Source organism: Calonectris borealis, chromosome 3 (genome assembly GCF_964195595.1).
Source record: "Calonectris borealis chromosome 3, bCalBor7.hap1.2, whole genome shotgun sequence".
Lineage (NCBI taxonomy): Eukaryota > Metazoa > Chordata > Aves > Procellariiformes > Procellariidae > Calonectris > Calonectris borealis.
In genome coordinates this window covers 16,195,741-16,318,484 of record NC_134314.1, presented here as the reverse complement: position 1 = coordinate 16,318,484, position 122,744 = coordinate 16,195,741, and the positions used below count along the sequence as shown (strand labels likewise).

The window sequence follows — 122,744 nt, the reverse complement described above, 5'->3', positions numbered from 1 at the left end:
GGTTGCAGGTTTGAAAGTGAGGATGCAGACAGTGGAAGATGTGTATAGTTTACTTTTCCAAAAGCCTATTTTGGAACTGTCCTCAGTGAACAGGAATGTCATACACAAATGCAAAACCATCATCTCCCCCACTCCACAGGCCTCTGCAAGGCTTAGCGCTTTGTGCAGAGCAGGGCTACGTAGACGTAGATGTGTTTCTTTGCGTTACTCTAATCCGACAAAAGATGTTATTGCTCGGACTGCTCAGAACTGCCTGTCCCTGTCTGACCCCTGAGCCTCTTCCGCGGGCTTACGCTGTGCACGTAGCTGCTCCCTAGCCTGGTTCTGCTCGTCTAGTCTATTGAAACAGGAGAGAAAGGCATGGGGTGGGCAGCGGACACACACCTGAACCGCTGGAGCTCAGAAGCCGGATTTTAGAGCAGTTTGACTCTTTGGAGAAAGTAATTCACAATTAGCTAAAAGGTCCCAAACAGCTTACAACTTGTAAAAAGCCTTCATTTAGTCCTCTAAATTAGGTAAAATTACTCTTCCCCCACCAAACAATCATCATCCATTTAAGGACATATGTAACTAGGGAGAAAAAGGAAAAAAAAAAAAAAAAAGAAAAAAAGAAAGGAAATAACACCTCAGAGCCCACAGGAAGAACTATTATAAATGAAAAGCTACACAGATGTGGAGATCAGCTCAAATGAGGTAGTTTGCCAGCCATTATTTTCTATGATGGTGAGTAACAACTATTTCCCTGCTAATTCTTTTCAGGCTGGTTTGTTCCATTCCCTTCCAGATTCTTTGATACTTGAGATTCATATTTATGTATGAAGCAGAACATGAAATGTTGCCTTTGTCACTAATAATGCTCTAAGGATGTCCCAGTTTGGAATGTGAGGAAGCTGAAAAAAAATTGAAATAGGATGTTATTAAGTTGTTGGTTTGTACTGAATTTTATTTGCTTGATTTTGAGCTAGAGTTCTCCAAGATACTTAAGAGTTCTCGGAGATGATGGATCTTGATGTCAAATAAGTGTCTGGGAGCCACAATAAACATTACCGTAAGAACCTGCCAGCTCATCACTTGTGCTGGATCCAATTGCAAGACCCTGGCAGCCTGACAGACCCAAGTCCTGATGGACCTCAGGTGTTTCCTGCCTGATGGCAACATAGACACAGAGACATCTTCAAGTTAAAGCTATTCCGTTCCACCTTGGAAGTGGTTTGGGGCAAGCACCATTTCTGTCTTGGAAAAAATCCAGTCTTTGGACTGGGGGTAAAATAAGAGGTTTATTATACAACATGATACTCGGATGAAATTTAATTTGGGATACCTTAAGGACAATTTAAATATTTGTCATAATTTTGTTCATGTCCTGTTTTGTTTTGTTATTTGAGCTCATTATAACTGTCTTAAATTGTCAGCAGCCTAAACAAGTAGTTCTGTATATTATGTGGTATTATTGACTCACAGGAAGGGAGCTTTACGAGGGCAGACATCTTGTTTTATCTGTCAAGATTCTGGAAACTAATTTAAAGGACAGAACCTGCACCAGCCTAAAATGCGACAAGAAAAGTCAGTTACTAATGATTACAATTCAAATTGAATAGTAACATGGCTCCATGATAAAAATAAATTCTACTTACCACCTTATTGTAATTACAAGTCATCTGTGTACAGGCCTACTCTGGGATGTACACCATTTCTGCTTTTGAATTTGGAGGCTTTGCTCTTGCTCACCAAGATGCTGACCTACCTCACAGTACACGAAAAGCGTAAATGGAAGAACACGCTTCCAATGCCTCAGTGTCCCCTCTGTCATATAAATCAGGACTCTAATGAAGCGCAAATTGAGCTTATGTAAAGCGTACCCAATTACTGTAAAGAAGTTCTTGTGCCTTTGAGCAATTGGCTATATACAGATTCCACTGAGCTGACTTCCAAGACCATGACTTATCTTGAAAGATTTTAAATTGTTTTCCCTGAAATGCACCATCAGCATAACTTACAGTCCTCATGGTCTCTCTGAGCTCAGGGATATTTTCCTCTCTCGGTGTTGACGTTTGTTTTAAGCTTGCACGTATGCCCACCTTCCCAGTAATAAAACTCCCATTGCTTAGCTCTGAACTGGATAGGAAGCATACAGGGGAGCTCCCTTACAGTATTTATCAAGCCTTTCCATCGCTCCAGAGCAGACAAGTGGCTACACAGATCCTACCGAATCTCAGTTGGCCCTCAGTACACCAAGGTTGTGATATGCTGGACAACACCATGCACGCCTGTGAGGCCACGGGATCCAGCCAGTAGATGCAAGTCCTGAAGCTGCAGCCAGACCTGCACCTAGCTACAAGATCAGCTTACAGAGCCTATTTGACAAATGGAACACAGCTGAGGTAAGAGACGACGCGAGGGTCAGCGAATGTGAAAAAGGGTTCAGATGGTGGGGTTCCTGGCTCCTTCAGCCTTTAAACAGTTAAGGTATTAAATACCTCTGATACCTCCAAAAAATTTTCCACCAATTCACTCATTAATAAAAAGTAGCACATATCCAAGACACATCGCTAACATGGCAATTCAGTGCTTCATCTAAGCAGTTGTCAAGCCAAAGGAAAAGAGGAGGGTTGGCAGTGATCCCACCAGCCTGATGTACTTCTTGTTGGGTGGCCATGCTTACTAAGTGGTGCCACAGCATCTGGGGAAAAAAAAAATCCCAAAGAGCTAGCAAGGGTGATGACAAATGAGAAGAAGAACTGGATGACCGAAGAGGCACAGTGCAACATGACAATATAAGACTATACATACAAGTAGGCTCACATCTCTGAACAAACATTGAAGGCCCAGACCTCAAAATGGGGTGATACGACTGAAGCATCACACGCAGTTGCCTTGGCTGTGAAAGCATTCCTACATAGCTCCTCCAAGCAACTTAAAAAGGGCTGCAGGGACATGCAATTGCTGCGCTCTCTGCCCTTTCTTTCCAGGATGAAGATGTGTCTTCCCAGACTTCTTTAAGGTACGCAGGACTACATACACGTATAACTTTGTAATTTTGCTACCTTTCACTGTGACTTTCATTTTGAAAGACCACTTTAATCCTGGAGCTTCTGTAAGATTACCGGAGCAAAAACAGCAGTGGTCAAATCTAGCTTCACACTTGCAATAGCAAGCATCAGGTAGTTAACTTGACTTTCCTACCCTTATAAAACAATGCTTCCCGCCTACAAAGGGGCAAAGATTCAAAACCCTAACCTTCATAACAAGGCCTGGTAATTAGCATCCCTGTGCTAATAAATTACAATTCCTCTGAGTCCCCACTTCTTGGAGAAATGGTTTTACAGTAAACTTTTCCATTCGTTGCAGTACTTTCCGGGGAGAACTAGATTCAATGTATTTAGACTTTGTGTTCTTTTCTGCCACACACATCTCAGTAGACTTGTCTCATTTCTCACATGAGCATGTCTGAGTACATCATTGTCCACTTTATAGGCAACTTCAACAAAGAATTAGTGTCAGAACCGCTCCATCAACCTCTTTTACAGAGATGCAAAAGAAAACTCCTTCCCACTCTCATGAGGGATACTTCAAAGCAGCAGACAAAAACTCATGATCCATGGGATGCTGATAATCCCCTAAGTGGTTTATAGGATCGTCTTAAAAAATAACACAATGTTTTCAATTTAAAGTGTAGTATGTGCAGAGATGATAGTTCATAAAATATTCTGAAGATCAACTGAATCAATGCACTGAAAAGGCACCAAGCCTGTGAGAGTTCAAGGAGCGTCTGGATGATGCTTAGTCGCACGGTTTATAGGTAGTCCTGTGAGGAGCAGGGACTTGGACTCAATGATCCTTATGTGTCCTTTCCAACTGGAGATATTCTATGATTCTATGAAAAAACAAATGAATCACTATTTTAACATGAATGCCGAGGAAAACTAACTAGGAATGCAAAGACGATTGAAATACTCCAATTCCCTGAACTGGACCATAGACTGTTACGTTCTCCTGCCTTAGAAACAGAATGAGGAGGTGGTAAGGGTTTGTGAGAGCTATGCAGGCAAGTTTGTTTTTATACAAGTTCTCCCTTTTCACAGCAGCATCCCAAATACGGCCTCACAAGCACAGGATGGGTGAAGGCACTTGAGACCAAGATATATAAATCCTCTTCCAAGGATGACTCTCTCAAAGCTAGATGGGAAACGAATACATTGTAAGATTATAAACACAATGCTCAAATTTCTAATGATCATCTGACACTGCCTGAGAAACTGAAGAGAAAAAGCATATAATTTCTAGCGGCAGCTTTCCTGGCCTTGGTGACTTCAGAGAGCTACTGAATGCCTGTCAAAAATGCAGAAGGTTCAGTGTCTTCAACCGAGGTAGTAAGAGCTTTAGACACTTGCAGTGAAACTTCAGTGATGTTTTAAATTTGGCCACTGTCACTGACTGCCACGATACTGGAGCCTCTTGCATGTTTCCAAGTCCTGCACGCACTATGGTCCACGTCACGTTTTGGTTACAGCATCAACCATGCTAAGAAACACAAGAACCACAACGTTTCTTTCAGTATGCAGACTCGGTGCTGGATCGCTGGCAGCGCTGTGAGGGGTTGAGCTTTGGCAGGAACCACAAGAAGTAGGAAATTCCAGTACACAACTAGGACAGAAGTGGGAATCTTGCAGAAAGGTCTCTGTGACAACTGACACGTTAACTCCGATGGGATCTTTCTGTCCAGCTTCCATACTGGTGAGCTCTTGGATGGGAACCAAAGAGCAACTTCCCTACAAGTATCTTGAGCTTCTGGCTCCAAGTTTGACCCCTGATTTTTCCAGAAGATTAATTTGCAGCTTGGCTATGCTATTTGTTTACTCTTGTGAAACAAGAGGACTTGCAATGAGAGAATTTCTATAGATAAAGTCATCCAGGCCATAAAAATGTCCTGTTTGCTGGGACAGCACTGTTACAAAAGAAAGTGTTTAAAGATCAGTGACTTTAAGACAAATATTCCTTAGTTCAGGAATATGCTCTTCTCTAAAAAATTTTAAAAGGTTACCACTGGACAATAGGGAAACAACATAATCTCCAGGAACTATCGTTTAAGAGTTCTCTGCATGCCATAGATGAGCAGATGGAAGCTCTGTCTCGAGCAGAAGGACAAGTGAGAAGAATAGAAGAGCAGCTTTGCCTTTTGTGTCCTGGGTACAAAACAAAGCTCGTGCACATCATACCCTTGGCCAGATGATCTCCACATTACAGCTCAACACAGCCCACGCTGCTCCTTTGTTTTGGGACAAACTGCATGAAGGGAAACTGAGGAGTGCTATGACACTTCCATCCCTAGAGGCACTGAAAACTCAAAGGCCATGAGGAATCTACGCTAAGTTGGCCCTGCTTTGAGGTAGAGGTCAGACCACAGGACCTCCAGTGCTCCCTATCAGCCCGTATCGTTCTACAACAGCTTCTCAATACAGCCTGCTGTATGTACAGCTAATAACTACTTGTACAAGTATAGAACTTGTATAAACTGTGGCTAGTAAATCCTATAATACAGTACATTTCCTAAAATGTCAGGCTTAGCAGGGCCCCAGGGATTCACAGTAAATGAGGGCAAGCCAAGGAGAGAAAGTGCAACAGATCCAGCCCCAGGCTCCTGATGGCCAAAACAGCTCCCTTGGAGTCTGCCCTTCCTCACACACAGCCTTTGCTTGGCTTCCTTTGGAGCAACCCTTGCCTTTCCCATATCTGCCGCAGTAGTTGCCTATATACTTTAAATATTTCAATTAATTACCAGCTTCTCAAGTTCAGGAACTATTTTACCTTACTCAAATAGTTTATTTAAAAATATATATATAATATTCTCCAATTCAGAAAAGGATAGAACTTCCCACAATGTAACATTTTATATATATATATAAAATATTTATGCATTCAGTGAATGGAAACAGTTTTACTGTATACATTTTTAATGTTGTACTCTATGCAAATCTGCATTACCTAAAAATATACCGTACTTCTGTAAATCAAAACAAGCAGGGAAAAAACACTGTAGCTGTGCGCTGGGTTATAATACCTAACAGAAATGATATGAAAGTTTTAGTTTTGAATTTAAGAACTCACAAACAACATTTTACTTTGCGAGTGCATAAATAGAAGACTGAATACATTCTGGCTCTGTTAAGCTGTACTGTAGTAGAGGTTACAAAATGTAAATATATTTATTCATTTTCAGTATTTCAGTGTTTCCAAGTCCACCTTTCATGATAGTGTTAAATAAATCATGGTCCTATCCTTCCAAACATTTCAACACTCTTTAAAAAACAAAAACAAACAAACAAAATTTTAAAGTGAAATGTCCTCCTTCATTGAAGTGTTAGATCATATTTTAAATTACTGCACTCCCACACAATATTTTTATATATATATATATTTTAAATATATATATATATTTATATATATAAAGAGACCAAATAGGAGACTACATTTTTTACTGTCAATATGTTTAACTTTGCATACTGTAGTTGTATAAAACATGCATTTTCTGGGATATTTAATTATGAACACATCATGAATGAGCCACATAAATTATATTTTTTGTACAACTCCAAGTTAAAAAAAAAAAGTCAGATTAAGTGCCTCTGAGGCCCTTTCTTCCCAGCTATCAGTTCTCAAAACACATTACTGAAATATTTATCTATGCCTACAGCTATGTGCTAGAGAACCAGATTTAAAATTTTAAAATACATCTACAGTATGTTTTACTTTCCTTAAAGTTTGTGACAGTCCTCAGATATTGTGTTGTGAAATGTAAAAATAGTCACAGATTCTTTTTTTTTTTCCCCAGAAATAAAAAACACATCTAGGAGAATATGCATAAACAAGGCAAAATGAAGTTTCATAGCACTTAATGAGGGTTAATATAAGTCAATAACTAATATTGAGGTTTGTAAAAAGGGCTGGATGAGCAGTTACATGTATAAGCAAATGGTCTAGTAATTCCAATGGTATCAGACATTGTTTCTGTAACCAACACTTCTCCACCCTTAAAACCAGTCGATATACATTCAAAATAGGCTGACATTGATATACTTACTAGGTGTAAAAATAGTGCACTATTTTTTCTGCCACAAAGCAAAATTGCATCCTAAGAGCTGGTAAACCTTCTTTTTTCCTTAAATAGAGAGAATGGGCAAAAAACTTGAAAAAAAATTAAATTAAGGCAATTAGACAGGTAAAACAGGACTGCCCATGATGACGTAGCTGAAACTAGTATATACTTCAAACTTATACTAGCTGCTGAACACTGACATGCAGCTTTTGATAGATGTGTATGAATGATATAAACTTCAACATTATGGCTTTATACAAGTGCATAGTTGCAACTGCAATAAGTAACGGTATCTGATTAATAAGCATAAAAAAATAAAGTGGAAAGATTTTTAAAACCCTCTTGCAGTATTACAGTACAATATATATACACAGTATAATGGTCACTTCTTACAGATGCAGTCTATATCACTATGGTGGATCTTCCTCCTGTTCTTCTTGCAGACATGCTGGTGGCATCTTTACGAAAGCTGAAAAGTCAGTTTCTTCCGTTTTAATATTCATTCCTCTCAATCCTTTTATGAAATGTAGTGTATGTGTCTTGCCAAGAAAGCTTTTGCGGAACAGAGTTTAAAAGGTTACCTAACATATCCTTTTACTATTTACCAACCATTCCTCATTTGATCAGTCACTCAGGAGAATACAGGAAAACCCTCAGAGATTAGTAATTTATATTGCAGCAAAAATGTAAACCTCTGATATATATAGCACAATCTCTCAGGAAAATATATATTTTTAATATATTTTGGGATATGTTTCAGTCTTGCTGTAACAGGAAGAAAATTATCACCTTGAATTGTGTCTGCATTCACGGAAAGCAGTTAGCTGAAAAAGAAGCAGGAAGTTTGGTCAGTAAATGCAACGAATGTAGATCTGACAAAAATATACTTCTTCAAAGTCTTCATTTAAGATGGGCTCATCAGCATACTTGGGAGAAACGTCATTCCTCTGGATCAACAGCATCGTTACTTAAGTATAGCACATCCTTACGCATTATGATCCCAAATCAATTAAACCCCCTTGTAATATATGAGGGTAAAGTACAATATGCACAACGTAATAGTCCTTCTAAAAGATTAGTAATTTGTAAGCTTTTAATACATAAAGATGCAGTATATTTAATTAACGTAATGCTTGTTACTGTAAACACTAAGCCAGTTAAACTCTACAAGAGCTGGTATCTCGTTAACTGAGTACACAGCTGAGGTACAGCCCTAGTGCTGCTGTCACTGCCCATTCTTTTGTAAGACTGAAACACACCTTACATACTATTTAAAAGAATTCTTAGGAATTTATCATTTCGGGTTTTTTCCTGTGTAAACATAACATTGCATCAACATGTAAAATGATTAAACATTGAGAACTATAAAATAGTTATCACTATTTTCAGTACATTCACACTGCATATTTAAGTAAGCCAGGGGACAAATTAGATCAATAAAACGGCCGCATCTTTTCTAAAGCAGTCAAGGAAACCGTATCGCAGAAGCTGCAAAGCCCATTTGATTACGTAGTTTTCAAATGCATGGTTAGGTACCCAAAAAGCACAGCACTGCAAAGGAAAGCCAAGTCAAATTCACTTCATAACACAGGTAGAAAAGCAAAATGCAGAACTCTGGTGATTTCATGTCTGCTAGCCATAGACCAGTCAGTTTATGTTAAAAGCTTAAAAATGAAAAGTATTTGTAAATATCAATTCTGTTTCAGCTAAACATCCAACTGCTACAATCTCCCTTTTAGCCTTCAAAAATTATCTGCAGAGGTTAGCAGTATTAACACTACAGATGAACAACTACTCTGACAATAGGAGATACTTTCTTTTCAGGCAGGCAGACATGAATTTTGAATAAAGATCTAAAATTAGAAAAATAAAAACACTGACAAAGGCAACAACATCATTTTAATGAAAATGACTCCTCTAAAAATTCATCAACATCATGAACAGAATCTCATTTTTACTGTTTAAAATACTAAAATGAGATCTTGTATATTCTCTGCTTCGAGAAACAAAATCCAACATAGCATGCTGTATTCAAAGGCAAACAAATCCATTCCTCGCTGTTTAGATTTACCCCTTATACTTCTTCAGAAATCAAAAACATCGTCATCATCATCATCACCATCAATATCATCAACATCATCAAATGACCAATCCCAGTCCTTAAATGCCAGATCAAGTAATCTGCAATAGGAGGGTTTGATGTTTAATGTGTGTCACACTTCTATAAAAGACTTCAAAATTCTGTTGGTTATCACTTAACCTTTTTAAATAAAAGTGTCTGTTAAGGTAGGTGGGTTCCTTCCTTTGCCTATCATGAAGATTCAGTTAGTGTTCATATAAGCCAGGAATATTGTATTAATTGGAAATTTATCTCACAAATCATTCAATTCTATAGTACACTTACCATATTGATTTTTCCCCAAAAAATTTCAGCAGAAAAGATCAACATGTACATTTCATAAAATCAGCTACTTTCTGCTTTGCAGCTGTTCTTGTTGTCTAAGGTGCAGTTTTATGCTCTCCTGCTATCCCTTTCCAGACAGTAACACAAGGCTAACAATTTTTCCAATAAAATCAAATAATTTTGATTGCTGAACAGAACATGAAATAAAATAGCATCATCTGAATTTACAAACAAATACAGTAGGATTTTACTATATCCTATACACTATAGGATTACACTATACAGCTATCCTGTAGCTAATTATTTAAAGCTAACCAATGCCAAAAAAGAGGATATATCAACTTGTTCTCTAGGTGTCGCTGCCTGCGCTCCTTCTATGGTCAATATAGAACAAAGAAAGCAAGAGAGGCAAACCTTGTCAGCACATGAGTCATTTTACCTATTTTAGGCATTTATTTTGGGATGGGATGAATCATTGTCTAGAGGCGTTCATCTCTTTCTGTTGTTATCGAAGGATCTTAGACAAATATCTTAAGTACTTTACTTCTCAATTCCTATAGCTACAAGAAATGAAACCCAGTCTACTCATCTCTCCAGTGAGCTCAATGGATTTTAAATCAGGATTATATGCCAACCATAGCAGGCAGAGATAGAAACCTTACCCTAACAGAGAGTTCAGTGTGTTTTAACTATTAAACAATGTTTAATATACTTAATCACATGCTTTAAACAAACTGGGTTTCAGGCATTTTTTGGGGTTTTCGGGTTTTAAAGTTTCTACACTTTAAAATGTGATATATCCCTAAAAAGGCTCAATATTCATTTATTATAAATTATGGCTATTGTAATTTCTAAAACATTTAAAGAATTTATTAGGGATTAAAATATATGAAAGTTGATTTTTTTCAATTTGGAATTATCCTTTTGGCACAATCTAATTGAATGGATAAGCAGAAATTGTATGGTCTGTATCAAAAACTGGTTTGCCCTTTCTTAAATCATCACGAAGAACAACAGCCATGAAAACCTTGGAGAAACAATTACTGTGTGAAATTCCTAGCAGGGACAGCATTTATAGGACCATGCAGGTTGGAAGGGACCTCAGGAGGTCTCTAAGCCCAACCTCCTGCTCAAAGCAGGGTCAGCTACAAGGCCAGCCCAGGCTGCTCAAGGCTTTGTCCTGTCAGGTCCTGAAAGCCTCCAGGGATGGAGCCTGTCCAGCCTCGCCAGCCTGCCTCCCTACCCAGCTGTCTGCTTTGGCTTTTTCTTCTATCCAGTTGGAATCTCTCTTGGTTCAACGGAGCCCCTTGTCTCTCACCCTCCCACCATGCAGCACTGAAAAGCCTGGCTCCATCTCCTCGATACCCTCCCCACAGGCAGGGGCAGGCTGCTATGATCCCCCACTGGAGCTGTCCTTCATCCAGGTTGAACAAGCCCAGCTCCCTCAAGCCTCTGCTCTGGCCATCCTGGTGGCCTCCGCTGGACCTTCCCCAGTTTGTCAATGTCTGGCTTGAATTTGGGGGCCCATCTCTTCCCTCAGAGGGGGATAATCTCTTCCCTCAATCGTCTGGCTGTGCTCCTCTTGATGCAGTCCCAGAGCCTGCCTTGCCGCCAGGGCCCACTGCTGGCTCATCTCCAGCTTGACCCCACCACTCCGTCCCCAGATTTAACTGGCAACTAGATCCTCATTCTTAATAAAGTTCGTAACAGAAAATTAATTATTCCATACAGTAAGCCCTTGCACAAAAGACTCATAGAGGCATCAGTCAGATATTAATTGGCCACAGCAATTACAGTAATTTATAAGTATGTGGTTTCTAATTAAAAGTGTTTAAATCCATACAAATTTCCACTGGTTTGACAGACCTGCGTTAGTAAGGTGATAGGTGAGATGACCTCACAGAACTACACTTTTCCATCTGTTAGGTACATTTGCAAAGCTAACTTGGAAAATTTAATTGCAAGAATAAAATGGTTTACACATAAAAATGTTCATCCTCCTCCTTTTTCCACCATTACAAAATATACACATAGAAAAATATACAGATAGAAAAAAAAATCACTAAAGACTGATTTGGACTGGAGGAGGACCACAACTAAAAAGAAGGGTAAGAGTAAATACTGTGTTATGAAAACATTTTATAAAAAACGTCATGAAGATTGAAAGAAGGGTGTTATAATGAGAAAAATTATTTTATGAGCACCTAAGAACAGCTGTCAAAAAAGAATCAGAATTTATAATATACTCTTTATATGTCAACAATAAGAGACAGAATAAAACTAATGAATTAGATTGTGAACACTACGCAGAAGAAAAGCATTTTACTTGTCCCCCAAGTTGTCATGAATGTTTCCTTGATTCATGCTTCAATCCAGTCATTGATATTTTGGTTAGTTTTGCACAAAGAAACCCTTCAATAATCAGTCCCTAAGTAGTAATTAAAAAACTTTTTCCTTCATGGTTATAATCAAAAACCTAATAATTTAAAACGCAAATTATGAGGTCAGACTTTCTTTTTAAGTATGTAAAGTAAATCACAAAAAATAAGACTTTCAGAAAGTTAGGAGGGAAGTGAAATTAAGTTACATTGAATCCTTTCATTATGCATTTCCACACATTAAAATACCAGTATTTTTTTACGATCGAAAATTCGTAGTGTAAGGCTGTTTTAGGATAACAGCAGCATCACAGTAAGAGCACGCTTACGCTGCATTCCCCACTGTAACTCCGGCAACTCACCCAACCCAGTTTTCAACCAGCCAGCTTAGATACTGGTGGCAGTCTGGTCACAGAAACAAGGAGAGCAATACTGTCTAGCCTCCGCCAAATTATCTCTCTGGGGAAAAATGTTAAGCCTGTGCTGAACTGTCCATTGCTGCTGGAATACTGCAACAAACAAAGCAAGTCAGACCAAGCTTTTCACAGGCTGTCAATAACTGGGGACTGATATAACTAAGTATTAGCTAGTACTCTAGGTGATGAAAAAAGCAAACTGAAAAAACCCAGAAATTCTGTACTGTGCAATCACATAAGCACTACCTGCAGAATGTTATCACTTCCAGAATACAGTATAGTATTTTGCTCCTTAAAGGTGATCCAGTAATAGATTACTGTTTTTTGAATGGACGTTTTTTTCCCAAATCAGAGGAATTTGGTAAGACTGTTCTTTTAGGAACCATGAGACATGAGCATGAGTCCTTCTAAGCTGAATGAGGAATTGAAAACAGTTCTCCCACCCTTTGGTAGGTGCTCCAGCTACTTGATCAAATGGTGATCCCCACCTCCCATCTTCCTGCTCTCTTGCAAAAAGCACAAGTGATGCTCAGACAGGTGCCTACCACTGTAGTAACGGGCTCCACGCTATGGAACCCGCACGGGCAGAGACGCAGAAGTGAAATTCATCTGAACTAGATTTTCACTAGATGACCAAGAGCATGCTGTATGCTACTTTTCTACACTAGGAGGACATGAATCCTGAAAACAATTCTTCCTAAACATCACCTGTAAATGGAGTCAGAATAGATACATACATTTGGTCAGATGAAACACACTCTAACGTACAAATCCGCAATCAGGTGTCTAACCTTAGAGCAGGGCAGGAATTCAAACACATGCCTCAAAACCAAGCAATAAGAAACAAAAGACATGTAGTCTTTTGCTATGTGTAAGGCCTTCAGACTGCTTTTTGAAGGCACCTAATTCTCTCCAAGGTTCATTAGAACCACAACCACCTAACTTCATTGCTCAACTTCAAATCAGGTACAGTAGTGGCCATCTTGAAAATTGTTAAACCTTTTTTTCTTTTTTCTTTTCTTTTTTTAAATCTTCACACCCCTCTCACTGACCCTTTGCCTAGTTAAACGCCATTTTCCCTACCAGCTGCTAGTTCACAGGAACTATTAGGCTACAGACGATGTTACAAGTTCTGCCTATTACACATAACAGCAACAGGAGACATTATCAGTACGGTAGGCTTAATTAACAGGTTATGCAAGGTCCTTTAAACAAGGGAACATAGTGGCTCTTCTTAGAACTTAACTGAGGTTTATAGAAGGTGACATGCCAGATTGCATGTCAGTAGTCAACAACACTTGTGGTCAACTGTCCTCGTCAACATATACGACATTAATTGTAGTAAAATGTTTAAAACAATAAACTAAATAGCAGCTCTTGTATCACCTTGGTTTGTTTGGAGGAAGCTGTCGACTTGGTCGTCTGATGGACTGGTTTGGCTGTACCTTCATGGAAGTTCTGGGAGAAGACCGAGCAAAGGGGTCTGGTGCTGGCGGCTTCTTGGGTATTTTTTTCACCAGTCGGCTCACCCATTTTTGCTGTTCTTCCGTAGAGTTAGCTAACAGTAGTAGATTCTTTGCCGTTGAAATATCATAGTACACTGTAATAAGAATTTTTAAAATAAAAATGAATATTGTTAGTACTCTAAACATGTCCCCACATCAAAAATTAGTTGTCAGATTACCATACTCTCACAGTCAACACAAAGAGAAATCAGCAGAGAAATCAAAAGCAAAGTGAACCAGATTTTGCCAAACTTTATGTTTCCTGGTTGCTGACAGCACCTCCTCCTTACATTTAGAGTGTAACAACTTAGTACTATGGAAGATACACACTCACATGGAAAAAAACCAAGGAAGGGGTGCCTGAGCCCAGGAAGCTATGAAACCTGAATCACAAGGAGTAAACTTCACTGAATATATTCTATTTCATAACACACACTAACACTATTGTTTCATGTAGCAATCCAGCACAACGCACAGTGTGAGCAGTCTTACAACTACCACGCTTTACTGCATGATGCTGACAACACAGCAGGTATGTACGTATATTGGCCTCATGCCCTTAATTCAACAGGAGTGAGCTGATCCTCGTGTAGACACCCTTAGAAAGGTTCTGACGGCTACATACTAATAGAAGAAAAACCTACCTGTTTATGTTTAGTTGGTGTCAGACCACTACTAGAATCCTCTGACCTATTAGAATGCCCTGTGACTCCAGTGACTATATGCATATTCAAATACCTCCTATTTACCTTTGCAAGGTGCTATAATCTCTTCTTTTTTATCCATGTGATCTTTGTGACATTTGATATGGCAACGGCGACATTCTAGAGCAGGAGGAGGTTTAAACATATGCCACAGTGGCTTCATACAAGCTTCACAATTGGTTGGAAAGTGATAAAGAGTAGGTATAAACTCATGTCCTTTGTGACAAATGTAATTTGACTTCTCTCCCATGGGCTCCACGGGAAATTCCTGTTCCTTTTTGCTCTCTCCTTCATTAGCATATAGAATCTAAAATCAAAGCAAAATAATCTCAGTACTCCTATATGACAAACAGAAATTCAGAGTAATTAAGTAGAAAGATTGAGGAAATACCATAGAACAGATTTTTTTCAAGTTCTTTTTTTAGTGAATATTCCATTAGACAAAATTATGAAAATATCTTTGACAATGTGTGAAATACCACCTTTGTTACACTAGAAACATTAATTTATTACTCAATACCTGGAATATCCTAGGAATTTCTTTGGAGTCTGCTCTGTACACATCAGTCTGAGTGACAGGTCGCACATGGAAGAGTTTGCTATAGGAAATTATTTCAATAAGGACAAAAATTAATGTTACCAAAATGATAAATTTAAATTGACAGATTAAGTTAGGATACAATATACCACATTAAGACTTAGAGCCATTAAAGATTTGTCAGTACAAATTACTAATCACTTGATTGAAGTCCTATCTTTCAACCCTGCACATGAACTTCCAAAAACCCTAAGTAAAAAGAAGTCACAAGTATCCAGCTATATTTGCAAAAAAAAATGACAGCACAGAAGAACCAACATCATGTGACTTTAACGATTGCTGGTAGCTTTCTAACACAATCCTCTCCCCATGCTCCAACCTCTGAATATCCACATTTTGTATTTATTAAGAAAAGAAATTAATTAACTACACAACCCACCCGTAAGGGTGAATTTTCACCCGTAAGTGAAAATTGATACAAACATTGAAAATTATAGCCTCTCTGCTACAGTCTTCTTAATGTTTTTTTTGCTACAATGTGTACGTGAGGTAGGTCTAGCTGACCTAGTGGAAGCAGTTCAGTTACATCAGAGCTCAGCAGAGCTACCTATATCAGACTGAGCATCACGCTACTGCGGCACCACTGCCTACAACGGATACTCAAGCTCCCAGCTCTGTAGTTCAAATTGCAAAAGTATGCTCCATCTGACATTGAGCTCCCAGACTGGACCTCAAAGGCCTTTTGCAAAAGTCTTTCCAACAAAGTTCACCTACAAATCAGAAGAAGGCATCTCACGTGACAATACTTACTCTATATCTAATACCATATAGGGATTAGATTGTTCTTTATCTTGTTCGCTGTCGTAGAACAGGATCTTCTTACTGCTTACAATTACATACTGTTAAGAGACAGAAAAGGATGAAATATATGTTTTAATCAAGCTCTTCACAGATGTCAAAGATGTCACAGCAATTACCACAGATGTCACAGCGATATTTTTCTACAATTTTATTAAATGGTAGCTAAATGGACAATAGTAATAATGTATTCTAAGTCCATGATTTGCCAATAAATTCATTGCACAACAATCAAAATTTTGATTACCTGATAAATCAATTTATGTTATCAGATTAATTGATATTTAAACAGATTTAAGTACGTATGAAGAGATAAAAATGAAAGGTTGGAAGAAAGTAAGGTAAAAGCTTTTCATTTCTATTTTACTTGGACTGGTAGTGAGAGTAACTGTCATCTTATGATGCCTATTTTACACGTGCAGTTCACAACTAATAGGGATTATATTCACAAAGATCACTGTTACACTTACCAGCATTGCTAGCAATTTTCACAAAAAAGCTAGTTACCTAGAAGACCACCTATTTCCAGAATTTTGTCCAGAATGAACAGTTTGACTGATCAGTAAGTGAACTGGTATGAAACAGTGTAGTTACTCTTTGGGCAAAGACCCATCGAAGAGGCTACTGAGAAGCAGTAAACTAGTGAAGGCTGCACAAGGCAGATGAGTAATTGTTAATTTTATCTCCTAAATATTTTGTTAAGGGCATCTGCTTCCAGACTCTGCTGAATTCCAGCTACGTAATACTGCTGGGAATGCTTATGGCTGAATGTAGAAGATTTGAAGATCATGAATGGCTGTTCTCACCTCTGGCTGGACAAAGAAGTATCTTAACCTATTATAATTGTCTTAATCTGCTCCTCTCAGACATAACTATACCAGCTAACATATTCTATACATTTAAATAACGAGAGAACATGTATCAAAGAAAAATTGAAGTGTTGAAAACCTGCAGTAAGCTTAAAATCCAGACTACACAGGAAACAAGATCATAAATCTGGTTTTCTTACCTTTTTAACCCATCCAAATTTTTTAGTGTTATTTCTAACAGGCAGTGATAGCCACCCTTCCAATCTTGATTCTGAAAAAAAGACATATATTAAAGAACATAAATATTCACAAAACATTATTTTTGAGACTACTGTGCATTTTAAAATAGTTATTGAAGATCAATAATAAAGCAACAGAGAAAACATGAGAACATGAACTATTTAAAACTACAAGGTCTTGCAAAGTTTATCACAGTAAGTGTTCAGGAATAAATTAAATCACGTATTCCTGAATAGAGCCAATAACCAACAGTGCAATCACAAAAAAGTAGTAGGCATGAGGAAGAAGGGGAAGAGCAAACTTGCAATTATAGCACACACATTCCCTTTAGTAATTTTTTCAAGACTTAAAATCCTTATGTCTATCAACCTTTACTTTTTAAACAGCATCTGAAGATATTAGTACAGACCATACAACATCCGGTTCAAGACAAAAAAAGGCAAACTACCACCACCAATAACCTATATCCTCTATACACCGGGTAAAATTTCAGAAGTTTAGTATTCTAATTTATATTTTTTGCTGTGTCAATTTTTCTTTTTTCTAATTCTGCCTAAACCTCCTAAGCTTTCTAATCCAAAATAAGTCATTTTTGGCTAATCCTTAGGCCTTGCCTAAATTCAACTGCCCTCTCACTCACTTGCAATATTCCATATTACACAGGCACGTTAGTCAGATTGGATTTATCAACAGTATTAACAGCTCAGCTGTTGTTTGACACACACATTTCAGTAGTAACCAAAAGCTCACCCGGATCACATTTTCCTAGTGCTTGGTAATACATAGTATCGCATAACCTTTGACCCTATTTTTATAGCTGCACTTAATACAAGCATTTCTTTCCCCTATGTTTTATTAAGAGAAATACTCAATTGCAATAGTATTTTCCTGATGAGTTTTCCACCCTAGCAGATAACCTCTACTGCTGCTGAGGAACCTCCAAGACAAAAATACTGAAGCCTTAACTATTAACAAACACAAAACCATGAAAGGAGCATAAACTCCAAAATTGCAAAAGCTGTTTTCTTTCTCATCAGAGGGCATTTGCAGGCTCCTGCCCATGTTTAACATAGCATAACAAATAGTTATTAGATATTCATAGAATTCTCATTTGTCTAGAGAGACTTGAAGCAATATTATTCAGATATGTGCTACCTTCCAAGTTTATTGCTCTATAAGCATTGCTATGGGTGACACGTTTTAATGTACATACCAAGTATACAAAGTAGTTCTATAATGTATATTTTGCCTCATACCTGCCACTTTACACTATTCCTTTCAACTACACCTGATACAAAGGGTAGCAAGCGTAATGCTGATGCAAAAAATTCTTCCCCACATCCAGGAAGCATGTGTAGTTTGTTAATGGTGTGAAAAAAAAATGCATTAATATTTCTCCTCTTTTTTTCTGTAATCTCTAATACTATCACATGAAATTGGACAAAATGAGAGTTTCTGGTTACACTTCTTCATTTCTGGTGTCCATTCCATACTAAGAGATCAGAGAAAGGCCAGAATATTTCAAAATTTTCACAATAGATGCTTATAAGCACTAGGAGGGAAAAAAACCAACAACACACAACCATCATACCTCAAATCTGTTGTAATTATGTCAGAAAGAAGTCCTAGTTTAGATATGATTTTTACTTTAGAACAAAACAAAACCATGCAGATATGCCAACAACAGCTAACAAGGAAAAAATTATGTATGTACATAACAATTCTTTTATTAGAAGCCTCACAGCAAAAACCATAGAATGAGGAAAACAGAGGAAATGCATTATTCTTTACTCTAGTTTGACGAAGTAATGTCAATATTCAAAAAAAAGTTTTGCCTTCAGTGGAAAGGTATTCACACTTTAAAGGAACCTCAAGTGAAATACATAAATTTGAATGTAATTAAAAACCCACCTCCGACATTAACACTAAACAGAAGTTTTGTTCAACACAGTGTATGTGTAGTCATATAAAATGAATATAGAATTAGCTTTGTTTTACCAGAGCCATATCATTTCATTATATGCTTTATGTATCTGGAAAAATGAATAAATTTTGCTTGCCTTACAATATGAGAATCAAATATAAGATTCAAAATAAGGCAAAACAATGTAATACTCAGAAGACTGAATTTCTACGAGCAAGTAATGTACATTTAGGTGGTGAGATGTCTCCACACTTCACTTAAACACAAAGTTTTGACTTTTTGGTATCCAGTTATCTTAGGGTCATACAGACAGCTGCAGATACCGGATAGAGGCTACCTTGAAAACAAGCCAATAAGGCTCATTTATTCAATACTTTAATAAAAACGGTGATTTTATAAATGGCAGCAAGCATCTATAAACATTTAGACAAAACAGGCCAGTTATTTGTTCATGCAAATCTTTTCATGTCTTCTGATGGCAATGATTACTGCCACTGCAGTATGTTTACTGCCAGATTTGTTTTTTGTTTGTTCTTTTTTTTAATAATGTATTAATAGTGTTAGTTTTGAAACAGAGAAAAAGACACAGTAAGAACAAAACCGAACAGCTCTCAGGGATGTCACCTGTGCTATCAACTTCTGTAGGGCTGTGGGAACAAGACAAAGGTTCTTCCTCTGAGTCAGAATCAGAATCGAGAAGCATGCGAGAACTGGAAGGCTTAGTGGCAATACTGACAGAGGTAGAAGAGTGCTGGTAGGTAAAAGACATGGATTCCATAGTGTGGGACTGAGTGATACGGACTAAACATAAAGCATAAAGGAGGAAAAAGGTAGAAAAGAAGTCAAAATAGAATCTCTAAGAAGAGAGTATTAGTTTTACATTTCATCACATAAAACAGTAATTGCAAAGTAACCACCACAATAAAGTGAAAAAAAATATTTAGTTTTAATGGGGTACAATAGAATTTTTTAAAAGAAATTTCTTCAAATAAACGTAAGATGAAGTATGATTACAGACAGATTTATATAGTAGGTGGATAGTGATCATCATCAAAGCATTAGTAAGATGGTAGAAACACCTGAAGATGAAAAGCCACAGAATCATCAGAGCGTTAATTTAATACTTCAGCTTCTATGGTAAAACGCTGATATAAAACCAATTAATGCAGAAATATTAATAAAATTAACATACCAGGGAATCCGTCATCTGCCTCAGCATCTCCAGGTCCACTGCCTATGCTACTGTTGTCTAGACCAATGTGTAATGACTGTAGCTGTGAGCGAAGCTGTTCAATGTCGCTGTCTTTGCTGTCCAGAGTCATCTGGAGTTCAATCCGTATCTGACTCTCTTCTGCTATTTGCTGCAAGGATAAATTACAAAATTTCCTATTATCACAATACTCAGTTACTCGAGAAAACATAAGCAGAAAATTACACAGACTTTGCAGCCAATCTCAATATATATACTGCCTATTTCTTTTGGTCATGGGAAATTCAGGAATAAAGACTGTACACACTACCTTAAAGCCTGTATCAATTCAATAAGAATTACAGAAAAATGCTATCAATGCTTATATTTGCAAAAGGATCTTACCGCCTGCATTTCATTGATTTCCTTCTGATATTTGATCATCATTTGGGTTAACTTTTCTCGTTCAGACTTCAGTTCCATATGCAGTTTCCTATTTTCCTTTTCCTTCCGCCGTACATCAGTGTCAGCTCCACGTTTGACTGGACCCTTCCGATTCATGATCTCAGCCAATTTATTCACAGCCTTCCCACGGGGAAGAAAAAAATTGACAAAAAACACACCAATAAATACATAGAGTTATATCATGAAGAAATAAAGTCTTCTCTCCTATCCACTTTTAATCTATCTGTAAACTAAGACCCCTGCATATTTGGTACTATAAAGTTGCTTTAATTCAATGTACTATTCAAAATTGAAAAGAAGGTAAGGATGCCATTTTCACTTTAAGCAAGCATTTGCTTTGAAGACTTCTACTCATTTAAACATTCTCTTCCATTTCCATTAGCTAGCCCCAAAATGTATCTTCGGATTAAAATGCCACTTGTTCTAAAAAACAATCCGGATTAAAATCAGAAATATACTCTTTTATGGAACTTACAGAGGAATATAAATCAAGATGGAAACCAGTAAAATATGAATTCATTTGACTGAAATAAAGATTTTTGCTGGTGGACTGCATCTGGATTAGGAGTTCCTCTATAATAAATCATGAGGATGCAGTTTCACTACATTGAAAGTGTACTTAGTAGAAGCAAAAAAAAAGATCAACGTATTTTGTTTCAGGGTCAAAAAAGAATAAAGTATTAATGGTATATATAGATAGTTTACCATGGAAAGTTTTCTATTAAAAATTATTTGATTCACGAACACTATCTCTTCATTCATTTAGACACATTTGCTTACCTGGGTTTTCAATGTTCTTTCATTCAACAACTGTTTCTCAAATTGTGCTTTAATATTTCCTACATTTGCTTCTTCTTCTTTTAGCTTTGTAATTTCTGTAGCAAGGTAATTAAAAAAAAAATCTATGAAAGCTCATTACAAAAGAAAATAGTGCTATTAAAGAACAAAACTGGTATCAAATCAAATTACATTTGATTCAGAGAATACATACGTTCTTGTACTTCCTTCAGTTTATTGTTTAGTTCTTCTTTCTCATTAGCAAGATTAGCCACATCACTAGTTAGTGTCCTATTTGCTTCTTCCAACTGCGAAATAAAAAATACATGTGACTATGTAACAAAACACATTTGGCATATGAAAGCATTACAAGACCGAAGGAAATGCTTCAGACTGAAACCAGGATAAGGATAAGAGGACGAGCTGTAAGAGAGGCAGGGGAACAGAAAAAATATCGATCAGAGATATGCATGGAAGAAACACTGTAAGAGATTTTTTATTTCATTCACAGAAAATAAATCTTTTTAAAATGTCAGATATGCTTGTGTATCACTTACCTCTAAGTGTGCTAAATAACAATGGATAACTCAAACTGCAAATAAAACTCGATCCCATGTAAACCTCTACCAAAACCATGATCCATATTACTCACAGAGGCTATGGTGGCATCTTTCTCCGTAAGTTCCTGTTTATGCCTAGCCATCATCTCTTTAATCTCCAGCTCTTTCATAATCTTCTCTTTTTCCAAATCAGAGTACTGTTCTTCAGCAATGGAACGTGCAAGTTGTTCCGAATCTGCTTTTGTCAAAGTAATCTCTAGTTGAGCAGCCAAGGAATCTCTGCAAATTATTGATACATACTATTAACTCTATTAACTTAAAAAATGGGAGGTTATGGCTGGGGTGGGGGAGGTGTAAAAAAAAAAAAGAATAAAACAACAAAATGCCTTCCTAATCTTTTATATATTAGTAGTACAACTAGTAAAATCTACCTCTCATCCTGTAACTCTTGTATCTTTTGCTGCATTTCTTTACAAAGTTTGGTCTTTTCCTCACATTCTTCTTTAAGTTCTCGAACTTGTGTCTTGTACAGAGTCTAGAATTTAAAAGTTGGATAGAAAAGGATGTGACTTGCATATTCTAGCTTGAAGGTACTCAAAAAATGATGCAAAATGACACTGTATGCAATTGTTTAATCACACATTCAATTAGAGTATAATTGCACAATGCCTTCTCTAAATTTAACTAAACGTCATCATCATTCCCAAGTGTGTTTTGGTTATTTCACTTATTTGTTTTTTGGGTTTTTTTTAACTTGTGTATTTGTGAATGAACAGATGTATGATATATGTTTTATATGTTTGTAAACATACTGTTAAAGAGACTCTCAATGTGAATACCACTATTTAATAGAAAATCAGAAGTATCAGAAACAAGGAAAATCAGAAAACAAGGAAAATTTATTTTTTTCTACTATTTTAGACCTTTGTCAGAGGGAGGTAGGTAGATAGAATTTAGATTTTAACCATACAAATCCATTAAAACAACATGACAGTTAAAGAGAGCAAAAAGAAGTCTAGGAGGAAGGGAAAAAACAGATTAGAAAAGCATTTGAAGTTCAAATTTTTGTGAAATCGTTACAAATCTAGAGCTCTAGAGGAAATGAAAGAAAAATTATATTGCTCTGTACACTCAAATGACTGTATACAGGTAAAGTGACAGACAACTGCAAGCGCATTTAGTGCAGGGATTTCAAGACAGACTGTCTCTGGCCTATCCACAGCAGGCAACTGACCTCAACTCTCCCTTTTTCTCCTTTAATGTGTGCAAATTTTTGATCTACTAAAACTTCAGACAGACCTTCTCCTCACTGACCTGAAGACCACAGTAAAATCTTTTAAGTTTCCTTTAATTCCGAAACAAGCCTTTTGGGCTCTACCTGCAGTGCGACTGGCTGTGCACTGTTTATTAACCTCCATATGCTAGTGATGATTTTTAAGTACAATAACTATTTATGCTGTTGTACCTTATCACAATAAAGCAAAAACTCCCAACAGATCTTGTATTGGGTTTGCGTGGCAAGGTTTTGGTAGCAGGGGGGCTACAGGGGAGGCTTCTGTGAGAAGCTGCCAGAAGCTTCCCCTGTGCCCGACAGAGCCAATGCCAGGCGGCTCCAAGGCGGACCTGCCGCTGGCCAAGGCTGAGCCCATCCGTGAGGGCGGTAGTGCCTCTGGGATAACACATTTAAGAAGGGGAAAAAACTGCTGCACAACAGCAGCTGGGAGAGAGGAGTGAGAATATGTGAGAGAAACAGCCCTGCAGACACCAAGGTCAGTGAGGAAGGAGGGGAGGAGGTGCTCCAGGCTCCGGAGCAGAGATTCCCCTGCAGCCCATGGTGAGGCAGGCTGTCCCCATGCAGCCCATGGAGGTCCACAGTGGGGCAGATATCCACCTGCAGCCCGTGGAGGACCCCACGCTGGAGCAAGGGGATGCCCAAAGGAGGCAGTGACCCTGTGGAGAGCCCACAGTGGAGCAGGTTTGCTGGCAGGACTTGTGACCCTGTGGGGGACCCATGCTGGAGGAGTTCGTGAAGAACTGCAGCCCATAGGATGGACGCACGTTGGAGAAGTTCGTGGAGGACTGTCTCCTGTGGGAGGGACCCCACGCTGGAGCAGGGGAAGAGTGTGAGGAGTCCTCCCTCTGAGGAGGAAGGAGCGGCAGGGACAACGTGTGATGAACTGACCGCAACCCCCATTCCCCGACCCCCTGCGCCGCTGGAGGGAGGAGGGAGAGAAAACTGGGAGTGAAGTTGAGCCTGGGAAGAAGGGAGGGGTGGGGGGAAGGTGTTTTAAGATTTAATTTTTATTTCTCATTACCCTACTCTGACTTGATTCGCAATAAATCAGACAAGTCAAGTCTGTTTTGCCCGTGACGGTAACTGGTGAGTGATCTCTCCCTGTCTTTATCTCAACCCACGAGCCTTTCGTTATATTTTCTTTCCCTTGTCCAGCTGAGGAGGGGGAGTGATAGAGCGGCTTTGGTGGGTCAACCTACCACAGATCTCTACCAAGGTTTGCTGTAATGCAAAAATTTCCTTCCAAGCCTTAAATGCACATGTTTTGTCACACCATGTGATTCTGAGAATACAGCTCTTTTCTTCCATGCAGCATGGAAAAGATGCTGAATGCAAAATGCTTGAAATATGCAGAAAATTATTCACACTGTGGAAAAATGAGCTGCTTGACTCCTCACTCCCTCTAAACTGTGTTTGGGACTCCCTTCCAAAGCTGGGACATTTCTTAACACGAGCTCTTTCACATTGCTCAGAGATCACGAACAAGGAGTGATGACAAGGCTGCAGACAAGACTACAGACAGACACAACAAAAAGGATTATCTTTAGGTTACAGATGAGAAACACCTGATGGCTGAGGAGGAAAAAGAAAAGCTAACATTGTACTTAGTAAACAGATTAGTATAAAAATAAAGAAGCATAAAACATACTGAGAAATACTGTTCAGCTTCAAGTTGGTCTTGAAGCTCTTTCATTTGTCCGTCTGCATCTTGTCGTTCCCTAGAAAGGAATAACATACTTTAAAAGAAAAGATATGAAAATATTCCAAACCAGTGAATAGAAAAGACAGCAATTAAACCTGAGGCTTCCTCTGGGTACCAGCTCTCTTTCACCTATACAGCTGAGAAAACTGCACTAATAAGAAGTCAGTTTAATACTGTTAACACACTAACTACAGCAGTGTCACATAGTTCAACTAGTAAGAGACAGTGATAAAGGAAACGGCCAGTGACAGAATCTTATTTCCATGTAAAATGTCCCTGATCTGACAGATCGTTTTGGGTCTCTCATTTGCTAGAGCTCAGTCTGTGAAAACATGTCTGTGTTCTTTGACATGCATAATTTCTTGAATTCCTCTGTTATTAAAACAACTCAGAAAGTCAATTAGTCAGTCTGTAACAAAGAACACTAATGTAGCAGAAAAGATTTCTGCCAGTGTTTCACATTAGAGCAACCGTCACATGTAGCCACTTTTTCTATTTTGCTGACAGAAAAGATAAAGCACAAGGACATAAACCATCAGAAGTCATAAAGGAGCTAAGAATGAGATTCATCTGATACATGTGCTAGACTTGTCTTTTCATTCACAGGAAGGTCCTTTATGTAAAAAAAAAAGAGTATTTATTTATTATCAGGTGCAAATATTGCTTGTAAGACCTTGAAGAACTGCTGGAATTTAACACAACTCCTATTTGAAGGCCCAACAGATGTGTTTAAACATCTTTAGTACTAGATATTTCCAATGGTTACGCTTCACAGCTCTGTACCAGTATTCATTTCCAACTCTAATAAGCTCTCCTGGACTAATAATGCCAGTAACTTTCCTCTTCACTGAAGTCCTATGTAGTTTTAAAAAAAAAAGTACCTAGACTTTCTATTAAATAAGTGTTTCTCTGAAGTCCTCACACTCTTCAAAACCCTCAAAAGCTGGGTCTTTCTTAAGATTTTCAGGATAACAAACATCTTTTATTACAAATCTATACAGTGCTGAATCACTAGGGCAAATCTCAACTAGAGTCACTGTAAATTATTTTAAACAACAATTAAGTTTTGCACTGTAGAATAGCATATTCTGTGCAGCGAATTTTTAAAATTAATATTGCTCTCAGCTTTTGTCAAAAAATAATTACAAATCAGTAACATTATTAAAAAATATAGAGCAACTCTGCGTACTTGCGGAGTTCGTTATTTTGTTTTTCCAGACTTAATTTGATCTCCTGAAGATGGTTATTCTCCTGTTTTAACTGCTTCTCTGACATTTTCAAGGTGTTGACCTGTTGCGTTTGCATCTTGAGGTCATTCTGAGTGAGACAGCGCTTTTGTGTTTCTTGCTCTATTTTTAATGTCAGGTTTTTTACCTGAAAAAAATAAAAAGAAACCTGTGAATTTTATGGACCTACACAAGAAAGCAACATTTAAACAGTGTCTCTTTTTGACTTCCTCTATGCTTTTGTACAACATGCTCATATCTTTTGATAAGTCCAAGCTGTTTCCTGAATAAAGGCATTAGCACACAATAAATAAGCTAGTTTTTCCATGTCAATCTCACATTTTACATTCCAGATGGATGGAAAACTTTCTAAGATGAATAATGCTGAAATATTTCAGAAAAATGAAATCACACTCCGTAAGGTAGACTTTTTAAAGCTCCAAATACAGAGAAGGAAAAAGTTGCTGCCATTTTCATTCACAAACATTCCTAAATATAGCTATAACAAGGAAAATATTACGACTTTGAAAACCAGGTTCCACTCAAGAGTCCTTTTGTCATTGTTCCTTACATCTTCATTTAGTATATCCTTTTGCCTAAGGAGCTCATTGATTTTCTGTTGTGATTGTTTGAGATCACAGTCCAACATGGAGCGCTGCTTTTCAGCTTCTAACAACCGGTTTTCTACTTTTTGCTTTAAAGCTCTCTCTTCCAAAAGTTTCTTCTCCATTTCTGTGAAGCAAGAGATTTAAGATGTCAGTCAGTGTAAACCAGGGGATTTTGGAGGGCGAGGGGAAGCGGAGGTCTATCCCATATTAACAATAAGCAACATGTTTAACCTTTTAACACTGAAGAGAAAGACTGCTAAAGAGTGATTCATTAAAATTTGCACAGTAAATCCACTCCCAGAGGATGCTTTTGCAAGCATTACTGACCGATAGCTATTTCCTACTTTTGAATTTCAAGATAACTTCCAGTTTATCTGCAACACATCTGAGATGGATAAAAGGGTGGATCTTTACAAATAATTCATCTAAATCTACTGAAGTGTTGCTTTGACTATGATAATTCGAAATCATTTAAAGAGTTGAAGCTGTTTGGGAACCTGATATGCCAAGTGATTCAGCCATTATTACTGAATCATTTGTGCTTCTTTTGAACACCTGGAACGACAGGATCTGCAGGTAGCTTTTTAAGTAGCTATAATAAACATAAGCCATTTAATTCAGAAGTAAGAGCCATCTTCTAGAACTGTTTGGTAATTATCTCGAAGAGATTTCAATTGTCATGAGGTGCATCAGAATATGCACGGTGACTATGGAAGCCTAGCAAAGGCTTTGCTATTTCTATCTAGCCAAATATTTAAATTGTTAAGTTGCTGACATGTATTTTATTTAGGAAGACACAAAAAAGGTATGAGTACACTGAGTAAGAACATAGATAAGCTCTTAACAAAAATGTTTCAAGCAGTTTTAGTAATGTAAGTTTAAGAAAAATTAATTCAGAATACACTAGCACAGAAAATGAATTAGTGCTGTGTGCAATGGAGAACCTGTTTTACTCCGAGACTAAAACAGCATGTCTTTAACCTAGCAAAGCAAGGACAAAGCGACTATGACTGATTTTTACGACACTAATTATATTTCAAAAGAACGGGAATCAAGGAAAAAAGCCTACACTTAGGCTTCCACTAGCATTAGAAGATTATATTATCTACTTTGTATAATTTAATACTAAAATATAAATAGATAAAATAGATAAAATATTATCTACTTTGTATAATCTAAGTCCAACTGTGATGTCAAATGCATACCTTTCATGGCTTCAGATTTTGCTTCCTCTATAGACTCATAGATCTTATTTTTGTCTGCTAATCGTGCTTTTGTGGCTTTATGTTCAGCTTCTTCTTGTTCAAGGTTCTGCTGCATAACTTTGAATTTATATGTCATATCTATTTCCATGTTGCTCTTTTCCTGTTAAAGAAGAAATTACATTGAAATAAAACATTAAATACATCAGGTTAAAGAAAAAATTTCAGACAACAATAACATGCTGCTTGGAAGTATGCTAAGTGTAGAAAAGAACTCATTTCTACAAATGTTTTTCTATGGATGGCAAAGTGCTCCAAAAATGCACAACGACATTCCCAGTTGCAAACAATTTTAGAATTACTGCTTTAACAGCCAACATTCTGTAATAAAAGCCGCTCAAAGATTAGGTTTACTGAAGAATTTTTTCAATACTTTGTTTCAATGACAAATTTGTTGAAAAAAATATTAGCAGAAGCTTTTTTATTTTTGGCAATATTGAGAGTTTAAAAAAAAAACAGGTGAAATTAAATGTTACTTCTGCATTGTTAAGCTACACACTGGAGTACATGTACTTTAGAAGTATAACGTATTATGATCTTAAGGGAAATGCTGTCTTTTTTTCCCCACTTCTCATATTGCAAAAACAATGGACAAAAAAAAAAAAAACAAATAAAAAGAATAAACACTGAAAACAAGGCTTATTTTTTGCATACATTTTGTCTCCCTGTCTCAAGTAATAAAAGCGCAAATTTAAAAATTCCATAAGAATGTAACACCAACGTTCACGTAGAAGTGCTGTTACCTTCTCTAAATCTGTAAGTTTTTCCTGCAATTGTCTCTTCTCCATTTCCAGTTTGGCTAATGCACTCTTTCCATTTTTTACTTCTTCTTCCAAGCTAGATATTCGACCTAAAAATGACCAAAACATCAATGAGGCTGGGCAGTGTGTGGAAAAAGAATGTACTGTATCTACTTAGAGATAAAAATTTTCGATGTAACAGCTTCTAATTCTGATTATTAAGAACATCTCCCTTCAGGGTGATTTTAAAAGTTATCAATAACGTTTTACAAATGTTATCACATATTTTCTCTTAAATGTGTGTCCACACTTACAGAACATTGTATAAAACAGCATGCTAATCTAGTCACAATTTGGAGCTCAAATAACATAATCAAAATCTATTTTTATTTCCGAAATGAGAAGCAAGCTTAACTTCAGAACACTTGCAGGAATACCTTGTAAATCACTGATAATCTCTGATCCATGACTTCGATCTCTCCTTTCTGATTCTAGAGCTGACTGAAGATTGAGAAAGTCCTTCTCCAGTTTGAGTTTAGCATTCTCTAGCAGGCAGTTCTTATCTTGTAGTTCTCGATTATTAGCTTCCAGCTGCTGGATTTGCTTTGTGCTTTCTGTCTGGTTCTTCCTTAACCTGGCTGCGGTATCAGACTCTGATCGCAGCAAAGAATTGGCTTCATCCAACTAAGGATTGAGCAAAACATACTTCAGAAACAATTAAAATAAAACGTCTACCATTTCTACTACAGAATACTAGATTTTATGGATTAAAGAAATAAAAAGGGATGTATTTTAAGATTACCTTTGAACACCAAAACATGACAAGAAAGAACAGCTTTTAAAACTCATTACACATTTCAACTTCCTCCACTACTAGTAAATCTGCAGTTCAAACAGCTATTATTTTAATATATACATATATAAAGTTGGCATGCCTGTCTTTGTAGTTGATTGATTTTCTCATTGGATATTTGAGAGTTCTGATTCCTCTTTTTTAAATCTTCAAGCTGGTCTTTCAAACTGTTAACTATAACAAAAAAAATTCAATATTGTTAATCATTGTCATGAAAAAGCTTTAATTTGAGCTGTAAGTAATTTATTTTATCTTTTAAAAACCCACATCAAAACAGAACCCTTCAAGCATGGTTCAACATACCCTCATTTTCCAAATTGCGTTTCTTATCTGCTTCATGTTCTGCTTTTCTCTGGTATTCTGTATTCTTATGCTGAAGAAGAGCCTTCTCTCTTTCTAACTGTCTGACTGCAGACTCTACATTCTTCCTTGAAGTTATCTGGATATATTTATAAAAAAACACCACTAATTACATACAGAAGAATGGTATTCTTTAAATGATAAAAAGACAGCTCACGCACTCAGTTTAGTTTGTAATGGAGAAAGACACAGTCCATTTGCCTGCCGCAAACACAGCGTATCGAAAACGTGGTCAAATCCAGCTCAGGATTACTATGGCCAGGCGCTTTAAAATTTAAAAACTGTTTGATCGTTTGGATTTGATGAATCCAGTAAACCAACCGAGCTGCAACTCAGGAGGCACTGAAACATACATGTAAGGTCTCGACATGCACCTGGATGAGCAATACATTAAGTTGTACACATTCACTAGATATGACAAATTTGTAGTTGCACTAAAGTGCAAAGCTGGGCAAGAAAGAGGGTCCTTTTACTGACACTTTGAACAGTGCAAAAAATGGGCTTCCTCTTCTAGCAACATTACTCTCACATCTTCAGTTATTAGAATTGTATATGGATTATTCATATCACTGTCCTCCAAATTAAAAACATGGTAAAAAATGGATTCTGGAAACAAATGTGTAGTTGTAGTATGGAAATCACAATGAAAATACTTTTGCAGTGACAACAATTTCAGGCTTGTGAATATCAAGAAATCAACTGGTATTACTTGCTATAAATACACAGCTACTCAAAAGTAATTTGCTGTTTCCTAAGGAAAAAAGCCACACAAATGTTAAAGTTCTAATTCTAATAAGAAATAACTATGGACTTACCTCTTCATCTAGCTCTTTCACTATCTTCTCTAAACGAGTATTAGTAGACCTGAAGAAATTTGAAAAATATTTTTAAACCCTGCTGATTATATACAAATTAGAATGTTTGGATGTGTCTGATTAATTTTACGTAAGATACTCTATTTTAGCAATCACATGAAACTTCAAGGATGGTGGAAATCACTCAAACAATAGAGACATTCTTGTGGAGTGTTAAGGCAAAAAAACCCAAACCAGCAGTCACAGGAGCAGCAAGAATTAAGCCAGCAATTTACCGTGAGGTCTGCTTGCAGGGTCGGGAATCCCCAAAGTGGATTAAAACACTTTTAAGCATTCAAAAACAAAAGGTGTAATAAAACTTCTTTATAAACATACCAAACATGTCAAAACAGTCTCACCTGTACTTCTGTTCTAGTTCATCTTTGGCTTGTAATTCGTTACTGAGCTGTTCTTCTAGCTTGCTTAGTTTTTTCTGAAACTGCAAAATGTCAAAAAAGCATGGCTCACATGTAAAAATGCTATCACATAGAACAAGTGTAATTCAATTAAATAACAAAAAAAGGGAAAGCGAGGAAAATGAATTCAACGTTCCACTACATTATTTTAAACCATCACCAGAAGGTTACATCTTTACAAGGTATTAATCCTGATGATTTCAAAGATACAGATCCATAGTTACAAAATTTGCTGCAGGCTACATTACATCTAACCATCGGAGAATTACGTGCCACAGACTGAGAGTCATAAAATTTCTACGGGCAAAAAATATTGTTACTGGCCCTTTGCTGTATTCTTTCTCTGTAGACAGAGACTTTCCACTGGAGCAGAATTTTTGAGATAGCCTTTCCTAAATAAAATTAAAAAATAAAAAGGGGGCCACATGACCAAATTGGACAATATTCAGAGAATATTACTAAACATGCTCAATGACCTCACATAAAGAATAATTTCTTAGTCTAACACATACAGAAGCTACCAAACACTTTTCAAGTTTGGGAATGCTTTGTTTTGCTTACTAAAATATTAAGAAGAAATTGTGAGTCACGCACCCAAGTATTCACGAAATAAATTACAAATAATAAATTTTGGAATCGTCTCATGTCTTCAGGCTTTCAAATGCACTTATTTTCGTCCCTTCCTCCTCCTCCTCTACCCTCCAAACATAAAATGTAAAAATGTGGTTTACTACAACACTTTATAATTGTTACAATTAGAAGATTCCCAGAACAGGGACACTGAAAAGGACACCAAGACCGGAAATTCATTGCTTGAGAAAATACAAATGAAAAAAGTTGTCAGAAGTGAAAGGCAAAATTTTACCAACTACGTTTACTATCACAACATAAAGCAAATATTACGAATGTCACACTATGTATTTTAAACAGCAGTAGCATTTCTTTTTAAAAAGGAAACTCTAAAACTATTAATCTATTCAGCAATGTCTAAAACTATTAATCTATTCAGCAATGACAGGAAGGAATGAAGTGGAGTCTAATAAACATTTGTATTTAAATTTATGCCGGTCAATACATATTGCATTTCCTTTACTTATTTTTTAAACTTTGAACAGGAGTTGTAAGTTTTGAGAAATGTTAACAATACACTATCTACACCTGAATAATACAAATGTTTAAGTAACATAATGATGTAATAAGTACATGAAAATTCCATAGCATTCTCCTGTCATGTGCAATCTTCAAAAGCTGGATAAACATGCTCCATACACTCAGTTCAACTGAGAGCATGATTTAAACATTCCTTTATCACTGCAGGTGACAATTTACTTTTCCAAACTCTGAATAGATCAGTCATGAATCACTCAGGCAAGTGTGAAGCTAAAATTCACAACCTTCCCAAAAGTGATGCTGTTTGTGGCAAACAGAGCCTTACACATTTGTTTCCCAAACAAATTCTAGATGCCAAAAGAATTCGAGAAAAATCTGTATTCATTCATCTTTATACTATAGTACCTTAATGCTTCAGTACAACTGTTCCAAAATACAACTGGTTTACTGTTAACAATTTCGTGAATAAACATTTAAGATATTTCACATTTTGTAGGAATTTTCCTTTCATAATTCAAATAATATACTTGCCTCCTTGCTGTCCTGTAAATAGAAAATATCATTTTTACTGAGAACCATTAAAAGACAAAAAGCCCCCCACAAAATTCCTTAAAAACTTATTTTAGACTTTGTCTTTTCTTAACAGACTTAACAAAATTAGTTAATCATACCATTAATATTTAAGAAAAAAGGCACTAACCTCATTTTTACTAGATTGCACGGATTCATTTTCTCTGCAAGACTGAGAGGAGTCACTTAGCAACCTGTCAAAAACAAAAACAAATCCCTCCAGCTCTTATTCAAGTTTTCAACAACTCTGGCAACCTTGCCAATCAACTCATTTTAATCAATTCTCTGAAGTCTTAATTTGTCCTATGCTATTCTCAGAATGAAGCTTGTTTTATTTCTGTGTGAGTGCATCTTTCTGATTTGAATCTTTTCTTAAGTGAAGTATAACATGTTTTCAAATCCATAGCAGCTTATAATTTTTTAATTAATACAATTATTTCTTGACTATTCGAGTCCTAGCAAGTTATTATCTTCTGTAAACTTTTTTCTAAAGCTACTAATAAAAAGCAATTTTAGAACTAAATTACAAATCGATCAGTATTTTAACCCTAAAAGATTTTTTTAAGAGACTATATAATTTTGTGCATGTAAAAATACTGTGTTGCATCAGAGTTACCAAAAAAACCAAAATAGTAGCAAATTATATATTCTACTTAAACTCTGCATTTTGTATCTTCACAATTGGACATATATGAATATAATGCAATGAATAAATTATGTATCTAGAGTGAAAAAAAGGATAGGATTTAAGAAAATTCTGTATTTCTAAAAATGCATATTAAAGTATCACATACAAATTGTCTCTATAGTAGGTAAATCCTATAAAAGGCAGCTGGTTTCCCACGAAGGCTTTGGGGATTGGAAAGGTTTCCACGTCTCCCTTGTCGTCCTCAATGTCATCAAAATTACTGCTATCTATATCACTGCTGAGCTCAGGAACAACAGGAGCAGCAGCTATAAAAAGGGGAGAAAAGATCAACTTCACTCCAAGATTCAGCCATTTGCTATATACCGGTATGTAACGTTAAAAGCCTGTAATATAAGTTGTCCTGCTAGTTAAATATGTATTAACCACGCAGCAGATCTGTATGTATTACTGTGAACATTTTTTTCTAGAGAAATCTGTTTTTACATTAGATTGATACATTGCATAGAATATCTAATGCACAAAACATATTTGCTAAGGTAAGCACATTTGAGAAGAGAAAACTCTAAATACAATCATCATTTTAAGAAAGTTTAGTAAATACATGACTTTTTAAAGTTACGATCAAGCTCATGATCTGAACTGACACACTTTGGTTTTTTGCCTATATCTATCAAGTTCACAATAACTTAAATGAAAAGCAGTAAAACTGACAAGACTGCTGTCAAACTACTGTCTTAACTACAGAAGGTTAAAAAACCCAACCAACCAAACAACAAAAAAACCCCAAACGAAACAAAAAAAGCCACAAAGGAACAGAACCTAACATGCATTCTTTTTAGTTAGAATTCTAAAACATCCAGTTCTGTTATTCAAAACAGAAATCTATACATGAAAAGCATGATAAAGGTGATGATAATTCCAGTAGGAAAAATGTGTATTTACTACCCCTTACTGATAAGAGTTTTTATAATACAAATGATAAATACGGACGTTTGAGCAAGATTCTTGATAGACAGAAAATACTTAATTTATACAGCCTAAAGTTTTTTTCATTTCTACTATTGCAAATACTGAATAAAAATAGAACTTTTAAGCTAATTTACTTACTCTCTCGAATGTTGTCCCAGTTCCACTGATCACTCTTGAAGAAAGGATGATGCTTTATTTCTTCTACCCCATTTCTCCCAAGTCGCACATCCCTAAACATAGCAATTAAGCCAAATTCACATTAGGAAAAATAACACTTGTTTTCTGTTATTTAAATTCTGACTTGCTAATAAGCAGCAAAGAAACTTTCAGTGAAGATTGTCTGTGTTAACCACATTAATGATCAAATGAAAAAAAATTTTAAAACCACCAACCACTGATCTGTAGTTTCTTATATAAAATGTACTCTGTTTCTTAGCATGCACTCTCCCTGCGACTGCTAAAATGTCCAGAATTTGGAGTCTGCCACGTGGGGAGTAAAGCAAGAAAGAGAGCACTGAGACAAAAACTAAGAAAAAACTAAAAACACAAACAAAAACCCAACACCCTCAGGGGAAAAAAAACTGCAGAAGTCCCGTGTCTGCCAAACCACATGACAAACCTTAAGACGCAAGTGAAGGAAGGTCTAACTTACTGCACAGAACAGTTATTCAAAGCTGGACTGAAATAAATATTTTAAGAATTCCATCCTCTGCCCCATAACTAACCCTGACACATCTTTTGCTGATATTTGCAGTGAAGTAAATCTTAAGCGCTATGAGAAACTTTTAGTTTGACCAGAAGAAGTCTCTCTTAAACTACAAGAACAGGATATAAAAACAATGCGTGTAAAAGAACTAGTAAATCATAGGGTTGATGCTTATTCCTTCTTTAAGTGCTTCAGCAGTGATCACGCATACGGAAAGAAGGCATCTGTTTCAAATAAATCACTCGAGCACTGTATTAAATATAAACAGGAAGACGAACACACGTAGTGGAAGTACACCTCGCCGCATTTACCTTATTAAATTCTATTCATATTTTCTCCCTACCCTTCAGCTACTAAGGGTGAAAAATGCTGTTAAGGCACATCCTTCCTGAGTAACCGCGATCTTGCTCAACAAAACAAACAATTTTTTTAATTGTTTGCACTCTCTTTGAACGCAAAAACTAATCCTCCTAATCCCTCATTCTATAAAGGCTAGATGCTCTGCTGTAGCCAAGTTCAGGTGACCACAGGAAAGCATAAGGCGGCATTGATCCAGAGTTAACTATGGACCTACAGCATTCTTCTTTTAAATCAGAAAAATTGAAGATGATCTCTGCTTTCTGGAACTAAAGAAAATGTAAGTGTTCAGGTCAAGAACAAGCTTACACAGCTTAATATCAATAAATGGCTCAGTTCCACAAAGGGAGACCTCTAAGATCTATTTATAGCAAAACAATATCCTTGCTGGTTTGTTAGCAAATAAAAAAAAGTTCAAACATTCTAAGAAAGCTTAAACAAACTCAGTAAATACATGTTTATTTTCATACAAGTATTTGCCTTCATTTTTTTAAGTAACACTTGCTTAGACATTGAGCACAACAATTTGGTCCCTGCCTTGGGGCTTACAAATTACTTTCGACCTTAGAGGTTTGTTACTGTACTACACACTGCAATTGGAAGGATTTGTCTGGCACGAATTGCGTTGTTAACAAGAGCTGTCAGAACTGCTCATAGAAATAAAATACAATACCTGGAAAACACCCAAAAAGAAAAACTAGAGAGCAGGAGATTTTGCAGAAGAGATTTGAACAGAGATTAAAAGAAGTAATGGAAGGAATTAATTTTTGCAATGTACATGTGCTAATACCATCCAAAATAAAAATACCGGTACCAGAATAATACATGCACTTACCTATCAGTTAAAAAGGCACAGATAAGGTTCTTTGCATGCTTAGAGATTTCCACATCGTCTGGGAAATGTAATGAGTTCTTATGATCCATAATTTTACTGTATGTTCCTACTAGCGAGTCTGCATAAAAAGGAGTATCGCCTGAAAATAAAATAGTAAACTGACTGTGATTTTGAGTCATGTTCAAGTCATGTAAGTTGAAAAAGACAAAAGATATAAAGAAAAGTCTACAAGCAGTTTTACCTAAAATAGTCTTTTATTTAAAAAAAAAAAAAGAAATTGGAATGCAGGGTACAAAATAATGTATACCACTAAATATATTCCTTCCCCAAAATGTCTGTGTTACAAAACTAAACTGTTTTCCATCCTGCATAACACTACCAAAATTTTGCCTGGTGAATTACATCTTTTGTTCTACCTGAAGATTATCACTGTTTTCTAATTTACGTGATGGCTGACAGCAACATAAATGCCCATCTTTAAAAGCTACCATAACGGACCGAAACTCATTAAAGATTTGCTAACACACATTTGTTGGAGGGAATCCACCCAAGACCGTTTCAGAGGCACGCAGATCTACCCTGCCTACCCCTGGAGCTGCCTAAGGCAAGTCGGCTCTGAGCAGGAGCCTTCACAGTGTGTAACTGTACTGTTAAACCCATATTCATAAATCTTGTTGACTGATAAATTATATTAGCTTGAGTGCCCATATTAACATGGGCAGGTGGCTTCTAAGATCATAGACCTTTCTCACCCAAAGGTTTGCAGCATAGGCTTTAGTTGAGTCTAGTTTCTTTGCAAATGTCCTTAAGAAATGTAAAATTGGGACAACTGAAAAGAATCAGTATCGATGAAGTTATTTGTCATTCAAGTTAACTGACAACATTCTGAATATACAAATGGTTTGGGTCAGTAATCAAGAGGCTGCAACTTTTCATAAATCCTTTCTCACAACTAATCCATAGGTTTAAAAGAGAAAGTGAACAATAAATCGCGTGAGCTAGGCTCTTTCCTCTGTCCTGGTGTGCTGCGAGCAGACAGGGATCACCCCGCAGGGCAGTCAGCATGCTGACTGCATGCTTCCAACAAGGTACTAAAAATTTCAAAAGCTGGGTACATGAAAAAAATGTATGAACAGACCAATGACAAAACCCATTCGGCTTTCAAAAGGAATATAAATGCAACAATCCTGCCTTTAGCCTCTCTCTGTCATTTTATGGCAAAATAAGAAATCAGTACAGACCAGCTTGAATTAAACTTCCAGACTTCTAGTAAATTCATTAGGTTGCCATACTAGTACGTTGGAGGGAAGAATCACTGTGATCAACTGATTCCACAGGTATTTGCTGCTGCCTCCCTTTTTCTAAATCTTCCCCTTGTCAGTTTTCTTTGGTCTCAGAAACAGCTTTAATTTAGGTCACACCTCAAAACTACCCTAAGTCACTTAACTAAAGTAGTGTTAGGATTCATCCTCTGACCAACATTTTAGCTTTTAGTTAAGCTCACAATACAAAGTAGTACTGTTGTCATTAGCACTGTGTCTTTACTAAAATCAGAATGTCAGAATGCTTTCTGTGCTTTCTTCAGAGTGTAAATTTTTAGACGACAATAGACAGAAACTGATATGTAAACACAAGCAATGTGTTCTACCAATTCTACCAATGTGTGGGATATGGAGAAACTAAGAAAGATTATCAAGAGAAAACCAAGTGTGAAAGTCCATAAAGGCTTTTAAAAATAATTGTTGTTAATGGGATCTTGAAACTGATACGGCTATTTAGGAATGGAAATGATAATGCTAACATTGTTTTATGTTACATGTTGTTGAGGGTGAAGAAGAAGAAATCTTCAATAGTCAAAATACCATAGGATAATAAAGGGATAAGGGTTTCATCAAAGATCAAAGTTAGCCTGTATCAAATACTCCAAACCAGTTTATCGGAGCCTGTCTCTTAACAATATGTATGTGGGGGTAGAAGATCTGTCTTGAATAGTCTCATTATTCCTAGTTCAAATACAAGGACCAGAAAAGCTATACCATTATCGAAGAAAAGCTGCATGTTTTTCTAGACACTTTGTCAAATTAATTTGACCTGAGCCTCAAATACTGCGTTTGTAAACAAAGTCATTGAGGAAAACGATGTTGCACTGTCAGACAGGAAATCCAATTGAGATTGGAATATGATGATTGAAGAACAACAAATAAAACAAAAAAATTACAGGGCATAACTAGGCCCTGTAATTGTAATTATCAGTATAAAGGTGAAGCAGGTTTTAACATTTCAAGAAGACTGCATAGATAGAAAATCACATATCCATTTCAGAGGAAGAAAGAGGCTCATATTAAAAAAAAAATAGGAAGAAAGCTTCATGAAAGGCACAAAGAAAGAAGACAAGAATCCAGCTGAAAGGGTACAGTGTTAATCACATGTAGGTTATAGCATGGCTAAAACCACAACAGAAACAAAATTGTTATTTCATTCCCATCAGAAACAGTGTTTGAAAAATCAGAGTTAATGAAAGTGTACTTTCCAGTCTAGAGTATACACAAGAAAAAACCGATGTTGAGTACTAAAGAAAAAAAGAAAAAAAAAAGAAGTAAAAATAGCATAGTTTCATATATAAAAATAAGATATACTTCGGGAAGAAAAAATACATGAGACCTGAAATATTAGAAATTTTCTAAAACACAACTCCAACCTCTAGGAAAAACTACACCAAATAACGCCTTTAAGCTTAGCAACCCATACTGAAACCTCGGAATAAAAACACAGTGTTGCACTGAAATGTAGATCGATTTTTGTCCTAATCGAGTACAGGCTCCCTCATACGATCTAGCTCCTGCAAAAACTGTACCTGTCCACTTTCACTTTAAAAAATGTTTTCATTAAAAGGATAAAAAGGGGAGAATTCTCTCAGATACAAGAAAAAAAATGAGGCTCTGAGAAAACATTTCTCGACAACCATCTCCAGTATTTTAATAACGAAAGAATTTTATTTATTGCCAGAATTGTTTATGAGAGACTATTAATTATAAAAACACACTTTTTGTAAGTCAAAATGCCTTCATTGCAAAAGACACAGAGATTTCAGTAGCATCATATATCCAAACAACTTTCCTGGCTAAGGATACCAGAAACATCAGATCTGCAATATTCCCAGAACATGCTGATTTGGATTTTTAATGATTACATGCTCAATTCATCCTTCTATAATCAGTATTTTGCTACCAGACTATAATACCGATCCTCACTGTATTTTAAGATGCAGATGACTCATGTCCTTAACAGATTATATTCTATGTTCGTTGCCATAGCAGTCCAGTGTATTTTACTGGAAAATCCTGACTCAAGCATAAAAGAAAGAATCAAGCCATGTCAATTTGACATAACAGAAGCCATTGCTAGTGCTAGGGGAAAAAAAATGGGGGGGTGGGGAGTGGAAACAAAATGAAAAAAAAAAGTGGAAAGGAAAAAAAAAGGAAAAAAAAAAAAGAAGAGTCCTGCCCTTCCCATCTCAGCATCCCTGAAAACTCAATACTGACCCTGAGGTGGCACAAACGTTCATGAGATGGTGGGGTAGCTGGCCCCAGTTAAAACTATTCTAAGAATTAGTTTTAAGCTGAACCGAATCAGGGAACTAATCACTGAGCAAGCACGCAAACAGCTGTCACAGCATAAGAGCAACAGAGAGCAAAGAGAACAGGAATGAAGCAACAGCATCAGCCAGAAGTCAGAAGCTGTTAGATAGTGAGGTACAACCAGCCCCCTTGCAGCAAAGTACAGCTAAAGGCACAGTAAAGACTAAACGATAATCTCATTAGCAGAAGAAATCACTACTTACCAACTAGCATCTCAAAAAGGAAAACTCCTACAGACCACCAGTCACACTCCCGACCATAATAACCATCACCTCCTTGCGATTTCAAAACTTCGGGCGATATGTAGTCGGGGGTTCCCACAGCTGTATCGCAGCGCACCATACCTGTCTGTGCAACAGTAAGAATTCAAGCAGCTCAATTAAAAATACTTCTGAGTCTTTAAACAATTAGTCTATCAGTAGCCCAGAAAAACATAAAAAATATAGCACAAAATATTTGGTTTGAGGAATGTGTTTGAAAGTCTCTATTTTTTACTCCAGAAACATTATGGACTAAAATGACAATTCCTGATAATGTGCTCTCCCCTGCCTACTCTATAGCTGTTTTCTTGGTTACATTTTTCAAAAACTGACCAGTTTTATGATTTTACCACTGATTTCAATATGAAACTACACATCATATTGGACTGTTCCTTATCTCACTGAATTCAGGGACAAGCTTCTGAATAATTTTGACAAGCTATGAGTTAGGCCCTACATAGCAGACACATAACAGTTTTGTCTAATTCAGACATATATGAAGCTATAGGTAAATTTTATAGTCACACCTTGGTTTTTATTTAAAGATAGGAAAAAAAATTTTTTAAAAAGCTATTTTTTTAAGAACAGCAGTGTTATGAAAAATAAGGTAAAATATGACCATCTAAGTGATTTTTGTTAACACGTTAACACAGTTGTATTAATGGAATGATTGTTCATCCTCTTTACTTCATACTGAGAGACTGAAAATGCAGGGGTTAAATGATGCAGAAGCATCGTCAGATCTGCCAGTGTGCTGGTTCAGGCTTACAAGCCTTGTTTTCTTTAATCAAATTCACTGCATTCATTCCAGAGAGACCAGATGGATGAATGAAATGAAATCCTGGATGACGTTAGAGAAGTAACGAAAATACACTCCTCTTTTATTCTGTCTCTCAACCTCAAGTCTTTTCTAAGTCATCTTACAAAGTTATTTGTGCAATTTGCCATCAGCTTTGACTCAATATTAATACAGAATATTAGCAAAAACTAAAATCAAAATGAAGAGAAATATTTTGCTTCTGGAACTGTACTGATATATAAAAATTACACATCAAATTGCAATATTTCTTTTCACACACCATATGAACTGCCAAAAGCTTTTATTTATGTACTAAACCAGAATCCTGGAAAGTCATGAACTGGCAGGCAAAAACTAAAGCGATGACTAAATACTGCAGAGACCTAAGGAGTACTGCAGGTGTCCTCCTGGCAAATGCTTCTACAACTCCATGCTGAAGCTGAAACTTAAAGGAAGTTTAACTTCTTAGTTCCATAATGAAGAGTAGGTTAACTTCTGCTTTCTGTACTATGAAACAGATAGCACATAGCTTGATCATCCTGGAATAAGAAAATGAAGTAATTCTTTTCAGAAGACCAAACATGTTCTTTGGACAAAGAAGAATAAAGAGGAACACATTTTAATACTGGGAAATAAACTAAAACCCAAAGGCTCCAGGAATCTGAAGTCAAGAACATTAAAAAATGGTTTCATGGCTGGAACCATTATTTGATCATTCTGCTTGTAACAGCACTCTGTGCATAAACCTACAGCTCCTCTCTGAAGCTTAAGCCTGTCTTTGCTTTGGGCACTGGAGAAACTGCTCTAGGCTCATGCGATTCTGCTGATCTAGTAGGACTGTGGCATCTTAATGAAGCCTCCAGCGCTGGTGCATGTCTATCTCTTCCTTATCCAAATGCAAAATTACAAGAAGGGAAAGTCTGAATCTTCACTCAGTGAAGACTGGCTGAAGCAACCTGAATCCCTCCCGAGGTAAGAAGCTTCTGTAAAAGCAAAATCACCACAAGAGTTCTGAAAGATTTCTCTGAAGACCACAGCTTCAGTCAGACAGCCGCATCACCTTGACACCTAAGCATTTAGTAACACCCCATTTCCCATTCCTCTGTAATTAATACACCAAAACAACACTTTTTAATATGTTATACATGTCGATATTTTATGAAGTCTTATGCAAACAAAACAAAGGTTGTGCCAGAAAAAAGCCAGCCCTACCCAAGTCTGATGGCTGATATGTAGCAATAAGAAAGCTTCTTGCCAATGACATTACAGATGCTAAAGACCTCCAGGTAACAATGCCTTAAGTCTTCAGACAAGATGTTAAAGAATTGAACAGTAAAAGAAAAAAATATTTCTACAGTTTAAAGGGCCCTGTGTGCTAACATCAGTTTTCAATGGACTGTATCTCTCTGAAGCACATGGAGTTGGTTGTACTTACTCCCCATAAAACTCTCTACCTTCTGTCTCAGGAACAAATCTAAAAATGCATTCACAGAATCACAGAACAGCCCAGGTTGGAAGGAACCTTGAAAGATCATCTGGCCCAACCTTTTGTGGGAAAGGGAGCCTAGTTGAGATTATCTAGCACCCTGTCTGATTGCTTGTTGAAAACCTCCAGCAATGGGGACTCTACCTTGTCCCTGGGGAGGCTGGTCCATTATCACCTGAATAAAATATTCCCAGATTTCTGTTCCTCTCATTTACATACTTGTTCTTTCAAACAACTTGGACGTTGCTCTGATGTATTTTTAAGTACTGGATACTCTTAATACCACAGTCAGACTAGCCTCTATGATCTCTGGCATCAAAGCCAAGTAAACAGGGAAGCCCTCTCTGTGCAGTACACGGCACCTTGACAGTCTCTACATTCTGCATGATGACTTCTGCCTTCCGTACTTCAGCATTTGAAACGATCTAAAGGGTGCTGTTTTCTCTGGGCAAAGCATTACTCCTGTGTTTCAAATACTAAGCCTCTGTTTTATGTCTGAGTAGCACAATTACTACAGCAGCTCTCATACACAGCTTCCTTTTGGGAGTCTCAGGCCAGTGTTTTACCTGAGACTTTTCTCATCACCTCGAAAGATCAAGGTGCATCTTGGAACGCCAACTGGAGGGAGGCTCCTGCAGCTGTGAGAGATGTGCAGTGCAGAATTTTAAAAAAGGCTGTCCACAAGACACAGCATGTTCTCACAACTTATGACAACTTGCCAGTGAGGCTGTAGTGTTTCCTAGCATCATTCAGAATTATTATATTGCTGAAGACAAAGCAGTTCAGTTTTCGTGCTCAGGAGGATCTCCATCAGACCTGAATGACTTGGACCAAGGCTGAGAACCATAGAATAGTTTGGATTGGAAGGGACCTTTAAAGGTCATCTAGTCCAACCCAGCCATGGGCAGGGACATCTTCAACTAGATCAGGCTGCTCAGAGCCCCGTCCAACCTGACCTTGAATGTTTCCAGGGATGGGGCATCTACCACCTCTCTGGGCAACCTGTGCCAGTGCTTCACCACCCTCACTGTAAAAAATTTCTTCCTCATATCCAGTCTAAATCTACCCTCCTTCAGTTTAAAACCATTCCCCCTTGTCCTATCGCTACAGGCCCTGGTAAAAAGTCTGTCCCCATCTGTCCTATAAGCCCCCTTTCAGTACTGAAAGGCCACAATAAAGTCTTCCTGGAGCCTTCTCTTCTCCAGCCTGAACAAACCCAACTCTCTCAGCCTTTCTTCACAGGAGAGGTGTTCCATCCCCCTGATTATTTTCGTGGCCCTCCTCTGGACCTGCTCCAACAGGTCCATGTCTTTCCTGTGCTGAGAGCTCCAGAGCTGGACGCAGGACTCCAGGTGGGGTCTCACCAGAGCAGAGCAGAGGGGCAGAATCACCTCCCTCGACCTGCTGGCCACGCTTCTTTTGATGCAGCCCAGGACACAGTTGGCCTTCTGGGCAGCGAGCGCACATTGCTGGCTCATGTCCAGCTTTTCACCCACCAGTACCCCCAAGCCCTTCTCAGCAGGGCTGCTCTCAATCCCTTCATCCCCCAGCCTGTATTGATACCGGGGGTTGCCCCGACCCAGGTGCAGGACCTTGCACTTGGCCTTGTTGAACCTCATGAGGTTCACACGGGCTCACTTCTCGAGCTTGTCCAGGTCCCTCTGGATGGCATCCCGTCCCTCAGGCGTGTTGACTGCACCACTCAGCTTGGTGTCGTCTGAAAACTTGCTGAGGTGCACCCAATCCCACTGTCTGTGTCATTGATGAAGATACTAAACAGTACTGGTCCCAGTAACAGAACCCTGAGGGACACCACTTGTCACCAATCTCCATCTGGACACTGAGCCGTTGACCACTACCCTCTGGATGCGTCCATCCAAACGATTCTTCATCCACCAAATCAGGCTTTCACTCCCTCATGAAGTTCTTTCCAGTAAACAAGAGCTGGAGAGTGCTTGTGTGGAAACATTAGGATAGCTCAGATCAGGTGTTAACGCTGCACCCAGGCTTGCGCAGCATGCGGCAGGCAATGAACTGAAGCAAGAAGTATCCAGCAGAGTCTTGGACGAGCTTCAATGAGAAATAAATTGAATTCTAAAAAGAGGAACACGCTCCTTCTTTCAGCTAAACTGCCTGAGCTGAGGCGATAATAACAAATGGTAAACATCCCTTCTTTCAGTCACATCTCTTGTCAACAGATATCCTCTAAACTTGTGCTCTTTTAAAAGCTCAGTTAGCACAAGACAGCATTATGTACTGAGCCTGGTAGCACTAGCAGTTCCTGGCTCTACGATACTTACTGAAGCCTACCATGCTACTGCCTAGTTTCTTACAGAAAACCTGAAGTCTGGTGAAACCTGCCCTGGGCTACCTTATCATACCTAAATACCAAAAGGGAATTACAATTCCTACTAAACCTTTGAGGCCAACTCTATTCTTTATTCAATTATAAAAATACTCACCTTGTTGCAGATTTTAAAAGAAGTTAAAAATAAAAAAAAAACACCACAAACCCCAAAACCATCACAACTGAGTTACATAAACAGGCTAGTTCCTTTTATGTTGGAAAAGATCCATGAAACACTTGGCAATTCTTTTCACATACTGGTAAGGAGGAATTCTGCTGCAAGTGTCTGGACTGGCCTGGAAGACTTAAGAGGACACTGAATTCCCTTCCTCAGCAAAGGTCAAAAAAGTCTCTCACCAAATTGCAGCAGAATTTTCCTGGGCTCTCAACAGCATAAGGAAGATGCTAATGTGCACAACTGCTAAAAGAACTCCAAATGAGAAAAAATAAATAAGTATTGGGTAAGCATATATTTTGTAGAAATCATCCTGCCAACATCAATATTATATTTACACAGCTGGGATGTGTTCATGTTTTGTAAGAAGTAGCATGAGATTTGGAGACAATCCAGAACTTCTCAACTTCTAAAGCTTCCTGTATAAAAAATTTTTGCCATTCCACTGAGTCTGAGAAACATGAAGAACTTAAAATGTAATCTGTTAAAAAATTAACTTCTTTAGAAGATCACTGGTTCATTGACGATGCCCAGTCCAAACTGGAGCTCACCATAACTCTTCACGAGAAATGTGCATGCACTTCTCACATTTATAATATGATCAACCACATTTTAGCAGTTTTCTTTTCCATTCTTTTAACAACAGCAACAACAAATAAAAAAGGGAAAAAAAGACTTAGGTTCACCATTTCTGGGATCCTGAAAACAGCATAAGGGATCACCTTTTTTTGTAGATTTGTATTATGAATTCTTTGATGCTGTTTTTATTGTCTCTTCTGATGAACATAAGATTCCCTTAAGACCTACAGTCTATTGGCTCAAAACCAATTAATTTTTTTAAGGACTAAATTAATTAAGAGAACAAGTACTACTTTTGATTTTTTCAATTAAAGTAAATGCTGTCCCCTAAACTACAGGCAAGTAAATCATCAAAGTGGAGGTAAACAATCTATCTGCCCTTAGAATAACAACCACAATATCAGCAAAACTAGATAGACTACTAAACCTCAATAAACAGCTGTATTTATTCAATGAAGTTAATATATTGTCACAGGAAAGAAAAAAACCCTAACCAGAGACAATACTTCTAGATACAGCTGAAGAAACATTAACTTAACGATGCAAATGCAAATTAAGTAGATTGCAGAGATTATATCAAGCACTGCCTAAACAATACAGAAAAAAATCTAATACCTTAAAGCAAGGAAGTTTAAAAGGATCATCCTTGCCAACATTAATACAGAAACCTTTCAAAGGCCAGGCAAATGATAACACCCATTCATACAGAGTTTTTTTAGAATCTATTATAATTTTTCACAGGAATAATATGTTGTGGAAATTACAGCGTAACATTGTTTGTCAGGGAAGATTTTAGAAGTGCAAACTAGAAAAAGTAGCTTTATTTTTAAGTCTCCTTTAATAATATAAGGTATTACATCCTGTTAAAAATAAAATATTCTTATACAATCTCATTAGAAAACTCTATATTTGACTGTACATGGTAAAATCTGGACAATTAAAATGTATGACACCTTGACGAATAGCTAACATAAATTTTAATCAATATATCACATACCACTGCTGCCTTACTGTGACCTCATTTTAATGACCACTAGAGGATGCTATGAGAACAATTAGATAGAGTAAAAAAAATAGGGACTGTATAAAATTGTCTATAAAATAATTTCATTTACAGAAAAATATCAGTTTATGAACTGTTCCAAGGTTCCAAGATCCAACTCCGACTAGGAGTTGTCTCATAAGCTTTTCAGACATTTGGCAAAAAAATGAACCTCAGAAATTCATAAACACACATGCTTTCAAAAATAACAAAAAGTAACTTACGTTCTTCTTCCATGTGCCAGAACAGTTTATTATAGATAAGGTTACACTATTTAAAGTATCCTTGTATTTAAAAGTAGGAGACAAGGAATGGCTTTCCAACCAAGTGGACCATTTGATGAATATTCCTTTAGGTATTATAATTCGTTAGAAAATAACCTTAGAATTACAGTTTTATACATGATAAATTATTCAGCAGCATACTTACTTCATCCATTTTCATGCAAGTGCCAAAATCTGCCAGCTTCAGATGCCCATACTTATCTAAAAGCATATTGTCAGGCTTCACATCTCTGTGTATCAAGCCCATGGAGTGAATTGCATCAAGAGCAAGAACAACTTCAGCTGTATAGAACTTGGCCCATTTCTCAGGCACATCGTAATTGCTCATAAGGTTTACAAGATCTCCACCTGGCATGTATTCCATTACCATGTACAAGTATTTGTCATCTTGAAAGGCACAAAATAGCTGCAACATTAAAAAAAAGGAAAAGGAAAAAGAGCAATTACTTTCCAGATACAGCTAAGAAAAAGAATAAAGCACTTTATCTTGAAGTTTCATCAAACCTGAGCATATATTTTCAAGACTGATGTAAAGTAACTTTATTTTTTATATTCAGATAATCTATATTTTCTATTAATTATGACAGTACCTTGAAATTTACTGAACTTCAAAACACCATCATTTTCATTTTTAAGAAAGTGACAAAGATTTCCTGATTATTTTAGTAGTATGAGTCATGTATATATATCCATGTTTCTTGGCATTAAAAAGTATCACTAAGTCAAAATGCAAAATACCAAATCTGAGAAAGGGAGCATCATGTACTGATTTGAAAATAGCTCAACAGTGAACAGCATCTTAGACTGTTTCTAAATTTCGTATATTATCAATCTCCTTATCTCTGTATGTATTTAGAAAAACGCTTGTCACTACTGATTTTGTCTTAAATCAAGACATATGTTGAAATAAGAAAGAAAAAGAAAAAAACGTTCCTGAAGACAACTATAACACAATCAAAGAAATTATCTTTAGCAATAAAATAACAGTCTGGTATAGATGGCAGCTAGTATGTTTCCTACTGGTGTGATAGTGAAAGTAAGTCTTATCTCTTTAAAAGGTATTTCAGACCTAGAACGCTGACGTTTTAGAGATTTCAGTGATCACCAGGTCTGAAAATGACCCAAACCAGCAAAAAAGCATTACTATCAAATGTTCAATGACTGACGTGGTAAAGTCTCTGAAAGTCTCTCACCTTACTTCTCAGGGAATACTGCTCCTTTACATTAAAAGCTAAAATCATTCACATCTTTAAGTTACCCACACAAAATTCAAAGGCAATTGAAAAAGAGGATGAGTGGAAAGGAGGAAATCAAAACCAGGGAGTTTGAGGATGAGGAACCATGAAAGGAGATTTGACCTTTAGATTAAAATTTACTGTGTATGAGTGACAGAAGACCTATATTATAAATACGTATTTTAATACATATATTTTGCACTGTATTTGTTTTCACAAATGGATAGCACACACAGTATATAATATGATAATGCATTTGGTCATTAAAATTTAAATTGAAATCCAAAATAGTCTCTGTATTCTCACATGTAAAGATATTAATATAACACAGTAATAAACAACAACATTATGCCTTTACACAGCACTTTCGTTATTGCCCCCAAGGGATTTCATTTAAAAAAAAAAAATATTATCTAGGGCTCTTTTATGTTTTTCACATAAAAAAGAAGGCGCAGAGAAGCAGTGTGATCTGTCCCAGTTTCTAGCTCAGAACAGGACCTACATTTTCTTAAAACCAGCTCAATGTCCTATCCCACTGGACCACATTACCTAAATATATCACACTAATACACTTCATCATAGAAGGCACAACTGCAACTACACTTTAATTCATTTGCTATTTACAAATACACACACACACATATTTATATCATGCTTGCTACACTTTCCTTTGAAAATTGAGTGTCATACATTTCTCGTTACTTTCAATTGCATGTGAAAAATAAAAATTCCTGACAACTACTGTCATTAGAACAAAAAAAAACACCTAAATAAAAATTCACCTATTTGGTTAAGTATTTCTGCTGAATATAGGTAAGAACACAGAATATGCTCAGAAGAGCAAAACATCCAAATAAAAAAAACCTTGTAAAACATTTCTTGCACGCATAAGGCAAAGTGTTATGAAGAATATATGGAAAGCTTAAGGCCAGTCTTTACTTATTAAATATAGAGAAGCATGGCAATATATGTGAGAACATTTAAATGTATTAATTATTTAACAAAATGAAGTACTAACAATTTCTCTAAGCATATGCTTTCACTACTCATTTTATTAATTGGTGTAATTTAGTAGTTACAAGAAATTGCAATATTTAGTACTAATTCTTCCCAAAGGCATAATTCATATTACAAACATGATGATGATACGTGTCATGAGACAGCTGCAAGCAACGGTGTTCAAGACCAGCTGAAGAAGTCAGCTTTCCATTACCTGGATATTAACTTCTGAGCTGAGATGCAGTAACTGACCACTAAACAGAAGATGGTTTCAAGCAAACCACTGCTACAACCTCCTGTCTTGCAGGAGACCAGGAGTGTGCACTCATCCATCTACCAAATCACAGCTGAAAAGACAGTAAGTACTTAAAGCACTCTTAATTCTAATTGCCTGTGATCAACTGACTGTATCATGAGGAAAGACTGGAAATAATGTTGACATTTGTTTCTACATTTCTATATGGATTTTTTCTTAGTTGGAAAGGTAACCGCCCTATTATTCCAAATAATTATGCGGGTATTTCAAAAATCTGTTTAATTCTATTTTGTGATGCATTTGTAGTGACTCAAATGTAAATTAATCTACTTACTAATACAGCCAAATACACAAAACTCCATGTAAATATGTATCTTTACAATCTGAACCTAAACCATTATTTGAGTTTAGGTGTAAATTCAAAACCAGCTCAAGACTGGGAAAGATTTATGGCTTTATTATTATTATGATTTTACTCTTGCATATCTTCCTTACCTGAACAACCCACGGACTGTTGGCGAAGGCCATGATATCTCTTTCTTCCCAGAAAAAGGCTGAATCTGATCTCTTGATCATTTCAAATTTACTAAGTAGCTTCATTGCATAAACCTTCTGTGTCATTTTATGGCGAACCTGTTGGTTGAGAAGGAAGAGGAACAACTTTTTTAAAATGCCTTGTAAAAAAATTGAATACCAGCATAGTATATTTCTCCTACATGCAAACTGTTTTCTGGGATGTGATGCCTCCAGGTCTTCATAAACCCAGTTTTCTACACAGTAAGGATTTGAGAACTTCCAAACCTGGAAAGAAAAACTTAACAGTTGCTCCAAAAAACATAGATAGTAGGGGTGGAACAAGAAGGATGCCAAATGGAGGAAGATACGCCAGAGCCTGGCCAACTGCTGCAGCTGCCGCTGCAACCTCAGAAGAGTTGCTCCAGGGCCACGAGAAGGACGCGCGGGAGCTCTCGGGAGGTAGCTGTTTTATTGAAAGTGCACTGATACACGCATATGTTCTTCCTCACTATGGCTATGAGCATAAAAATGAGAGTTGAATCCAGTAGTCTGCGTACTCAAATTGAAACAGGTTAACCCCTGCTCCCCCTTCCCCCCCAAAAAAACCCAAACCAAAACAAAAAAACCAACCCAAAACTCAGAATGAGAAAAGTACCATCTTTCTCTAAAGAACTGGACTGCTCTTCTTAACATTTTCTGACTGAACATGCCTACTTCAAATCACCCAGAACACTAAAGAAAAAAAGATGAAATAATTCTGTTTACAGAAGAAAAAGGAAATGCTTGCCTATTCCCCCTTCAAAAGTTCCATCGTGTAAGGAGAAATAAAATGCAACTCTCTTATATTTTTTTATTCTGACCACCATCTATCCGTTGCATTCATTCACCTTAGATATTCTGCAAGCAGTCCATTTCAGCATCTTCCAATTTTTATTTTTTCACAAAAACAATTGCTCGTATTTCTTTTCTTAAGTAGTTATTAAATTCACTTTAAATGATGTAAAATTAGTAACATAAGTCTTGTTGGAAAACTGAAATTAAAATTTTTATGACAAAATCTGAAAATATTTTTGAAAACTTCAACTGAATATGGACATGAAACAAAATCCTTAAAGCACAGACTGTAAAGTCATTACCCTGTTAATGAAACAATGTTAGATTTAGGCTACTTTATGAAACAACTACTAAAGGACCAGTTTTTTAACATCCTTGAGTGTTCCTTGCAGAAATCAAGGTGAGAAGTATTCAGCTGTAAGATGTCTGAGTCAGCAGAAAAAAAGAAATTAATTGCATCTTAAGTTTCTGCATATTTTCTTCACATGAAAATAAAAAATTCAGTGGACTAATTTGTGAAATCAGAACCAAATGGTTACGACTTTCTGGTGCATTTAAAAGCCTCACATTTAGTAAAATAAACCATACCCCCCAACCTCTTAGCTTTACACAATGTCTGACTTTAATTACACTACTTGAAAGAATGTTTAATAGGGTCTTTTCCCGAACAGCTGTAAATGTTTCAGGTCCATTATGTCTGCAGTGCAAAGCTTCAGAGAGGCACCTATGTGTTCTACAAATCTGGGAGCATCAGTCTCCTGTTCCTGAGGAGCTGTAAACATTAATGCTGCTGAAGCCAACAGGAATGATCTGTAGAAATAGGAGAAGCATTAGGTGGTGGTGGGGAAATCTTGGAAAGAGTGAGAACATGAACAGAAACAGGTTTATTTATTAATTTCCTGTTCTTGAAATTGGGGGTTTTTGCTCTCAAGATATAGGTACAAACGTTTTAGGATTAGCATCTTGCATACTTTAACACTAACCAACAACCTTCTGTATAGCTAGATCAAAACACCTCCAACCAAACACCAAAACAGAAACACATTATCTACATGCATTAACAACTCTATAAGCATGTATATTTTGAGACACTAACAATTAACCAGCTAGTGAAGGTGTCCTAAAAAAGGATTTTGAAAACTATCTCCTTCCCATTGACTAATCCCACATGGCATAATTTACAAAGACTTGGTGGTACACCACAAACTATATGCCATGAAGTAGAGCTTTTGTAATCCCGCTTAAAACCAGAAGAAACACAAAGACCAGCAACCTCAAAAAGATACTGTTTAATTGAAGATGCATTTTCTGTGAAAGTTCACGTAAAGCTCTGCAATGTATTTAGTAGTTTACAATTCCTAAAATCGTTGTGTACTCTTGCCTGGGTGCAGTTAGTATAGCTGTCTTCTTCTACAAGAATAATTGTCTCCCACTACTTTGGAAGAAAAATTCTCAAAAAGTCAGCACCGCCTGAAGCAAGCTCATGCATAGGAGAAGCAAAGTAAACAATGGTAGGGGGACCAGAAACCAGAGTCTGTGCACCTCTCTAAGGCAGTGCCAATAGGTTTAGTTCGCTAAATTATTTCTTGAGAAAATTTCAAGATAGGTTCATTCTCTGTGCAAAAATCAAGGAACCAAAGCAAAACCTAGCATACTGGCACACCCAAAGGCTGAGTGTGTCTTGGCATGCCTTACAGGTGAACAGACCTACCGATGACATTACTTCTTATATCACCACCACGGCCCCTGGAGACAGCCCATTTAGCTGCTAGCCAGTGTGCTCTTTACCCAGAGCTATATTTGTACATACATATAGTGGCTCATATAGCAGATTATTCATGTATTAAACTGTCATGATGTTTCAATTTCTTCCAGCTGTTTAAATGAACTGCCAAATTTAAACTGCAGCTCACCAGAATAACTCTCAAAATAGGTAGGAAAATCCCTTCGTGCCATCAGCGCTGAGTAACATGGCCTCGTTTAACTTATGAAAATGCATTAAGAAATAAGAATTTCCCTCTACTGTGCTTCATCAATCTAAGACTTTCAAGAAACAAGTACGCACAAAATGCATCCATAATTTCTACCGCATTCACATCAGAAGACAATCTCTAGGCAACGAAAATAACATATCTATTTGAAGTTATCAGATTGAGTATGTAGTATTGATAATGGCACCATCTCTTTTATGATAAAAGAAAAGGAAGATCCTAGAGTGGAGTTCTGAAATGAACTCTAAGGTTTGAAATAATCACAAATATCTTAAAATACTTAACAGAGCCATAAGAAATTACTGCAGATAAGGTACCAAAATTTATGTCCTGACAAATTTTCGTGTAATAGACCATGACTGCTTTACTTGCTTTACTACAGAAGTGTACATCAGCAGTGGCTGGGAAACTAAACCTAATAAACAAAGCACTTAATGGAAAAAAAACTAAACCAGCACCTGTTTATATAGGCCACATATGACATATATGACATATCACATATATGACAACCACTGGTTTGCAACACTAAGAAATCACATAGTAAAGACCATCACCCAGACTATCCTTTACTACCCAAATACAAGAAAGAGTTAGCCTTGCTTTAGTTTTCTATTCCAGAACATGATCAAGTCAGTCTGCTGTGTCACTGCAACATTACAGTACTTTGTGATTAGACCTGGGAGAAGGAGCTGAGGATATGTTTCAATTTCAAATCAAGAGGATTTTTCCTCAAGTGAAAACAAACAAAAGGTACTTAGGATGCGCTTTCATAAATTACTGTTTCTGCATAAACCACAAGTAACATATTAAGCACCATAATTCAATTTTTCTGTCTGTCCTAGACACCAGTCACTTTTATTCATGACACTGCATAAGAGAAGAAGCAATCTGGCAGCTGGCAATTATTTTCTTAGCTTTCCCCATCTCTACAGACCCAGGAAAGCCAGAGGCCAGAGCTCAAGAGTAGAGTTTAATACTTCTGGAGTTATAGGAAATTGTTTTTCCACCAAAGTCAGATGCTCAGACCAGAGCCATCTGATCTCTCTTTACTGGACTGATTTTTTTAATTTGGGGGGAGAAGGAGGGAGGCTTTCTAAAAAAAATCTAGCTGTAAGATATAACAGTAGAGAATGCGTTTTCCTTTCTTGCTAGAATCCAGAAGGCTGATCTCTCCACACCACTTCTTTCACAAGAAAATGCTATACTGGAGCAGAAAGCTTGGGGGAAACAAAATTAAATGGAGGAGGTCATAGCTGACTATTTTATTCTATATGTTAACATACGCATTTTTTGGCTTGTTATGTTTAAATATTACAAATATTTAACAAATATTTAACAAATATTTGTGCTACAAATATTTATGCACAATGGCATAACTGATAACATGACATTCATGAATTTAACTCGTACTTAATCATGTTTTATTTATGGTTCTTTCTGTGTTTAGCCCCCACTGAAGCAAATTTCTATTTTGATCACAGAATGTGTTGCAAAATATTTTGATTACTGCAAATCCATCATCTGCAACTGTGGTGTTAACATTTTGAGTGGAGTAGAAATAGATACAGCTTAGCTCAATAGTTTAAACTTGTATCATACCTTGTGAGGCAAAAAATCTAGGTATGTATGCCCTCATCACCAGCTAATATTAGTTCAGATCTACAGTTGTATTTATTAACCCACTGCTTTTTAGTTGTAAGACTACATAACATTATGATTTCCACTTACATTTTTACATTCCAGAAAAAGAGCGTTATTTTAAATGGGCATGAAGTATAAAAGAGCTCTATACGAACACACAGAAGTTCCCTTCCAGTACCAAGCATTCTTAGCTTCTTTTATTTTGGGGCTTATTTAAAGACTAAGGGCTTATTTAACGAATAATAAAACCCCATAACAACAACAACAAAACAAAAAAAGGTCATTATATGACCAACGTTCTATGCATTTTACCATTACATATAATGACGAGGCAAATGAGAGGTAAAGTTTGTCTTCAGATCCCTCAAACTACCTAATTGCAGTATGTACACTGTGAAAAAATCATCTCTACTTCAGAATTTAAGTTGTGCATGACACAGTGTATTAAGAAAAAAAGTTTCCATTCTAAGCCAGATCAAATTAAGAACTTATATTTAAAATGAAATGTAAAAAAGAAAATGAAAATTATTTAGAAAAACCCTTAAGTTCTTAGAAATATACATATGAAAACAATGTATTTTGATTTTTGAAGCACGTTAAAAACACAATTCCCTTGGATACTTCCAGTAAATAGATCTGTGTGACATCCAAAAAATGCACGACTTCTGTTATTGGGATCTTCTCTTTTTCATCTTCCCTCCCCAACAAATGGACGAGGAACCAAGCAAGTTGGTTGGTTACAACTCGATTCTTCACTGACTTCCCATGCAAGTGCATGAAAAAGGAGCATCTCTATTAGCTACTACAAGTGGATATATATAAAATGATAAAACTGTCTAATAGAAGATTTTAAAACAAACCATTTGACGTGACTGTCAGTGAAAAGACGAGTAGTCTGCTTTCTTACAAAGCTCCCTGCAGCAGCCCCTTCTCAAATAAGTAAGGTTCTGCTGAAGGTTTTGGTTTTGTTTTTAATCCCTTGCCAGCAAGGATATAAAAGCATATGCAAGATACATATTAATTCTTTAAAGTCTTGTTCGAAAATGGAGATCTTTGGAAATAATCCTCTCCATATCTCATAAATTCGTCTGGATAAAAACAAAGTGCAAATGATCCAGAAAGAAATAGGGAAGAGGGAGCTACATTCTCATGCTGCCCCACTTCCGTGGGGGCTAAACACAGAAAGAACCATAAATAAAACATGATTAAGTATATGAGTTAAATTCATGAATGTCATGTTATCATTGCCTTAAAGAACAGAATAAATGAATAAAAATTGCTGATTAAATGTTGTTAACTGCCCCATGAATTACATCTAAATTTGCAAATTACCCATGAGCCACGCAAATAGCGTTAGGCTAGTCGCAGGTTTTTTTTCATAGAATGATAGAATCATTAAGGTTGGAAAAGACCTCTAAGATATCGAGTCCAACCGTCAACTGAACATCACCATGCCCACTACACCATGTCCCTGAGCGCCTCATCTACACGTCTTTTAAATACTTCCAGGAATGGTGACTCAACCACTTCCCTGGGCAGCCTGTTCCAAGGCCTGAACACTCTTTCAGTGAAGAAATTTCTCCTAATGTCCAATCTAAACCTCCCTTGGTGCAACTTGAGACCGTTTCCTCTCGTCCTATCGCTAGTTACTTGGCAGAAGAGACCAACACCCACCTCGCTACAACCTCCTTTCAGGTAGTTGTAGAGCACGATGAGGTCTCCCCTCAGCCTCCTTTTCTCCAGGCTAAACAACCCCAGTTCCCTCAGCCGCTCCTCATAAGACTTGTGCTCCAGGCCCTTCACCAGCTTCGTTGCCCTTCTCTGGACACGCTCCAGCACCTCCATGTCCTTCTTGTAGTGAGGGGCCCAAAACTGAACACAGGATTCGAGGTGCAGCCTCACCAGTGCCGAGTACAGGGACACGATTCACTTCTCGCCCAGTTCCAACCAATTTCACCAATACTAATATGGAAAATAAAAATAATTTTATAAATGGATACTAAACTTATTACCATTATAGATTGTATACCTCCCATAAGCACTTCAGAGCTAAGATCTTGCCACATTCCTCAACAAAACTCCAAAACATCTTTGTATTTTCCAAAATTGCTGTACATTACAGAACAATATGATTTTCTTAGCTTCCTAGTGCAAAATTAGCACAGAACAGTAAAACGCCAGTTCCACATCAAAAGGCACAAGCAAAAGGCTAATTTTTGTTACCTTGTGGTAACAAGATAACAAGCTTCAGTTGCTGCAAATTGACTTGCTTCACATCTCTCTTCCTCTAAAAATGCTTACACAGAAAATAATCATGGATCAGCTGATACGCAGTTATCTGTTAGCTCATGATAACTTGCCCCTGGTGTTTGTATTCTCAGATTCTATTTGGTGCTTACATCCATAGCATATTTCAAAACTGACATATCAATCCATCTTATACATACACTCACATTTTTGTGCTATTTATCACACAGTATGACTTGGAAGTCCAGGAAAAATAAAAATTAAATTAAAAGGAGACTATGCATGATATACTAAGTTAGTTTTTGTATTTTGATTGTTTTTTTTTTTTAAATAGAATTTCTCTGCGATATAAATTTAAAAAGTAATCCCATTCTTACTATATAGGATACAATGTTGAGTAGACAATATTAAGAAAACAGTCTTAAAAAAATTTTACGGGAGTCTTATTAGTTAAATACAACACAAGCATCACAATTATAAGAGCAAAACAAAATTTTTTTGTTGCACTATTAGCTTACTCTTTCAAAGGAAGGTTTCAGATATTCTGATACAGTGATGCTTGCAGCCAAAAAAATTTAGAACTGCCATGAACTGTCTTTTCCATTTCCATCAAAGGATGGCAAACTGTTTCCCAAGTCCTCCTGTCCAATCCATCATGGTTTAAACTCAGATGTACTGTTTAGTATGCACAGAAATGACCTCACGATACAATGAAAATAACACTTATTCTTTATAAGAATGCATTTTTAGATATAAAGCATGCAAGACTGGGGAAGGTTTTGGCCAGAGCCATAAATCTGTCTAATCATTATATCATTACATTCTTACCAGCTGCACTTCTCCAAAAGCCCCTCTTCCAATCACCTTAACAACATCATAGTCTTCAGCTTTCATTTGTAAAGCTCGGATTTTTTCCACAATCTTCTCATCTGAAACAAATAAAATAAAAGTTGTGATAATGCATGCATTAACAGAATACAAGAAATTTTTCTAACATTTTTCATTTAGAATCAAAATAAGCTATTTTTATTTAAATGTTTAGAGCCTTCTTGGTAATTCTTGAAATCTGCAGTCACTATTAATAGCCCCTTTCATTATTGTTTGGAAACCGTTAACCATCTACCTTTAGCTGTAACAACTGAAATGTCCTTTCGATTTTGCTGACTCTCATTTCACACCTCTAATAATAATTCACAAGCTAGAAGACACTGGTAATGTAAAGAACCAGAGACGCCTATCTTGAATTTTCAAACAATTGTTCGTTGCCACCCACTGTGCTGGCAGGATCCACTGACACTCCATTGGTAACGCAGGCGTGTGAAGTACCTGGTACACACAAAAGCCTGGCAGGTGCAACCTGCTCCTACACACCGGGAGGATTCAACAGCAGTCAAACGGCGAGGAACAGAACTCAATAACCTTCATGTACAACTTCAGATCATGCAGGGATATGACTTCAGATCCACTCATTCATTCCATATGAAACATTAATTCAATTTTATGTATGTTTATGTAACTGTTGGCCATCGCAAAGTGCTTTTTAGTGTTCACTGCACGTATAGTTCCACACTTTTTAAAATTAAGTCTACAACACTCTGTTCAAGTATCCTCTGGTGCAATATTCTGCAGATAAGCTCTGACTTTCATTATTTTTCTTGTTCGCAGTTTTGGGAATCTGTAAGGGAAACCAGTAAAATTCTCACCTCTGACAAATTCTAAAAACATGCAAGGTCCTAGACTCTTTAATTTTGTAAATGTAGCATGCTAGTGAATGTATTCCTGGCTAAATGCATTTTAAAAATCTATTCTTATTACAAGGACAAAAGATAATGGGAGCAATGAATGGAATCCATAATACTGGAGGTAATCTTTCTTAAGCGTGACAAGCTTTGACACTGCCCCCACACATGCTTAGAGGAAGAACAAAACAGAGCAAAACAGGTTGCCTGGAGCAAGACCTCTACCAGGGAAGAGCATGAAATTGTATGAAGAGCTGTGGATATTTATATTCAGAGAGGAGTAGAGGTGTATATTGCGAGATCCCTGTTTACGGTCAAAGACCACGGAATTTGATCCCAAGAAAGGCATTAAAGGGGATCTCGGACCTGAAAAAAGGAAAAAAACAGGATCACAGGTACAGTTAATTCAGTATGACATTAAAGATGACATTGTCAGTGGGGAGTTAATGATAACGAACATCTAGTAAATAGTTTAACCATTCATACATACTCAGGAAGAGCAACCTGGCAGGCTACAAGCAATCCAGGAGATGCCTGATCATCAAGAACATTTCTTTTGAGCCAAGTGAGCAACAAGCCCAATCAGGGAGGCACTCTGACCTATTACTCACAAACAAGAAAAAACTGGCCAGGGATGACAAAGTCTACAACAGCCTTAGCTGAAGCAACCGTGAGATGGTGGAATTCAAGACCCTGAGAGAACTGAGGAAGGAAAATAGCGGACCTTGGACTTCAGGAGAACAGACTACAGCTTGTTCAGGGAACTCACAGGCAGGATCCCGTGGGAAGCTGCTGTGGAGGGTAGAAGAGTGGGTTGATCTTCAAAGATGACATGTTCATAGCACAAGAACAGTCTGTTCTAGTTTGATAGAAATCGAGCAGGCATGGCAGAGAGCCAGTTTGGCTGAATGGACAACCTCTGTCTCAACTCAAGCACAAAAAGCGAAGGTTTGGAACATGGAAGCAGGGATGGGCTACCCAGCAGGAATCTCCCAAGCATGCAAGGATGAAATTGGGAAAGCCGAGCTCAGCTGGAGTTGAAACTCACCAGGGTTATGAAGGGAAACAAGAGCCTTTATAAATACACTGGCAGTAAAAGAAAGAATGAGGCAAATGTGGGCCCGCTGCTCTCAGTGGGGTAGGGGATCTAGTGCCAAAGGACATGGAGAAGATCAAGACACTCGATGCCTTTTTTGCCTCAGACTTCACCGGCAAGCTCTGCTCACAGGCCTCCCAGCTCCCCGACGGTAATAGCAGGCTGTGGGGCAGTGAAGTATCAGAGTTGAGGAAGTCAGAGTTAAGGACCAATAAAGCAAACTTGACATACACCGGGCCATGAGATGACACAGGATGCATCTGAGCATGCTGAAGGTGCCAGTCAACACCATTACCAGACTGTTCTCAATCACCTTTGAACTCAAAGAGGCTCCTGAACATGGCAACTTCGGAAGGCTCCTGCTGACTGGTAAAGGGCAAATGTCACGTCCACGTTCTAGAAGGGCAACAAGGAGGATCCAGAAAGCTACAGGCTGGAACAGCAGCCTAATCTCACTGCCCATGATGATCATGGAGCAAATGCTCTGGAATCCACTTCCAAGCACCTGATGGACAAGAAAGGATGGGAGCAGCCAGAATGGATTTAAAAAGGACAAACTGTTTCATTAACCTGATTGCCTTCCATGAGGAGGTGTCTGTCTTGGTGGACAAGGGGAGAGCAGTACACATTTCCTCTCCTTGACTGTAGAATGACTTTCAACACAGCATCTTAAAGTATCTTTGTAGCCAAACCAGGATGACATGGATTGCACAGAGAAATTACAAGGTAGGTGGAAAACTTGCTGGAGTCATGGTCAGTGGTTCAAAGTTCAAAGTTGATACACTGGAGGGCAGGGCTGCTCCTAAGAGGGACCCAGACAGGATGGGTAAATGAGCTGACAGGAACCTCACAAAGTTCAAAGGCAAATGCAGAGTCCTGTACCTGGCATGGAACGACACCACACAACAGTACAGGATGGCGCTCACAAGCTAAAAGGCACCTTGACGAAGAGGACCTGAGAGTCCTGGTGTACAACAAGATGAACAAATTGGAACGAGCAGAAAGCTTTTGCACCGACTGCATACAAGGCTGCGTTGGTAAACGCCTAGCCAGCGGGTTGAGGCAAGCGATTTTTCCCGTTTGTCACTTGTGAGACCACATCTGGAACGCTATGTCTAGTTTAGGGCTCCTCAGTGCAAGAAAAACATCAAAACATGTCCTAGCTCAATGGAAGGCACCAAGATGCTTAGAGGGTGGGACATGATGCTCATAGAGAAGCTGAGAGAACTGGAATTGTTTGTAGCTTAAGGAAGTCTAAATGGTTGGCCTCAATAGAAGTTGAAAGGAGGTTTTACTTCTAAGAGATGCAAAGTGAAAGGACAAGAGGCAACAGGCAAGTTGGAACATCGGAAATCCTACTTTGTAGGAAAGAGAATTCCTAGAATTGGGGAATGGAGCAGACTGTTCGGTGGAGCTGCAAAATCTCCTTCGGAAGTTTTCAAAATTCAACTGCACGAGGACCTGAACAACCTGATCTAACATCAAAACTGGTTTGGCTTTGAGCAGAGAGTCGGACCAGTTGACCTCCAGAGGTCCTTCCTACCCTGTGGAACACAGAAGTGCAACTAAAAATTTCTTCTTCTGAGGAAAAGATTAAGTGTGAAAGGGAAGGGGAGAGATTTAAAGGAAAAAAAAAAAAAGTTAAGAATAATCAGGGAGAAGAGTCTGCTAGTAAAGTTGTAAGGACAGAGGCAATTAAAACCTCAAAAGTAGACAAATCTGCCACATTCAGTGTACCAATAAGACTGTGAAATAATCCAGAGTGTGAACAGGAAAAGGAGTTGAGAGATTGCTGAGGCTGTGTCTACAGTGAATCATGCAAGCTTAGATAGGAAGCACAGGACAGCAACAGTGCTTCACCCACACCAAGTTTATTATTTCGTTCATGATGTGAACTAATTTTGCAGTCTGAGAAGGGAAGACTGTGCTTGGAAGCTTACTTAATTGTAAATCAGAAGCTTTGGCACAAGACAAGGAGGACAAATGCAAATTCACAGGAAGACGCACCAGAGAAGGAATATCAGCGAATTTCAAGTCAGAGAGAATGTGCAATTACATGTTTGAAGACAATGTTACATCTCACAAGGGAGGGGAATCACATGAATTTATTTTCAAATGTTTCTGAGATGTTTCAAATGTTTTCAGATGTGTGAGATGAGATGGCAGGGATTTAAACATGTTGAAAGAGTAGGGTGTAGTTTTACATAGCTCCATTATTGGTCAGAAACTCACAGGAATACTTCTGCGTTCAAAATATAGTACAGAGATTAGAAACAACTTTAATACAGCTCCAGTGAAACTGTTTAAGCATTAAACACTGCAGTTAAGCAATGAAAAATCCAACAATATATGAAGTGAGCAAATGAGATACCAGCTGAGGTGTTACCAGTTTTGTCATCCCTGTGAAATGCTCAGGATGGAGAAATCCTACTTGCTCTACTAAAAGATTTAATCATCTTAGTTAAAAATAATAATCATCATCTAGGGATGCAGGTGTTGTGGAGGTATCAGTTATACAGATGTATTGTCTATTTTGTCATAAAATTTAACAGATATGGAACAGATAATCAAAGCATGGAACTAACCTGAAACAAAAAACGGGTTGCAAGAAGTCAAGCTCAGAGAAACCCTGAAGCAATGTCATAATTGCAACATGCTGGATCATATGATTTAGTTCATGTATCACGTAACATGATCTAATTCAAGGTGCAAGAGACCTTTCCAACACTATCCTTTTACTAGAGAACTGAATTTTCAGAAGGTTTCACACAGGTAAGTTTGTACATTTGTGGTATCTGTATGCACAGATACCACAGATTGTATCTTACAGCCTCATGAATTTGCAACAGCACGAAGCCCAGCAAAACAAAAATGTCAGGTTTAAAGGAAGACATTAGATGGACTGCCTAGCCCCAGAATATAATGGAATCTTATAAAAATACTGTGACATTTGAGTAGAAGTCCTAAAATATGAGAATGTCATCACCTATGACTCAGATTTCTTCTGTAACATAGGAATGACCAGGAATCCTGGATAGCAAGAGTGTTTAAAGACAGCTTTTGATCTACTATTTGAAAATGGCACTATAACCTTTAAACAAATGAAGCTTCACTTTCTGAAAGGATGGAGTGTTTGGATCAGTCACTGACAGCTGGCAGCAAGAATGTGGCTGAAGGTTACAAGTGCTTGTGAAAATGGAATAAATACCTGACTAGAATAAAGCGGGGTGGGGAGGAAGAGAAAACCAAGCTTTCCTGCCCTTTAAGGAAAAAAAAAAGAAGTTGTTCCAGGTTATTTTCTTAAAAGTTAAAAGAATGTGTATAAGGCAGTTCTGGGGTGTGTATATATGAGGAATAAAAACGCAAGAGAGTGCAATTTTATCCCCACAGACCAGACACAGTCAGTCAATGAGTGCTGCTACATCAAGTCAAAAGTTGCTGCCCTAGGCAAAAGCCTAGCCAGAACTTAAACTGAAGTACAGCCAGGAAGTGCTGCAATCCCACACCCGCCCAAAAACAAACAAAAAGCACAACAGTAAGGCTGAAGTAATTAGGGGTGCATACATAACAGCTGGTCAAAGGTGTGTGAGAAGCTGCTGGAGACCTTGCAGAAGCAGCAGAAACTAGAAGGCACAGCTTCAGACAGGCTAGTGTTTCCCCCTCCAGAGAAAAGAAAGGGGAACACAAGAAGTATTTTGTCTTGCATAGATGAAAGGAGCAGAAGATAGGGAAACAGAAAGCAGCAGTCCTCGGACTTGCAGAGGACACATTCCTGACTTAATGAAAGTAAGCCTGATGGCAGAACTCAATTGCTTTGTATCTACCAAGTACCCAAATGGCACAGTGGTTAATAGCACTGATGCATAACTTGTCTATACATCTAAGACATTCTGTCTTAAACACTGTGGCTCTAATTCATGCTCTGCTTGGGAGAAGTTGCTTTGATACCTCTCCCATTGCTGCTCTTACCAGAACAATATCATTAAGAATGGAACTGGAGCCCAACCTGCTGAGGTGACTGCAAAGACCTGGCATGGCGTGGCCTTAAAAAAGCCAAGAGAAAACCAGAGGGGCAGTTAGCTCCTTAACTCAGTGTAAGTTCTACAGTGCACTAAATTTCTAAGATTCTTCTTGGCATCTCACATTTCATCTGTGTCACTGACAGGAAGTATGGAGCACAGAGAATTACAGTCATGATAGGCATTAACACCATACCAGATAATGCATTTCTGTTGGTAACCACATGGCTGGCATATGATTCAGCAACTTCAGGCGACATAAAAAAATGTAAGGTAAGGAACCAAAACTGTTATTTTTGCAAGAAGTTGATCTTAACAGATAAATCTTCTAAGTAAGCAGTGTCTGCTTGGAGAGGAAAATGGCAAAAGCAACTTTCCAGGAAGTTTATTCAGGGGGTTATAGCAAAGCTGCTGCACGAGTGACACACCTGTACTGAAAGTTCCTTCTACTGTAAATATGTCCATTGCCATTACGCTTTAGAAGTTTGCCAACCTCCAAAACATCAGCAAATCATTTTAACAATAGAGGTTTCTAATTTTTGAGTGATGCTGGATAACGTATAGGAAGTCACTCATCCGTTTCTGGACTGTACCAGGCCTGCTGATGGCACCACTCCCTGTGCTGCTGTTTGGACTTCCTCAAAATCCATTCTTCATGCCCTTTTATTCCTGATGATAAGATTATAAATGATTAAATATTTTTAACTGTTGCTTAAAACTGTTGCTTAATTATTAAACTTTCTGCTCCCAGAAGTTAAAGCAGTTAACAGGCTATGTAGTACCACCAAAAAAGGGAGACCACCAAAAAAGGCACAAGTCACTAAGACATGATTCAACACTTGGCAAATCTCAGATGGCAGAAAAAGTGACTTGGAAGAATTTACTCAACCTGTTGTCATAGCCTAGAAGACAGAAGAGGAAAAGAAAAGACCAGGAAAGATTTGTTAGACTAAGCCCATGCCAGAAAGCTCAAGCTTCTTTTCTAAAATAAGCAAGCTAGTTTTTGCTCTCAGAGGACTATGAGATTCCTCTCATTGTCTTGGGAATTAAATATTACGTTATGCTTTCCTGTCCTATGAATACTCCAAAAAAGCAGCAATTTAACCAGAATTCTAACAGTTGATGAAAGCAATACAGAAGACTGAAAACGAATGGTTGTACTTTTGTATGAGATACTTACGTGCCTCTTACAAGTATGTGTTCTACTTTGGTTCAATGCCTTAGAGAACGTGGTAAGAAATCAGAATAGTAAGGGAAAGCAGGCAATGAAAAGTTTCTTGCATATTAAACACGAGAAGAGGCTGCTTCTGCAAAGTGGTCACAGAAAGACAATATACCTAACCCCTATAGTACAGGCAATTAATAAATTATAGCTTTGTAAAATGAGTTAAAACATTTGAATTTCAGCTTGAAACTATGAGTTGAGCTGAATATCAATTAATGTCTCAGCTGAGATGCAAACTACTTCATTTTTAAATTAAAATAAGCTATTAATAAAACATTAACCTTATTAGTAATGACTTGCAGTAGGTCTGAAGTAGGGTGTGTTCAAACTTCTGGAAATACGGTAGAAAAAAAATTTTCCTTCTCCAAGTGTTATTGTGGAAGAATTAAGTGATTATATTGACTGAAAGTGTGATGATTATTGCAGTGTTCTCCACAATTTTTGAAGATTTGTGTAATGTGGATTAAAACAGATTTGTGTAATGTGGATTGGACACGATGATCTTAGAGGTCTTTTCCAACCTGTATGATTCTATGACTCTATGATTCTAAAACAATCGTAAGCAATGACTCCGCCTCAGCCGCTTCACTTTGCACTACAGAGTGCTAACTCACAAGATGGCCCCGCCACCTCTCCGCGGTTGCCTCTGGAAGCCTTGAGAGGGGATGCAGGCTCCAGGCCCCCGGCACAGACTGCTCATCACAGTCTGTCGGAACCTTTTGACAATAATTCTCTCTAGGCATTTGCTACAGCTCTTCAGATGCTGAGAAAAATCAGAAGAGACAAGAACTCGCTGTTCCCTAACCTAAGAGAGAAACGATTTACTGTTCCATAAATTCTTAATACTATTCCCAACTCTTCTTCCAAGTCCATGGTAGTGAGAGGCTTCAGCAAGCACGTGTACACTTACCCTTTCCACTGATACTTGCTGCCCTCAGAACAGTTTCCAAAGAGACATGAGATACAGGTTCAGCAACTTTGAATCGCATAAAATGGCAATGCCAATAAGAACTCAATCGTCCTCCTGTTTTCTCCTGCACCCGAGCAGCTCTTTTTGTGCTGGCACAAATATCGGTGAAGTGAAATGAAAATCAGAAACAGGTCTTTGCTTTTATTTTGCCTGACTAGTTTTAACAAAAAGAAAGAAACAAACCAACCATCCCACTCTTTGCATTAATTCTGCTCAGTTCCCCAATCTGGTTGATAACAAACGACACAAACACCTGTGTCAGAAAGGCCTTTGAAACAAATCACTGTGGCAGGACCGATTCTTTCAGTTGCAATGCCAAAATATTACCAGCTTCAAATGTTTACAAAATTCTCATTTCAGAGATTTTATTTTTTAAAAAAACATAAATCACAGAAGATATGCAGCACTATTTTTCATTCTCTCCCAGGCAGAACGGAAACAGGAGAGAAGTTACATGGGTGATTTAAGAGAGATGCATGGCCTCACAATGTGTGAGCCAAAATAGCCAGCTTTTACATGCTTTTTTTAAAGTTCAACAGGTGACGATGAAGTGCACCCCTGAAAACTCTTAATTAATAAGGTGAAGTTTTTTGTAGCACATCTCAGAATTTTCTTTAACTAGTATATGGCTATTTCAACTGTAAACTGTCAGCTGATTTAAAAAAAAAAAGGCAGTAATAAAATTGTGAACCAAAGTATATTTTTGGGTTTCTGCCATTGCTGGTAGCCTGCAGGCCACATCAGATGCTTACTAATATTTACTACAACAACGGGAGAGAAGCTGGAGTAGAAAGAGCAACAGCCTTCAGAAAACGGAAGACAGACAGCAAGAATGTTCAGGGGCTGTAGAAGAAAAACCAAAAAACCTGTTCCCAAGGTTAAATTGTTTTCCCATAGTTGCTATTTTTAATAGCCAAATACCAGAAAATACTGGTCTCCTGATTAGAAAAAGGTTTCTAATTTTTTCCTACTGCAAAAATAGTATTGTAATGTAAAGGCAAATCTGAACAGCTCATAGAAGTTACTGATACTGCCATTTACATCATTTGCATATTTGCTGTAGACAGGGCTTTCCCCTCACATCACACTTACAATGCACAGTTGCAGGTAACAAAATTACTTAAAATGCTGTTCCTGATCTTTTCTTTCATAAATATCTGCTTGAATTCCTTTGAACTCAAACTGAGAAAATTCCCAAGGTATGCCTCTCCTTCCTAATCTGCTGTTTCTTATTTATTCTGACTTCTCCAAATGTGACTTTACTGGCAACTGTAAAGCAGTATGTCCAGCTATGGGGCTCTGCTAAACCTCACGAAGCAGCACTGAATTCCAAACATAAGAACTCACCACAAATGACTACACCAGCCACCATTTAACTGAGAAGCATGAGTGGATACTCAAAGGAGTCCCAGAGCAACAGAGGGCAGACACACATAGCTCTTACCAGTAAAGAATCAAAAGAGGAGTAGCTGATAAGACTGCATCCACAGTAACCTCGACATATGCAATAGAAAAGTTTTTGTTTTTTTTTTAAAAATCTCAAAATAAGCTCACTACAAAGCACAGTTGTTCCAAGAAGGCTTACTCACTGCAACTTACATTTTAAAGCAAATAATCTACTATTTTTACAAGAAAAAAAAGTTTACATACATGGATAGAAAACACTTTAAAAAGACAAAATACAGCTACTCTGATGTAACAGTCTTACATTTTCATATGCCAAATAAACTCCAAGATCCTGTCTACAATTAATTTGGGGAGAATCACAAACATTTACACAAAGGTTCAAAAATGCACCAACAGATTTTAAGGTACAATAATTTAGTTTTAAAAATCAACAGAATGCTTCTCTGTTAGATTAAATAAGACTGTATATACAACGTTGACATTTTGAGTAATTGTCCTGGTTTCAGCTGGGATAGAATTAAATTTCTTCCTAGTGCTGTGTTTTGGATTTAGTATAAGAAGAATGTTGATAACACACGGATGTTTCAGTTGTTGCTAAGTACCCTGCTAGTCAAGGACATTCAGCTTCCATGCTCTGCCAAGCGTATAAAAGGCTGGGAGGGAGCACAGGTGGGACAGCTGGCCCAGCTGGCCAATGGGGTATTCCATACCATGTGACGTCATGCTCAGTATATGAATGGTAGGCGTGTTCCAGGAAGTACCGATCGCTACTTGGTTATCGGTCAGCGCGGGTGGTGAGCAATTGCACTGTGCATCACTCATTTTGTATATTTTATCATTATCATTAGTATTATTATTATTTTCCCTTCCTTTTCTGTTCTATTAAGCTGTCTTTTTCTCAACCCACAAGTTTTTCTCACTTTTATTGTTCCGATTCTCTCCCCATCCCACCGAGGGGTGTGGGAGGGAGAGTGAGCGAGAGGGTGTGTGGTGTTTGGCTGCCTGCCGGGTTAAACCACGACAGTTATTAATTCCTAAAGAATAATAACTGGGATATGCTTTGCAAATTATGTAGCAGCACATACTTAAGATAAAAAATAACATAAAAGGATTTTTCCAACTATAGTTAGAAAAATTACAATCTACAGCTGGTATTTTCCAACGTACTTTCAGCAATACAATGACTCCCTGTCCTGGTTTCAGCTGGGAGAGAGTTAAATTTCTTCCTACTGCTGTGTTTTGGATTTAGTATGAGAAGAATGTTAATAATGCACTGATGTTTTCAGTTGTTGCTAAGTAGTCTACTGGTCAAGGACAGCTTCCATGCTACCAAGCAGAGGCTGGGAGGGAGCATAGCCGGGATAGCTGGCCCAGCTGGCCAACGGGGTATTCCATACTATATGACGTCACGCTTAGTATACGAATGGTAGGCGCGATCCAGGAAGTAGCGATCGCTACTTGGTTATCGGTCAGCGCGGGTGGTGAGCAACTGCATTGCGCATCACTCATTTTGTATATTCTATCATCATCATCATCATCATCGTTATTATTATTTTCCCTTCCTTTTCTGTTCTATTAAGCTGTCTTTATCTCAACCCACGAGTTTTCTCACTCTTACCCTTCCGATTCTCTCCCCATCCCACTGGGCTGGGGGGAGTGAGCGAGCAGCTGCGTGGGGTTTGGCTGCCTGCCAGGTTAAACCACAACACTCCCCAAAATGAAACCTCTCTGTAATAAATGGTCCTCCAAAGCCATCTATATTCAGAGTTATGAATATAGAATATAGAAGCTGAATATAGAAGCTCAGAGTTATAAAAATTAAAATGAAAATCAGCAATGCATTTCTGACCACTCAGCTTCCTATGACCGAGATCACAACAATGTCATTGTTTAAGGGCCACTTGCAACTTACATCTATTTAAGAAATTGTCGATGTTTTTGTTCTTCCTCAGCGCTGGATAATCCAGATCAAGGACCAAAGAATTCAAGCCATCCTGAAAAGAAATAAAAATAAGTTAATTGAGTTCTAAAATCATAATTAACAACTTTCTTAAAACTACTATGCTGAGACTGATTATATATTATTCAAGCATGCATTACATTCCTAGTAGGCAAATCAAACAAGCTCTCAAGTATGTTTATAAACCAGTAACCACAAAGGAGCTAACACATGCTGACTGGCTCCAAGTTGGTCTGTAAACAGTACAGATACTTTACCACTTAGTGGCACTGGGACTTAAACTGGAGTAGTAGTTTTAATCTTAACCAGTAAGTAATTTTACTCATTAAACACTGACTTAAGATACTCAGTTCAGTCAATCTGTTCTTCTTATTTCCATTACACTTCTGTTGCATATTCAAAAAACTTCATGTTTGTATTATCCATATTATTGCTTTGATCACATTCTTTCTACCTTCTCATTCTGGATATTCAAAAACCAACTGCACATTTTTCTTCTTGGAAGCAAGACATGACCTAATCTTAAGAAGAAAATTCACCACATAATTCAAGCTCATAAGACTAGACTTTAGTAGACTAAAAAGACTACTTTTACTTTTTCTAAGTGACTCAACAGAAGACAAGCCAGAACTCTACATACCATTCTGCTACCAATTATCAATGCCTCCACAGAAAACAATTGAGACCCCTTAGAATGGCAAGGGATGAGATCACCAAAATCTAAACTAAAAATAGTATTTTAAATGCCTGTTACAAGACATGTTAGGGACATGATTTAGTGGGCATGGTGGTGTTGGGTTGACGGTTGGACTCGATATCTTAGAGGTCTTTTCTAACCTTAATGATTCTATGATAAGGCAACCCAATTCCACCTTTCAGCAACCTGGAAAAATTTAAAAAATTACTCTTCAAAACACACAGCCCATTCCAGTTACGCAAGGACAAATAAAAATAAAAATTTGTTTCAGGTACTAAGAAGAGCCAGACACTCTATTCATACTGAGCATCTCCAGAGTTCTACCTGAAGTTGTAGTTTTGTTCATTGCTCTAAGAACAAAATCCTGAGATTCTTTCTTCAGGTTTTTGAGCCTTGACAGGGCATCACACAGATTTAAGTCAGAGATCACATCACATTTACTAGTAGGCAGCCAATACAACTAGACAGATTTTCAATCTTCCTAATAACTGAGGCTATAGCTAACAACCTGCTGATTTCATATTTTTTTTCTTAATATATCTGGGAAAGGATCATTTCTGTTGCAAATTACACTAAAATTATTATACTCGTTCTAATGTATCTACCTGGACAGAGTTAAAGGCAAGGCCTAAGATTATTAAATACATTTTGAGCGCCAGACTGTCCGAAATATGTACATACACAAGTAAGACTACCTCATCTGTGGAGATGTCCATCATGTTTTTCACCACAAAAAACATTAATGATTAAGCAGATTTTCAAAACTAAGAGATTCGATTGCAATTTATTTTTACTTTTTTTTTTACCTCCTAACAAACAAGTGTGTCTTGGGAAATATCAGTAGCAGTCACTAGACCATATGGAAAACAGGACTTGCTCAAAACATGCCCATTCAAAGGCATTCTCGACAGGCTGGAGAAGTGGACAGAGAACAATATCACAAAGTTCAACAAGGGGAAATGCCAAGTCCTGCATCTGGGGAGGAATAACCCCAGGTGTATTTGTGTGATTTCCTACACAGATGATTTCCCTCTAAAGTTCACAGAATACAAGCCTGCCTTACTATTTGTTTTAAATTTATAGGGAGACATCATTAGCATCTCACTACGACCATCTGTTAGGCTCCCAAGTGGATTACATTTATTGTATTTGACATAATTATTATAAAACATCAGAGCTTCACAGATGCACTAAAACATTGCATAAAGCATAAAACTTCAAAAAAGGCAAAAACTCAAGAAGGTCCATCCGGACGAGTAGGATCCTGCATGGGCAAGGAAGGAGCTCCTCACTGAACTCAGACATGAAAAGGAAGTGCACAAGAGGTGGAAGAAGGGGCAAGTGACCAAGGAGGAGGACAACTGCTGTCTGATTGTGCAGGGGTAGGGGTTAGGAAAGCCAGGGCTGACCCAGAAGTGAATCTGGTGAAGGATGTGAAGGGCATCAAGAAAGGGTTCTACAAGTACATGAACAGCAAAAGGAAGACTAGGGAATATGTGGTCCTGTTGCTGAACGGGGCAGGGGAGCTGGTGACAAAGGGCATGCAAAAGGTTGAAGGCACTCAATGCCTTCTTTGCCTCAGTGTTTACTGGTAAGACCAGCCTCCAGGAATCCCAGGTATCTCAGACCAGAGAAAAACTCTGGAGCTAGGAAGACTTACGCTTGGTGGATGAGGACCAGGTGCCAGGACCAAGTGCTCCAGGACCAGCAGCACTTAAACAAACTGGACATACAGAAGTCCATGGGCCCTGATGGGATGTACCCACAAGTGCTGAGGGAGCTGGCTGATGTCATTGAGAGGCCACTCTCAATCTCTGAAAGGCAATGGCAACTGGGAGGGGTTCCTGAAGACTGGAAAAGAGCAAACATCACTCCTGTCTTCAAGAACGGCAAGAAAGAATATTCACTGAACTGCAGGTGGGCCAGCTTAACCTCGATCCCTGGGAATGTGACAGAGAAAATGCTCCTGAAAACCATTTCCAAACACACAAAGGACATGAAGGTGACTGGGAGTAGTCATCATGGATTTACAAAGGAGCAATCATGCTTGACTAAGCTGATAGTTTTCTACGATGAGGTGACTAGATTGGTGAACAAGGAGAGAGCAGTGGATGCTGTTTACCTTGATGTTGGTAATACCTGCAGACAATACAAAACTGGGGGGAACGGCTGACACACCAGAGGATTGTGCTGCCATTCAAAGGGACCTCAACAGGCTGGAGAACTGGACAGAGAGGAATATCACAAAGTTCAACAAGGGGAAATGCCAAGTCTTGCATCTGGGGAGGAATAACCCCAGGTACCAGATACAGGCTGGGGCCTGACAAGCTGGAAAGCAGCTTTGCAAAGAAGAACCTGAGGGTCCTGGTGGACAACAAGCTGACCATGACCCAGCAATGCACCCTTGCAGGAAAAAAAGGCGAACAACATCCTGGACTGCATTAGGGAAAGCATTGTCAGCAGGTAAAGGAAGGTGATCCTTCCTCTCTACTCAGCACTGGTAAGGCCACATCTGGAGTGCAGTGTCCACTCCTGGGCTCCCCAAACCAAGAAAGGCAGGGACTTACTGGAGCAAGTAAGGGGCCATGAAGATTAAGGCACTGGAACACCTCTCATAAGAGGAAAGGCTCAGAGAGCTGGGACTCTTCAGCCTGGAGAAGAGAAGACTCAGGGCAGGGGATCTCATCAATGTGTATAAGTACCTGATGGGAGGGAATGAAGAAAAGGGAGCCAGATTCTTTTCAGTAGTGCTCACTGACAGGACAAGAGACAATGGGCACAAGGTAAAACGCATGGAATTCCATCTGAATGCAAGAAAATACTTTTTTCCTGTGAGGGTGGTCAAGCATTGGTTGCCCAGAGAGGTTGTGGAGTCTCCATGAGTGAAGATATTCAAAACCTGACTGGACATGGTCCTGGGCAACCCGTTCTAGCTGACCCTGCATTAAGCAGGGAGGTTGGACTAGATAATTTCAAGAAGTCCTTGCCAACCTCAATGATTCTGTGATGTAACACCTAAAATACTTCCACTGCCGCACAGAGAAAAGGAGGAATTTTACTCTTGAATCTCTGTAAAGTGAATTGTGTCATGAAGGTCTTATACATCATGTTTTAGAACTTCCTTACAAAAAGAAACATAAAACAGTGTTAATAAGCAAAAAGAGAAGTCAATGAAGAAGACACAGTATCAATTGTTAGGTACTTTAAGAACAATATTTATAGGCATTATTTCAGCCTTGACCGTAACTGTTCCTGCGAGACCCATTAAGGGTAAAGAAGTGATGCACAAGGATATCGTACTCATCTTTCAGAGGGACAGAAGACTTAGCACCTATTCTTAAATTTGATGATATTTTTACAAAAGATACAATAAAACTAAATCAAAGTAACAAAGTTTTAAAGTACTTATGAACTAGTCACTGCATGAATCGCACAGAAACTGCTCAGTAACCTGGACAAATCCAACAGAAAATACTCTGACTTGAGGTGCGTTCCTGCAAAATAATGTAATAGAATCTGTAATACCAAACCCTTTATTTAGCAAACACTGCGTTACAAAAAAGTATATCTCATTCTGTACACACTGTGTCAGCAGAAATATGGATCTTCACCTTGCAACATGTAGAAAAGGACCATACTGAATGTCGTGATGGACAACAGCTTTTATGATTTTACCTAGCACAATGAAGACTCAATTCCAATTAGCTAGTAGTCTACACAAGACACCTAACTCCAACATCAAATATGACTTGAAGCTACACTTTCATTAATATATTTTCAATATAACTGCATTAATATATGACTGTGGTTTACAGTATCAATTTACAGTATCAAAGTAAGAGTCTTTCTTACCCTTTAGAATCCCTTAATACAATTAGAGTTTCACAATTGGTCCTGAGCATATTTTTTTCTGATGAATTACAGTTCTCGTTTCTACTGCACAGATTCAAAAATAAAAACTAGTTCTCTAGAGCTCTGAGCACCTTCTTACTCTATTTCTCTCTTCACAGTCTCTTTATTTATCACTCCTTTTACAGTCTTCTTTCATTACTATTGAAACAGTATTTTAATGATCACTAACAACTGGGTAGACATTTTAAGGGAGATGTAAACGCACTCTGTGTTAACACAAATCAGTGAGGCATGTTTTTGTTCTTCATATTTTGGGGGGGAGAGAGACAAGGTCACCTGATATTTTAATGCTTTTCATGCAAAGATATTTTAGAGGTAGACCAAGTAAAACATTTATAGTGTGCTCTACTTATATCTTATGCACAAAGTCAGGGAAAAGAATAAAGTTATCATCCCCAACAGTCATTTAAGTAAAGTTGGATTACAAGGTCCAAAACAACTGTAACTTCCAATTTAAACTAAGCTGTATATTATAATTTCAGATGTTACTGTTTTTTTCCCTGTGTCATTCTGATTCCACAGCCTTTTTGTGGGCTATGAAAACTGAGAACCATATTTGCAGCTAATTTTTTTATTAGCTTTTTCTGTCTCCTTTTCACGGACTTCTGGTAACAATTTTCACAAGTAGCTATTAATGAACAGAAATTTGAGAACAGCTCAACTGCCTATTCTTAACTATTTGGAAATGTCCTAACTCCTGAGGACACTCAGCGACAGTTGGCGTCAAAGAGAGGTGATTAGTATCAGCATCATGAGGAATAGAAAGAGTGTCAATTTTTTTTTATCCCTGTGAACAAACCTTATTATCATACTCTTTTAAAGGCAAGATTTTAACTCTTGAACGTAATTTTAAGGTAAGGGATTTCAAGTTCATATCAACACGTAGTTTATGAAAGACTTGTCTTGCACATGAGCATTTTGTCAAAAGGTGTTTCCTTAAAGCTTTACATTTTCATTAAAAGGCCTAGTTTACATTACTTAACACAAAAGTTGCACTACAACTAAGAAGCTGGGTCAAAAGATTACGCAGTAAAACAGACCGTTCAAACTGAAGAGAAGTAATCCAGGAAATGACATCTCCTCTGTCTAGGCCTCACAGATAAGTCACTTCAACCAGGAAATATGTTATTAAAGTGATTTCACTGTTCACTTCCTCTTTCTGCTGTTACAAAAGGCTCAGCAGCTAACAGGCCAAAAATAGCAGCTTCCAAGCAAACGCACTGTTGGCAAAGACAGCTCTGCCCCCGTTAAAAGCCTTTTGCTCACAGCAAACATGCTAAAACGTTCTCCACAGACTGTTTTCCACAAGAAAAGTCCAAACTAGATATTTTTGCAACACCCTCCTACACCAGGAGAAGAGTTCCTGACCGCTCTGGCAGCAGCAACCACCTCTGGGGACGACATGGAACCTGGCTTTCCCAGCAAGCAGCTTGTACTGTTACAGATCTGAATGAACCGAAGAAAAAACAGGCAAGAAAAGTTCAGGAGGTATGGGAACTAAATGTTTATGTTCTTCTCTCTGACAAAATGGGCAGTAACAGGGAAAAATAATGGTAGCTTCTAAATAACCACCTCAATGTTAATTCCAGGCAATCCCACTGAAGCCCTCACCGAATTAAACCATGCTGTGCGGATACCAATTTCTAAAACTAAAATAGCTATTTGAACCTGTCCAACGTTGATATGTACACATAAACTCCACAGCATGCCACAAGAGCTTTGGCTACTTTGAGTTATTCCTCCCTTTCATGATGAGAAAAAAGTAAAACTCAAGACCAAAAAGTAAGACAACTGAACAGAATAGGTATCAGTTTCTTCCTTAGTACCCACAGGAAACAATTCATAATCCTGCAATAATTGGAAAACATAAGAAGCCTTACCTAGTGAAAGATGCCCCTGCCCATGGCAGAGGGTTTGAACTAGATGATCTTTAAAGGTCCCTTCCAACCCAAAACCATGTGATTCTATGAAATGTTCACTAAAACATTATATATAAGAAAACTAAAACAATATTCCTTTCCTCCTTGGCAGCCTTTCAAATCCTCAAATGAAATTTAATAAACTATGCTGCATTGGAAAGTAAGGATAGGAAAGTCTGTAACTTCAGATTACATTTTTCTAACTTGACCTACATGCTTTTTAAAGCAGAGCTTCCTAAATCTATGCACACAGGGACTGACCATCTAATGACTTCACCAGGATTAAATCCCCACTATATTCTTCCATATGCCAAATGGACCCTTAAATAATTCTGGTCTTTCCTGGGCGATTACTTCTTTCCATATCATAGTAGCTACCTTTGGATACAAGGTGAACAGCTCAGTAAGAGCATACAATACAAAAAACAACTGAAAGGTCATATGCAAGGAAAATAGGCCATTTTCCCAAGCTTATCCTACTCAGTGCTCATTAGGATATGTTGCAATTCATTTTTCTCTTATTTAAGCATAATTAGTACGTGAAGAAATAATTCAGGGCATGATAATGCAGCCAACATTTACTGTTGGGAGGTCTTGCTATTCTAGAAGTTCTTTAATAGTTCTACATTAATTATCAGATTTAAGTTTTAACAGTATTGAGTGTGTACAGTTTAGAAACCTAAAAGCAGTTGCTGTCCACAAATAAGTATGTAAATACTTAACAACAGGTTTTACTTGCAATCTGATTTCTGTATATGAAGGTAAACAAATACTGAAATTACTCAAATGACTGAAATGATTTTAATGTTGTTTACTATTGAATAAATGCAAATTTTTCTTCATCATACAAGCAATACTCCTCAAGGACCATGATCTCATGTGCTACATCCTACCCGCATATTTTAATGGTTTTATACAATTTACCTTGCTATTTGAAAGGCACAGCGTCAAACTGTTCCATTGTAACGACAGGATGATAACAGACCAAAAGTAGTTTCATCCTTAAATACTAAGAAAAGAATAATCACAAAATTGTTCAAGATGCAACAAGAAGGACTTTAAGGAACAATACTACGGAACAGCAGAAGCATGTAAATAAAGATCAGAAAGGTAAAGGTGTACAATGAGTTGTAGTTTACAAGGAACAAGAGGAAATAATGGAAGATACTTTATATAAGAATGATTCAAATAAAAGTCCATTAAGAGTTAAGAAAGGCAAAGAATGCACAGAAGGCTTAAGTTTTCCAGGCTTTCTTGAACTTTTTTTTTTTTTTTTTAAAAGTGTTGCATATCTGGACATATTTACAAAGGATAAGAACGAAAAAAAAAATCGTAAAGAAAATCACTATACATGAAGAAATGTGCTGAGGACAGCAAGATAAACTGAAATTCACTCTAAAATATTTAAGGAGACTGTCTTAATCAATTTTCTTTGAGAACTCGGGAGAACAGGAGAGGTCATCAGGACTGAAAAAGGCAAATCAAAGCACTACCATTAAAAGTGGGAGGGCTTTCCAAACTACAGATCAGAGTACTTCGGGAGAGGGAGTTAGAACAAGACGTTAATCAATTTGTAAACACCTAGAAGATTAACATGTAAGATCCAGGGATTAAGGTTTTTTGTATTCTTCTCAAAAATGAAATAGTGTCATGTAACTGATTTCTGGCAAAATATATGATGTAATTAATAAAGCAAAGTATCTTAAAACAGGAATAAAACACAAGACTCGCCATTCTCACGAGCAAAGTAAAAAAATACTGTATAGGAAATAATGGAGAAAATGTCCAAAAGGTAATTATCAGGAGTTTGATAATTATCAGGACTTGGAAAAGTGTGTCAAAAAGAAATTCCCCTGGGTTTGTCCTGTTCCAGTTCTACAGAATATTTTCATTACCACAATAAAGCAACAAAATAAGAAACGTATGTATTAAGAACAAATAGAAATCAGTAAATGATACTAAGCTCAAAGTTCTGAGCACACGCTTTTTATTGCATTTAAAGTTATCCCCAAATGAAGGAAAAAATCTGAAAAAAACACAATCAGATGCAACTCAAAGAATAAGCACAAAAAGAGGGGAAAAAATCCCCACCAACATATGCTTTTGAAAGAAATTAAATGCACAGAACATGAAAATGGGAATAATGAGTAAACAGGAAGGTAACAGAAAAAGACGCAGAGTTATAGCAGACTAGAAGTCCCATCTAGGATGCATAAACAGGAGGTTCATTGTATAAGACCTCACAGAGAACTAATGTTCTTTTGTAAATAAAGATCAGAAATCATTTGCTGACATTGTTGTAGCCTAAGCCAGAATATTGTGTCCAGCTTTGTGAATCCCTGTACAGAGGATTGCAAAAGACAAGCTGGAAAAGAACTGAAGGGAGGTTAACAAGAGCAGGGAAGTGATAAGCAATTTGTGCTAGGGAAGACTGTCAAGAACAGAGACTCTAGTCTTAAAAAGGTTAGCCTAAGAGGAGTCAGGACAATTTCTTTCAGAACATAAAATGCTGTTATGAGCAATGATGATGATGGACATTTCCTTACATTCCCAGAGACAGCATAAAAAATTAGCTGAATTAGGACTGACGATTTAGATTATAGATTACGACAAAAATTCACAGTAGTGAAGAATTGACGTAATATACCTACACAATGGAGCTGAGAAATCACTTTCACAAGAGATTCACAAGTTCGAGAAATATTTATTATAGTAGATCCAGCTGTGGATCCTACCTCTGTGAAGAGGACTTTACTAGTGATCTCTAAAATTCATTCCAAGCCTACCTGGAAACTCTTCATAAATTAGTTGATGAAACACACAAAAGCAGTAAATTAAGCCAAAGAGAAAGAACTGAGAAAAAGGAGTAGGCCAGCAGCTGTGAATATACAACTTAATCTCTAAAATATTATTGGCTTTAATAAAACAATGTATTAACATTTAACCATTACAAAAATGCGCATTTTCTCCTCCAAATCAGTCGTTGCTATTTTCTTAATAGCCTTAATAAAATAAAACTGGTCTTGCATGTCTTGCTAGTTATCACCGTAGCCATGGAAAATTCAGTAGTTCAGCATAATCTGCCTTCATCTGAAGTCACTGTACCCAGGTTCTTTAGCTATCTTTGACTTTAGAATTTGTATTGCTTTCAAAAAAATCAATGTGCACCGAAGCCCAGTATTGCAAACCCGTTAAAATAACACTAGAGATAATTTTCTATTACTTGGAATTCTCCAAGGCCTTTAAAAGCAAGCTTAGCTCCATAGCAAGCAGTCTGGTAATTTTGACCGTTACTGTCCCACAGCAAGCTGCTTATGCATCAGTTCAGATGAAGATTTCCCAAACAATCAAGCAGAATAGTACAAGTACTAGAACTGCAAAAAGACTATCCACAAATGCACAGAAAACAAACCTATGCCTGGAATTGTTTCTCTGACACCCTGAAAAAGTGGAATTAGATGCTGTTTCATAAAAATCCAAATGCAAGACACAGCTGCTTATTCACCTCTCTTTTCCTAATCAAAAGGGGGCTTTCAAAGGCTATAGCTGCAGGAATGAGAGGTAACACCAGGAACACAGATAAAAGGTCAGGGAGCTCATCTGTGGTTGAGGTAGGGACTAGATGTACAGTTTATTCTTAAACTCAAGTTTTGACCACAAGGCCATCCTTGTTTCATATTAAATAGAAGTCCTGCTTCTCCATCATGAAAATAATTCTATTTATCTTTTTGTACCTTCAAATATTTCAGTCTGTGAAGTCAGTTTCAGCAACCAGCCATTGAATGTTACACCATCAGTCATTTATTCCTCGATTCCACTGTGAGCTTATTTTTGTATAAATATATTTCTTATATATTCCTTCACATAATGCAAATAGTTGCATTATATTATAAATTTTTACTAATCTATTTAGCAGTCTTGGATAAATAAGATGCAAGAACACAATCTAACAACTAAAAAAGGATACTTATTAGAGTAAATAATAAAAATTATAACAATTTGTTTTACAGTAACTGGAATTTGCAAATAACAAGGCTTGAAAGGAAAATCAAGATACCATCTAGCATCCACCTCCCCTAAAAACATGATTGACTGGAAGTAATAAAAGGACTTGTTTTTTTCTAATCACTGATTCAGGACAAATGATTACAAAATTTCCCTGTACTAAAAATATGAGCAACTGTTTAAAACCACTCTTTAAAACATTTCTAACCAATAAATAATTGCTTGCCTATCATGTTATCTCCTGCCTAACTTCAAATTTGATGTCAGCAGCATATTCTAATTAGCTGCACCACGTATTTCTTAAAATGTAAGTGCTGTACTCCACCATAATGCCATGAGCCCAGATTTCCAGTTAAAGTGATGAATAAAACTGAACCAATCAAAATAACATCTAACTTTGGAGTACAGAATTTGGATGCAGTATGGAGAAATGCAGAACGCTTATTGCCGCAGATGGAATTTTTTTTTTTTTTTTTTTTTCAGGTCAAGATATTAAGACCAATCCCCGGTCTCAGGATGTGCTGATCCACATGCTAGCAGAAAAATGCACTGTTTCTACTCCACGGGAGAAACAATTCAAGTTAAATAGAAATAGTCAAAACAGAGAGAGTCCTACCATTCAGCTGCTCTACACATATTAACACACGGACATGTTTTGTGGACAACTTCTGGAAAAGTCAATAGTTGTAAAAATGATTGCTGGAAGAAAGACAGCTTGCAGGTAAGAGACAGCAGGAAACATTAAATAGACATGGAAAAAAAATATAAAAGGAGTAAAAATTAATTTTAAATAATGATGAGTCAAAAGACCTTGTTCAACCTTAAACTACTCTTGGGCTATTGTCTAGTAATATGGACAAAACAATTATTTTAAGATTATCTTTGCATGAGTAGCTACCTAATGACACTGGAGGAAAAGTAATGAAATTTAAACAAATGAATATGTATATCCATTTATACCAATCACCAAAATAAATGGGGCAAGAGAGTATCAACATCAGGAAAACAAGTTTTTATTTTTGCAATAATACATATGCATTACTGATTGGTAAGGAGATTATTTTTTAATTAAAAAAAAAAGCTAAGCAGTCCTACAAAATGGGTTTCTCACATAAATGGATTTGTCAATAAAGGAAATTATTTACAATCATTTTTATTTATGTAATTAGTAAAGTATACAGTATTTTCTTGAAATATGAGTGCATTATTTTTAAGTCTAACTGACATTCTTGGAAGTAGTTATATCTGTTCACAATCTTAGTTAATACAGATCTTCTCTATTATTGACAAAAAAGGGCATACAACTTGAAAAAACGTTTTTATGGAATCTGTTTGAAGAAATGCTTTTTAGATTTTTTTAGTAGAACAGTGTGTTCACATAGCATAATTCCCATTTCATACATAACATTACATTCATTTGGAGTTTCAGATAAACACATTGCAATACCCTGTTCCACAGTCCAACACGCATCCTAGAAGCAAACTTCACTGATGACCCTAGTCTGCAGTCAAGTTCACTATTAATTTTGTCTCTCAAACAGGTAATGCATTTTCCTATAAAATAAGCCTACATGTAAATATGTTAAAATATGTAAATATCAAAAAATATATAAATATCTAAAATAACAGGAATATAATTTCAATTCCAATTCCTGTGTCAGGACTACTAATGTCACATTCTAGGTTTTAAAGGAGAACAAGAACTTTTCTAGATGATTTCTGTTGAAACTCAATACATATGCTTCTAGGGATTGGTAAGAGTAATAATTCCATCATATGTAAAATCCATGATGATGAGGTATTATCAAAGAATTGAAGTTTTCTCACCAACTTCAATAATAAAAATGTATTTGAGAGGTCACTAGCCTCAGCCTCTAGGACTGGAAAGGAACAAATTGGATTTCCTGACAAGTCCAACTAGAAGTGTTTGATCTCCCACGTTTTCCTCTGGAACAAAAAGATTAAGATTGTCTTTGTCATCTGAAATAATTTGGAGAAACTTCCTATTCCTGAAATACCTGCCAGAAAAGAAAAAGAGGGAAAAAAAAAGCGTGGGGGGGGGGACAACCCTCCCCCGCCTATCAGACCCACATAACTGGCTATCCTGTATAAAAGAGCCTGGATTCACACTTGGAATAGATATTAAGCAGCTGCTTTGAGCAGGCATTGAACCTAGATGACCTCCCAAGGCGTTCAAAAGTGATTTATTCTGTGATGCTACAACTACCTTTGACCTGAGCATATGCAGATCGGCACCATTAAAATCAGTTTTTATATCAACGAGTCCAAAAAATTCTGGTCTAGCGGAAGATAAAGACGGTCCTTAAATATGGAATTTCTTTATTGTAAAAAACTATGAAGTAAAGCAGTAGCAAAGAAGCGTGGCTGACAGGAACAACTTCTTTGCAGATTTTGAGAGACTTACTTCAGAGAGGCTGAGGAAGCAAGTGCCTATTCCAATCTGCTGCTGTAATTACTCATTTTTCAACTCCCTAAGGAACAAATTTGTTCTGTGCACAAATCTATATTAATTAGCTATTTCACCTAGAAGATCAGTCAGGACTTTCACATCGCAAACAACTGCTCCCCAAAGCTGTGGGTAGGCTTTATCAAGATCTTTGGCCTTCTTTCTTTGAAGAGGAGGTGATGCAAAGGGCCATAGAAGAGAGCAGAAAATTTCTTCTGAAGGATTTTTCAACTACTTCATCAATAAACTAATTTAGTCACAGAAGAACTGTTACTTGTTTAGTCACTAAAAGCCACTTAAGGTTTAGAAGACATCAAGGTAAGTGCAGAATCTTGTTTTAGAAGTTGCTAGCAGAAGAATTCATTACAAAATTTAAGATTTCTACCACAGTTGACCACAAACTGTGGAAAATAACAGCTCTTGACTTCTAATCTGTTTATCTAGCCATAACTTTCAGTCAGTTGCTATACCCTGTGCTTTATGAATCAATTTGCAGAAGCTTTTAATGCTAATTGCAAGTTATATCAGAAGGAACTGTATTTAAAAATAAGCTAAATGTTATATAATACTAGACACCCAAGAAAAAATTCCAAACTATTGCAGCTTGAACAGACAAACCATAATAAATAAATACTTTTTGTTTTAATACACAGCACCTCACTTTTGCTTTAGTGGGGAAAAAACATCACCTTATCATGTGAAATACTCAAATACCATATAAGACCATAATAAAATAAGCATATTATGTCACTTCGGTTACTGTAAAACATCCTTTGCCAAGCATAAAAGAGCAGCTAAATATCTGAATGACTGTGATTAAACCTGTTTCTCTTAAACTGGAAAGCATTTACAATTACACTGTCCCTATAAAACCAAAATATACACACATACATGTACATCCTCGCACACAAAGACAGGTTCAGATCCTGGCAATGAAAGGGTATGAGGGACAAGAAGGAAGGCTTCTATGAATAAATCAGCAGCAAAAGAAAGTAAATGTGGGCACACTTTCTTGGTGAGGCAGGAGACCTAGAGACAGAAGACAGGCACTCACTGCCTTTTTTGCTGCTGTCCCTTGGGACATACACAGCTCCACTCCAGGGACCCTGACGGGATCCATCTGAGGGGGGGGGGCGAAGGAACCAGTCAAAACCATTACCAGGCTGTTCTCTACTACTTCTGAAAGGTCACGGCTGATTCCTGTTAACTGGAAAAGGGCATGTGTTGTGCCCAACTTCAACAAGGACAACAAGGAGGATCTGCAGAACCACAGGCCAGAATTCCAGTTAACTTCAGGTCCCTGGACACCATTTCCAAATATAGGAAGAAAAAGATAACTGAATAAATTGATGACAAGCAAATTGTGCCTAATCAACCTGATTGCCTTCTATAATGAGATGTTTCAGTACCCAAGGAATGAGCAGTGTATGCTGTTTATCTGGACTTCAGCAAGGTATTCAACATGGATTTCTACAGTAATCTTAAACGCCAATTGGGTAAGTGAATGATCAGCTGGGTGGAAGGCTGGCTGGACCATCAGGCTCAAAGAACCATCATGATCAGTAGTATCAACTTGGCAGCTGGTGACCACTGGCATTCCTCAGGGACTGATATTGGGACCAATATCGTTTAATGTTTTCACTAATGACCCAAAAGCTACGACACAGTGCACCTTCAGCAACTTCACGGATAACAACAAGCAGGGGCAGTGGTTGATACGCTGGAGGGCAGAGTTGCTATTCAGAGGGACCTGGAAAGGCTGGGAAAACAGGCTGACAGGAGCCTCGTGCAGTTCAAAGACACATGCAGACTCCCACACATGGGATGGAATACCACCACACACCAGGAGAGGCTGGCACTCGCTGGCTAAAGAGCAGCTTTGAGGAAAAGGAGGATCGTGGTGGACAAGAAGCTGGCCGTGAGTCAGTAGTAGGCCTGTGGCAGAGCGGTATGACAAGAGGCAACAGACACAAGTTGCCACTTGGAAAATTTCAATTGGCTATAAGGAAACACTTTTTCCACCATGGTCAAACATTGCAACAGGTTGCCCAAAGAGTAGGTGGTGTCTCCGTATTTGGAGATTTTCAAAACTTAATTCTTAAACATAATCTGATTGAACCTGCTTAAAAGCATGTCAGCGGCTTGGACCAGAAGACCTCCACAGGTCCCTTGCATCCTAAATTATCCTATGATGGGTATTTTTATCCAATTCTGAAAATAGTTTCAACCAGAGCTCAATTACCAACAGAGTGCTGTGTGTATCTCCAGAAATACCACAAATTATTTGGCTTCTAACTGCTGTTAGAAGAGCTGACAGGATATTTTGTGAAACAGTATTTCATCGTGATTTGTACTATCACAGTGTCATCGATCACAGGACCGGGACCTGTCTGTGGAAGATCATGACTGTTTTGTTTTGTACTGCAGTCAAATCTAAGATAAGAGATGCCTGATGGATAAGCACAAATTGAAATAAGCAGAGATGACATCAGACAGTATCACAGGCAATCAACTGGAACCTGGTCTCCTACGTATGTGGTGACTCAGACTCACTGGCTAGCTGGAACCCCGTTAGTAGGAAGATGGAAGGCAAATGAAGCTAGCATGCAAGAGACTCAAAACAGAAGGAAGGGTTTTTTTCACATCATAGAGTTAAGCTAGAACTTACTGTTACAGGATGTTTCTGCTGCCAAGAAGGCGGCTATTTGATTCAAGGGATATAAAGCGGTCAAGAAAAACCACCACATGTACCTCGGAGAGTCCCCGAGCTGCCTCGTCTCCACAGGCTGAGAGAATGTAATGGAACAGGAAGAATCCTTCTCCTGCACTCCGTCCCAGGACTTCTGAGCTATTGGCTATTGCTGGAAACAGGGTATTTAGGCTAGACGCACTCCTGACTCAATCTAGTTTCCATTCTAGTGATTCACTTTCATGTTATTACTCTGCGTAACTCTGGGTCTTTTATTCCTGCACAAGCTGCTTCAATCCCTACAAGTAATTACACGGAAATAAGACAGAGTTTTTGTTTCAGCCTCAGTATTACATGCTCTGGACAAAAGAGGACATCAGGTGTCAAACTCACAAATACACAAGGAAAAAGAGAAGAGTTTCAACAACAGAGACTAAGATAAACCATTCTGAAACAAGCCGTACATTGTATCTTGCCTCAAATGTGAGAAAATGGGAGGCTGGGTTCAAATGTCAGCTCTGGCAACAGTCAAATCAAGTGGCACTGCTATAAAGAAGGCTATGAGCTTGCAGAAAACACTTGCAAGGACTTAGTATCAGCCTATGTGAACTAAAACAATTTTTCTTATCTTAGCAATACACAGAACAAGAAAACTTTACCATTTAGTGACGTTTTGAAGTCATACTGCATCTATTTTAAGCTAACTGGTAAATGTTGGAAGTAGCATTACAACTACATATGCATACAGGTAATTAAGAGGAAAAATTTTCAAAACTTAGGATATAATAGAATAAAGGTTGAGCGCTCAACCTTATTTCACTTCCCTTTCCACCTCATGATAATACTTCCAGCATGGAACGGATGGCTGTGCAATAAATATTGCTTTGTGTCCTCTTTCCCAGATGCAACTTCATCTCTTGCTCAGTGAAAACAAAACCAATGGAACTAAGTGTATAAAATTTCTCTTTGGTAGTTTAGAAACAACATTTCAGGTACATTCAGTGTTCTAGGAACTTGATTTTCATTACTGCACAGACAATGCAAAACCCACTCTCACTACAGTTACTGAAATACCATGACTGATTATCAATTTTACAGCTGGTTAAATCTCATTCTAGTTAAAAAAAGGCTATTTGTTGTGGTAATACTCTAGATGGCAACTCTGAAAAAGTGGGACACTTGGTCTGGCATTTGCATAACGAGTTCCCAGAACATTCTTCTTCCCAAGTGTTCCAGCTGTAGGTGCAAATCAAACAGTTGGGTGTGCTTATGTATACAAGATCTTTTTGTTTGCATTTCTGAAAAGGAATCACATCAAATTAGCAAAGGAAACTGTAGTCTTTTTAGATGAGACTCAAAATCATAAAGCAGTTCCTTAGTCTTTTACTGCTAAGACTGAAAACAGCTGCAAATTGTAGCAATATTTTAAATATAAGATTTATCTTTAAGAGAACTTCAGTGTCTTATTTTTTTAAGACAGAACGACTGTCTCAATTTTCAATGTAGCGTTAGCTGCACATTTTTACCAACCTAGGAAATTACTGTTTTCAAATCCAATTCAAAAGAAGACTTATCTCTACTAACACAAGCAGTGTTGTGAAATTCATCTGAAATTAGAAGTACTAGAGTAAAGATATTTTCTTCACAGTAAAGATGTTCCTGTGCTATTGTACACTCACTCTTCTGTTCATTACGGATGAAGTAAAATTAAAGTTTTTGCTGCACATATGCACATTCATCCTTTTAGCCATGAAACCTGTAATGTGATTTTCAGGTGGACATAAAAGTTTTCAAGCTCTCAAGAAAAAATACCGTCCAAAACCACTACATTTTGAAGTCGACATGAATCTTTACCTTCTTTTACTCTTTAAGAGAGTTCCTGGTCCCAACTGCCTGTACACAAATCAGGAAGATGAAGGTATGCAGGTGAGAAATAAAAAGGATCTCCTTTTTACTTTTCAACTCACAAGAAAACATTTCAATACTAATGCACAAACCCAGCATCATAAAAATTTAGTGTGTTGATTTTAATTACTTAAAACAAAGGTGCAATAACCCACAACACAGCTTACTTTCTAATACTTATTTCTAAATTTCAATATCACCCTGTAGTACACACTATGCAATTCTATATTTAAGCCATCTCTTCACTCAGAATGCCATCACTCTCAGTGGAAATACTTTTGTTAGATGCCAAAATAGAACTCCTAGAAGTGGTAATCCTTTATGCTGACTCATTTATCTGAAAATATAACTTCAGTTCTTCGAAAGCATATACCTAACTTCATTATGTGCAGAAATCACCAACGTTTAAGTGTACTTTTCAGAAACACTGAATTACAGTTACTGTTTTCACCACAATAACAACTATTTGTGAAACTTCACTTATGTACAACTAATCCCTGCCACTTTGTCTGATCCTACAGCGACTTAAAAACCTCTGAATAATAAACTGACCATGGAGGGCCTGTTTGAAAACTGTGTATACCTGTATTTGCCTAATACCAGCAAAGTAAAAGCCCTTCTCCAAAGGATAGGTAAAGAAGTGTTAAAGAGGCTAAGAAATACTGCAGTCATCAAATTAGGAGATGTTTAAGACCTGAAACATTAATCATCACACAAATATTTATGAAAGTTTGGCTTGAAAACCAGATCCCATTTGTTCATGCAAAGGATTTGGAAGAATGAAAATCCACAGACAGGTTTCGACAGTAAATCATGGTACTGAAAATCCAGGTTTGTGGTAAAATGACCAGAAAAAACAGGCCACAGTTTTAGCAGACATAATGTAGACAAGAAAGGGGGTCAACAGTTAAAAAGATGAAAGGATAGAAAAGGATTACACAGGGAAATGCCAAAGATCATTCCAAAGACATTTTGAAAAGAATTCTAAATAATGTTATCATTTAGACTTGGGCAAAAGAAGGAGAGGACCAGATAAAATTGTTATGACCTTTTTCATCTGAATTGTTTAATTCCATTTATAAACCAATGTTTCTCCAATGTTGACTTTAAATCCCATTAGCTACTAAACTATATGTTAAATTGTAATTAGATATTAAATTTTTTTTAAAAAGTCAGCAAATTAATTAAATGGAAGTTCAACTCCCCAACTAACATTGAACCATGCTGTGGGAGAAACTGAAGCTGCTTATTTCAAAAGTGAGCTTTCCCATAAAATTTTAAAATACTATTAACACAAACTAGTGTTAGAAATCTAGAACTATTTCTAGAATTATTTACAATTTTTATTTATAAATTTCTTTAGTAAAAGGACCATGTAATTTTTTTGCAGGTACTCCTACATACATACATAAAAAAAATACCACACCAATAAAGCATCATAAATTGACAATCAGATTTTACAACCTCTTATCTGAGTCCTTCCCAGTTTCAACTAGGGAAAAATACGTGTGCCTTGAAGTTGCCTGTTGAGCCAGTAAGATAGATTTCTTTCAGGTCACTCACCAGTACATGTACATCACACAATATACGATTCGTTATTTGTAAATGGTTTCCAGGATGCCCACATTACATCCATGGAAACAATGTGGGGATAAATAATCTGGAAATGGAAGTTTGTTGCTTTGTAATGTTAGGTTAACAGTTGGACTCGATGATCTTAAGGGTCTTTTCCAACCTAAATGAGTCTATGATTCTAGGGGAAGCAATCCAGTAGGCTTACAAAGCAAGAGTGGGGATGGCAGCACCTCGGACACGAGGGCACAGACAAATGGGATGCCTTTAAGGTAGACAGCACAGGCTGCACAGGGTACAGGTCAAATAAAAAAACCCCAACTTTAGAAGTCCTATCTTCTGCCAAGAAGACAGCCCTGATTTCAGAACCGTAAGTGCCCCGAGTTCCCAGAGAAAGGTACTTTACAACAAGCCAATGAAGTCTTCTCCACTGAAAATACCCAATCAGCCCCCATGCAGATTGTATAGCTGTATTTTATGCCAATAACTATGTTTCAGAGCAATACCAGCAGCAAAGATTACGCCCAGAGTCCAGACCAGCCTTATCGCAGCACTGCAAATGAAAAGGTGGATGATCTCCACAGCTGTTACTTGCACTTCCCACAGTAACTTGAAACGCAGGCAGACTTCTAACAGAGACTTCTGCCCGGGAGTAGGTGCACAACCACACAAGATTACTGATGCACTTCGTTTCTCCTCCCTCTTACTAATTTTCACTCTACCAGTGTCACAGCTCATATCTCATCCATGCTGCAAAATCAACACTCAGGTAAGCAGCTAACTTCCTTTGTTGGGAAATAGGACCAGTTTAACAAAACGGCTGCATTTCCACCCCTTTATTAGCCAAGAATGGTAGAATGTACACTCAGTGAATGAGAGGCAAATGGCCTCAAGATCAAAGGTAAGTTTGTGAGGTACCATAAATTAAAATAAGCAAATGTTTACCAGTATCATCCATTAATGAGAAAACATCTACCTAAGCAATGAATGCAACTAGAGCAACTTAGTAGCATCATTTTCTGTTATATCACCTGCATATTCCAACTTTGGCAGGAGTTTCTACAGTTCAGGAGTTACTCAACACTTAGAAACTTTGTACTTATTTGAAGCGTCTCTTGTCCATAGTTGTATAAATACATTTGTTAAAAGAGCTAAATGCTGTATATAGTAAGAGTACTTTAAATAAACAAGAAAGCATAGTATCTTTCAAAGTAATAAAACCTGTAACTTATTTTAAACTTGGGAAAAATCTTCATGGACCACCATCATTCAGAACTGTGCATGAAAGTTGACCCTCTTACAATATAATTCATCTGCTGATTGAAATTTTGCAGGTTGTTCTTTGGCTTTAAAAAACTCAAACAACTTGAAACAAATATGCAAAATACAATATATCCAAATACATGCTTAAAAAGGATCTATCACTTTACCCTTACCAAGCACTCCTAGCAAAACCAACAGCCATTCCCGTGCCCGCCAGCTGAGGCTATGCAGAAGCGTACCGCGCGGCAGCAGCAGCCGGGAAGCAGCACCCTGTTCCCCGGCGGCCGGTCGGGGCTGTGTGACGCGCTGCGCATTGCTGAGAGCGGAGCAGGAATCGCGGCCATGGCCAGGGGTCGGCCACCCGGGTCCTCTTCCTCCATGCTTCAGGTGTGCTCAGGACTGTGGGCTTTACATCCTTTTAAGCATCCAGGAGTAAGAACCAGAATTCCCCCTGCCCTGTGCCAAGAAGCCTTCAGAGCTGCTTCCCTGCCAGTATTTGCCAGGTCTTCCCCTCTACCTCATGGCAACATCTGCCTGTCTGAAAAATGCAAAGGGGAAGAAAAAGAAATATCCCCAAATCCACAGACAACCATTTTCAAAACTAGGAGACTGTCCTTCAGCTACACATGAAAGCCAACATTGCCCTCTGAGCAGAAGCCTCATCCTTATTTCTGACACAGAATTCTATTCTAGTTGAACAAACGTTACTCTTCTTTACTGAAATGCAGTTTACCAGAAATTAGGGTTGTCTGCTAGGACGTGCTGTTTTGCACATCAATTTTACATCGACAGTTGTGCTATTCAATTAACAAGAATGCTAATGAAGATATTAACTCACTCCCTTTGTCATGGAGAAATATTTTAAATATGAAAACTCTTACTAGTACAATTTTACATTTTTTTGAGTTAGAAAAAAGTGCTAGAAAAAAAATCTGCTATGGGAAAATTAGCAATAAGTAAGTAGAAATGATACTGAGAAGACAGTGTGCCCAGGTGGCCAAGAAGGCCAACGGCATCCTGGCCTGCATCAGAAAGAGTGTGGCCAGCAGGAGTAGGGAGGTGATCGTGCCCCTGTACTCGGCACTGGTGAGGCCGCACCTCGAATCCTGTGTTCAGTTTTGGGCCCCTCACTACAAGAAGGACATGGAGGTGCTGGAGCGTGTCCAGAGAAGGGCAATGAAGCTGGTGAAGGGCCTGGAGCACAGGTCTGATGAGGAGCAGCTCAGGGAACTGGGACTGTTTAGTCTGGAGAAGAGGAGGCTGAGGGGAGACCTCATCGTGCTCTACAACTACCTGAAAGGAGGTTGTAGCGAGGTGGGTGTTGGTCTCTTCTGCCAAGTAACCAGCGATAGGATGAGAGGAAACGGCCTCAAGTTGTGCCAAGGGAGGTTTAGATTGGACATTAGGAAAAATTTCTTTACTGAAAGAGTGGTCAGGCCTTGGAACAGGCTGCCCAGGGAAGTGGTTGAGTCACCATCCCTGGAGGTATTTAGAAGACGTGTAGATGAGGCGCTTAGGGACATGGTTTAGTGGGCATGGTGGTGTTGGGTTGATGGTTGGACTCAATGACCTTGGAGGTCTTTTCCAACCTTAATGATTCTATGTAATACATTTTCACAAGTCTCCCAAGTTCTGAAGCTACCTATAAATTTGCAATCCAATCTTACTTTATAATATACACAGAAACCTGCAACCATGCTTTGCTATATATTAATTTCTACCCCCTCATTTGCTGCAATTAAGATTGTATGTGCAAAGTTAACAGTATGATGTTTTCACCTTTCAAAATGTTTAAGAAATTATAATCATACTTTGCTTCATTTCAAAAGTATCTTCCACTCACTACAGGACGTAGTAGAACAAAACCATAACAGGGCACCTGCCCACCCCTATGAGCAACTGCTCAAATACTGTCCTCTAGTAAATACATGATTAGATGGGAAAATTATTTAATTTCCTGATCTGCCTCAAATTTCAGAAGGTGCTACATAACACATAGCCATCTGCATGAACTACTGTGTGAATGTTTGTGTGAAAAGCAGGAATTTTTAACAACATTACAGTGACTTGTAATTTATCCAAACTATGCATATGTCAAACTCAAAACTCAAACCATGATATCACACATTTGTTAAACTCTGACATTCGCAATAAAAAAAAGTGAAGCTACACTCGGTGTAACTGTGACAATGTAAATCACAACGCTCTATGCAAACTCACTTTCTGACTAACTACATGATTATAGCATGCTGTAATTAAGCGTATTCTTCCAACTAGCCATGATCTTAGTAAACCAACTCCCTCCTTTTAAATTTTCTCACCAAGTCAAAACCAAGGAAGCATTCAGAGACCTTCAACAACCCCTCCGAAAGCCCTACGACACAGCTGCCTCCCAGCTGCACAACCCTCCCGCTGGCACCTCATGTCCCACTAAAAGATCTAGGTCCTTCCCTGGACAGAAATGGACTGAATGTACATTTTAAAGTAAGATAGAAGCATGAAGATCAATGGAAATGTATGCTGTGATTTTTTGGGCAACTCAGAGGAACATGAAGTACTGTCCCTGTAAATGCAGAGGTAAGCTATTCTGTGCAGCAGGCATGAAAATGAGAGAAGTGCTTTCGCAACTTCCACTTGCAAACCAAGTTGCACCAGCTCTTTCTGCTACAGAAATAAGGAAGAAAAGCTAAAAGTTTCTTACTGCTTCATGCTGCAATAAGGCCCTTCAGTCAAGATTCACTTTATTTCTACTGAAGTCAGCGGAACTGTCTTACTTTAATATTTAAGGCTTTTCAAAAAGTGGTGCTTTAACTGTGCCAGTAATACAATGTCTGAAGTAGCTATTTAACAAAGCTATGTTCATGTGTTCCTCTTCTCTCCTGCTTTTTTCTTCTTGGGGTTTCTTTCTTGCTATAGCTCCATCTCAGCTTGATTCCCAGACAAAATTTCGTTCTCTCAAAACTGATCTTGTATTATTTCCATAATTTGTCATTAACTGATCTTAATATGACATGTATGACCATGGTCATATGTCTTCTTCAGAGTTGCAATGTCTTAGCCAGCCAGCACATTTACAGCTTTTTAAAGTCATCTTATCTACACAGCCCAGGCTGCCATGTCATTTTTTCCTACAATCGTTTTTTTTTCTTCATTGCATGTGGACAGGTCTGCCGTATTAACAACGCATGCTGCTCTTCTCATCAGATCATGCAGTAAAAGACCTTGTCAAACATTCAGATTGAAAAGACCACAAACTTTTGAAGATTGGGGACTTTTTTTTAGGAAAGTCAAGCTTATAATAATTTTCGGAATTCTTCCCTTTACATTACAACAGTTCAGCCATTCTTTTTTCCCCTAGATGCACATACATCTGGGGGGAACACCTCCCCACCTCCTCCCGGTGGGGAGGACACCAGGAGGTTTTCCTTGAACTTAGTGCCTTCTTTAGATTGCTCTCTGAAGGTTTTTCTTTTTTTAGTCTACTCAATGGTAGAAAACAATAGTCAAGCCTACTTCACGGATAAATAACAGCACAATACCAACTTCACAAAAGCAGAGAAATTCTAAATAACTACTATTAATAACCATTTAGAAAGAGGTTCTGGAGATCTGTTGCCTGGAATGATACTATCTTAGCATTTTCTGTGAAAGTACTACATTTACCACACAGTTTGTTAAGTTATAGCTTTATTATAAGCATTTAACTTCCATATGCTTCAAAGAGAATTTTTGAGTAAGCAACACTACACAGTGAAATTCAATGGAAGTACCCAACGTAAGTGAAAAATGCTGTCAGTAAATTAGCAATTGTTTAATAGAAATGTTATTTAAGAGCACTTCAAAAACTTGACTGGGGAGCAAAAGAGGGTCTGGCCTGGCACCGTCTCCTAAGAAGACACACATCACTGCACAAACCGCTGCGGTTTTAGAACACCAACATCGACAGAGCGCCTGGGTGGCCATATGAAGTTGCAGCTTTACATTCGTAGTATTTATTTTCCATAATTTCTTGGAATGCAGTTCATATTTTAACACAGAAGTCTTTCCAATCTTTAAGTTTCAGCTGTGTGATGTCATTTCACCTCTTTAAGAAGATACGGCCTTCAGCCAATTAAGCCATTTCATTAAAAAGGTTATGTAAATGAGAACATTAATACAAGCTCTCCCCTCTTATACATTCCTTCCCTAACATGACAGTCTCCCATTAGCAATAATGCACCTAAGAGATTTATAAATAAAATCTGTGCACTCTATCCCTCCTACATCGCCTACCTCCAGGTCTCAGCATCTCAAAATATCTGGCTTATACAAACAAATCGTAACAGATACTGCACACATTAACTACACAGAATGTATAAAAGTTACTTTAAAAGGCAAGTTTTAAAAAATAAAGTTAACAAATTTGCAACTTATGCCTAAACATATTATAATCTATTAAAATCATTTAAATAAGATTCTGTTAAAAGTAAAATGAGAAAAAGCCTAGAAATTGTAGTAAATGAATCTGACTTCTAGAATACATAATGAAGTAGTTATTTGATACATCTTTAAACAAAGCTTGAAGGACTTGCACAAATAACAAATTTGAAAATTCTGAAATTGTAAAATACGTTGGTAATTGCTTTGTTTTAATTCACTGAAGAAAAACGATCAAAAGTAGTTCTTTGGGAGGGGTTCTGAGACAGAATTTAGTTAACAGATCGTACTTTTCATTAAGACTGACCAATTTTGATAACTTTCATATAAAGTAATTATATGGCTGAGAAATCGGAAGCTCAAGCCTATGCTATAGTTAAGTGAAATGTGATATCCACAGCAGTTAAGATGGATGCCTCAAGCACTTACTCCACCTGAGTCTTCTCATAACAAACTTCGAAAGCAGGTTAACATTATCATTTACTTCCAAAACTGTGTGTTGCAGGCATCTAACAATGAGTAAATCAATTATAGCAACCCACAGTAATTTTCAGGGCTGCAGATTAACCAGTCAAGCAGCATTTGTTTGCATACAGCAGCGATCTATTCAAGGTCTGAGGATGAAGTTCCAGGACAGTCTAAACCAGTCTCCCCATCCCCTAAACAAAAATCCCCACCCCTCCTTTGACTTAGCAGCAATGTCTTTCTCATCCTGAGCAAGCCAGTTTAGGGAGCTAAACTGGACAGGTCTTTTGCAGTTTTCATTTTTGGCCATTTAGCTCCTTAAACCTGCTCACTGCAGAGTTGGATAAGTAAAATAATCAGTGGAAAGGCAGCAGAAAGAATACAGCAACCAAGACAGATCAGTTAAATGCACAGGGAATTACTCCTGAGAAAACGTAATTTCATTCAAACTTGAAAAACTGAGGGGGGGGGGGGGGGTGTGTGACCAAAAACCAAACCCAAACAAACAAAAAACCCACCAAACTCAAAACCTAGAAAGAACTTGTTTCTTTTATTCTATCAATACAACTTCAATGACAAGATGTATCGAGTCTTCAGAACTAATTGTTTCTCGTCATACTAATCAGTCTGTTTTAAGCACAGAAAATGTTTTTCATAACTCTAAGAGAAATATGCTACACATACTATCAATAGCTTTTAGTTTATCCATAGAAAATGTTTTGCATTTCGCTGAGTTATGGTTCACATCCAAGTGGACAGATAGATGCCTCAAGAACAAAATACTGCCTACGTATTTTAGAGAGTCATCCAGTAAGTTCATCCTTCATTTCCTGACAAACAAAAACAAACGAACAAAAAAAGGCAAAATGTCAAAATAGTGAGTATTTATATAATTAAATATAAAACTATTCAAACATGAATATAGTACCTTCTTTTGCTTAGGAAATGGAGCAGAAAATTTAGAGAGAGTGAAAAAGAGAAAGGTAATTTTTAAGTCATATTTACATATTGCACAAGGGTCACATTCAGCTGTAAATTAACATGCACACTGTATTAATAAGTATATATTTTGGGAAAAGATTAATCACAAACTATTGTCATTTAAATAATTCTATTTTAAATTGACCCATCCTCCACTGACAAACAGTAACATCACTTCACCTCTTCAAACAATTTTTCTTTCTCATTCTATTTAAGACAATGGTCATGACCCCTCTCATGAAAGTGTTGTTTGGATTTATATTAAGTAGTTTGAAAGAATGTTTATCCTGGGTTTCATGTATCTGTGCTATCAACTTGAAAATCTCTTCCTTCCCTACCTCTCAGAAAAAAACACCGTGCAAAATCCAAACGACACTTTTTCTCCTCAACTTCTTATCCCATTCTGCAGATAAGCCTTTGTGATTCCCTTACCTAAATCTTGGCTGGAGTACTGCCATACAATTTTATGGACATGAAGACTGCTGGAGCTTAGTCCTGCTGTACAAAACACTGCAGTATTCCTCCGCAGCCAGACTAGCCCTCTCAATACGTTTGCCTTTGGCTCCTGTGGTTGATTTAGACTTTGAAGACTGATCTTAGCACTCCTTGAGAAACACTGTGTTCATGAACTTTACCTTACGGTATCAAGCCATCAGTGAAATCTCCCACCTGAAGATCCTGGTCCATAACTACATTCCTCCTGGGCAAAGAGGCTTTCTACAATAGAGGTGAGTTTTATCATCTCTATCTAGAAGCCTGAGCTTTTGAGGGACTGGTCCAAAACTAGTGAATGAAATTCCACACAAATTAAGAATCACAGAAAAGCTCAACAACTTCTCCAGTGCAAGGTGCATTTCCTAGTCAGACACTGCTTATTTGCTACAAGATTTGTCTCCATATAACATAGTTGAGGAAGCCAGCATAACAGCTTATGGAAAAGCGAATATAATTCCCCAAACTCGAAAGACAAAGAGAGCTTGCAGGAGCTCTGAGGGCAGCCAGCCCCACAAGTCCGAGACAGACTTAGGTCGAGCTCATTGTTAAAATGCATTTCATAACACTGACATGTATTCCTTCAACAACATTCAAAGTTTGTTGCAGAAAGTTTCTCCTACATACAATAAAGAGGTTAGCAGTTACCACAATTACTTGTAAATTAAGCAGTTAGGAAATACTATGATTTATCTCAAAATTTTAAAATATAGTTGTTCTTTAAAGATGGCCTCTGGGTGTACAGAGAGAAGGGGGAGAAAAAGAGGTAATAGCTGGTTATTATTTGGCAGTTTGGGTTTAAATTGCTTTTCAAAGAGTAGCCTAATAAAGGTAGTGCAGCTCTCAATAAGACGAGCAAACTATATATAAAATTGAAGTAATTTTCACTAAATGCTTGGCAAAATGAGATGAACAGGACAAAACATCTGTCAGCCAATATCACCTGATTAAACTTATTGAAAAGCTCAGAGGAAAGAAAAGACAGGTAATGTACGTATTTCCTCACTAAAAACATTGAAAAATGTTTTTTATTATTATTTCCAGTGTTACATATTCATATTTGTCAAAGTGGATGAGTAACTCAGAAAATAAACAATTACTTAAATAATCATAGGGGATATGAAAAGTAACACATTTTTGTAACTACTCAAGTCATGCACAAGAAACAAATCTCTGGTCAAAATTCACTTTCAATAATATAAAAAATATAATATAAAGAAATATTAACTTCCAAGTACACATATATACATGCGTAACACAACACACTGTAGCTCAAGGATGTCAAAGAAAAGCTGACAGTACCACAGAAAACGTTCAATGTCTTTAAAATACAACCCTTTAAGAAAAATAATAAAATATCAATAATAATATAATATCAATCTGTTCATATCTAAAGATGTGATAAATCAGTAATTTTAATTCTGTGATTTTCATCACAGTGGCACAGTTGCAAATACTCCAGTCACATTCTAATTCAAATTTCACCCGAATATTCTAGTAACAGAACAAAACATCTGGAGTCTGAAAAAAAATAAAGTAAAATCATCACTGGGCCCAGGACGTCTGCCCTTTCCTCTTCCTCCAATTATTTCTCCATAAGGCACACAAAACTCACTCCAAAAATACAGTGAAATACCTGAGAAAGAAGGGGTGGTATTCCACGGAAGTAAGTTGAATGTATTACTAAATTACTGAATGTATTACTAAATTTCACATAAGGTAAACTGTTTGGCTTCAAAGCAGTAATGACTAAGCTCACAGAACTACATGCTAACAGAACACACGTCCAAACATTAAGTCTAAGATGTCAGGAATCCATTTAAACAAAACATATTTTTATTAGGAAATAGACTTCATTTGTTAGTCTCAACTGAAATGGCTCCATGTTGTTCTAAGATGAGAAGAAAGATTAAAATGAAGTGGGTACAACAAGTATCTTACATATCAAACTGATGACCAAAAAAGAAAATTACACAGTCACTGGCGACAATCACCAAATCCACAGTCCTCTGGACTAAAAGAACCTCGTCCCTAATTCAGGGCCCATAAGTAGACCTACCCACTTAACTGCATCTATTAAATGTTTTAAGCTACACATGCATGTAAGTGCTTGTAAAACTGCACCCTAATAATATTTCTGAAAAACACCCTCCCCCCCCCCAAAAGTGCCTTTCAAAAGACTTCCAAGAATCCATCTATCTAGGATCCATTTCACTTTCATGAATAATAAAAAAAAAATATACTAGTCTAGCTATCTAATCTGTTTATCTTGGGGAAAGGAATTTATAATAAAAGAGCGATACGAGAGAACATACAAACACCCAAAGAAACTCCCCACTGTGACAAAGAAATTCTTTTCACTTTTTTTGTGAATAAATAATAAATTCACGTTTTGGGAACATCTGCACAGTATAACACTACAGATTTTGGATTTGCTGTATTGGATTTTTCACATTAATGTTGTCAAAAAAAGAACTTTTATGAAAATAACTAATACCATCCCCTGGGATACATACTTCTCTGTAGGAAAATTTCCTTTAGCATGTCTGACCAAGAGATCTGGTATCTACAGAAAGAGATCCCATCACAGTTCCTACATTCTAATAGTGAAAAAATATTTTTGTACCACCCTCAATCCGTTTTGTTACCAAAACAGGGCTCTGAATTGCTTAATATCAGGCTACAAATAGGAAACAAAATGAACATAAAACTGACTGTGGTGACACTGAAAGTGTCTATTCCCTCCATAAAGCATATTTGACATAGCTTTATAAGATTTTCAGACAAAGAATCAAGAATACCAATTCCAGTTGCAACTCCAGTAAACTATTGGCCTATTCCTTCACGTGAACCTTGTGAAGTTCAACAGGGCCAAGTGCAAGGTCCTGCACCTGGGTCGAGGCAACCCCCAGTATCAATACAGGCTGGGGGATGAAGGGATTGAGAGCAGCCCTGCCAAGAAGGACTTGGGGGTACTGGTGGGTGAAAAGCCGGACATGAGCCAGCAATGTGCGCTCACAACCCAGAAGGCCAACTGTGTCCTGGGCTGCACAAGAAGCGTGGCCAGCAGGTCGAGGGAGGTGATTCTGCCTCTCGACTCTGCTCTGGTGAGACCCCACCTGGAGTCCTGCGTCCAGCTCTGGAGCCCTCAGCATGAGAAAGACATGGACCTGTTGGAGCAGGTCCAGAGGAGGCCACGAAAATGATCAGGGGGATGGAACACCTCTCCTGTGAAGAAAGGCTGAGAGAGTTGGGGCTGTTCATCCTGGAGGACAGAAGGCTCCACGAAGACCTTATCGCAGCCTTTCAGTACTTAAAGGGGCCTTATAAGAAAGACTGAGAGAGACTTTTTACCAGCGCCTGCAGTGACAAGACAAGGGGTAACATTTTTAAATGGGAAAAGAGTACATTTAGATTGGACGTAAGAAGAAATTTTTTACCATGAGGGTGGTGAGACACTGGAACAGGTTGCCCAGGGAGGCTGGGCATGCCCCATCCCTGGAAGTGTTCAAGGTCAGGTTGGACGGGGCTTTGAGCAACCCGATCTAGTGGACAATGTCCCTGCCCATGGCAGGAGCGTTGGACTAGATGACCTTTGAAGGTCCCTTCCAAGCCAAACACTTCCATGATTCTGAAAGACTTCCGTCATCAGTACTGAAAAAGACAGTCTACATCAATAATCAGCTATTTTCTTAATAATTTGTAAATTGTATCCATCATTAAAAATACTTTTTTTGTTTTATCAAGTGTAAAATTAAACTTTTATTTTCTGTGGAACCTTCAGAATAGTTTTATGTGTGATAAACATACCCACCTCTCCATTAACAACCTAGAAGTAACCCCTTTTCTTCTTTAAACTTAAACAATCTTGACTCAATATAACACTACTGATGTAGCTGATGTTGTTGCCCTGATGTGAGAATATGAAATCAGAAAACATTGCATAAATGTAAGGTCAAACTAGTATTTGTATAATTTAATCCAGTCAGGTATCAAAGCAGGCTGCACTGATACCAGTCTGCTTTGTGCCAGTGTAACATAACGTACGTATTAGAGATGGAGCAGTAGTAACAAGGCACTAAGAACAACTTCCAACTGAACTGGCAACTAAGACCTCAAATTAGTCATTTTGGCATTTCGTATGTTGATGGATTCCACTATTTTCAGCAGAAAATATGAGCCAGCTTGTTTACACACACAATTCTGATTTTTTCCTAAAACAGAGGGGAAGAAACAACAGATTAAAAAAAATAGGTTTAAGTTACCTGAATTCAAACGCAGACAAGTACTAATAGGAATTGGCCTTTTACAAGTTTCTTTTAAAAAAAAAAACCTTTCCAGTTTCTACAATTTTCTCTGTACATAAGGCTAGTAAGACAGTGTGCTATTACCCCATTACTTTCTTCCATAGGTCTGAATGTGATAGCAGAACTTATTTCACTCTTTTGTTCTAATTCTCTTTTCTTCTAAGTTTATATTAGCAGATTCTAGCTGAATTGAAGTTCTCTGCAATTTTGAAAGTACCTACAGTATTTGTAGAGCAGTACTCGGAGCTTTGTTCTTGTCCTCACGCTCCCTTCAAAGTTTCATTACCGACATTGTGGTAGGACACACAGGTGATGGCCTGCATTCCAAAAAAGTAAGCTGCATATTTTAATTAACAAACACACCATTCATTTGAAACCTAGTCCTTTGAGGAAAGGAGATACACTGTGGATTTTTCAGTTTGTTTTGGACAGGTTTAAGATTATGGGTTGTTGTTTTTTTTTTTAAAATGTCATAGTGGTAGTTACCATTGTGTTCTGCAAATCTGCCAGGATCAACTGGGAAAATGATTCAGGTTAGTTTTAATCCAGATTAGGTTACTCAAGTCAATTCACAACACACCAGCACAAACATTTGTGTCACCATCAAGGTGGTGCACCATGGAAGCAGGTGGAGCTTTAACTGATAGTGAAAGTATTTGTGGAACTCTGTTAGCCATTTGTTTTTAAATGGATCCATATAACTAAGGGAGAAAGATACAGGTTAAAAAGCTTCTGAGATCACTCAGGGTCAGTTTCCCATACTGAGAATGCATGTCTGTCCTCTGCTGTGCCCACCTTTTTAAAGGTATCTTCCTTCCTTCACAACATTATAGACTACCTGAAAATAGCTAGGCTAGTCTTAATTACTGCTGTATTCACTTCCACTTCACTTTCTGGTTGCAGACCAGAGTTGTCTCACCCAAGGACCATGCTCGCCTATTTAGTAAGCTCATGTCTGCAAAATCTCATCTGTTTCTGCTTCTAGAAGTCATTCAGAAACAGATACTGCATCCTACAGCATTTTAAGGTTTCCCTAATCCCCTGAATACTCATGGATCTTAAACGGATGACGACAGAGCTTATCTGAAAAGACAGAAAGACATTCTAAAGGTCTTTGTCTACGGCTGATAGAGATCTTCACAAAGGAACCCACATCCTCAGGAACTTTGGTCTCAATCTGACAATTAAGTACCTTGTATCTTCAGAATTGTAGGGCTATTTCACAGTCTTTTCAAGATAAAGCTATTACAAGGAAAGACTCCTAGGTACTGTAAAACTTAAACCAGGTATAAAAATTTTCTTCCAATAGATAATAGCTTTACAAGGTAGTGGTATTATCTTCATACATTTGGGCAATGACATGTTGCCTTAATCACCATGTCATTTAACAGAAGACATGCATGCCCACCTTTAATGAGACAGCTGAATTTACAATTCTGTCAGAATTTGTTTACATACTGATATTAAAAATATCAGCTGAGATTATAGTAGCTAAAAGAAATTTTAAAATGGAAGAATATTTTTGAGTTTATTTAGCTTGTGTTTTTTCCACCATGATCAGTTTCCCCTTTCTGTGCAAATTTGTCTTTGGAATACAAAGAATAAAAAAACATGATTGTGAAACATGCCAAAAATATGGCAAGAAATTCAGGGCTAAGTGAATATCCCAAGTTACTTGGGAAAACAAAGCAAAACAGAAAATAAATTTCAAGTTCATCATGGTTCCAGAAGTGGAAAACAGTTTTCCCATAGATAATATCTTGATTTTTCCTAAAATTTCCTTAAGCTTTGGCAACAAGCGATTCTGATAGGCAAATACTATCTCGCTTTTCTATTAGACCTGAGCAGATCAATTCCCACAAGAACTATCTGAATCAGTTGCTTCCTCAAGGAATCAAATTTTTTAGATTTGAAGAAAAAACTCCTGTGCATAAAGATCACTAGGGTCAGAAGAGGTGTATGCACTTGGCTAAATGTTGTGGCAGAGAAGAAAATTTAGATACGTGTCTTGTAAGAGTATTGCGGCACACATCCTATATGTATATACACGAGTACAGAGCACAGACCCATGAGCTAACTAGAAACAGGACAGCCACACCAGCGTGGCACTACCTTACAGCAAGCAGAGACTATTGCTAGCTGTCTACTAAAGCAGCATTTAAATCTGGGGAAACAAAGTCCTTCCATCAACAAAAAACAGTTTGTCAGCTTCACTGTACATCATTTAGGTTAAGAGCATGACCCTAATGTTTCAGGCCATTCCAGACAAAGTTGCGTCCCTAAATGACTCTGGTTTATAGTTGTTCCTTACTACCCTTCATAGGAAATCTGCATACAACTAGCTGTACACACCTCACTGTCCAACGGAGTTCAAACACACAAAAAATTGGTTATGGAATAGGGCTACATCCATTTACTCACAAACCAGCATTTTCAGAAAGTGAACACAGGAATAAGACCAGATAATTGGAGTTGCATTATTTTAGATGAAAAGACCTCTTGCTTCTACTTTACTACCTCTTGCTCTATTGAAAGAATGGTAGTAGTGAATTTCACCACAGTATTTCTTAGCCTGTTCTGTCACACTGTGTCTAATCTAGTAATTAAGTCAAAACCAGCAGAATAATCAGCAATTTACGCTTAAAATGAACCTATACAATGCTCAGAGTGAATGATGGTTTCCACATCTGTAGCAGCAAGTGAAACAAGAGCAGCATGTGAGTCCCTATGTGAGACCTCCATGGCCCATGCTGCAACCATGGCATGCTTTTGGACAACTGTGGGCTAGAACTTAATGCTAGCGACAGGGCCGTGCTAGCTAGAGCATGGCAGGACCCTGACACTGTCTGGTTTACTGTTATAGATACAGACTTACAGACTATAGTGATATTTTACTTTCACAACTATTTCGTGTGCAAACACAAAGAAAAAAAAGTTATGATCCTCTCTCAATCTGTACATACTTTCAGCATCAGTGAGCCTACGATATTATAGCATCAAGCACGTTTGTTTCTTTCCCCCCCTCCTCCTTTCCATTTTAGAGGACAGCTAACCCAACAGTGATAAGATTTCATACATTAGAAAATAAATCAAGACATGATGGCTGTAAAAACAATACCAATTCCGCAATTCAGAAAATTACTCGGTGTATAAAACCAAGAACAATTCCCATGAGCCAAGAAAGGAGTCCAATCACATGGTAGCCTCTTCTGATATTTATGCTCTAGAAACTAAAAAGTTTTGCCTTGGAATAAAATGTGTATAAGACTTTTCTTCAATCCTGCTTCCTACATATTACAAAAACTCAAAACAGCTTACACGTAATGCCATTCCTCTCCCCCCTCAGATTCAGCATCCATTTGGTGTAACATGTTGATAAACAGAAATAACTTCCTTGTACGTTGCTTCGTTTTGATTTAATAAAGAAGTACTTGGACTGCAACTACACTGAAACTTCACCAATTTACATCTAAGTCTGAAAGACACACTGTGCATCTTTCCTCATAAATTTAGACAATGTGATTTCAAAAAATCAATACTGTATTACCAAACACACTTTCAGCAATATAGTCTAACCAAAACATACCATACTGTATAGAAAACTTAAAATAAACTCTACGATTTGGCTCAACATTGTCTCCGGCTTTCTGATTCAGTCAAGTAAGTCCTGCAATAGAGTCATATAAAATAAAACTAGGAGTTATTTAATAATGAACACTGTCATACTTTACAGAATTTGTTTCAAAGTTACATTTTCCATTTTTAATACGCTAAATTTTGGCAAAAATGTTTTGACAGGTAGAGAGGGGACAGTTGGGACTTCTGGCACTTGAGAAACACTGCAGGGCACACGTGGGAAAGAATACTGATAGTTCTTCTAAAAAAATGAAAAGCACTGAAATAGTTTATTTTGACACTTAAATTGCCTTTCTTCAGAGGCAGCCAACCATTAAAATAGATGAAGTGATTCACACCTCATAGTGCTACTGTTTCAAGCTTCTACACGTACGAACATTCATCATCATACGTCCGTATTTAGAGGTTTTCTTCATAATCTTAACAGTTAGAAATTATTTTCAAAACAGAGAACTAGCTGGGTATCTACAATTAAAAGGATTTGACAGCATAGTATTTTTCAGGAGATGCAGCTTCTATTAGTATATTTATTATTTCTTATATATTTATCTTCTAATTCAAGCTTAAAATATTCCCAAAATAGCACAAACACTATGTGCACATACAACAGTGTTTCTGCTGCCTTATTTGCTGCTACATTCAGGTTTTGCCACCAGAATTTTGACAACCGGAGTTCTGCTGCTCCCCACCCTCACTGGCGTAAACGCCACCATTTCCAGAGCCAAGACAAGCCCTTCAATTCTGGGGAGATGAACAGTGGGGAATCCCATAGGGATGGAGATTAAGGAAAATAAATAAAAAATAAAATAAAAACGAAGCACATTTCATATAACTGAAGTAACTTATTCATAGTAATACTGAAGAGTGAGCTTGACAGCAATTAAAAAACCAGGGCTTTACAAACCTTTACAATTTAGTAATAGGGATACTTTTTTAAACACAGTTAATTTTAGCTTTCCCTATCAGATCTATAGCTTAGTTCAGGTGCTTATAATACCAGCATGGATGCAACTCTTAAGTTTAACAAAATTACTAACTACTTTGTACTCACTGAGAAAAAATTAAACATAGAATAATGTTTAAATTAATAGCAGTAGCTGCAATACAATAATAAACTGTCAGCACCTCCTTGCCACATGAGTAATTCAAGTAGTTGTTTTCAGTCACTCTTCATATGGAAGAATAAAAAAAAAAGGGAGGGGGGGTACTTTACAATCCAGGCTTATACACCCTGAAGAGGTCATTAAATTGATTAGGCCAAGAAATAAAAACTACGGCTTAATGCCTAAGTGGGCTGACTTTTACTGTTGGAGGAAGAGGTCCTGAAATGTTCACTAACGGAAACAGATCGTGCATGCATACAGCTGGCATTAGAAAGGTATTCATTATTCACTAAACCAACAGCTTCCAACATGGTATTATTTCCTCCTCTTCTCCATTTCCTTGCACTATTAGAGGGAACAATTCTATTCCTAAGGCAAGAGACTTCATGGTTGTTCTATCACAAAAGTTTAAAAATTCCACCAAAAAAGCATTCAAGCATGGTTATAAAATTGTGTAAGAAGGGGCAGAAACAATATTAAGTAACCCATAACATCTTATATCTATTTATTACAGCTTGTTCCAAATGACTTTAGCTGCACACGTTAGAAGTCTACCACAACATACACTTCCTTGTATTCCAGATGGTGCTAAAAGCCATTTACAAATAAAAACCTGTGTCCTATACATGCAACAAATGACAAGGCTTGTTTCCCTAATCTTGCACTCAACATAATCAGCGCTAAACTGAAAATGGAGACCAGAACAAACCAGTTTCAGAAACCACAGGGAAAACCAGTTTAAAACTAGTTTCCGTATGAAATAGAACATTTTCATGGGATAGGCAAGCCAAAAGATTGGTATACCCCTCGACCAAAACCTCTGCTATTATAGCTTTTAGAGCATAATCTTTTTGAAGACATGTACATACACACTACAGTGAATTTATCAATGCAGCACTCTTTATTTTGAACAAAAGAAAAATACAGAGGGTCAATCAAGTTGTACAGTAGCAACAAACACAAGTAGACTGTTTTCCAAATTCACAGCTCATTCAATAAAAAGTAATTTCCAAGGAACACCCAAAAGTATTTCTCTATATCTATATCATACTAAAATAAATCTACGCTGTTGAGAGACCAATGTTTGATATTTAATCACAACTAAGCTACAGACTTTGGGCAACTACCTATAACAGCAGTGACAGACATGGCCAAAGAACAATGATGCATTACAGCCTTTAAATAGTAATCAAGATTTTAGTTAAACTTTAAATACCATTCAGAAGAAAGTGTGGAAGTTCAGCATTTTTTCCTTTTAGTTATTTATTTATTTGGCAATAGTAACAATCAACATTATTTGAGATTTTAAAAAAAAGAATAAAAAGAATATTTGGTAAAGATCAGCTTTTATTCTTTCATTGTGGTTCAAACCTTCTTTTATGTCTGTATGTGACCTCCTCTTCATTTCCTCCTGAAGAAAAGTATAAAAAAATTCCTATGTTTGGATGAGTCACTCAAACTTTATCCTGCTTTATGCAGGATCCTGTTATTCTGCACTTTAAATACAGACTAATAAAATCAGTACCCATGATTTAGAATAGCCAAGAGGCAATAAAGCAACCACTCAGTTATCTGAATTCTCAAGGTTCAGAATTAAACACTTTGACATAAAGTTTCCTTGTGATCACTTTTTTTATATCACAGAATTTCATTCTAAATATTAAATTCTTCTCCAGTACAGGTTTAAAAAAAAAAAAAGCTTCATCATTTCCATTTCATATAGCTGGAAACGAAGAAAGATTTGGCTGATGACATGCAGTGCCAGCACTAGATTAGGGTTCAGACCCTCCTACACGCCATCCTTTTTATTTATCCTTCTGCCTGTACCGTCTGAACAACACCATCATACTAACAAAAATGAACAATGATATGACTAAGGCATTAAAGTAGCAATGCTGCACACTAACATCAAAACCCAGTAGTCTCCATCTGGGCTCACAGAAAACACAAAGTATGTGATTGGTGACTGTTTGCAAAAGATTTGACTTAGGTAAGTCACTCTGCATCAAATTAACAAAAGACAGGGATAATGAAAAACCACTTGTATGTGGCACCCAGACTGTTTTTCTTCTCATGTCTATCACCTTCCAGATCCTACAACAACTGAAGCAGAGATTGAACAGGAGGGATGTTTCACAAGCCGATGAAGAGATTTGCGTCCATCTCTTCATGGGAAACAAAACAACTAAACTGCATGATATTTCATAGAAGGAAAAAAAGTCCCCTCTCTCAATAGCTGTAACCGTAGGAGATGAACACAGAAAAAAAGAAAAAGTTAAGTCCACACTGCATAAGCAGCTGTTACTGATTGAGACTATCCAACCTAGTGAAATTTGGACAAAATTCACAGAATCACAATCTTCCAAATATAGAGCCTCTGCACATTAGGAGGTGACCAAATTGTTTTAAGCATACGGTCTTAAAACTTTGTTAGCAGGTAATTAATATAATGTTCCAAAATAAGGATGCAAGTGATGCTTCACCTCCACTAAAGAAGCTTAAATGTCGCTGGCTGTGAAGATGTGCTGCTGTTGGCAATACGGGGAGTGCTTTGACGTTTCACTACTGTAGCAGCAAAAGCTTCATGCACAGTAGGTATGGCTTCGGAACTGAGCACTACATTCAACGTTCTGTTTACATAGCGAAAGACTCATTAAAATAAGTTTATTACTAGTAAAGGCTGCCAATATAAACATAGTATTCTTGTTTTAACCAATGGGATGTACCAAGAAAAAAGTATTTTAAATAAATTTGTTACCAGAAATATTTGATGCTTTTCAGTGTAACAGTTTAGGACAACCTTGGACACAATATAGCATCATCCTCCCCCCCAAAAAATATCCCATCCTTAGGGGTTATAAAAACATGTTGGGTTTTTTTTTTTTAATATATATTCTTTCATTATGTAAAACTCTACTATCAAGTTTCAATCACTTTCACCCTTAAAATCCAAGGTCAGTTCCTCTGTGGCAGTGATACAATTCCAGTCATATTTTGTGGATCAAACAAGAAATCATCAATTGATAGCTGCAGAGATTAGTTACTGTGGTAGCATTTTTTTTTCTTTTTAAATTAGGCAGCTTTTGTTATGGATTGCATTACTAGACAAATAGCCAAATGCTTTGGCATTGCTCTGCCATTAGTTGAAAACTGAAAATGTATTTAAAAAAACAGCTTTTAATCAGCATCTTCACACATTCCCCAACTGACACTGAGGCTACTAATATTTGGAAAAGGGAAGAGTTCCTGAATTTTTATTCCATCACATATAAAGCAGAAGAGAACTGTGCTAATTTGATAGTGTGGCTGTCTTTTTTTTTTTTTCTCCCCTTAAATTGTTTCAGAGACCGAACAATTAAAGGATATTAATGACCCACTCTGCAATCTGATCAATACAGGTGAAATATTTGGAGTTAACATTCCTCTTGTGAACGCACACACAAAATCTGCATGCATCTCATGTGAGGCAGTAAAAGTACTGAAGCTGAGCAAACTGGTTTTTTTCCTTTCTTAAACTAAAAGTGAAATGCTTTAATCCTAGTGTGGAAAAAAACAGTATGTAAGAACATGTAAAACTGTCAGAAAACAGAATTGTCCTTTTCCAGTTAACTATATTGCTATATATAAAGCCATCACACAGGAACAATGAACAAAAGACAATTCTGTTTCTTTAAAGCTCATCTTTTTCAACTCTGAAGTAGATGTTCTGAAATTAGAGATCAAAAATAGAAAATTTATAGAAGGAGTCAGAAGCTAAGAGAGAAATAACAGCACAAGAACTATAACAAACCAGAAAAAAATTATTTCTTCAAGAACAGAGAGTCATTTGGCCTTTCGACTACTTACTGGGCAATGAATTTCAGATCAGATCCTGCTAACTGCTACAATTTCAGCTCTTCCCTGTGCTTGCTGTCTCAAATTAACACAACAGATTGTCCTTACTGATTCAAAATTATGTGGCGATAAATTTAGGAAAATGAGACAACTTTCATATGAAATATGCACATTTCATATTAAATATGCTCATAAGGCCAAAATCCTGCAAAGGGATACGTGTGTGTCAGCCATGATGACCTGGAGATCCTGTATTAACAGAGCTCAGCCTAGTAATCTGCTAAATTAACACTCTTGGTATAAAATTGCTATCTATCCAGCTGATGACATTACTATAGACAGATGCACCTATTGAAAGGATCAGAGTCACAGCTGTATCTGCAACCCACTTTTTATTAGGAGTAAAATTCTAGGTTCTCAAGAGCAAGGACCACCTTAGATGAACATCAAACTAGTATAAATATACAGTTTACCTGTCAGCTTTATTTTAACAAAGAAATAAATAGCAAATTAGTTTGGGTTTGGGTTTTGTTTGGTTTTTTTTAAAGTTTTAAGGCATGTATATTCCAAGACATTTAAGCACTCTCCTGCTAATCATCTCTCCATTTCTTAGTCCACCATGAACATGTTCCCAGCGTAGCCCAGCACCATGCTCATAATTTCACTGCTGCACTGCCTCATTAACAGTTTTAAGAACTCCTTCTTTCAAAGGCTGACACGACCATACCAGAACAGGCAGAAGATACTCAACATTTTACATCTATAGTGTAATGTCAAGGTTTAAGCTTAACACTAAAATCCTAATGCTTGCACTGAACAAGACCAAGGGCAGACACCAGTTCCTTTCTCTAGGCAATTGCATTCGACTGCAGCTCCAGCAAAAGGACCAGGCAGACAGCTGCAGGGAGGAAGATGATAAGATTTATCAGAGCTGTTCGTCACCACCATAAAACTCTAAAGTTGAGTTCAGCATGTGCTGAAGTGATACAATTACACATGGCAAGGAAGTGGAGGTCTGGATTAGTTTTACCCAGCCTACGTTGACCTATCTGCTCTAGTTTTAGAACACATTAAGTGCTCAGCTAACACTTACCAACGTACCCTTAAGTAATGTGTATTTAATACTATATAAAATAACTCAGTTAATACTGTAGATAGAGCATATACGCAAAAGCATAAATACACAATGTATTTGAGAACCATTAAGCTCTTCTTAAATGTAGCTGTCAACGAGGAACTATTCGGTAGGAATGTATTTATAGAAGGGTTTCTTATAGATCACCCAAGGTCAAATACCATTAAGCGCTATCATCAATGTGTACATGCAGTACACATAAAAATGTCACTTCATTAAATTAGTGGATGACACAAACTGGCAGGAGAGCAAATAATAATACAGCAGTTTTACGAAGTGATCTGCACAATCTGAATGTAATACACAAAACCGGTTTTCATAACCACTAATGCAATGTTACACGACCAAAAAGAGTAAGAGACCGTATCATAGAAAGCTGTGACAATAAAAGTTATTTATCTTAGCATAGGCAACCTAACACGGGCTTTCAACACGATACAATGAGAAAAAGAGCACTCAGTGGATGTCTAAAGGAGGTTGCAAAAACCACTTCCCTTTGTAGATGTCTTTGCTGAAACCTATCATGGAACAGTGTATACAGTTCTAGCGTTCCCATTTTCATCTCTTTATCAGACCAAAACCAGAAGAAACCCACCAACTGCAGGCTATGCATTTGAACCATGCTAACGAATAGAAAGTCCCCTATGATAATTTTTTTTTTCTAATTTAGCAGAAAAAGGGTGGTAATAACCATGCCACACATTTCAATTTGCATTTTTTTAAATCTTGCCTTCATAACTACCAGGACAAACTAAATGGCGAGTTCTCCATCTCTTAATGCCTCTGAATTGAGACTGTATGTCTTCTTCAAAGATATATTTTAATCAAACACAAATGATTATGCTCAACACAGGCATAAACAGACAAGTATTAAGGCATACAATATAGCAAAAATCACATTAAAAAAATCTAACAGTCTCTCTTGAGCCCCAAAGGGGGATGGGAGGAAAATAATCAATGAATGTATTTGGCTTCATAGATTCTCCTGCCGAAGAAATAGATGGATGTGATCAGCCATCCTGTGGTCAGGAAGGTACACAAAGAAAGTCTCTTCATTTAGAGCCACTGAATAAATTATCTCTTGATAGGCAGTGGAATTGATATCTAGAGAAAGACAGCTTATTACCTCAGCTTTTCACATCTTTCAAATTTGCACCATGTGTTGTAGATTAACAGTTACTTTTTCGCTTTTTATGGCTTCCCAAAACTAAAGCATGCACACAAAATGCAGAATAGCAGCTGTTTATGACTCTTTACAGTGTAAGGAAATGAATTCCATTTTGAATTCCATTCCACATTTTTAGTTTTGGTTATGTTATTTTTGGAGGATGAAACAGTGGCATTCCAGCTAGTCGTTTTAAGATGTTTTCCCTGACTCTTAGTTTCTGTTGCTGTATTTCTACTTTTAACTGAAAACACATTTCCACTTATGATAATTTACACTGAAAGTGAGCTGTTTAGTAAACAAGCAAATTTTGCAATTTGAATATGACGTTTTCATACTCAGACTGCCTAGCAGAATACCAATACAAAACTAATGTCAAATAGCATAAAGCAACAATACCAAAGCCCAAAAGAAAAAGCTTTCACAGGAAATCCGTTGCAAATTTCCTAAATAAGAATAATAAATAATTAAATAAACCTGAAGTAGCTTATGATTTCATACATAGACATGTAGAATGCACAAGCTAGGAAATTTGATTGATTAGCATTGTATTTTACTTGCTGCTAATTTTTTAAACAATACTTACAGAGAGAGTGCAGAGAGCAAAGTGATGACCTTTACCATAAAAAAATATGCACTTACAATCCAGCTAACAGTCTGCCATGGTTTGCTAATTTGTCCAACGTATTACATGAAGTGGTCTACATTGTAAGCGTACAAAACAAACAAAAAAAAAGAATCAAGTGCTACGCAGCCCAGTCTCAATTTTGCAATTAGAATTTCTCTTCAGAAACATAAACAGTTTTTAGTGTATCTAATCTATGTCCAAGGCAGGGGAGGCGAGAGAATAAAAGAAACACGCTGTTGAGTATAAAAGCAGAGAGTGTGAAAAAGTCTACTGGGGTTAAGTATTAACCTGATGCATTTTTCAGAACGACTGTACTATTTTTAACTGCTCTTTTTTGGCCACAGGTCAAAGTTTTCCTAGCAAAATACCAAAGTGAAAATGGTGGGAGCAAAGCCCAGAGGCAGCTCTCTTTGCTTTGGCCTAGGCGAAAACTTATCTGAATCCAGTTAGATATGTAGCACTGTTTCCCACTACCCTTCATTGACTACTATGGGTGTCATTATGGCTCTGAACATCTATGAGAGGAGTAATGCAGTACTTAAAGCCTCGAGAACATTTTTCAGATGTTATAGGAAATTCCTATATTCTCCACACAGCACAGGCATACATTCTGTTCAGTCAGTTCCTGTATTTTTGGCCAAACAGAACTGAGTCATTTGAAAGCAGAAAAAAAAAAAAAGACCCAGTGTAAGTGCCTTAAGCAACTCTTGGAAGCACTGGGATTTTTCTCCCCCCTTTTCTGTTCCTCATAACTGGGACACACTGGAAATCTTGGAACAGACTGGAAATACAAGGTTTGAAGACCTTTAAGTTCAGTTAAGAAATAATAATAATCAACTCCCCCCTCACTGACTTTCCAGAGTTTGCATGTTTTAAATGGAGAAATATAACTCCCTTCCCACTCCTTCCTGAGGGCATGCATTTCTTACTAAGGGAAATTATATTTCATACACTTACACAGAAAAATGCTATTTGAAATAGGAGACAGACGAATTAATTTGCCCCAATGGAAAATAAAGGTGACCCCACGGGACCCCCCAGTTACACTTCTCCCTTAGGCGTGTCCTTTTCCTGAATTATTTCCACATCGCACGGCAAACCTCAACTTTAGCAGAGGACGGTTTTACAGGGGGGTGAGAGGACGGGCACTGGGTGCCTGGCAGCGCACACAAAGGCAGGTACTTCGGGAACGGACACGCTACGATTACGAGGCGCGAAAGTCAGCGGTGTAAACGATGCTGGGAGAGAAAAAAAGGCGCCTTCCTCCCCAGGTCAGATCTTTCCAGAGACGTTTCTCACTTTCCCCAAAATAAGCTGTACCTAAAGGGAGAGCGCTCGCTCTCGGCTCACGGCGCAGTCCCCCCACTACCGCCCCAAAACAGCGCCCGGGGAGCGAGGGCCCGCTCCCCGCCACCTCCCCACCCGGCGGGGCCTCCCCTCAGGTGGCCGGGCGCCCCTCATCCCCCTCGCCGCCGGCCCGGCCGGGGGCGTGGAGAGGCGCCGCGCCCCTACCCCCGGGGAAGGAGCCTTCGTCCTCCCCCAGGAAAGCTCCTCCAGGACGCGGGAGCCCTCTCCTTCCTTCCTTCCTTCCTTCCTTCCCCCTCCCGCCCGAGGCGAGGGCAGCGCTCCCTTTGTTACCCCGCCAAGCGCTTCCCCCCGCGGCGCGGCCCGGCCCGGCCGCCCCCCTCACCAGCAGGCTCTCCACGTTGACCGGGGAGCGCGGGTCGCGGATCATGGACTCCAGCTTCCTCTGGCGGCCCTCGAGCATCCCCGCCGCCGACTCCAGCGCCTCCGCCGTGAGGGGAGCCGCCGACATCTTCACCGCCGGCTGCTGGCTCATCCTCCGGCCCGCCTAGCGGCGGCGGGAGACCGTCCCCCGCTGCCAGGGAGGAGGGGATTGCGCGGGGTCGCCCGGCGGGCCGGCTCGGGGCCTAGCGCGGCGGAGAGGCCGGGGGAAGGGCGGGGGCCGCGGCGGGCTGGGCCTGGGCAGCGAGGCGGGAGCAAAGGGCAGCGCGCCGCCGTTGGCCGCCTCGCGGCCGCCCGGGCATGAAGGGCGCGGGGAAGCGGCCGCTGCTCCGCCCGGGCGCGGGGAGAGGGAGGGGAGAGGTGGGAGGGAGGGAGCGCTTCCCGCCGTGCCCCCGCCTCTCCCCCTGCTCGGGGCGTCCCTCAGCGGGCGCCGGCTCACTGCCCGCTCCCCGCCGCCGGCCGGGCCATCGCACCGGCCGAGCGCCCGCTCGGAGGGCGGAGGGAGGCGGGGAGGGAAAGGGAAAGCAGCAGCCGCGGAGTCGGACTCGGACTGCGGCTTCCTCTCCTCCGCCTCGTCTGCTGCTCGGGCGGGAGCTGCGATCCCCGCCGGCCTTGCCTCGCCTCGCCGCTCCCCCTCCGGGCCACCCCCGCCGCTCACTCCATGGTGCGGCCGCCGCCCGCCCGCGGCGCCCTGCTGCTGCCGCTGCGCCCGCCCCCCGCCCGGCTCGGCTCGGCCCGGCCCGGCCCGGCCCGGCCTTCTCCTCCCCCGGCCCCGCGCCGCGGAGGCGGCCTCCCTTACCCACAAGGCCCCGCTGCGAGCGGCGGCGCATAGCTCAGCGCTCACTCACCGCCTAACTATAACCCTGAGCTCAGCGCCCCGCGGCCGGCAGGGGAGGCCCGGGACCGGGGCCGGGGCCGCCCGCCGTGCTCAGCCCGCCGCCCGGCCGCAGCAGCAAGGTGACCTCCCGCTTCGCCGGCCCCCGGGGCAGCTGCTGCGGACAAGGCCTGGGCACAGCAGCCGGAGAGAGAAAGGGCTGTGTGGTGGCCGGGTGAATTTTGGCTGAGATCTCATCCTGCCCGTGTAGCATAAAGCACACCAAAAAAAATAGTGAACATTTGAGGAAGTGGGTGAGCAGCGTTTCAGGTAGAGGAACAGTGCTCAGGGCACATACGAGAGGGAGGATGGAGAGCTAGAAGGTGAGGAGCTGTGCCAGGGAAGATGCAGACCTCCCTCATTCACCCTGAGGAAGACGGACTTGACGCGCCGTGCCGGACGCGGTTACTGCTCGGCGGGCGTTTCGAGGGGCAGGGTGCTGTTTATCAGACCCAGGCAAGAGCAGGCTGTAGCGGGGAGAGTGCTGTTGGTGGCTGGAGTTGTGGCTGCGGGGACGGAGGAGGCGAGTTGGACGGCAAGGATGCTCCATGGGACGACGTGGTGAGGTTGTGGCTGAACTGTGGTTCCAGCAGCCTGGAGATGTGGCCAGCATCGCTGGGCAACGGAGACCATAGAAATGCCATCTGCAGAGGTGGAGGGACCTCAGGGAGGAAAGGTTAACATTTTATTGTGTTGACTTCCAGCTGATAGCTGGATGTCAGTGAGCTGATGTCAGAAAAATGGGCCAATATTTTAACTTGAAAGGAAGAGGAGAGAGAGTCAAAGAGAAGTAAATACATGAGTCACTTGCATGGTTTTGAGTGAGATCACTCTCTGTGATATTCTGAGTCAGGGCCCTGGCGCTGAACAACCCCCAACTCGAGGGAAGGTCAGGTCTGAATATCAACCCAAACCCCATAACTGGATTCTATTTTACAGTCCACTGAATCAAAATCCCCCAACCTGACAGAAACACACATGTGAACGTACTGAAAAGTCAAATTGGGCGTTGTAACTCACGCTTCTTTCAGTGAACCACATTGAGTTTGGGAGTTTTCTGTAGGAATTGGTGAAAATCTGTTTGGGAGAGGCACTGTTTATTTATATTGTAGGACTACTTCATCCCCAAAACAGATTAGGATCCACTTTACTGCAACACCAACAAAAAAACCACATAATTTGCTCCAGCAGTTTACTTTGCAACGAGATAAAAGAAGTAGGTGCAACAACTAGTAGGGTCGCTACTAGGTTTAGGACGTGGGTACTAGTAGGATCATGAAGTTACATGGCCTAGCACGTCAACCATTAAAAGCTCTAAATTACCTAAAAGAAACATGATTTCTTCATGTACAGCCTACTCCTTGGCTAATTTCTTGTAAGCCGCACAGCAGAAATGTTTTGGTTTTTTTTAAGAAGGGATTTAAAATAGGTTTGGACAAGAGACCAAAGGTGGGGAGTGTGTCTCCAGTGATCAATAAGGAGCCCGTGCTGGGTTTTGCTAATCTCAACAGCAATTTTGGGGGTGATTTCGATGAGCTTTGAGTCAAGCACCAGGTGATGTGAAGATCTAAGCTCTCTTTTCAGTTTCCCCTTGGCTATAGGGAAGCTGCTTCTCTTTTCCTCATTTTTCTTATCTATAAAACAAGCTTTGTAAAAACTAATCTCTACTTTATCTAGCTTATGTGATTTAGTGACATTGTTCAGGGTGCTATTTAAACAAAGGTAACAAAGAAGTTCTTCAATAAGCATAACAGCCCTTTCTGCATACAAAAAAAGTGTGATTGTGACTTCAAAAGCAAGTGTGTAGAAACAGTACCTTCTTGAAATTCTTGCCCAATAGATCTGTTCCTCCAGGCTTCAGGACATATCTGTTTACTGATGAAACAAGTTTTACTCTGTTACAGGGACAAATGGACAACGGTAGAGTCAGCTGAATTCCTTTGTACAACAGAAATCCTCAGCAAAATCATCAGCAGAAGCTTTATTGCTGGTTATAAGTGATTAAGTGGCAAAAAGAGTACCCAGGAAGTCAGATCCTTCCCTCAGAAAAACACTGTTTTAACATGTCCTAAAGAAAAAATAAGACAACCTCCTGCGGTCTTTTTACAGTTCTACCTTTTCTGCCTATAGCGGCAGAGATCTCTTAGGATAACACCTATCCCTAACAATGACCATCTAAGGAAGAACTGTTCATACTTGGTCTGCGTACGCTAGTTTTGAAGTCCGATGCAGTGAATTGTCAAATGTTGTTTACCATGTTTTGTAAGGCAAAGTCCAAGCCTTCCAGCGCATGCTGCAATGTTAAGCCTATGAGGCCACAGTTGGATCCTTCACCTCCCTCTCTACTCCCTGAAATGCCATTTAACTCTTCAGGTGTCTACGGTCCAAATATGTCTTAGGTGCCCTGAGGCAGTCAGGTAGTTGACCATTTTCAGAACCGGCTGCATTTTTATGAGCAGATTTGTAAGAATTTGGTAAACTGGGCTTATTGGTTAAAAGTCATCAGCTTCAGGTCATTCCTTTAGGGATCAAGCCTAGAAGAAGGATTTGGCTCTGAACCTCAGGCATGCTTTCACTACTAGCTGTTGCAAAAGAAGAAAAAGGAGACAAATTACCCATCTTTGCATCTGTTTTAGGAGAAAGGGCTGCTATGTTTTTGGCACACGCTGCTGGCTAGTTCAGGGTTTTGCAAATCCTCTTCTTAGGCTCCCGCTCTCTGCAGGTATTGTATAGAGAGCATAAGAGCACTATTGATGGGGGAGTTGATTCTACTAATTGGTAGTAGAGTCCCTAAAACTTAGGTTTAGCATCTCATGTGGATCTAGTCCATTTTGTGGTTTGCATATGGGAAAAAAAGATGCATAGAAATGTTAAGTGAGTTGCCAGTGATCTCATGGACTGTCTTTGCCTAGAGACATGAATTGACTGTCACCCTGAATGAGAACCAAATTGTGACAACAGAGTAAGAAGGACAAAAAAACCAAATAATCCAAGCAAATACACAGTCTTTGAAAGCTGCCAAAATTAAGCCATGTCAAACTGCTACGGGAAAAAGTGCATAACTATCGTCCCTCCCCGCTGGGGCGTCCAGGACACCGCACTGACTGTTTGAACGTCACAGTCGATCATTGTTGTTGCGATGGAAATAGGACAAGAGGTGGTTCTTTGGATAATGAGATCTCGAGACTTTGGAGGTTGTAGCTGAAGATTGTCATTCTACCTTCAGAAAATAAATTACATTTATTTCACTAGTATAAGGTTTTCTTTATTTTTAGATTCATAAATATGAAATAGGGATGGAAACGAATATAAGTGTATTGTGTTGTGGGTTTTTTTTTTTTCCTTTCTCACATGCTAGTGTTTAATCAGTCTAAGGGTTAATAAATTATTTTTCTGGATTAAAAATAAAACCCTTTTTCTTCATTTTAGGTTAATGAAAACAGACGGGAAGAAAGGTACATGACTTCTCTATCTGGGAGATATAAAAGCACATTTTTTTAAGGAGTCACAAAGTCAGCCACAATCATCATCGTTGTTGATTTTCCGATTCCAGTGTTGATTTTTCTGATTCCAGTGTTGTCTTGGTACAAAAAAACATTTTTTAACATTCTTTCATTTAATCCATGGTACAGCATCTGTTGCATTGCAACTAGCGGCTTTAAATACAAGCAGCTTTTCAAACCCCATGTATTTCCAAACCAGCCCTCAGTAAGAATGACACTACCACATCAATCACTAGCACAGGCCAACTATAAAATTACAAAACCACTCAGCCATCTGTATAATTAAATGCAAACCAAAGTAATCAAGCAAATGTTAAAGAAAATATCTTCATATGGTAAACTTTATAGGTGAAGGCCTACATCTACTGTTTCTACTTGGGAAGGAATATATTTTTGTCTCCGATAGGTATGCCAGGTATCGTTGCTTCCCACTATTTCAAACGGCATGTCTTGCTACATAGCTGATAAATGCAGAAATATTAGTTGGTGCTGTCTGTGCTGTGTTGAATTCAGTATCTTAAAGACAAGTACCGGAGGATCAAGAAAAGGAGGTGTGAAACAAAAGTGGCTGCATAATGCCTGGGTGTGTCCTGATAATGCAGGACTTGGTCTCTGCCTGTCTTTCTTTTAATTGGTTACATAATTATCCCCAGCTAACTAACATTGCTTTTGTTAATAAGGTGATTTCGTAGTTTCTTGGATGCATTGGGAAGACAGAAGTGAAACTGTGAATCTAGGTTAATTGAAATGCTTACGTGATGTTGATGTGCCAGATTCTCTGCTCTAAGTCTCAGGAGGAAACTTGCAGTAAGCGTAGCTTGGAGAGTAAGGACAAAGTGACCTCAAGTTTTCCTTTGCTGCTTTCTACATTTAGGCTAAGTTTGGGGCTGTATGGCCCATAGGCATAAGTCACAGCAGTTCGAGGGGCTGCTGTGATTTATGAAATCCTCCCCGTCATGCTGTCAGCAGGCTGCTTATACCTCACAGCGCCTTGGAGCAGAGGAGGGTTTCTGCCACTTTGATTTCTGCTGTGAGCATTATCTCCAGCACTTCCTTTGTGTGACACACTGTAAAAGTTGCAAAATTGGAAGCGTGCAGGGTACAAAGCTGCTGGTCCCTTGGAAGTGTTGGCTATAGCTTCTCAAAGCTCTTTCTGACTCCTTTTAATTCTGACACGGGGACTAAGGATTGATTCAGTCGCATCACTTGCATGCCTGTAATAATTATCTCTTCCAGTGAACACGTACCCATATGAACAGAAGCATTTCTGACAGTTTATTCTGGATTTAAGATCAAACATTTAAATACCTGCTTCCCAAAATGAAACCCAAAGTTCAGAATTGGGCAAATAGGCTCCTTATAGAAAACCTGAGGAGAATCAGACGTTTTAGAAAGGAGTGCCCAACTGCGCACTGGACAGAACTTGTAAGAAGTGTGCCCAAAATCCTATGTTTTCCCAGATGATACGTACTCTGAACCAGCACGTCCATCCTGATCTGATCTGGAATTCTTTAGCAGAGTGAGAACCTCCGTACCTATTCTCCTTTCTCCATCCTGTGGCAATTCATGCTGCATATTCCACCTCCAAATAAAGTTCCTAGCCACTATCTTGCAGGGGTTTGTGTGGTTTTGCCTCTTTAAGGATGTGTTCTGCTGAAGCAGTCTTTATGCAGTAAAAATGCATTAATAAGAAGATAAAGAGGCCAGGAAGAAAAGGCTCTCTAGCCTACTGATGAGCGCGCTCGGATGAGAGGTAGATAGCAAACTTGGCAACCTTCACAGTTAGATGGCTATTGAGAAGAGTATTTTTGGACTGCGATCTTGGATTTTGCTGTAAGGACCATTGTAGGCACCTAATAAATCCTTCTTTTGATCTGGCCTTTAGCCATAAGTATGCAGGAACTGGCTTGGAAAGTGACAGTAAAACCCTGGGCACCGAACACTCCCTGCAATTACGGGGAAATGCCAGTAGAAGATGACTCGCATAGAACGGGCTAAATAAAGATGATTATTGCTGTAGTTCTGTGTGCATCTCTGAATACCCACATTATGTGTCTCCATATTAGCACTGTCATTCCTACGATCTGCTTTTCATCAAGACTTAGCTACTGTTAATTGTGGGGAAGACAAGCCAGTCTAGCTGATACTGGGGTGTAAACAACTACGGTTGCTGGGTCTGCTCTTGGGGAACTTGCAGGGGCTGTAAAATAGGAGTAAGAACAATCATGAGTGCACTAGTGAAGACATAGCTTTGCAGATAAGGGTTTACGCTCTTGGAGAAATAACGTCATTTTGTATTTAAGCACTATCAGAGTCAAGCAGCAAAGTGAACACTCAGCACAGAGGGGGGGGAAAGAAAGAAAGAAAAAGAATATCCAGGAACCCTATTTGTTTTCTTCCTGTTTGGAAAAAGTAACAATTTTCCTATTTCTCATTTTGTCCAACAAGGAGGACAGTCTTGTTTAACAACTGTTACTACTAGGCTTGAGTCTCAAATAGTAAATGGGACGACTGTGTGAAGAGGCTAGCGTCAAGATGATCTCAGTTTTGCCCAAGTCCAAATGAATATTTCCTCAAGGCTTTGGTGATGGGTGATGATGTTAAAACAAAACATTACGTGGGTAGGCAGAATTAAGGTATGAAAATGAAAATTGTCATAAAAGTGGTAGTTACAACCAAATTGGAAGAAAAGCTTTGAAGATTTTAATAAATTCGATGTCAGATAAGCATCAGAATTCTGGAATTACTAAACCCACATCTCAATTTCAATAACAAGTGATTTTCAGATAAATCACTATTGCCAGGATGATGCCATATGATTGAAAATAGTAAGTATAGACCTATATCTTAAAAGGAGACAAATATGACTGCTATCAAAGTCTTTCTGTGACCTCAGTAGCATACAATTTTTAAAAGCACATTTCTAGCAAATAGCAAAGATATGGAAGAAAATAGGAAACAGTCTAAATGTACATCATACTGGACTAATCACAGCTATAAAATAATGGCAAAAAAAAATGCAGCTGATCTCATTTACCTTGTCTTCAGTAAATAATTTGATATGATAAGGCTGGAGTTAATGGAATTACTAAGGCAATTTTTCATGTACATTCTTTGTAGGAGATCCATCTATAAAACATTCCGGAGGTAATGTACTATTCCTAAACTACAAAGAACTGACTATAGGTAGGACAGCAATGCCTTATGGGGTGAAATAGGAGGGTATTAGTTGAATCCTTCAAGATTTGGATTGGTGGGAATTACAAGGACCAGGCTTGGTCTGTCTTGTTTAACGTTTTGAAATTAGAACCTTTTTGTTTACCAGCATGAAATCAAAGAGTGTGCTGATGATGCTGGCTGTTTGCACAGAGTCAGAAGACAACATCAATAGAGGGTTGAGGATCGGGATATTGCTTAGAAGATCATCTCAATGACGGGAATGATAGAAATAGGATGTAACTAAATGGTAGAGTCTATAGAGGGATGTGCCGTTGGGGACTAGTAAGAAATTCTGATATAACGTGGGAACTTATCATTTGGAAACAGCTGAAGAGAAATACTTCAGGCTTCCATTAGTTGATGGAAATGTGGAACTAAAAAGGGTAAATTGTATTGTAAAATTTAACAAAGATAAGTAAGATAGGGTAAGGGCAAGATCAAGTAAAAACACTGCTGGAACTTAAAGAGTTCTATTCATCTGTATTGAAGGAGAGGAACTGAAATAGGGAATTGGGCAGAGATAAAGGAACAAGGCAGTCTGTTTTATGTGAGGTGAATAACCCAGTTTGCTAAGTCCAGCAGAGGGGTGACTGAGAATATGGTGGTGTCTGTAGATACACCTCCGAAGTCAATACCAAGGAGACTAGGAGCTCTGTACGTTACAAAACAATGTTGGCAGAAGAATGTATGCATGTAAACTGGCGACAAATAGACTTAGATGGGAAATAAGAAAGTTTCCAGCTATAAATGATGGGGGTTTGGTACAACCTTCATCTGAGTAAAGGCAGCAAGAAAATAACTTCCTGCAGCGTGATGAGTGCATTTTGAAAGGGCTGTACGATGTGGTGACTGGCATCGTAGGGACCGGAGTCGGGAGCCTTCAACGTCGTTTTCAGTTCTTTGTTTCTGGGGCTGCAGACATAATAGTTTGTAAGAAGCACAGCACAGCCTGGATGAAAGTGAAACCAAACTATTTCACGACCAGTTAAAGACTTTGCGGAGGTTGCATTTTTGTTCAAAACCCACAGTGAATATAATAAAAACCAGCACAGTTTGGACATAACGAAACCGGCTGTTTTTCCTTGCTGAACGCGAATAACCTGGAGGTATTTCTTTGCGTGGACCATTAAATGTTCTGTTTGACCCGATGTAGAATGTTTGCTCTGGATGCTTGAAAGAAGAGAGGTGGTCTCGTTTTTTATCTCATAGCATGGAGATACTTAGGATAAGGAAATCCTACTTTTGTCTGAGGGAATTTGAAGCAGAATTCTACTTCTTGGGAAGCTGTCAAAGGACTGGGGATCCCTGAAGTGGGAGAAAGAGGAAGTTCTTCCTCGCATTGAAGCTGTTGCCCTGCACAAAGGCACCGAGTTCGTTGGGTCATCGAGGAGGAGCATGAGAATCATGGCTTCCCACCCTGGGAACCAGCGCGCTCCCTTGGGAGGTGTGTCCCCATCCCTCTCCGCCTGGACAAAATCAAAGTGGTAACAGGAAGGACTGAGCATAGCCTGCCTCAGAACAGCCTCTGCTACCTAAGTAAATGCTCTGATCATTGAGCTGTTGGGTAATTGGGGACTTTCCTCCAACAGAGTTTATCCCTGCCTTTGTTTTTTTTTCAGCCAAAACTATTCAGCAAATTTGAAGCAAATAGTTTAGACATGACTGAAACCACATTTTCCAGGGAATTAACTATTA

The 122,744-nt window shown here is 38.3% G+C and overlaps 1 protein-coding gene across 3 annotated transcripts; it reads right to left on the bottom strand.

Annotated features, from left to right (window-relative positions):
- Positions 1 to 6,823: 6,823 nt before the first annotated feature.
- On the bottom strand, positions 6,824 to 113,657 carry ROCK2 (Rho associated coiled-coil containing protein kinase 2). Of its 3 annotated transcripts, none has more exons than XM_075145049.1 (32): positions 113,398 to 113,657; positions 69,069 to 69,150; positions 57,529 to 57,629; positions 49,967 to 50,104; positions 47,127 to 47,387; positions 40,213 to 40,357; positions 36,372 to 36,510; positions 34,612 to 34,703; positions 33,650 to 33,809; positions 32,986 to 33,049; positions 31,119 to 31,198; positions 30,721 to 30,769; positions 29,849 to 29,984; positions 29,628 to 29,719; positions 29,130 to 29,376; positions 28,696 to 28,802; positions 27,896 to 28,055; positions 26,654 to 26,814; positions 26,046 to 26,230; positions 24,803 to 24,872; positions 22,292 to 22,395; positions 21,953 to 22,139; positions 21,515 to 21,608; positions 21,304 to 21,398; positions 20,464 to 20,643; positions 20,062 to 20,230; positions 16,906 to 16,976; positions 15,849 to 15,937; positions 15,021 to 15,099; positions 14,546 to 14,807; positions 13,678 to 13,891; positions 6,824 to 7,917 (listed from the first exon to the last, which is right to left on the bottom strand). In XM_075145049.1, exons 1-32 carry the CDS (start codon positions 113,545 to 113,547, stop codon positions 7,914 to 7,916), a joined length of 4,167 nt encoding a protein of 1,388 aa, XP_075001150.1. In that variant the 5' UTR covers positions 113,548 to 113,657; the 3' UTR covers positions 6,824 to 7,913. The 3 variants fall into 3 exon arrangements, with proteins under 3 accessions (XP_075001150.1, XP_075001151.1, XP_075001149.1); XM_075145048.1 differs by lacking the exon at positions 6,824 to 7,917 and adding an exon at positions 9,019 to 9,274; XM_075145050.1 differs by lacking the exons at positions 6,824 to 7,917; positions 57,529 to 57,629; positions 69,069 to 69,150; positions 113,398 to 113,657 and adding exons at positions 9,016 to 9,274; positions 56,128 to 56,313.
- Positions 113,658 to 122,744: the final 9,087 nt, after the last annotated feature.

What these genes read in the sequence shown, in the direction of transcription:
- ROCK2 (XM_075145048.1), bottom strand. Translation starts at nt 113,547, where the DNA reads ATGAGCCAGCAGCCGGCGGTGAAGATGTCGGCGGCTCCCCTCACGGCG. An exon ending in CTTTTGGAGAAGTGCAGCTG is followed by an intron (nt 50,105 to 57,528) that starts GTAAGAATGTAA and finishes CTCAACCAACAG; the next exon opens with GTTCGCCATAAAATGACACA. An exon ending in ACAGTCCGTGGGTTGTTCAG is followed by an intron (nt 47,388 to 49,966) that starts GTAAGGAAGATA and finishes TTAATGTTGCAG; the next exon opens with CTATTTTGTGCCTTTCAAGA.